This window comes from Cydia strobilella, chromosome Z, assembly GCF_947568885.1.
Source record: "Cydia strobilella chromosome Z, ilCydStro3.1, whole genome shotgun sequence".
Taxonomy (NCBI): domain Eukaryota; kingdom Metazoa; phylum Arthropoda; class Insecta; order Lepidoptera; family Tortricidae; genus Cydia; species Cydia strobilella.
The window spans coordinates 51,923,733-52,034,681 of record NC_086068.1 but is presented as its reverse complement, the minus strand read 5'-3'; the positions used below and the strand labels follow the sequence as shown (position 1 = coordinate 52,034,681).

General features: G+C 36.8%; 3 protein-coding genes and 1 pseudogene across 4 annotated transcripts; all 4 read left to right on the top strand.

Moving 5' to 3' along the window:
* The first annotated feature begins 6,053 nt into the window (after nt 1-6,053).
* Nucleotides 6,054-82,236, top strand: LOC134753957 (beta-1,4-glucuronyltransferase 1). Of its 2 annotated transcripts, none has more exons than XM_063689989.1 (7): nt 6,054-6,263; nt 44,033-44,799; nt 73,276-73,435; nt 74,454-74,759; nt 74,973-75,105; nt 77,679-77,812; nt 78,407-82,236. In XM_063689989.1, exons 2-7 carry the CDS (start codon nt 44,219-44,221, stop codon nt 78,602-78,604), a joined length of 1,512 nt encoding a protein of 503 aa, XP_063546059.1. In that variant the 5' UTR covers nt 6,054-6,263; nt 44,033-44,218; the 3' UTR covers nt 78,605-82,236. The 2 variants fall into 2 exon arrangements, with proteins under 2 accessions (XP_063546059.1, XP_063546060.1); XM_063689990.1 differs by having other exon boundaries at nt 44,015-44,799.
* On the top strand, nt 34,404-44,147 carry LOC134755008 (uncharacterized; annotated as a pseudogene).
* A 1,483-nt stretch (nt 82,237-83,719) lies between the features above and the next one.
* On the top strand, nt 83,720-89,681 carry LOC134755007 (uncharacterized). The gene is made up of 3 exons (XM_063691487.1): nt 83,720-83,779; nt 87,706-87,847; nt 89,519-89,681. The coding sequence occupies exons 1-3, from the start codon at nt 83,734-83,736 to the stop codon at nt 89,679-89,681; spliced, it is 351 nt and encodes a 116-aa protein (XP_063547557.1). The 5' UTR covers nt 83,720-83,733.
* A 3,110-nt stretch (nt 89,682-92,791) lies between these two features.
* Nucleotides 92,792-98,450, top strand: LOC134754602 (uncharacterized). Its single transcript, XM_063690920.1, has one exon. The coding sequence runs from the start codon at nt 93,101-93,103 to the stop codon at nt 98,279-98,281; it is 5,181 nt and encodes a 1,726-aa protein (XP_063546990.1). The 5' UTR covers nt 92,792-93,100; the 3' UTR covers nt 98,282-98,450.
* Nucleotides 98,451-110,949: the final 12,499 nt, after the last annotated feature.

Genomic DNA, 110,949 nt, shown 5'->3' with positions numbered 1-110,949 from the left:
TAACTCCGTAATAGATGGATACAGTCTAAGGAAAAAACGTGCCTCGAAAATCAAGAAAGTTTGATTCTCGATCAGATGGCGCCATTACCTTTAGCCTACTTTCGTATAGATGGCGTTAACGGTTTCGTTTGTTATTTAACAATTTTAACGCATATCAGTAAAAGAACATGGGTCAAAATAATATAAAAATAATCATTGCAAATATTGCAAATAAAAAAATCATTTATCCATATATAAATAAATTTTATGATATTTTTATTTTTAGTTTTAATCGTGTGTCGATAGATGGCAGTGAATTTACTGTGGCTACAAAATTTATTATGACAGTACCGCTCTATCCTATATATAGGTATCCTCATTGGTACAGGTTATACAGGTATCTATAGGTACATAACCGTAATTCATAAGGCACCTAAGTACACCTCGCGCAATTGAAAACATGCATACGACGTCATCTAAACGATATTTATGCGTATTTTGATATTCGTTTTATCGAGGCTCCACCAATTGTGTGCATCCGTCATTTTGTGACGCCTGAGTTGCTGGGGCGACCGGTCTGCCGCGGAAATGTACGAGTTGGTATGCTCGTAATATGAACATGGTTATAAATGTGCATTTATGCAATGAGTACTTAGCTGTAATTAAATAAAGATAGTACCTAAGTACGGACGGACGGACGGACGGACTAATTTTCAATTTTCATTGATATAAAGGCTAGACATATGAACCTGGCCATAAACGCGCAATGTGTAATTAACAGATTGGTACATAAGTAGTAGGAATGTAATAAGTACATTGGAATAATTTGCCTTAGGTTGATATTGAGATCGACATTAAGACTAGATCTATAAAAAGGTAGTTTTAAGTTCCTCGTCTTGTGTTTTTTTTTTGAAGTAAAACTTCTTTAGGTGCGACAATATTTTTTTCTGACGGAAGTAACGCTCACAGTACTCTATAGTCTATGTAGATAGTTTCCGCTATTCAAAAATATAGTTGGTCAAACCAAATTGTCAGTAAAGAGGAACAAAAAAACTATACTCATCCTTTTCTTTTGTCTGTTAGTACTAGTGTAACACAAAGATAGTATGATTCTCTCTGTCTATGTCTGAAATGAGACAGTCCTTTGACTAACTATAGTAAATGTCATATCATAGAGTAACTTATATATACTGAGATAGAGTATACAGTCAACGTTGACATCACTACGCCATCTAGCGGAAAGTGACAAACTAACGGACACAAGGGTAATAGGGGATATTACTGCAATGTTCTGCCACCAGAGTGCAGCACTAGCTCTTTTAGTAAACCATAGAGCAACATACATACTGTACCTTTTACAGGTTTTTGACAAGTTTTCGGAGATAATAAAATATGACATTGATGCATCAAGGCGGTTTGTTTACAGAGGACCTACCGGGAAAAGCGACTTCGAAATTTCGCTATCTGCCTCTTTATCACTCGAATGAGCAAGAGTGACAGAGATGTTAGATAACGAAATTTCGATTTTCTTGTTTCGCGATAGACCCTCAGATTGTGGTAGTGGCGCCACCTGCGCAGAGTGACGCGTAATATTCCCAATATTTTAGGGGATTTTTTTATTGTTTTCATGGTTGATTACGATTAGGGTAATAAAAATCTTGTGAATTTGTAATTACTAACAACCGTAAGGATATTTATATCTGAATTAAATTGATTGAACTGAATTGAATAAAAATAATTCCCAGCGTAAAGCAAAAGATCAAAGCGTATCAAAAAAAAATACAAATGCCAAATTGTCAATTTATTTTTTCAGTACTAGATACTGCAGCAAGAATAATAAAAGTAAATTTAGTAAAGTATTAATAAAAAGTATTTAATATAATCTGTTTAACACGCATATAAAAACGCAGGTACAAATTGGATATTTTTTTAGTTATTATAGAATAAAATTAAAAGTAAATATCAAAATATTATAAATAAATAAATAGAATACTTCTTCACTTCAATCAACAACTCGTTTCGGTACAATGATAGATGCTGCTTTTTCAAGAAAAATTGCAAATTTAGAGAGTAAAATTTGTTTCACATTTCAGATAACATAAACCTATAATTTCATGCATAAAAAATTATGATGACATTCAAATGCCTATTTTTAATGAATAATATGAATATAACATTATATCATTTTTTGTAAAGTATGTGAATAATAAATATAATTAAATTATAATATCTCGGTGGCAGCCACCGAAACACGTAAAGAAAAATTTAGTCTTCGCCTCCCGTTTGATACTTTGTCAGATGATAGTTTAGGTGCTATTGTGAATTAAATAGTGATACCAAATCAAAAAACTGCATGTAGTATATATTCCATCAGGCTTTTCAATAAATGGATTACGCACTACGCATATTTTGCGGACATAAGTGATAAGGCGCGTATTTTTTACATGTTCATGCCATCAACTGACGGTGGTTCCATCGCGATACAACCGGCTGACTATTTTTTTTATTCATGATAGCGTCTAAACTATCATCTCACAAAGTATAAAACGGGAGGCGAAGACTAAAATTTTTTTACGTGTTTCGGTGCCTGCCAATCCTCAACCCACCAACGGAGCGGCAGCTGACGTCCACGAGGGTTCATCATACATAGCCGTTAACCACTTTACGAATTATCGCCCGGGAGGCGATTGGTCATGGAAATCAGTTCCTGACTCGCGGTCTATATCAAATACAGAATTAGCGGTAAGGGCGTGCGAATTGCAATCCGGAGGTCACGGGTTCAAACCCCGGCTCGGATCAATGAGTTTTTCGAAACTTATGTACGAGATATCATTTGATATTTACCAGTCGCTTTTCGGTGTAGGAAAACATCGTGAGGAAACCGGACTAATCCCAATAAGGCCTAGATTCCCCTCTGGGTTGGAAGGTCAGATGGCAATCGCTTTCGTATAAACTAGTGCCCACTATTATCCGACAAAGTATCAGCCGGGAGGCGATGACTGACGATATATGCTCCTGGCCCGTGGTCTAAAATACCGTACCTTTATAGCTGGGGAGCCGCCGAGTGTAGTTACTCGAGCGTCGAGAGACCTATTGGAATCGAAAGATTATTTATTCTTCTTCTTATCATCTATAAGAAGAAAAAAAGGTTATATAAAGTTTTTTTCCATCGAGAAGGAAAGCGTCCCCAATTTTTTTTTACTTTCGGGGGGTTGGTGGAGGGTTAAAAAATCATTAAGTAGATTGTGGATTTGGTCGTTTTGGTCCAAGTTAATGGCATAATTTTTTTCTATAACTTAATATGACATATGACACTTATTTTTTTCTGACGACCACAAGTTCGACGCCCGATTTTGACATTGTAACCGTCAGATTATGGAATTGCGTACAAATAATCATCAGATTTACTAATAGCATAATTATAGCATTAATTTGGACTAAAATGACCAAATCCACAATCTGCTTAGCGATTTTGTGAACCCCCTACCAACCAATTGCTCAACATAGACGACTAAAAGTGGTAAAGGTAGACTCCATGGGGTAGCAAGATATCACTCATATCTTAATCTGATGCGCTCGAGTAACTACACAAATCCCCTCTTGGGCTCCTCGACCATTACACGTGAATTATATCAGTCTTAAATAACTATGGTGCTCCGATACAGGAAACTCCACTCCTCCGCTCCTTTCCGTAAATGTAAATGTAGTTAGGTTCGAGTATCTGGCCTACCTAGTATCCTCACCTGTAGGTATGTCACCGTATTCTCACCTTACATATGTGTATGTCACCGTAAAATTGTGCACTCGTCAGTTTACAATCTCGCTAGTTAAATTATAAACTGACGGTACGAAGATTACAAACTAACCTAACTATAACTTTCGTTAGATTGTAAACTAACCGGTGTAGGTACAATACGGTGTCATGTGCAAATATAATAGTTCCCAAAACATATGTTTAACAAAAAATATGGTATTAAATACCACATATATACCATATAGATTTAAAATAAATTTTATTTTAAATCTATTGTTAACACTGTTCTTCATCAGACAGTAAAACGGGCGTTTTTTTGCTATAAAGTGTTAGAAGGAGATTTTTATTAGGCCCTTTTAAGTTCATATCTTAAATATGGAATCCTTGTTATGCCAATTATATAAGCAGGATAGAAAGTATCCAGAAAAAGTTCCTGAAACACCTAAGCTTTAAGCTAAAGCAGCCTTATGACTCCTCTAATGACCTAAGCATATGCAGGAAGCACCATCTTATTCCAGTAAATAAACGGCGAGAGATTGCTGATATTGCATATACTATAACTTATAAGCATCACCATATTGATTGCCCTGAACTGCTATTTAAATTTTCATTTAATACGCCCGCCCGATCTAAACGTTATTCCCCCCATTTCGCTTAAACCTACTTCATCCAATTACAGACAAAATAGTTTTTTATGTCGTGCTAGTCGTAATTTAAATATTCTATCCAAAGATTTGGACATTGATGTTTTAATAGTTCCATTCCTTCAGTGAAGCGAAAATTAGTGAATCTATTTTACTTTGATCCTAATTGTTTTGTTTTCACGAGTAACAGGTCTGCGATTTGTCAGTGCTTAAGTATTTACGTTATCTTTATTTTGCAAGTAGCAAACTAAAAATGAAATATATTAATTGCTAATCCGTTAAGTGGACGAAAACTAGAACATGGACGGGAACAGGCACAATGACTCTATGTTATTCAAGAAAAATAAATGGTATGGGCACAGCTTGGCTGGTTTTAATTTGGGAATTTGGATTAGCTACAACATACATTACATACTTACTTAGAACATTGCATAGGTATCAGAGATACAGCATGTATAGAATGCAGAATGTACGAAACTACGAAGTAATATACATATATGTCAATGATAGGTATTATTTAAGGTTCACCTTTAAGGATTAGGCATAAAAAAGTAGGTACCTACCTACTTATTATACAGGCAATAGCATATCTAAGTAAAATGCGATGACCGATGATTGTCAATTATAAAGCTATTAAAGTTAGACATAGGTTGGTAGAGTTAGACCAAGCTAAGTTGGCCCAGACTAGCTGTGCAAGTGTTTTTAAACGTTAAACTTCTATAAAATTATGACGCCTAAATAGATTACAGGAAAATCTATAAGAAACCTGCGGTCAAACGTGAGTCGGACTTAAGAAAAAACATGTGCGAAGTACGAAATCCTTCGGACGCGAGTCCGACTCGCACTTGGCCAGTTTTCGGATTTCGGCTCGGATTGAGCATTGCCTTGCATCGGTAATGAATTGATAATGTTATGTGATATGTGATACACATTCAGAGAGACAATAGCACCCAACTCATGACGTTATTTTAAAACTTGCTTTTTTTTTGGTAATGATTATACTGTTTGGCCTCACCTGGGGCCAGTTACAGCTTGCGGTATGAGTGCCAAGAAAGAAGGAGAGAGAGAGAGAAAGTATGGAAGAGTGAAAGATGACAGAGAGATGAATAGAGGAAAGTAGATAACAAAATGTGGTAGCAAAAACTAATGACGCTATATAAACTTTAAGAAACACTTTGTTTTGGAGAGAAATATTTTACTAACAATTTTTAAAACTTGCATTTGCTCGTGTTTGAGAGCCACTAATTTCTGACATTAGTTACCTACTCACTTTTCGAACTTGTAGCACGAATACTAAGTAACTAACTAGAATTAAAGTGGTAGAAATATTGGCATTAACAGTAAGTACAACCTATCTAAGCAATTCATACAGTTTGAAACGTGCGTGCGTGTGTTGGTTTGGTACCTACCGAAGACCTATCGAGCATTGCAAACTTTAAAAGTTCAAAGGCGGAGAGGGCGACCGTTTGACGGAACCGTAGCCGGGCCGGAGTCCTTCAACAAATTCAGTCAGGCCAGACGGGTCTTTGTGCTAATCTTAGAAGGGACAAAAAACCGTCGGGTTGTGGCCCTTCTTACACGGTCCCCCGTGTCGGCCGACGAGCCGTCGGCCGCGCAGCGTGCGACCGACGTCGCGTCAGAACCACACAAGCATACTATACGTACACAAACCCACCAGCCACCAGTACTCCGCGCGGCAGCATTCGGGGTGCGCGTGTCGCCTTTCAAACGCTCACATTAACACACTGACGCGCCACAACTGCATTGTGCATTTACGACGACAATCGTAATTTGCTAAGCTGAAAGTGATACATTGCCGGCGTTCCTGTACCCCCACGTAAATGTTCGTGCCCGTCCGCGAGGAGAAAAATAAACATAGCACTTCGGTAAGTTTATTTATTGGTCGCTTAATACTTTAAATCTTAACTTTCTATCGCATGTGATACACTGTAAGACTGGCCCTTAGGATGCTGGGGATCGAAAAAGAAAAAAACCTACTTTAAAGCACTTGTATTTACTTTGAGAGCATGGGCTTCTAAGTAGGAACTTTTAAACAAGTTATGCTAATTTAGTTGCGCTGTTGATGATTTAATTCTGTATCAATAATCATCATCCCACACATTTAACCGATATTAGTAGCGAAAGCGAATTTTTTTCGAACTAGAGACTTGCAGTGATTTTTCATCTGTTTCCGATAGTGAAAAGGCGCTTGAACAATTACCGTCCACATAGGTAATTACTGATTACCCATAACCGTTCTAGCCTAGGAATGTGCTACAGCGCTGGGAATATACCTACATTCCGGTCACTCGATTGCAGTTTTACACTAACATTCCGTTTGGTGAATACCTAGCTGATAGGCATTCACAAGAATTTACATCCAGTTTCTACCTAGAAGGTAGGTACCTACCATATTACCTAGGTGCAAGTAAACTTGTATGGTATGTACATAGGAATACGTACGGGTAGAGGAACCCGGTTTACGGGGAACCCTCGGTGCGCGAGTCCGACTCGCACTTGGCCGGGTTTTTTTTAATTAGTAATAGGGATATTAGGTACCTATTCGGATATATTTAGCACTTCATTGACCTTCGCTACCTATTTGATGTTGACTGTATACTGTTTCTATCTATGTACCTGTACCTATGATTATGATGAGAATAGGCTTGATGTCAAACTTTTATTAATGGTACGAGTCCTATCAATCGATCATGTTTGTTTTTGGCATCAAATGTCAATATGGGACCCATTGCATTGAAGCAATACAAAAGTCAAAAATGATAGTCAAAGTCCGACAGTCGTACTTCACTCGCGAAACGCTCCTAACAAAACGATAAGTGAACGTGACGTCAAGGTCACTATGAGCCCGTCTTGAATGTTTGGAAAATAAGTGAAATTGCGATTTTGTCGTTGAAATATTGCGTTTATGCATATAGTTGCTATAATATATAATCTTTTTTTGATTAAATGCAAGGAATCGAATGGTATCTTTACTTTATTCCTTTTTGGAAGTTAAAGAAACTTTTAATCTTTGAAACTTAGATCCTGTATTACTATTTTTCAACACACTTGCTCAAAACGACGTTTTTATTTCACCGATATTTGGCTCATAATCCTAGATATTAAACACGCGTGCTTTTTCATTATATTATCATTTCCATATATTATTTTGATATCCACATTAAGTAATGTGATAAATTGCTCATTTCCTATATATTTTACTAGATTTTGTTATAAAATTCAACATGTGTCATCATCCCTATTCAAACCTAATCTGCTTCCTAACAGGTAACCCAACATTGTGACAGGGTTCACAGGAAATATGTATGAATAATATTTCAGTATCCGTGACCGTTTCCTCTGTTCTGATCCGCTTATCTAATTCTAATTTATTAATTAAATATGTACTTACGACTAGGTTAAACGTACAGTTTAAAACTTTATCACTGAATTAATGTTCGAATTAGAACCAAAAATGACAAGTTTGTAGTCTATATTAGTTTATATTTTTTTAATCGAATGACATGTTTATTGTTTTTAAACAACCGCAGCGCCACCCGCTGCGCTGCGTTAAAGCGTTTTCACATTGTCCGATCCGATATCGGATGTCGGAGGACGTTTGGAGAAAAACAGCTGCTAGAAAATGCCCCATGGCATCAAGTCCTTTAATTTTAGCATTAACGCTTTCTTTTGAACAACAAAGTTTAATGTATAAAAAATATGAGAAGGCACTTTTATACTTTTTGCTTCCTTGTAGTCGTATCTGACACTTGATATTGGATCGGATTTTACAATGTGAAAACGCTCTTAAGCTTTGTGTGTTTATCATTGCATGGTTAGACTTTGAGGAAACCATTAGGAAGTTCAACTTTAAAGTATTTTTTATTCGTTAGTCAAAAACCAATAACTCTGTTTCTGGAAGGTCGGTTAAAATATAAATTAAATACCTACTGGAATGGCTGGAATAAAGCAAGTTTTAACCAGGGAATATCCTACACCGCCAACAAATAAACTAGGAAACTTTCTGCAGAAGATTTGCAGAAACGAAGTTTTGCAGTAACTATTGGTAGGTAGGTACTTACCTATCAAGTTATTAAGAAAGAATAAAACATTTTTATTAAGGAGGGTTTACAGGGAGGACCTTCGAACCACTCGGTAAGCTCGCGGTTCAGCTTTGGAATCTTTCGCTTGCTCGGGTATCAATATTAGTACGAGGTGTTAAACAATAACTGCCCCTTGTAAATAAATAAAAAAACTGGTGAAATTGTAATAAAAATTTAACCGCAATATCTAATCTAAGGCAGTGTTTTAGTGGATCTGAACGAACATAGGAAGCTTAGCTGTATTAAGTGATAATACTGCAAGTAATAAGCCAACCACTCTATCCATCGAATTCCAGAAATATGACGTGGCCCCTCGAAAATATGACGTCATCCTCGATCCGATATATTAATCATTTAAACTTACTGGCAATATCATGATCCCACAGACACTCAGTGTTGAGTTTTGTGGGAGTAATAAATAAATAAAAAAAACCGGTCAAGTGCGAGTTCGTTTAACTCGCGCACCGAGGGTTCCGTACAAACTTTCAATTTTCTCATGTAAATAATAATGACGAAAGACTTTTGACCAGAAGTATACTAAGCGCAAAGATAGATATAACTCCGTAATAGATGGATACATTCTAAGGAAAAACGAGCCTCGTAAATCAAGAAAATTTGATTCTCGATCAGATGGCGCCACTACCTTTGGCCTACTCTCGTATAGATGGCATTGACGGTTTCGTTTGTTATTTAACAATTTTAACGCATATCAGTGAAATAACATGGGTCAAAATAATATAAAAATAATTAATGCAAATATTGCAAATAAAAAAAATCATTTATCCATATATAAATACATTTTTTGATATTTTTATTTTTAGTTGTAATCGTGTGTCGATAGATGGCAGTGTATTTACTGTGGCTTCAAAATTAACTATGACAGTACCGCTCTATTCTATTATATTCTCTTTGCTAAGCGTAATTGTGTACAGCGCCATCTATCGGCAAATTGGCTAACTAATTTTGCGCGACCTGTATGTATGTTCGTTTTTCAGGGATAATTCCTTATCATGTGAACCGATTTCAACAATTTTTGTTTTATTTGAAAGAAGGTATTTTTAGTATAATCTCATAGACATTACAACTATTAAAAGTATAGCATACACCCGCAAATGGGCGTAAATTGCAAATTAAATTAGAAATTGTTTTATGATAATTAAAAAAGAGTTTTTCAAGATAGAGGTGTGATTATATTTTTCCTGTAATATTTATGATAGTGTTATTATTATATAAAAATTAAAAAAAAAATCGGTACTAAACTTTGGAGAATAGGGGGGGGGAATGGTATTTATTTGACATTTTCCTTCATAAGTCTTTTTTTTAACTGAAAATCTAATAAAAAGTTGTTTTGTTATGTTCAATTCGAGCTCTTTCAGATGATTTTCCACTCGACCTAGTAACTATAGACTTTGAAATTTTGCCCCCTCTTTATATTGGGCATTTTTCATAATTAATATATAATAAGGGTTCCTTTTGTACATTTTTGGTACGGAACCCTTTTTGTACATTTTTGGTACGGAACCCTAAAAAGCGTGTGCGAGTAATCTTTACGCGCAATTGAAGTAAAACTTCTTTGACGTTTATCGCTATGTTGGCAGTTTGACGTGTATCCTATTGTGCGTGTGTCACTACTGAGCGTTACTTGTTACTTCCGTCAGAAAAAAATCTGAGTTACCCTCTAGTCGCACCTAAAGAAGTTTTACTTCAATAACGTAAAATTAGGTACAAAAGATATTTAAAGCTACATACATCGACCTTAATATAGCCATTTTTAATTATCATGAGAGCTTTTTTTTTATGGAATTTGTTTTTCACTCCTAATCTTAAAATAATTATAATATCGAAAATAAGGCATAGTTTAGTTAATCAACATCTAATTTTATAAAAATATTTTGTCTATAGGTACTTCCATATCATAACTAAAACTAATGGCCTATATTATTAACAAACCTTTGTTAGGCCAGGAAATGAATGCTCTAAAAAGTTATAGAGGGAAATGCTTGGAACACAATGAACATATCAAAAGTCCCCGCCCGTAACCCTGGTGCCGGGGACGAGTGGGGGGTTTGAAGGTTCCACTTTTCGGTTTTTCGATTATATCTCAGAAACTATACGTCTGAGCGACATAGCCACTTATACAAAATGAAAAGTGATTTAATTTGTTACAAGTTTTATTCAGTCAAGTTTTTCGACGAAGTGGCAACAAATACTAACATTACCGCAATAAAATATTTATTAGAATGGTAGGTATAAATAAAAAAATCAATGGTCATACTAGTCTACTTACTAGTACTTAAATTGCAATGTGTTAAATGTAATTGAAATTTTACTCTTCAGATTAGATTATGAGTAGGTAAGTGTATAAATACATTCCTACATAAGTAGATAGCAAACCTTTAAACTAGCATTTCTTGTATATTATATTTCGGGGATCTCGGAAACGGCTCTAACGATTTCGATTAAATTTGCTATATGGGAGTTTTCGGGGCGCCATGGGTAAAAAAATATGAAAAAAATCGTGCAAGTAAAGCTTAGTAAATACTTTCAAGAAAATCATAGCAAATATGATCAGTTACATAATGTTTGACACGGTAAACAATAAACTTATTCTTATTCTTATATTGCTAAATCATTTTGAGTTTTTGCAAAAAGTCTTTCCTTCTTATTAAAAGTGCGTCTAAGGTAAGTTAAGGCCCCTTGCTTGTTACAATACAGAATACCCAAAAATATCCCCTGTTTATGGCAGTCTATTATGACGGACAGGTAACTACGGAACCCTACACTGAGCATGCCCCGACATGCTCTTGGCCGGTTTTTTTTAATAGAGATATATCTTGACAGTTCGCATTCAAAATCTGCAGCAAATATCAAACATTTATTCAGCGAATAGGCCGCAGGGGCACTTACAACTCAAATTTTAACAAGCAATAAAAATAACCAAAAATTACAAAAAAAAAAACAATTACAAATATGGAATCAATGAAATATTAGAATAAAAACTTTGTTAGAGATGTATCCAATCTCTAAATGTCGAATTACACAAAAAAAGAATTTAGAGCAGTTTAATTATTTTTTACATATCTTTTTTTTGTTAAGTTATTAGAGAATATATATATATATATATATATATATATATATATATACTTTTGGCACCTACAATACCTGCTTGTGTACAACATATGTAACATGTTTATTATGACTGTTTGTGTTCTAAATAAATTAAAAAAAAAAAACATACCCTGATACGCTACTTTTGATACTGAGTGTTAAAAGTAATAGCCGATAGCCCGCGTGAATATCGTCTAAATCTTGAAAAAACTATACCTACCTAACACAATAAACCTACACTAATTAGTAGAAATGGACTAACTATATCTGCTATAAAAACTACAAATCATCACTTCGAAATTGATACCGATACCGACAATAGTTGTTCCGCTTGTTATTATACATATAATGAAGCAAGCTATGTACCTAATATGGAACCCACTATGTACACGCATATAAATACTAAAATGTACAACTGTCCACTCTACTAAAGCGGATGAATTTTTAAGTCAAATTGAAAACGCGAGTGTCCACGACCTATGTACACAATGTCGGTGTTCCTGGATTGGTGAGAAACACCATTCATATATGTACGGACATATACTCGGCCAGCCGTACCTGATTCCTCGAATACAAATCCCAGCATGTTACGATTCGAATACGATGATTTTATGAGGTCATGTTTGTGGTGCACTCCCCCATCGAGTATGATATAATTGATATAACTATGGAGCTACTGGCACGTGACGCGACACACTTGGCCGCACATCCTTCCTATGACATTCCCCCGATTTAATTTTAAAGGGGGTTTTTGTCACGCTATATGAAGGCATTTCTTATATGTTGGCATTATCAAGCTCGTTTTTAAGCTATCAATTCGTTAATGCCACAAAAAAATCTTACATTTACGGGGATCTTTACCCACCAGGGCAATACTCGTATATAATATACTCGCATAGTCCGATAAGAAATTGTAAAAATTAAAAAGTGGCAATACTGTAGTGTCGTCCCGTTTTCTTAGATTGATTTATAAGAGACGACACTACAGTATTGCCACTTTTTAATTTCTATAATTTCTTGTCAGACTGTAGGTCACAATCACAATTAAACATATCCCTTCTAGTGGCGGCCAACCTGTGAATGTTCGGATCGAAAGCAGTAAACTGGCGGTCCACCACTCACTGGTCGATGCGAAAACCAGTAAACTGTCGGCCACCAGTGAGTGGTTAAAGAGGTGTTGCTGTATTTAGAGTTGAAATTGAACGGTTTTAAGTATACTTACGCTCTTCTAGCTCCCAAAAAAAGGTAGCAAGTTAGACAAGGATAGCATACATCTAATAGTAGTTTAATATAACCTATAATACTTATATTCTAGTCATAGAGAAATAAGTAAGTGCTTACTTATTTCTCTATGGTATGTATAGTATGGCCCAAGGTAGTAAAACAAGCAGAATGAATACTATTCATTCATTTTACAGTAGACTAATAACACAAATCGTAGGCAAAAGAAACAAATGCCATTTGTCGTAATAAATGTAATAATTTAAAGAATGTTGTTATAATAATTGTAGTAAGCCTTGTACTCTTCCAAGCTGAGATTGCAGCTCTATTAAGGTGACTTCGTCATTGTTGCGAGTGTTGCGACATTGCAGCATGCTTTATCTTTTTGCCCATCATGATTGTTGGGATGACTGAAACAGTGTTACTTTTGAACACGAGAAATGTAATGAGTGTGCTCAGTTCAATTTAACAGCTTTGTTTATTTTGTAATTTTGATCTACTTTATGGGAATCGAATATGTTTTGTCTGTTACCCTTGGCCCCTCTCTTTTATTATTTTTAGACTTGATTTCAGTACTATATGCGGATGGGCATTTCACAGCCTGAAGTTCCTTAAAGCACGATCGCTTTTAGCCCCACATACAAGCACTGTTGCTTACTATCAAGTACAAGTGTTTAATCAGAAGTGTTAATTTTGTTGCTGTATTAATCCTGTTCCTATAGCCTTCCCAATCAATGGACCAGTAGACAGATCAGGGATCAGGGACCAACCAGTGCTTTTCACTTACCCGCACGCTGCTCAAACGCAAGTGCGTGTAAGCATTCTGGTTCCCGAGACGAGTTCACGTTGTTTAGATAACTGCACAATACCTACCTGAGCCTGCATTCCTCCGCCTTAAAGCTGACTAACAAATTACCTGTAACTTATTATTTTCGAACTGGCCGAGCGTCCTGCTGTAAATACCTTTGACTTAATGCATATCGTAAACGGATCAGGAAATATAATTTTCTTGCTTTGAAATTACTGGCATGTAACGGGAGAAAATAAGTGCGGATATAATTGTAGAATACCTATTAGCTGGAATGATGCACGTGTTTTTAACAGGGGAACTCGGTGCACTACGGACCGTGACAAGTTAAATATATAATATGCATATGTATATATATTACTCAATTGGCAGGCGCCTGGGGCATAACATTATTTAGGTAGAACCGGTTAAACGTTCCCAAATATTGGGCAGCGTGCCCATGCCAAAGTATGAAACAGACATCAAAGTATGAAATGTTTATCCTATTAAGACCTAGTCATATATTAGAACATAAACGTTACTAAAACATTATTGCAATAAGAATTTGGAAGAATTATAAGTAACATAGATCACAGGATGTACTTACGTTATTTTTGCGCTGCCCCGTAAGACATGCGCAACGCGCAAGCGACATTACCAATCGCCGCGAGGTCGCGAGGCAGACCGGGGAGGATACTTAGAAATGTAGTTAATGTTACCAAAGATGGTGGCGTTTTCTATGAATTGGATCCGTTAGATCCAGACAACCTACTTTTGTGTAAAGTTGACTTCCTAATCCTACATCTATGTCTCTAATATGCAAACTACAGCACCAGACGTCAATATAAAATTAATAAAATTTAAAGGCTGAATACTTACAACATTAAGAAGCTTGTATATACCTCGTATGTGAACACCTTTCTTTATTAATAATGTTGTTACCTAGCAACTGTTGTTTACTGTCAGAAAATCAAAAATTAATATCGTAAACACAGATATGATATGAACTCATTTTCTCTATTAATTTTAAAGTGCAGAGCAGGGCAGAGTAAAAATGAAGCATTCATTCATTCATTCATTTATTTACTAACAATATACCATTATACATTGTGTCTGAATGTCATTCTATTTTACAATATTAATTAACATTAAATATATAAAAAAATACAATAAAAAATATTACACTCATAAAACAGAACTAATAATGTCATAAAAATGTAGGTATTTTTACTAATACTTACATGTCTACATTAACGAGATCATTTAAGTCATACAGGCGGTTATGATCTTATTATACAAGAAAAAAAATACATAATTAGCTTCTTAATTTAGTCATTTATGAAATCTATTACGGAATAATATTTTTTTCCTTTAGTCTTGCATTGAAAACGCGATGGTTGGCAATAGTTTTATATTGTAATGGCAGACTATTGAACAACAAGACGTTTTGATAACAAGCGGCGTGTTTGATAATATTTAGTCTTGACACTATCTTGTTTTGTATGTCTTTCCTTCTAGATGACATTCTGGCCTCCTGCTCTTTCTGACTTTCACAGTGTTTTAAATCGCTTGATAAAATCCATTAGACAAGCAAGCATTAAACACGAGTAAAATTCAAATAGGGAAATTAGATTCCCAATAGTTCTAGTGTTACAAATCCTGGAGGTTTAAAATTGTAATAGTGCTTAAGTCAATGCCGGGAGGTTTTGATATTCCCGAAGGTAAGAAGAAAATACTATCCTTGGTGCTGCTCATGGCAACTAGTGATGAAAAGGCTAGCTATGAAAAATACCTTTACAATTTTGAAAATTCAAAGCGCAATTTTTATTTTGTGTACAACAATTACAACGACATTCATAACGCAGCTGGCCTTCGTTATTCTTCCTATCCGACAGGTATGGTGCAAAATGATTCCATAATAATCGTCGCGTGACAATGGGAAGGCATTGCTGCTATTTCAGTTTAATAATTGCGCTCAATGATGAATAAGTAATTAATTAAGAACATTTTTAGCTGGGAGTAATTTCCATAACTGCGATTAGTGTTAGTTACTTAGTTATTAACTACTGAGAAAAAGGGTTTTTACCACACCAGCTCGTGAAGAATATCTGTATTCTTATAAAAAAATGATGAGAAAGTTATATTTTATGCACAAGAGTGGGGCAAAGTAAGTCGATGCAAATTTTGAGTTGTTTCCTCCTTGGTAAAATTGACTTATATAAATAATGATTTTGAATAATAAATATTTAATAGCGGTCAATTCGTTGTGAGATAATGCTTTACAGCTAGCTGCTAGGTATAGTATTTTCCCCGCGCTGGTGTGGTGAAAATGCCGGGATAACGCGAGGAAAAAGGTGTGGTAAAAAATTTTGTGTTATACTCGGCAGCAGTTTGTTTAACCAATCTGCCTTAAAACCCTCGCAATGCTCAAGATTCTCGCTATTTAAGCTCGCGGTTCAATTCTGGAATCTTTCGCTTGCTCGGGTGTCAATAGTAGCACGAGAGGTTAAACGACAACTTTGCCCCCTTGTACTCGTAAAACAAATGTATTTTCTGTATTACCTATTTCATTTGTGTTATTGGCCACTAGCGGTCCGCCACACTTATCCGTCAAACAGATTCGACAGACGATTTGTACTTATACCTATATATATGCCTAGCTAATCAAATACACTTCAGTGTACATTATAGGCACCTGATTTCAATGTATTTTAATATTCCACATAAATAATACTAATTTACAAAGTTATTTATTAAGTACCTGCTTACTGCCAAAGGGATTTCGGTTATTAAACTTAAATTGCTCAGACGACCTCAACAGTATCTAACTAAAACGACATCGACATCCACCCAAGGTTGATAAGTGGTTAAGTGTAGTAGTGATTGGCTCGAATTAAAAAGGCTATAATTATAATATTTGACCTCATGCACCCAAGTAAACTCCTTTAGGAGGTAGTTTAAAAAATACGCGAAACAGCATCTAAATAATTAAAAACATTAGTAGTTTAAATGTTTTTCTATGTAAGATTAAATTTGTTTCACTTTCATATTTTCAATCAATATTTGAAACGAAACTGTAGGGAAGTACGGTAAGTACCTTATTATTATTAAAACTTTTGGAATAATTATGTATATGTTCGGGAACATTAGTACCAGATAACCAACCATAAAAAACTGTCACGACTCGTCAAACTAGAAGTCTTCAAGGGCAGTCTCCTAAAACTGAGTTCATCAAATTCAAAGACTGCCTTCATGAGTCATTAATCATTATCAACTCTCATGTCGGCCTGTGATCTCTCAACACACAAAATCAAAACAAAATATCGGATGTTACAACACTCATATTTCTGCATCAATAGACTAACTGCGATCAATTGGCAATGTGCACATTTCCGCTTCACTATTTATCGACAGAAAACTGAACTAGGCAGAATATATAACTTATAAGGTAAAGGTAATAGGCAAGTATAAGTTTAGAGAAGAGCAAGGGGCTGTATTTTGCGTAACCACCACCAATACATATACCTTAGACTAAGACAAACTTATTTTCAAGCAAAGATAGATATAACTCAAGGATGTTAGATTCTCAAAATTCAAGATAGAAAGTTTTGAGACAAACATTTTATTACGAGTCTAAATGTACAGTCACGTCTGAAAATATCGATACGAACAAAGTGCTAAAAATATGTACACACGACCTTATTATATATTAAGGTAGTGTAATCAAAACTGCCGTCTTTATGTGTTATTTATTATATGATAATTTGTTATTTGATAAAAGAAAGTAATTCTTGGGCCAAGATCTATCTATATACATGATATTTTATTTCTTGGACGAAGATATTTTAGTTTCCAAATCGAAATTCAAAAGATTTTGAAACTAATTTCCTTGGATCTAGATCTTTTTTTATCCGTGTAAGTGAGGTAAAATCACGTTTACACTTTTTATATCTAATTTAAATTTTTTCACTAAGCGCCATGGAATCGCCCATCTTCCCTTCCACCTCCTCCCGCTCTAACTGAAATGCTTATGAACAACGTTACGGTCTGCAACAAGTCCCAACGCCTTGTCCACCCTACTCGTCTTACACGGCTGTAGGTAAACAAGACGGTAACGTGAGCTGCGTGCTGTAACTCGTCATTATACTAAATGGCGCAGAGTACTTGGATCCAGGCACTGAGAATTAGCAATGCGTATAAGCTCTAGGAACCTGACTCTTGATTTAAAACAGTTGGCTCCACTTTCTTAGAAGTAAAACGACTAGTTTTGGCTATTAATATTTTGTGACTATAATCAGAAATTGAAAACACTATCGGGCTTTGTTGAGTAAATGAGTAGTTAATGGATATTGGTATTGTTTATGAACCATTCGATAATAATGCTTTATTGGATGTCGATTAAAGTCCTCACATACCGGTGACGAACTGTGCTGTTTCGAAAGGTTTTTTCCTGCGAACCTTATGAGTAAAGAACCAATTCCCTTCCAAGTTTTTCAACAGACTACAAATTGAGGTTCTTTACGAAAGGATCGTACCTATATACTACGGGATTTAAACTATTTAAAGGGTCAGGCAGGACGCGCATATGACACTGCTGGAGTTGTAAGCGTCCATAAGCCGTCTACTATCAGTCAGGCCTTTCACGTTTGCCATCATCGTCGTGGTATAAAAAGGAAGCTACTGATATTTTCAGGCCCGATATATAAATAAAAGTAGGCAGTAACGGTATGGGCACGTTGCCGGCGACATTCCACGCCTGGCGCCCGGTTGGGCGGCCGACGTCCCAGTCGATCTGACTAAAACTGCTTCAATACCCGATACCTACACGGTGAGATTCTTACTCAGCCAACGGGAAAACTTTTTGCTTGGACACCAGCAATCTCAACCATGCCATTTATATGGTAAATGTAAAATTTCGTTTGGTTGGATGTTTGTTATTGTTACAACGTGTTTTTATCCTGAATCATCCCTCCCTAAAGGGTTTCCCACTTAGCGAGTGCGTACCTAACTTTCTAAATTTGAGTAATAAACAGCTACGAATTCAGGATAAATTATTTTGTTTTTAATTAAAATTAGGCTAGAGTAGGGTGTGTTTGCTTTTATTTTATTTATCTTCATTGTTTTGGACAACGTGATGCGCTGATTGGAAAGTCATTAGAAGTGAGGACTATAGTGTGGGTAAGGGAATCCTCGAAGACGTAGATTTTTCAGACCATCTTTGTCTATTCTCTAGTTTTCCACTATCATCATCATCATGTCACTCAAAATAAATGAAAACGAGTCACTGTTTCTATTCGCTCAGTTATATTTATATTCTGTCCGTTCTTACAGTTTTACCTATCCCGATGTCTGTATGTAATGACTGTAATCAAGTCCACCCACTTCCCGGTTTATAATTTAGCCGAAATAAGAGATGACTGTTGACAGAAAAGTACTATTTACGGCAATTATTTATTAACTAGACATGCCCGCAGCTCCGCTCGCGCAAGTGAAATAAACAACTTTTTATGCATAAGTATTCTCATAAGATTCTCCTGACTTAAAATGAGGCCTGTAATTTTACGATCACGATTATCATGGAACGGTGATCAATGAACAGGAAAACATTTTTGAATATGAGTCATTGAATGTAACAAACAGAATACATACTTTGATGAGTGTGTCCTTATAATCTTAAGTTACCTTGTGTATTTTTCCGTGAATATACTTTGTACTTAGCACGTATGGCACGTAAAACGAATGTGCGCGACTTTATCCATCCTCATACCGAATTTCATCTAAATTGCTTCAAGGGGTAAAAGATCCAGAAATAATAATTTACAGTCGCATTTATAATAGAAAAAAAAACAGCTGGGATTTTTAGAACAGAATGTGTTCTTTAGACATCCACTGATACGTATATACATCGTACTTGATCGTTTTTGTATATGCTCGCTGGTCCGTATTATATGTCGGTCATTTGCCGTCATGCACAACGTAAAGGACAAATCAAGCGCATTCACTTATAAAATGGTCTACGAGCACCGTTATAATTTAAAATAAGCATTTAAATATGTGTCAGGTACGTTGGATATTTTAATGTCCGAACAAAAAACCCGTGAGTCATGCACGCGGCGCCATTATTCTAGAGCTCTCGAGCATGCTCAAGAATCATCCTTCAGCCTTTTAAGTAAACACTGTCCCACTTCCAACTATTGATTATGGGAAGGATAACATCAACAGATCGAATTCGTACCATATATTGAGGAGGGTACGCTTAAGGCAGATGTAAAGTATCGACGTCTGAGGAAGAATACAATTTGTAAATGAAATAAAAAAAAATTATATCTAAGTGGGTAGGTACTTATATCATAATTACGTGGTGGTAGATGGTTTAATTAATTGATTAATTAACGTTGCTGGTATTTAGGACAGCACCGTTATGGTAATACCAGTAATCACATTTCCTGATAAGATATCCAAGAAACAATATTATTCGGAAGCCTTTGAGGCAACAACATAAATATTTTTTTTATTAAAACGATTGTAACTTTTTTTTTTACTGATCACGACTTTTTATTTCCGTACGTCGATTATAATTTATATACCCATGAAGATACTACGAGATCGACGACCACTCACACAATAAAAATTTACGAACATCTGCAATAAAAAAAAATGTGCGCAACTGCGCAATAAAAAAAGTAGAAAGATTCAGTTTTTATTATCATCAGTCTTCGTCTGCTGTGTTCACGTTCAAGGTTTTTGCAGAATTAATCGAGAACACACATTTTTACACATCTTAAAATAGCCTTCGCATACCTATTATCTTTCGGAAGAATAACACCCCGAATCATAAATCTTGTAGTACAGGTAAGTATTTCATTGTTTAGCATTTAGAACTCCTATCCTACCTATTTGGGTATAAGTAGTCGGATATTGGTCTGATATCATTTTCCTTTGTTTCTATTACACGAGTACGGCAAAAATTGACTGTTTTGAAATACACAGATGTTTACGAATGTGTTTATAAAACCTACAGAAAAAAACAAGCCTATTCGAACGTGCACCGTCCGGTCAATCATATTGGAACCATATTAGTTAGCTGTCATTCGCGCGTTCATTTCGTGCGTATTAGTGCGAGCGAGGCGCCCGCCCGAATGACAGCTAAGTGATATGATTCCAATATCATTTTAATGTCGGTTTGATGTCAGGTGCACAAATTGACCTGTGTGATTTGAACAAATTGACCTGTATGTTAAATATCCTTGCAATAGTTACAAACTGGTCAAATCCTGTTTCTGTTTTAAGTCTCCACAATGTTTACCGTAGCAGTCGCACGCATCTGGTTGCAGCGCATGATACGATTCAATCATTTAATTAAAGAATGACATTCAATGAGCCGAGTGAAGCGTTCAAATTGACACTATGCTTTATTATTCTCTTGCGTCTTAGGCCTCAGACTGGGCGCTACGCCGCGCTGCGCGCCGTTTGCGTCTATTCCGCGCCCTTACCTTGAGAGTTTACACTCAACTGGAACTACTGGAAGCAAGTCTTCTATGACTATGTCCGAAGAAAAATATATTTGTACCAACTGATTGATTGTATTGATTTTGGGTTTAAAACGATTTTTATCTCGGTGTTAATATACTGGCGTTACCTGCATACCATAAGTACTCCGAAACGTAGGTACCTTTTACATCCTAATATATCGGTTGTACCATACTCCGAAATGTAAATATATCCTTACCGGACCAACGTGTAGATGGAGGCAATGGTTGTTATTATACTGTCCACATTGACCAATCTGTGTGAGACTGTGTGCGACGGTATAATTAACGGTATTTTTAGGGTTCCGTACCCAAAGGGTAAAAACGGGACCCTATTACTAAGACTCCGCTGTCTGTCTGTCTGTCCGTCTGTCACCAGGCTGTATCTCAAGAACCGTGATAGCTAGACAATTGAAATTTTCACAGATGATGTATTTATGCTGCCGCTATTTATAACAACAAATATTAAAAACAGTATAAAATAAATATTTAAGTGGGGCTCCCATACAACAAAACGTGATTTTTTTGCCGTTTTTTGCGTAATGGTACGGAATTGCTGTTATCTTTACGATAAAACCGATCTGCACTTAAGCAAAAGCGTGCATGAAATAAATAGTAACTCGGTATTTTCGCGTTTACTCTGTTTACTATACAATGTTTACTTACTCACGTCACAGTTTAGAACATACTTTATCAACCATATGGCAAAATAATGTCATGCTTTAGCAGTGTTTTGATGTGACTGTAGATACCGCTTAAATACTAGCTGGTAGAGCACGTTGGCTCGGCGCCAACGCAGTTTAAAGGATGACTCACGTTAGACCGGGCCGTGTTCGGGCCGGAGCTTCCGGCGCTTCGTTTTCTATGTAAAGAATCACGTGATCACCTGTCATGTCATAGAAAAGTAACTAACGGCCTCCTTAAAACGGCCTACAAAGTCTGGGTCGGCTTTTGATTTTCAACAGTTTACAAATACTATCACTGTTTATAAATCCAATAAAACAATGTTTTTAATTCCGTTTTAGCAAATATACTTTTCTTTTTTAGCGCGACAGTTCTGGGTCAGAATCTAAGTCAGTATCACCCACAGTTCATATTGCCTTGACCCTGTTTAATGAATTAAGTAATCAATCTACCCATTTAATGAACCAATATGTTAACTTAAACACCCTGTAGCTCCTAAAGTATTGATCGTAGAGTGAAAATAAATATAACCTAATTTGTAGAAAATTTTATGTAGAAACTTGTTCGAAGTAATTATAATGCAATTCGTACAGATATTCGAGATACGAGCAAAAATCTGAAAAAAAATATATACCTTCAACCCCCCCTACACCCTCAGCTCACCCCCCACCCCCGAGGACTTTTAGTATGTTCATCTGGACACCACAAGGTACAACTATACCAATTTTCAAAAATACACGAATTATTTCCGCAGATTTCTTTAATTTTCTTGGGTTATGTTTTATAACCCGTCAAAACGACGGCGGCGTTTGCCGACTGCTCATTTTGCTGTGCTACGCTCGTCGTAATCGAAAAGAGAGAGAGAGAGCTCGATATTTTTATAACGAACAGGTTTGTTAGACAATGAACCTTCGCGTAGATATTAATACTAAATCTGGCACTAATCACTTTTTGACATAACCTCTTATCAGTTTCGGTTTCAATTATGTTTCAATGGTTTCTATTTGCATGTAAATATACGATTTCAATTTGCATGAAGATGCACATATGCTTGCAAAATTCTTTTAAAATTATATCCCAGTTCTAATTAATTATTTCTATTTTGGCATAATGATAAATTTCAAGTTTAAGTAGCATGAAAAATACAAGAAAAACACTATCACATACAAATTCTGGTAAGCTCGTTTTTATTTTGTACCACCAAATTTTCAACAGGAGAACATAGGAAACAGAGATTGCAGAGTGGAAACTTCACATTATCAGGCAATCCCTTTGTTTCCATTCTCGGCAATAATGTACTTACTTAGCCTTAATTAATACAAAAGATTTTAAACAAATGTGTTATATCCTTCTCTCTCAAGGTATATACTCCAAGAATTAAAACTACTTATTTAAACAACTATTTCATATAGTATTGATGTCTTTTTTTCTGTCCTTTTACGTTCGGGTGGCGTTACCATGCTGACACCGTTACAGAAAAATACCGTCGCGTGCGGCCTTTGGCACCCCTGGGGCTATACATATAGGTATAATATAACGCTATGAGAATTGGGTCGTTGACTGATGATGATTTTTTTAATATATTATATATTTAATGGCACGAAAATGGCAAAACGACATTTTGAAAGAGGGGCTTGTATATTTGAAATTTAATTTAAAGTTTGTAAGTTGTTAGGATATAACTTACAAGCCTAGGTATCTAAATTAACTTTTAACTATGTTTTTGAGTTTTTCGGATATATGTAACATTAGTAACATGTCTTAGTATTTCAGATAGTTCTATAGTTAAAATTTACAGCTTGCTTGATGACCAAGTTGTGGTACGATGTGTGGTAGGTTTCATATCTACAGTTACCTATTTATTTAACTTATTGTACCTAATTTAAATTATAGTACAATGTATCAGCATTGCGATACAGCGAGGAAATGCCGCCAGCATCCTTAGTATAATGCCTCAAGGGCCTATTTTAGATTTAAGCTAGTAATTAATTTCGTTTACGTAGTACCACTGTATATATCTTGTATGTAAATAAAGTTACTATAATCTTCATATAAAAAATACCCTAATGAAAAAAATATATATATAATGTATTATTAGCACAATATAATGGTAGATCTACACTTCAATATTCGACTGTGCAGTTGTTTTAAATTACTCCCTACATTAGCCCATTGCAATCATTCGTGCTATACGCATCCTTTTCAGTTATCAACGCCAGAAAAGGACAAACTACACCAAACATATATGTATTAACGTTTTGAAATACATAACTTATCATAATCATAACAATTTGAAACTTCTTGCTTACATTTCAAGGTCAATATTTAGAACGTATTTTTTATCACTTCATTCTGGTGTTGAATTTTTTATTTATTTGTAAATCAAAATTGTGTTTTTTTAATACGTAAGCATGTAGATTTTTTTATTTCAATTAACTTGGGTTGGGAAGAGACATAAATAGTTAAGTGTCAAGGTGAAATAAGTAGCTGTATAATAAACTACACTTAATTAATTCATTCATTCATTAATTTGTTTAATAAAATACAGAGTATTATTAATATAATCATAAGCCCGCAAAACTCAATAAAGAGTTTGACTGTGGAGTGTGGGGTCATCGTCTCTAGTTACTTATATACTTAACTTATTTAACTAACTTAAGTTTACAGTGTGTTTAATGTCACAAGTAATTCCCAAGCACTAAATGATATAATACAACAAACAATCTTTGCCGGGATTGCTAAATGCATGAGTTTAACGTGAGCACCGTGCTCAGTCCCACAAATTTTGTTAGATAGAGACGAGCGCTTTTGTAGTAATAAATAATACAATAACACACACGTAACTGGCCATTGGTAGATCTTATATCGTTGCAATAAGGTCCACGAATGGTTCAAGGAACTATCAACGATGGTACTGAGATTTTAATGATTTCGACAACAACTGTTGCCATGTCCTTGGGTCTGAGTCTAATTGTATAGTAATTTAATGAACCGTGTATTTCTGGCACAGAACAGATGGCACAGCAGAGTGATAGGCACAAAAATTTAACAGCGTTTTGTTTATCTCTTTATTGCGTACTCTAACCCATCATGTATCCCAAAATAAAATAATGCGCTTTCTAGCCGCTTTCTACTGGTAAAAATACATCGTAATGTATTCTTGGTACTTTACTTGTCTTTGTCTAACATCCGCCCGCATCTCCTAAGAGCAAATAAGTATCTCACCAAAAACATTCTCGTGTAAAATGTTGCCAAGACAAAACCATAAGGCTCGCACAGTTAAAAAGTTATCAGATCTCTTGTAGAGCCAAGCTTCTAACTCTACGAGCCCTTACTTCACAAACTCAACACCTTAGTCAAAATATGTGGCTTGGCCGTTTCGCTACCGTCACATGAACGTAAGATGGTTATTAATTGATTCACTATTCATTATATATTTTTTATTATACAATAGTTTTTATAGTAACGAAACGGCCAAGCAACATAATTTGACTAAGGTGTAGAGTTTATGAAGTTAGGGCTTGTAGAGTTAGAAGCTTGGCTGTACAAGAGATCTGATAACTTTTTGACAGTGCGAGCCTTATGGTTTTGTCTTGGCAACATTTTACATGAAACTATTTTTGGTGGGATTTCACTTCTTTTTGTAAGTTGCTTATGACAATCTTAAATCCCCTAATTTAAAGAGTTAGGGTCATTTACTATTATAAATCCTGAAATACGTACCTGGAGGCATCTTTTACACAATTTACTTTTTTCTGATTCCCCATACAAACTTCTACCCCCTTTTTCCCCCTATCGCTCTTTTTCACCCACTTACGGGGTGATTTTGGCGTTGAAAACCATTCTATATCCTTCTCCATAGCAAAAACTATCTACAACCCGGTCACAATATCTGTGCACCTGACCTCGTGACGTCATACCGCACCGCACCCCACCGCACCGGGCGCACCGGGGAGTGCGCGGAGAGGTGACAGGGGAAGCGGGAGAGGCGCCACATTCCAGCGAGGTGCACAGATATTGTGACCGGGTTGTACATACCAAATTTTTCAACTAAATTGGTTCAGTTCAGCGGTTATTAATTTCCCATACATAACTCTACCCCCCTTTTCACCCCCTTAGGGGCTAAAAATTTCAAGTTTTTGAATTTTTCTGTTGTTTATGTACTAAGACTATCTTACAAATGTAACGACTTTGGTGTACCGCAAGGTAGTGTGCTTGGGCCTTTATTATTTATTGCTTATATAAATGAGTTACCGGATATAATTCCATATAAATCTGTTATGTTTGCTGATGACGTATCCTTTATTGTTACATCAAAAAAGAATGAAAATATCGAAGAACATGAATGTAAAGTCAATGAGACATTGAGAAATGTTATAAAATGGCTGGAATTACATAATTTGCAAATTAATATTAGTAAAACCAATTACATACAATTTAACACCAAACTTGGCGAAAATGTTAGGATCAATATACATTACGAAAATGAGACAATTCAAGAAATGGAAAGTGTAAGTTTTTTAGGGATAGTTTTAGATAAACATTTGGATTGGCAAGCACAAATAGGAAAGATCCGTTCTAAACTAAATAGATTTGTTTATGTACTACGTAAGTTAAGACGCTCATCAGGTTTACATACAGCATTAGCCGCGTATCATGGATATATTAGTTCAGTGTTAAGATATGGGCTCATTTTGTGGGGAAATTGCACAGACTTTAATATTCCATTCGTAGCACAGAAAAAATGTATACGTGCTATTTGTAATTTAGCCCCCTACAAGACATGCAAACTATCGTTCAAAAAACTTAGGATTTTACCGCTACCATGCTTATACATTTTGGAAATCTGCATGTTTGTAAAGAGGCATATGTATTTATTTACTACAGCTGAAAGCGCCTCTACTAGAAATCAACGGGATCCTGGAAGGCTGGTTCATGACTGTGTTCCCAGGACAGCATTATACACTAATCACTGCTTTGTTATGTGCATGAAACTTTTTAACAAACTACCTAAAACTATAAGAGAACTACCTGTACATAGATTTAGAAATAAATTGATGAAGCTATTGACTGATAAAAGCTATTACAATGTAAAAGATTTCCTTTCTCAAGATATACAGCCAGATTTGTAGTAGTTTCTAGTTTTAAGATTTTTGCATGCTAGTACAACCTGTATAGTACAAATAGCAGAATAAGCAACCAATTGTCACTTACCACCTAAGACACTATTGTACCTACTTATTCTTTGCAAATAAATACTTACTTACTTACTTACTTACTTACATACCAAATTTCATCTTCCTACTCCTAGGATTTCAGGAAGTACCCTAAAGGTTTTGATGATCATCAGTGAGTGAGTGACGAAATCGGGTTTTTTTAGATATGAATAAAATCTAAAATATAAGAGCTATGTAATAGATTTTTTTTATGTTTAATAAGTCTATTAATGACGTCATATCCCGAGAATTTTGTTTATCTGGTTTATACCAGACCCAAGTAATGAGGGTTCTAAAAAACGACGAAGCGCTTCGAGATAAGGTTGGTAATGCCCTTGCGCTTTGCTTTGCTCGTCTTGGCGGGGGCACTGCCGTGCCCCCAGATCTCACCAGAAAAATAAAACCACTAATAACGAGTTATATTTTAAAAACAACTTAATAGAACTTAGAGAATATGTAAAGCCTTAATAATAAACAAACAAAATGTTTTATAATTTTTCTAATTATCCAAAAAAACTTAGATCCGGCAGGTCTCGGGCTAATTGTTCAACAACCTCTGAATTTCGAAGAATCTTGAGATAATCGTTATAAAAATGAGTCAGTCAGTGTAGCCGAAGGTCGTCGGCCTACCTGTTTTAAGACTGTGGCGAACATGCCACTGCCTCCCATAGGAAGCATCGCGCACAATAACTTACAAAAAACCGTTTCAGGTACCCAGCGTCACGATTCGAATTACAACAACATTAGTACGGTTAGTGAGTAAATTAACCGCATCACCATCACTTAAACATTGAATTGAATGGTTTAAACAGACACTTACTGCCACTGTGATTATAAAATGCTTTCTTTATGTTTTTTTCTTTTGAAATTAGCTGGATTTTGTTTGTACTAAACTAATTCACCTCAGTAAAACTATGGATAAGACGAAGCAAGGTACACGTCTTTATTTACGAGTTGGTACTTAGAATCGAAAATACTTTAATCGGCCTGGGCATAACATTAGATCAGTTATACCTACACTCTCGTCGAGCTAACTTGGTTACCCAAAAGCGCCATTCCAGCTTTAAAAAAATTATAGGAATGTATTTGTAAGTTTATTCGAACTTAAGATGCCTACATACATTACCTATACTTCCTTTAGATATTAGTAATAATCTGGATCGCAGATTGTTACTGGTTGTTAACATCAGAGAGCCTCATAAAACGTGGGTTTATTTTTATTCATAAAATAAGTCGTAAAATACCTCATTACACACAGAGTGAGCAGTGAGGTGCCACGGGAATTACGGTTAGAAATAAAATTAAATGACAAACCTCCAAGTTATGAGGCAATTGAGTGCGCGTGCCTGGAAAATTACCCGCGACATGCCGTCCACCGCAGTCTTCTGTCAGGCTTTGTGGGTGAGCCAGGCTGAGCCTAGCTAACTTAGGTACCACAGAATAAGTAATAGTATTATCATACAGAACGGCCACGCACCGCCCCGCCCCGACTCGAATTACCTCGCCCCGCGACACCAGATTGCTGGCTTTTTGCCGGCCTCTCAGTTCGGTTAGCGACGCGGTCACGCGATGACGGCACGTTCAAAATGCCGATGTATTGTGCGATGTATGGGTGCCTATCAAATTGGAGAAATAAAGAAGTTTTTTTTATATGTACTTAATAATACTTATACGTACGTTTAGTGTACCTATATAATACTGATAATACATCAAATAACGCGTTTTCTACAATCACATTCATTTAAACTAAAATTTGTCGAAAACCCAAATGTACGTCAATATAACAGTGTAAAAGGTGTGATAATATTTAGATAGGTACCTAACTAGTACCACTACCAACATACCGATTTCAACAACCTGTTCCTTGAACTTGTGAATGTTAGCTTAACAATTCAACTACAAGGTAGGTACATAGATATTCTGCCTTCGTAAATATTATGTTTTTTGTTATCATGTCTAAAAAAATATAATATCTATATATAATCGTTTAAATTAATCTATAAAAACAATAATGCAAATACTTATTTATAATAATTCCGCTTTCAAAGTAGGTATATACAGTTGAGTGTAAGCATAGAGTAACTTATACTAGAGCGGTACTGTCATAGTAAATTTTGTAACCCCAGTAAATTCACTGCCATCTGTCGACACACTTTAAAACTAAAAATAAATATTTTTAAAAATACGATAAAATGTATTTAGATATGGATAAATGATTTTTTTTATTTGCATTAATTATTTTTATGATTTTGACCCATGTTCTTTCACTGATATGCGTTAAAATTGTTAAATAACAAACGAAACCGTCAACGCCATCTATACAAAAGTTGGCCAAAGCTAGTAGCGCCCTCTGAACGAGAATCAAATTTTCTTGATTTTCGAGGCACGTTTTTTCCTTAGACTGTATCCATCTATTACGAAGTTATATCTATCTTTGGTGTAAGATTATAAACCGACCAAGGACCAATTGAATTGCTTGGTGAACGGCAGATTGCCCATACAATTTCGTTTGTTTACGTTTCGGTCGGGTTATCCTGCGTGTGCACGGCCGGCCGCGGCTCACTCGTGTCATTTCGGCAGGCCTCGAGAATCTTCGGCTCCGCCTTCGCCGTATGTTAGCGCCGCACGAGGGCTGTGTGTGTTGTATTTTGTATTGTATTTGAAACTTTAATAGTGTTTGATGTTGTTACTTCTTGGCAAAAGATAAATTAATTAAATGTTACACTTTCAGTTTTCAATTAAGAGCATTGTCCTGCAAATACTAGATGCATTTTTCTTTCACATTTTGTGCAAATAATCCGAAGAGCTCAAACCATAATTGGAAATATGAACGCTGCGCTGTATTCTCATAAATATGACGGGCATAAATGGGAAGAATAGAACCGCGTAATGTAAATTTTGCGAACTTAAAAATTGTTTCCCTAATTAAGAATAAAAATATTTCTATTCCTTAGTTAGATATTTACATTACGAGTATTACGACAACGCTCCGTGAACTCAAAAACATCTAAGTGGCAGCCCTAAGCAGCTTACGCACACAAAGACGCGAGTACAAACGTGCCGTTCACACATATAAACGCAAGCGAGTTTTGATGTATGGCGTGTCCTGTAGGTACGTTATACCACGCTCAAAAAATTAACAATCGATGCCCAGATATTTACATCTCGCTCGAACGTTGAGCGGCCCTACTGGCGCAGAACCCCGGCCATACTTATCCATAATAAATCTTTTGCTAATGCAATGTTGTGATCCTGATGGTGAGTAAGATTGTTATGATAAATTGTGTTGCTGACGAGTAACCTCTCATGAATACATATTATGCCAGGCGCATTTGACAACGACGCAGGAGTTGCACGCGTCCAAAACCTGTAAGGACATAACATAATACAAGAAGTCGTTAGACATAACAGCTCGTCTCTCTTCGGGAGCATCTAAGGAATGCAGCCAGATAACCGGTTTCTGAAGGAGACCCTCGCAAGAGTTTCAGGTCGCCTGATGCCTATCTGGCCTTACGACATTTGAATTACCTACTTACAACATCATCGGGTCTCGGAAGTCGGTCGGCATCTAATGGTACAGTTCATAATGATGGATAGCTCACGGCAACATGATTGATTTCGGTGCTTGATGCGGCGATATTTATTTTTTCTTATGGACTGTTTAATGTAGGTCCACTCCACTGCTGCGATTAAATAAGTTAGACGGCCTATAAATAGCACCGTTTGGCAATCGCAACGGGGATATGCGCGTACATTACATAAGGTGTTCTACCGCCGTGATTTTACGCTCTAGTAGGTACTTAGCACTCTTTTATGACATTATGACCTTCCCTTTTTAAGTCAATTGCAAATACGCTAGTTTTTTATTATTAATAAAATTTATCTTTAAAAAAAAGTAAAACCGACTTCAAACGGGAAAATAGTTATTTGTTATACAAGGGTGCAAAGTTGTATTTTACCCGCGAGTGTGGAATTGAAACATGAGCAAGCGAAAGGATTTTATAGTTGAACCACGAGCGAAGCGAGTGGTTCTAAAATAGAATCCTGAGCGTAGCGAGTGTTTCAACACACGAGAAGTAAAATACATTTGCACCCGTGTGTAACAAATACTGTTGAAAAAATTTTGTTGACAATGTTGACATTTCTGTTCTGACGTATGAAATGTCAACGATGCGTTTTGAAATTGCATGGACTCAACTTGTGCGTTCAGAATTATATTTAACATCATTATAAAAAATCTAACGTTTCTTATGGAATTTTAAGGTTTATGACTTAAAATTATTAAATAAAGCTAGGTATTTTTTATTAGATTCTCAAACCATTTATTTAATGATAATTAATATCGAACGAACCATTATTTTGAGCGTATTACGTTTTGTTATCTGTCAAGCTACTTAAACACGCTCCATCCAAGGTCAAATTACTTTCCCCACTAGTGGATAAAATGCGTTTTTCCCCGCTTGTTTTAAAGGATAATAGACGGCTTTCCGAGCTAGTGAGGGGAAAAATAAAATATTATCTCATTTCATATGCGCTAGCAAACTGGTACGTTTAAAGTCGGTGCCAAGCCAAATCTTAAAAGCGTCAAGTTGCCGTCAAACCGAATGCCAATCCTGGTATAGTTTGATAAGAACAAAAGAACCAGTATTGTAACTATTTAGCTTGGCACCGACTTCAGACGAGCGCATATAAAACCTTATTTTTTTATACTGATGACTATAAAACATGTTTAGAATATCTGAAGATTAATTTAGCAAAGAACAAAACAAACACCGAACAACACTTACTGAGCACTTCTATTTTAAAACAAGGCATTACATAACGAAGAGTCAGGCACATTTACTATTTTTAGAAGCTTTGATGCATATGAGAGCAGCGCAGCTGGGACTTAAATCTTAAAAGCTTTATTTAAATATTTCTTCTGGAACAATATATATACACAATATTTTGTTTTGACTGATTTTCGTAGAAAATAAAACTTTTTGGTGGCTGTGTCGCTTGTCAGTTAGGCGCTATTTCCATATAGCTTCAATTAGAAATCAACCTTATCAACAAGCGACAATGTGGTACCTTTTGTTTGAAAACGTCACATATAATAATATTTTAGATTTAAATAGGTATTTTGTATTGTATGATTACTATAATTGACTTTTGATACATATCTGGGTTTTATGTGCAGCTGTCGAAATCAATAACCCTATTTAAATGTCAGTGCGATTTCGGTGCGCGGTGCAGGTAAGAGGTACCTAAGTTTGAGCGCAATGAAATCTGCTCCAGTGCTAACTATTATGTGCTTTGGTACACAACCAGCATGCTGGCTGTGTACGAATAATATATGATTGTTCCGCGCACAATAGAACCGTCCCGTCCTCGACGCCGGCGCGTGTCACGTTTCTTGCCATCCGTTAATTGTGCTACCCAAGGCTCTACGTGCACTGGAAAATCTTATCTAATGTTTGTAATGCTTCATAATTTTTACGAAAATGCAATGCCAATTTGATACCATTATCCGTTTGCATAGCGATAACGGAGGTACGAAGTTGTATGAAAAAATTTGAACACTTTCTGCTACTTTTCTGCTACATATTATTAGTATTTTCATTAAAGATGCTCGCTCGTCTCAATTTTTTTATGAAATTCTCAGGTTCCTCCATCCATGCATATTAAATTAACTTCTAATTGTGGCATATTAAGTTACGTAATGAAATGTATGAGTTTTCGTTTAACACCTTAAATAGCAATATAATATTAAAACCAGCAAGTTATTAAAGCGGCCGTAAATTAGATCCCAAGAACGAACATGCCTGAAGTGCACTAAGCGCGATATCGTAATAATACTAATTACACCTTAAACACCTCATCACAGGCAATCAAAATCCTTGTAATATTGGATTTTGATCGGCGCAAATTCAAACTTTTTGATTATAGTTCTAGAGCAGCTTTTCCGATGTCTCGAGGCGTAGCGTGACTGAACCGAAGTCAAAAAGCAATTTCTGATGCAGACCACGTTCTACGTTTCCTGGCCCTTATTCTGCTTGCTGGCGAACGTAAGACTAAGACTAGCAAGTATAAATGTGATGTGTGTCTGTATCTAATCAAGGGTCAAAGTTATGCTGGTTGCCCGAGTCGAACTAGTTGGCGGTCGATAAGCGATCATCGGATCGGAACAGTTCAGTAATGAAGCGGGTCTACCGTCACCCGTCCCGTCCGGATCCGGACGCGAAAACGTACTAAGTGTGTACGGGCCTTATATGTAAATACTGCGTAATTTCTTAGGACACTATCGTCGTTTTATATTTAGTAAATGCGCATTGCTTAGCAAAGATATCGGATCGGATCGGAAAGAGATCGGGTAGCATGTAAGAACTTCTTGTAATATTTAATACCTTTTTGTACCTACTACATGTATGCAATTGTGAAAGAATAAAGAATAAAGATAAGATTCGTTACTATATTAACTGTAGGTAGTGTGTTATATAACAATAGAAGGCATGATTCGATTAAATTATATTAAATATATTCTTGTGAAAATTAACACTGTACTTAATAAAATAAAATAAATAAATATCTACTCAAAATTTGCATCAGATTACTTTGCCATACATGTTGATAAAATGCAACTTTTTATTATCAGTTTTTGAAGCACAAAGAGAGCCTTTACGAGCTGGTGTGGTGAAAACAAACCCACAGCCTGTCAGCCTTAATGCATATACTTAAGTACCGTTCCCTTTCCGGTAGGAGTAAAAATGTTGAATGTTTCCCAAAGTTTTGAATTTACTAAACATTCATTCTTATTATGATCATTATTTTGCAATATTGATACGTTTCTCGTCTGTGACCGAGGCCAGTATAAAGGGGTCCACTGACTATCAGTCCGCCGGACGATATTGGCCTGTCAGTTAGAACAAAAATTTTACAGTTCCGAACAATGGACAGGCCGATATCGTCCGGCGGACTGATAGTCAGTGGGCCCCTTAACGATAGTTTCGCCTTTTATCTTGAATGCATAAATATGCTGATGGTAACTAATTAGAAAATTGTTTAATCTGCTATTCACCCACCCTCACTTAATCAGGTAAATAAATAAATACATTTTGGTATCGAAAAAAAAAATCTCCCGACTTTTGACTGTTTTGACCTGTATCGTGTGTGTTCGGTAATTGTTTCATAATTTTTCTTAACTTTCGTAAGGGTAAGAGTCGTTATTGAGTTGATATTATTAAGTTAAATGAAACACATACCTTTCCGTAAATAGGGGTTGGAAGACTTTCAGAAATAGTACTGTCATGTATGCAAGTATGTAACTCAGTAATGAACCAGTTCTGAAGCAAGCCGGTCGTATCATTCGCTCACGAATACCACATTGACTGACGAGTTGTGAAGTTACCCGCGAGTTTAAAAAATATGTCGTTTTTAGGTAAATTATCGGTTTTTGACCACAAAACTGGCGATTGGTTGATTTTTAAAGGAAAGTTAACAAAATTCCTGCTTTTGAATTCCATCCAGGATGTCAATTAAAAGTGCAGTGCTGTTAACATACTTTTCGGATGAGTCATACCGGCTGTTACGTAACGTCGTATATCCAGATGACATTGAAAAGAAAACGTACAAAGAATTGGTTGATGTACTCGATAATCATTTTAAACCTAAGCAGTGCTCGTGCGTCGAGAAGGCAAAATTCTACGGTGCTGCAAGGAGTTCTGGTTAAACCCTAGGTGACTGGGCGGCGCGATTAAGGGGTCTCGCATGTTACTGCGAATTCGGTGCCGCCTTAGACATGGTTCTGCTGGACCGTTTCGTCCTCGGGTTGGGCATGGGCCATGTAAGGGACAAGTTATTTGAGCAAGATTGTAAAAGTTTGACCTTCGCGAAGGCACTGGAAATTGCGGAGAAGGCTGAGTGTGCACGAGAAGCAAAAAAGGTGGATACATCTGGCGCTGATGTGACAGTGAAGCAGGAGCCTGTGTTTCGGGTAGGCAGCGACGGAAGGTCGAGCGACAGGCCCGCGGCCCGACCGCCGCGCGCCCGGCCGCGCGACCTCGGGCTCCAGTTCGATCGAGATATCAGCGCGATAGCGATGTTCCTCGTTGTTCCGTATGTGGAATGAAAATTCATAATAATGATAAGTGTCGCTATAAAAGTTTGCGTTGCCAGAAGTGTGGTGAAAAAGGGCATTTAAAGAAAGTGTGTAAGTTTCTGCAGAGGCCGGGAAATGGCAATTCATGGATGAGATTCGATTTTGTCGGACGATATATATGATATTGTTGCATTACACACCTGTAGAATGGGCATGTAAAAAAAATTACCCCCATTAAAACATAGCGCGATCGATTCTCCTATCGATTCTAAACAAACTGTTTTTAGGTTTTCAGTGGGTCATGCCACCGTGTTATATATTCTCCAAATATAAAACGTGCTAGGAAATAAGGTGAAATAATTAATTATTTAAGCATCAAGCATCACTCGAATCGAACCGTCACATCAAAAACGTTAAAATACTTTCCTCCTTAGTTATTTTTATAAGTTTATATTTGCAGTCTCGACTCATAATAAATGATGGAGCCATTTACTTTTACAGCAAGACTTCCCGTGCTCGAGTACCATAGGTTGCCGGGATGTTGCATGTAGGTACTTACCTCCACATAAATAAAAACATAAAATTATATTACGCAAACCTACTTCCTTTCGTTCAAATTACCCGACGAAGTGCATTTACCTATAACGATCTCTTTATGACTGCTTTGCTACCAGCGTTACGGTATCAAGGCATTTCGATTGAGAAGCCACTTTCGTTCGGAGAAAAACAGTTTAAGACTTTACTGCCTGTTTCCTCTTTCCAAAGCAAACCATTCGAACGCAACAAGATTTCATAGATTGCGACAGATTCTGTCACTCTAACCGCCTTACCTAACATTCATACATTTTATTAGCCTTGACATATACGAATACCTATATTGTGATACTTGTGATTTACTCTTAATGCATTCGAATAGAATAGGATGGAACCGTAGATACTTGGGACATCGTCCCGTCGAACAGCGCTTGCACAAAGGTGATATGGTTTAACCTTTACATTCTTATTGAATTGTACTTTGAAAAGTTAATCTGAACACACGTTACTAACTTCATTTTATAAACTTAAAACGATGTAATAACTCATCGTAGATACAAATAAAGGTGACATATTTTTAAGACGAAAGGGAACAACGTCACGTTTTTAGGAATTTATTTTTCGCTTCTAATTTTTATAAAAATCTAAAAAAGTCAAACAAAGGGGCATAGCTATGATCTATACATAATAAGTAGGAATATTTTCCATAATGTCAATATCCAGGAAGGAAAATGGGGACTACGTTTTTATGGAGAGCGCCAGAGCGGTCATCCACTATCCTCTTAACTACTTATGTTAAAATTGACTCTTTAAAATGATACAAGTCGAAATTAAACTATCGTGAGACATATTTCAAAATATTTCACGGAGCACGGAAGTCTGCACGGAGTACAGCCGCCGCGGACACTCGTACCTGAGAAAGAGTCCGAAACATGTCGCCAAAAGCGACTAAAAATTATAGTGAGTGAAACTGTAGTGATCTAAATATTATGATACAAGTCGTAACACTTAGGAAGGTCAATATTCGATCCATTAAGTGGCACAAAGCTAAGGCGTTAGTAGAGAATGCGTCCAAGTAAAACACTTTCGCCTGTGAAGGTCGTGCGTAAGTCCGATTTGAATATCTACTGTCCGCGCGCGCGTGCCATAATGTTGTAACTGTTTATTGTGACCACTTTACTTACATAAGATGACGAAGGTTCATAACGAGATGAGCACACTCGCGGTCGCTAATCAGCTGTTACAACACAAACGTCGAAATCGGCATTGATATTCCATTAGATGCTTAAACATACTGCAAGTAAAGGCATTGTCGTAACTGAAAAAACATCCAGTGGTAGGGTATCCATAGAACTTAACTCCCACATCTAGCCCATTTTGAAATAAGCAACTGTTCTAAGTTTAAGCCACAAAGCTCTATATAACCAAATGGAAAATACCGACGACCACTCTTCGTGGTCACGCGATGCGTCGAGTTGTCGGCGCTGGGCGCACAATCGTGGTGTGAGTGGGATGGGCAACGAGCAGATGACCCGGACGGGACGACCGACATAGGTACCAAATTCAAAACAGCAGGTTACATGAATGTAGTGAACTGTTACTTGATCATAAAAGGGCCGTTCCGATCATTCTAGTGGTGCTCACTGGACCGCATGCATTTGTAGACGCTGCTGGGAAACTGAATATTTAAATTCACTGTAGGCAAATTCCTGGTCGTTATGGAACTTACGACCCATTGTGCCAGTCCTCCGTGACAAAGTAAAGCCGGAAGGTCCGAACACGAACCACCGCATTGACCGAACGTCGAATAACATGGAAAATTTCTAATATAAGCCGTGTTAAACTCACGCTAACATTCAGTAAAGTACTTACGGCGCGGCGTACTCATATCTATTTTGGCTTGGAAACGCTGCGCTGCGAGGGTGCAGGTGCGCTCCAGCTGTGAGGGTGCTTCCTTTTTCTTTACAGGGATAATCCACTACACTGCTGTGTTTTTGTTTCGGTATCAAAACAGTTAACAACAAGCCTAACCTACCAACACCACTTGTGTTTTCTTGTTTACTGCCACTTGGTCTGAAATTATTAACATTATCAATTCATAGTTACTACATAAGTAACTAGTGTAAAAGTAGACACTCGCTTACTTGAAATGTGAGTTTTCCCGTACTAAGTACATACATAGTAGTAAGGATGAAAAGTAGGTAAATAAAAACAAGGGCCTTGTCTAATTTGTTAAAGGGGTTATTCGGTCAATCATTTTGGTTAAAGGGGTATTTTAAAGACAAGGAAAGAACATTAACATTAATTGTCGAGATGCCTTGTTACAAACAAAAACGTGTTTTAAATACTTAAGTAGGTTTCCATTCGTAAATACTTAATGAAATGATCTAAACTCTGGAGATACCTAATAGATTGTTGGTTGATATTATAATATAGGTATTACCTATCGTTCATTGGTTATTTTATTATATATTTAAAAAAAACAAAGGGGCAAACATTCGGCCACACAAGTAGTATTCGGGTAGAACAATTTTAGGACTTCGCAAGACCAACACACAGCAATTGATTTATATTCGAGCTTTGTACCCGAGACCTCTTCAATTTCCATCCCCAACAACTTTCCAAACTTCCGCCCCCTATTCGGCTCACCCCTTTGATGATTTCCGGGATAAAAAGTTACTTGTTATTTCAGGATATGAATATTAAAAGCTGGTCATCGTTCTAATATGTTTCTTAGAGCTTTTATTCAACCGTGAATATTTAGAAGGAAGGAATGTGGCACAATGGTGATGTTGACATAAAAATGTTATGTTTTTAGCAGGGCATATTTAAATGCTGAAAATCAGATTTTATAAGTGTAAATATATACTTAAAGCGCGCCAAACGAGACGTTTTGGAAACTCAAATTCCCATACAAAATGACACTTAACGGAAACGCGCACGTCACGTCACGCTATCGAATGAAATTTACACAGGGCCACAATGTTTTATGTAGGTAAGTATTTTCAACACATTGAACGAACAATTGGAAGGGGCGGTTTGCGTCTCAGATCAATACGCACTAGATAGTGCAAATTAACCGCCTTATGTACATATATTACCAGTATTACGGCACGCCGACTGAACGATACACTGATATATAGACTTGGATTGCAACTAAGTGGTGCAGTTTGGGACGTAGCATTTGACGTATAAAAACGCCTATGTGAGGTAACTGCAAGTCTTTGTATAGCTACTTGGAATTTGGGATTACTTGCCGTCAGAAATTATCGTGACCTATCTGGTTCTGGACTGTGAGCGGAATACGAAACAGGAATGTTAATAATGAATACATCCACTCTTAGTCTCAAAATGTGCAGCTGAACTTACTGAACCTATTGCCTATATCTTCCGTTTCTCTCTATAGACAGGAATATTTCCATGCATATGGAAATCCTCCTTAATAACACCCATACCCAAAACAACAGAGGGTAAGGCACATATTGACCAGTATAGACCCATCTCTAAACTGTGCATACTAGGCAAGGTTTTTGAGATAATCGTTACTACTGAATTATTTGCAGCATTGAAACACCGCATATCTGAACATCAACACGGTTTCTTTAAATGTAGGAGTGTCGATTCCAACATGTTGACTTTTACAGACTTTATACTTCAAGCTATGGACAAAAACCAACAAGTGTACGTCGTGTACACCGACTTTTCAAAAGCGTTCGATAAAATTAATCATGATTTGCTCATAAACAAGCTTTTGAACGCCGGTGTGCATAACAGCCTTCTTAGATGGATCGACTCATACATACGTTACCGTAGTCAAGCTGTATGTGTTAAAGGGTACTGCTCCAATTATCTTAGCGTGCCTTCTGGTATTCCTCAGGGATCCCGTTTGGGCCGCCTTTTATTTACAATTTATATCAATGAATCACTTGTTATATGCTGACGACACGAAACTTTTTAAAATAGTTACCTCAGTCAAAGATTGTTTTGACTTGCAGGATGATCTTAGAACTTTGTCGTCATACTGTTGACAGAATCAATTCTTTTTAAATGCTGATAAGTGCTCTGTGACCAGTTATACCCGTAAAATAAATCCAATAATACACTTAAACGTGCTACTAATATTAGAGATCTAGGTCTAGATCTAGGTATTACAATGGATGATAAGGTATCATTTAATGCACATATAGACAAAATAGTTCAAAGAGCATTTAGAAATTTAGGCCTCATCAATAGACTCAGTAAACCCTTAAAAACCAACAAACCAATTAAAATTATTTACTTCTCGTTTGTAAGATCCATATTAGACCTCGGTAGTGTTGTATGGAGCCCTTACTTCCAGTGCCATAATTCTAGAATAGAGAAAGTCCAATTTTTTTTAATTAAAATACTCAACTATCGCAATTTTCGTATTAACTCAAGTTACCAGGAATCTCTACACTACAAACTTCTATCTTTAGAGAACAGACGCAAATTGGCTGATGCGACAATTTTATTTAAAATTATAAATAATCTTATCGACTCTCCTACTTTGTTACCTAAAATAAGGCTTTCGTGTAGTAATCGTCCAGGTCGCACCTCACGTAAAAATATCTATTCCCCCCTCCCCCACCCCCCCCACCCCCCTTAAGAAATAATACACAATAAATTGTTTTCTCTCCCTTGCGCCTGAAATAATTGGAACTTTGAATAATGTAAAACGTACCTTAGTTTGTTACTTTCTATTTAATACGTATTTCCTATTAATTGTCATTTAATTAAACTATTAGTCGGATTTCATCGACAACTTAACTGACAGTGGAAGGTTTCCAAAATTCATTACATAAACATATACGTATGTATACAAAGTAAATAGATTATCAGTTGAAATGTCGTAAACCTATATGTTGGATTGCACGATGAATCTCTCTCTACCACTCAGTATCAACTCTTATAATGTTTCTACAATATCACATGTAAAACTTTTCGGCACTGTTTGTCTTTACTGTAGTTCATCTATTGTATCTTTCTATGTAATGACTGTTTGTTGCCATAATAAAAAAAATTAAATGAGTGAATTTATTATTGAAGAGTTTTTGTAATAGTTGATATAAATTTAGGTACATAGTTACATTCGGAGCAGAGTGCGATGGCGTGTCAAGATTTTATTGTAATCATGATTATTTCAGTGATTTTAACCCTTTACCTACGGGGACTTTGAACACCCAGTCACCGCTCAATACGGGCATGTATTGGCGAGAGTCAGCCGTTTGACATGATTTCACTTACTTGTAACTTTTTAAGTACTACAGCTACGTGCTTGAAATTTCACACACACATTAAGTATAAAGCTGGCCAGCTTGGGTACGCCTGCGCAGTTTTACCTATATAGTTCAACTGCGCAAAAAAGCGTCTGTGGCATTCGACTGTGCAGTTTTCTACGACTGCACAGTTGACCTGCGAAAATATGAAAATAGATATTTTTTACCGGTGGGCTCTTAAACTGTACAGGTAAAACTGAGCGTGAGTGGCGTTCGCATGCGCAGGCCTCAGTTGATCGCGGATATTTTAGATCGCGAGTAGATTGCGATTGCATAAAAACGTCTCGTAAGCGGAATGTAACGCTAGTTGAGTTAATTGAATTTTATAAATCAGAGTCCTGCCTCTGGCGTATTAAAAGTGCAGAATACCACGATATAAATAAATAAAAAACCGCCCAAAAGCATGTCGGGCAATGCTCAGTGTAGGGTTCCGCAACTACCTTACCGTCACAATAGGCTAAACTGGAGCTATTAGTATAGAAGATTGTTAACGAAGGGATGAAATTTGGCTTGGTGCCTTTCACCCGACTTAAACAATGTACTTTTCATATCGAATACAAGGAAACCAAAAACACAAGACAAATTTGCAAAGTAATAAAAGACGTAGTTAATTGGCCATGATTTTTTCCTTAGAACTTACTTTCAATCGGAGACTTAGCATGTCTGGTAATAATAACATACTTGTATTTCGCTGTACATTTGTAGTTGTTTTGTACATTGAGAAAACTCACTCTTTGCTCATATAGGATTTGTTTTTTTTTATATTGTTATTTTGACATATTTCATACTGTAATATCATAGAGTAACTTATACTATATGAGCGGTACTGTCATAGTAAATTTTGTAACCCCAGTAAATTCACTGCCATCTGTCGACACACTTTAAAACTAAAAATAAATATTTATAAAAATACGAGAAAATGTATTTAAATATGGATAAATGATTTTTTTTATTTGCGTTAATTATTTTTATATGATTTTGACCCATGTTCTTTCACTGGTATGCGTTAAAATTATAAATAACAAACGAAACAGTCAACGCCCTCTATACGAGTGTAGGCCAAAACTAGTGGCGCCATCTGATCGAGAATCAAATTTTCGTGATTTTCGAGGCACGTTTTTTCCTTAGACTGTATCCATCTATTACGGAGTTATATCTATCTTTGGTAATATTTTGTATCACATACTGTGCAATGGTATCATAGCGTGTACTGTGTAACATATTAGTATATTCAGTTTCTATTAGCGAGAATATTAACTTTACTTCAAAAAAAAAGTTTGTCAAGGACGTTAATAGTGCTGCGTCCAATATCAAGCACAGCTGACGACGGTGCCATGGCTAATACACAACTGAGAGTTTGTGCAGGTTTACCGCTGCCGTGTGTGTGCTCCACCCAGTTAGGGTTTACCTGTGCAGTTTAACAGGCGTACCCTAGCGTGTATGACCAGCTTAATATGTTTATTTAATAACTAATCACGTGGTGTATTTATATTCACTAATATTTCTTATTTCACGCTTAATATTAATGACTAAGAAATTGAACAATTTTAAGTTACTGTTAGCGAATTTCTCAAGATTAAGTTTTAAAGTATTAGTTTATTATATATGTAACACAACTAAATACTTAAATGATGATAGTTATTGAAATATTGCAAAAAATCAATCATTTTAAATGTTGCATAGAAACAAATCTCTGCTACTGAGGAAAAATAGTGATGTGCGCATATCGATACGACTGTCGATATTTCTGTTAGTAGGGGATAGAAGCTCAGCAAGTTATGTTTTTAAGTTAAAAAATATTATATTCCAATTTTGAGCCTATTTGGACAAAGAAAAGTGAAAAAACTAAAAATAACATTCAAAACACCCACACGTCTCACTCCTACAACAAGTCGATGAAATATAAAATAAAAACCGGCCAAGTGCGAGTTGGACTCGCGCACGAAGGGTTCCGTACCATTACGGAAAAAAACAGCAAAAAAATCACGTTTGTTGTATGGGAGCCCTATTTAAATATTTATATTATTATGTTTTTAGTATTTGTTGTTATAGCGGCAACAGAAATACATCATCTGTGAAAATTTCAACTGTCTAGCTATCACGGTTCATGAGATACAGCCTGGTGACAGACGGACAGACGGACAGACAGACGGACAGACGGACAGCGGAGTCTTAGTAATAGGGTCCCGTTTTTACCCTTTGGGTACGGAACCCTAACAACACTAGGACCGCTATATTGAGTTCAGTTATTTGCGCTTCTGCAGTACGGGGTCAACCCCAGTTGACAGCAAAAAAGCGGTAATTTAAAAAATATGTTTATGTCAGAGCCATCTACCGAAACATTATGATATTTTTTTCTTTGCACCTATATTAATCCCAATGCATAATGTGACCGCTATTACCAAGACACAAGGTCTCGTTTTGACTTAAAAAAATATTGAACATGAACATATCTTCGATCAACTATAGTTGACACCCGTACTGCAGCGGTGTTGCCTTACTGACAATTCTGGTTGACACCCGTAGGTAAAGGGTTAAAATGTTTACCTGATAATCCTATAAGTACTGCATCGTACCGTAGCTAGAGGTAGTCTATGGCTCGCGTGGTTAGCGGTGCCGGGAGCGGGTTTACATACGCTGCTAGATACCTACATTTTATTAGCTCACCGACTCGATAACCATCTGAGTAACGAGGCTCGGGCGATAAACGCTCTCCAATACGATTGCAACTGTCTTTACGAACTAAATGCGTCTACAAATTGCGTGTTTACTTATTGCTATATTATGCGCTATTAATAATACCTCTTAAGTGTATTAAAATTATTAAACTACACTTAAGGCCAATGAATATTACATTTTATATGCCAACCATAAAGTAATAAAACAAGTAGGTAGAGTTCGGAGAGACAGATCTCATGGGTATGCTTGTAAATGTTGTTGCCACGTAAATGCAAAATACTTAACTTTTTTTAATGTTTACCACGACACTTCCCTTAGGTACCTGTGTATAGTGAATAAGAAACTGCTATCGTTACGAGTAAATGATGAAATACAAGAACGGTATCGCATTTGTTTACGAAGGTGTGTCAATTGTTTCAGACGTGGCTCCCGACAGCGGCCCCCCGCCGCGCGCCCCCGCCAGCGCCTGTACATTATAATCTGTGGATTCTGTGATGCTGACACGAACAGAGCCCTACAGGAAACTGCGTCCTAGAGGGCGACGGAGGACGTTACCGTCTACTAAGTAATAGATAGTTCCTAAGTGTTAAGTGTTTCGTTGCCAAAATGATGGGCAACCGGAGAAACTTAGTGTTTAGAGTGAGCATCGTGATCAACATCGCGGTGCTACTGTACGCGGCCATGCACTTTTCTGGCACCACGAGCAACGGAATAGACTGGATGCCGGTCGCCGTGGACGGGCAGGAGCCTGCGCGCAGCGCCGAGGTGCGGTACCTCTACGAGCGAAGACCCGAGGCCCGCAACGAGACAGAAACTAGACCTGAACCGCTTCTCAAAGCTTACGATGAATCCACCTCGCAAAAGACACCGTCCACTGTGGCCACTACCAACAAGACTGCTTCGAGCACGGCATCTGTTGTGGTTCCGTCGGAGTCGGAAATAACCAGCGATGGTCTCGACATAGTCGATGAGAACGCTTTATCCGAGGCTACACTGCAGCGCCTGCGCTCTCTGCTGAACTGTAATGAGAGAGACTTCTTGCCGGTGACCTACCAGCGGGGAGAGTTCTGGGTGCTGAAAAACTACGTGCGCGCTGATGACGGCGTCGTGCTCTGTCACGAATCCATCACCTACACCACGCACGCAGGCTTTGAATTCCTCGACAATGTCCTGCCACTCGTCGAAAGGTGAGCGAAGTTTAATTTGCTAATGCACGGCTCACAATTGTAGATTGTTAATTGAATCAAGTCAACGTTTGGCGGTTAAACTGCTCAAGTGATAGAATTCTTTTCTTGGTTTCTTAATAGACAGTTATTAAATGTGTCGTCACTTGGCTCACGATTTATTTGGCAACGTAGATACGCTCGCTGCCGCCCGGCACGCTGAACAATACCCTACAAGTAAAACAATACAACCTCGACGTCACTATTAAAAACAGAATAAAGGCTCAGTACTCGTATAGTTCCTCGGAGTTCGTTCCAAGTGAATGGACCATAATATAAAATGAATAAGTAAACTACGGGATACATGTGTGCCGTCATTGAAAATTTGCCACAGGCGACTTTCATTCGTGAGTTGCCTTGACAAACCACTTATGACCGCTGGTAGCAGCAACGAGGTAACTCTCGTCTCAGTTATCTTACATATGTATCATTTTCACTACTACTTTTACTTCCAGTAGTTACCTAAATCCCAAATAATCTGACGTAGAATACAAATGACCTACATCCTACAACTACTTCTCGTAGAAGCTGATGATAGTGATGATATATAATACAAAGTACACAATAAAACACAAAACTGTAGGCCATTCAGACTCCACGAGGATAGATGATATTAAAAAAAAAACTTCAACTAAATGTTTCTATTCTCATCAGTTTAACAATTAAGAAATAGAAGGTCACAGACCGCGTGAGGCTAAGAAAAACCGGCAGAATCTGATCAGATACCGACAGCCTTTGTTTTTTATTACAACATTGTCCGTTATTGTGAAAAAAGATTTATTAGGCAAATAGTCACGTTCGTGGTAAACTGATCGCAACAATAATCATTGTTATAGTAGTTTGCGTTTTCGGTCCACATTTGTAGTTTTGTCATGTAAGTGCGTCTTTTCGTCACTCTTTATGCCACAGTCATTTTAATAATAAATAGCTTAGTAGCTAAATGAACTAAAAAATGTACCAAATTGAAGTGCAATTATTTTTGCTTTCCAATTAATTAATTATGGAGACTCGTATAATAATAGCAATTTAACACTCATATGATGATTAAATTTTTTTGTCCTCCTATTTGTACTCGACACCAATATACAACGTGCCCATGAGGAACCCGAGAGATTTTAACAGTATATTCAGTAAAACATTCGATAAGGTAAACCATATGCTATTACTGGATAAACTTTCAAGATGCGGCATTGGTGAGCCATTGTTGAGTTGGTTCAGTTCAGATCGTACCTGATGAACCGTGAACTGTCTGTGGCGGTTAATGGGGAGCTGTCAAAGCCATTTTCTACCACATCAGGCGTACCTCAAGGATCACATCTAGGCCCCCTGCTCTTTTTAATTTTTATTAATGACATAATCAACTGTTGCAAGAATTCTGCAGCCTCTTGCTCTTGCTTGAAGCTCTCTTTGCTGATGATTTAGATTGTAAGACCTATTAACAATGACGTAGACCGTGCAATGTTGCAGGACGATGTTAACAGATTAACCGAGTGGTGCAAAAGTAATAAAATTACCCTAAACTCCGAAAATTGCTACCACATGACGTTCACGCGAAACAAAATCCCAGTACCAACAGAGTTCAATATAAATGGACTAATCTTACAAAAAGTCACAGTTGTGCGTGACTTAGGCATAATAATAGATGATAATCCATCCAATAGCCATAATAAAGCTAAATTTCAATGCGCATTTTGATTACATCACTAAAAAGGCTTCTGCAATGGTGGGCTTTGTGACAAGGAACAACAAGCATTTTAAACAAGCCCGTACAAAGCTTTATTATTTAAGACTCGTCAGAAGCAACCTCGAATACTGTCATCAAGTTTAGTCGACTTGTTACGAAGTCCACAAAAACCGGATCGAGAGTGCAAAGGCGCTTCTTGGCTATATTGAGCTAAATACATCCGGAAAAGCAGGGTGTTTAAAACCCTATCAAGACTGTTTAAAAATTTTCAAACTCTCATCTCTCAGTAACAGAAAAAAAGTTCACGACTTGATGTTCCTTCATAAGCTTGTTAACTGCAGAGGTATATGTTGTCCTGAGTTGCTAAAGTTCTGTAAACTTTACCATACCTAATAGATTACCTAGAAAAGGAACCTACTAATTGTTTAAAGAGCGCTTCAGGAGGACAAGGCTAGGCACCAACTCGCCAATCTCTAGAATGGTACGGCTATACAACTCAATCCCTGACTCCGGGAGTATAGCCATATTTAATGATTCAGAAACCAAATACAGAAACTCTATTGTCTCGCATCTAAAGTCACATTAGAGGAATTGTCTCTACATTTAATCCCATGGTAATTTATTGTTACTATAAGTCTATGTCTTTATGTCTGCATGTTTTCTTGCTTATAAGAAAACCTTCTTTACCTTCAGTAAATCTAATTTTAAGTTAATTTATTCTCAATAAGTTATATTACTTGTTTATACATATACTCTCTATGAAATATACATATGTGAGCTGTGGTCACCTATAAGTGGCTAAACATCTGTAATGTTAATTATCCTTGTGTAGATGTATTATCCGTTGGTGATCCTTAAATAAATAAAATAAAATTATGACCAAGCCTCGGATTTTTTATCGCATGGTAAGATGAAAGAAAACTACGGAATCGATATTAAAACTAAAATTTAGCTCATATTCATACTCACTTCGTGTTCTTAAGCTCAGCGTGCCCTTCACTTGGCTCCATAAAATTAAAAACCGGCCAAGTGCGAGTCGTACTCGCGTTCCAAGGGTTCCGTACATTACACAATTTTTAACAATGTATCTATAGGTATATTTTACGTGAAACGTGAGATGTCATTAAAAAATCCGTAGGGGTCGGATCACAAACTAAGTAATTAAGTCCGACTCACGCTTGACTGCACATTTCTAATAGGTTTTCCTGTGATCTATAGGTAAAGAGCTATTTTGTATAATTTTTACAAAATTTTAGACCCAGTCCTTTCGGAGTTAAAGGGGCGGGGAATGGTCATTTTATGGCTATTTTTTCCTAAATAACTTTGAAGCTATTTATATTAACATTATAAAAAAAATATATTTGAGATTCTCATAACGAGCTCTTTCATTTGATATGTACCACAATATAGTTTTAAAACTTTATTTTTTAATTTTCTTATTTACCCCCCAAAAGTGGCCCCCATGTTTAAAATTCATTTATTTACGTTACATGCCCGTCTTTGGGTCACAAACTTACATATGTGTACCAAATTTCAACTTAATTGGTCCAGTAGTTTCGGAGAAAATGGGCTGTGACAGACGGACAGACAGACAGACGCACGAGTGATCCTATAAGGGTTTCGTTTTTTCCTTTTGAGGTACGGAACCCTAAAACCACGAATCAAAATATTTAATAAAATAATTTGATTTGTTCCCAAAGCTGTGATGTTATTTTGTCATCAAATTTTTAATAAGTTTTTATTTCTGTTAAATGCATGTAAATAAGTGAATCATTAGATACTCTTTGCAATATTAATAACAGAATAGAGTTTAAAATAAATAAGTAGTAGGTATGTAGGTATAGGTACTGTAATAATATGTAATGCTTTATGAAGTCATTATATCATAGGGATGTTTGCTTGTATTAATGATGTAATGTTTACGAGTACATTGTAATGATGGCGGGTGCTAGTTTCGTGTGACTCTTAATTTTTAGATGGAATTGCATTGCAAGCTATTTCATCTAAAAAACAGCTATGAACATGTACATGTATGATACATACGTACAATAAACCCGGTTCACGTTGTATGGGAAATTCTATACTATATGATCCGTTTTTATTGCTCTTGAGTGTATTTTGCCCTCGTGCAAAACCGACTTTAAAAACCACTTGTATAATTATGATCGTTGTTTTCAAAAATGTTAAGTGAAACCACAATTTGTATAAGATAAGAGCTCAAGGCGTGCGCGTAGGCAGAGCAAGCGGACGTTTGAGCGCGGCGGACATGCGACGATACCGAAACTGGACGCTTCCGTGCGCTCGCGGACCACGCGCCCGATAGATTGCCCATGTTAGTAGAGTACACGGTACACGGCCCGTGAGTGACTATTTATTGGCGTTATTCAGAAACGCGCTACAAGCTTGAATTACCTATTAATCGTTAATCTTAATCTGTCGTTTTAACAGTACATGCATACAAATAACTGAACATGCGCTTAAATGTATTGATAATAATGGCTTAATTAAGATTTTTGAGAACCCCTTGGCCGCTCCGATGTCCGATAGTGACTGTACTTTCAGAATTAGTAGGTACGCGCATAAATCACTACACCTTAAAAAACAAAGTCCCCCGCCGCGTCTGTCTGTTTGTGTGTATGTATGTTCGCGAATAACTCAAAAACGACTGAATAGATTTTCATGCGGTTTTAACCTATCAATAAGTAGAGTGATTCTTGAGAAAGGTTTAAGTGTATAATTTGTTAAGGTTTTTTATAACCCGTGCGGAGTTCCAGTAATAAATACGGTATATTGTAGTATGAAATATTCTGGGATGCAATTGAATGGTGTAAATCCTATGATTACCTGTGTGGCGAGTGCGACTTGGTGTTTGCTTCATAAAGCGGAATCTTCGTGTGGTAGTCTACGATGAATTTTCAATGGCCCACATTCAATGCTGCAACGCACACTACTCACGGATGACTACACAGAGACACGGTGCCGGTTGTGTGCGTGCACTATCAATATTCTATACTGCTTATGAAAATATGCGTGTGTGACGTAAGTTATGATGATGCTTATTTTTAACAAGGTAGTATAAAACACATTCAATGTGTGCTTGTGCCACCCATGACACCGGTGTTTATAAGTTACTAGTGTACGTGGAAATACTTATTTTAATATGTACTTGATAATATTATTTTTATATTATTTGATAAAAGCGATTTTTAACGTGGCTATGCGATTTACATATTACGCGTGCTAAGCGAAAATTTATGTTGCAACTGCGATGTTAGTAAATGTTAATTAATAACTATAATATACCAATGAAGATACACAGATACACCATTTTTGGAGCTCAATTTTATGGAAGGAAGTAACAGAAGGTTGTATGCATAGATGTAGGTAAAAAGGTTGTATGGCTATGACTGTGTTAATGTTAATGTTTACATTGCTAATGTGTGATAGGTGGCGATATCAACCCCGTGCTGTCAAATTGACATATTAAACTGCCAATTGTCACGAAAGTTGAATTATTATGTAGCCTACTGTCACTTCCTCAAGTCAAATTGGGCCGCTGAAGTTATGCTGTGCGTTGACATAGGAGACCTCCCTTCCGTGACACCATAGAGAAATATGAGTTAGGAAAGTGTGCTAACTCCAAGGGCCTGGCACTCTTTGATAGAGAAAGATAGTCTTATTGCGATTCCTATAAGCGGAAAGAGAATTAGTGCCATGCTTTGTCTTTATCACCGACCGGGCATTTTTTCATTGTCGGGTTATGGCATTATAGCAAGGAGGCGATGGCGAAATACCGAAATTTATAAGAGTGAAAGAGAGATTATACTGCCATACATGAAACTGTCAATACATTAATGTCTTTCTCTTACCCCTGGTCGCTCGGTTTCATGTCTATAACTACTTGTACTTATTATACTATGTCTATGGCTAACTCCATAAGTTCATATATCAGTTTTCTTACCAAACTGAATGCACTTATCGTTGCGTTGCTGTCATAGCGGGCAGCCGCTCGCTCGTTGATTCTATCATTGAAATTGAGTGGAACGCACGTCGCTTGCTACGGTTTGAAATAACGAATCCGTAATCGAATTTACTGCTAGTTGACAATAGATGTCGCGACGAATGGAAAGTCTTATGCTCAACAATTTTCAGCTAATAATAAAACCGGATTAACCGGAAATCTATTTTCAACTGCTTCCGCTTGTAATATTAGTTGTAAATTGTTTTAACAATACGTTTTTCGTCAGTCGCGACACTCGTGACATCTGAGGGCCTACCGCGAACCACGTTCGTCGTGTTGCCTCTCTGTCGCACTTGTAAATTCGTATGTAAGTGTGACAGGAAGGCAACACGTCGAACGTGGTTCGCGGTAGGCCCTCTGGTGTCGTAGCGGTACTGATAAATCCACTACTTGACGCTAGATGTCGACTACGAAATAACTCTCATTTGTGTAAGAAAACTGATGTATGGAGTTAGCACTCTTTCCTTACTTATATTTTTATATGTTGACACTGACCATGGCGTCTTCAATTAGTTCACTAGGCTCTGCCCATACCATCCGCGTTATAGTGCGGTTTGTCATACACATGATAAATACAACGGCACGTCATGACGTCACAAAGAGATAAAGGGAGTAATAGGGTATTCTCCTACTAGTCAAAACAGTTTCTTTTTTAGAACTGTCAAAACGTTTGCTAGGAAATTATATGAAACATTACACAATGACGTCAAGGTCAACTCTCCTACTTTTTTTTATCCGATTTATTATATAGAACTTGTGCTTTAAAAAAATGATTTTATTTCAGGCAAGCACCCATAAAAAACACAGAATTACCTATAAGATGAGACAAGTGTAAAAAGTTAAAAGTAGAAATAACAGTTAAAGATCAATACATATATATTTAAAATTACAATTTAAAATAAAATAAAATAACCTACTACTTCCGGTTCGCATCTTGATGCGGAGAGAGCCAAAACCTACAAATTGGACTTTGCAAATCCTCACTAATTACGGCAAGGATACAGTTTTCAGTGCTGCGCATCCTATAAAAATAACTGCTATCTATGTTTTGTGCTTTTTTTCATGCATGGTGTGAAATAATTTATTTTAAATACAGTCAAATACCCTATTATTATACTCTTTACTCAGCCTCATTTTTGACTAAGGGGTAGAGTTTGTGAAGTTAGGGCTTTTAGAGTTAGAAGCTTGGCTCTACAATAGATCTGATAACTTTTTGACAGTGCGAGCCTTATGTTTTCGTCTTGGCAACATTTTACATGAAAATGTTTATGGTGGGATTAGTTTATTACTTTAGACGCCTTGTTCGGGGTTCTTTTCATAATTTATCAGCTAATCATATTGAACTAAGAATATGACCACATATTTATGGGTAATTAGTAGGTATAGGTACCCAGATATTTATCAGGCAGGAATATCATGTGCTTGATATATCTTTATCGATAAGTGTGCAGTCACTGGCAATAATATGTTACACAATGGAGGCCGCTAAATATCTGATAAAATCTTATTTCAAAAGTCTAAAAGTGCTTACTCTACCTTCGCCCTTTATTTATGAAATTGCTGTTTTTGTTAAAACAAATCCCACACTTTAAAAAAAAACAACGCATTAACGAAATAAAAGAGTAGCATTAGCACGTAGTGCTGCATTTTAATAAATTGATGATTCAGAATATCTGCCAAGTTAAACCAGTTTGACAGCACTGTCTTCCCTCGAATGCGGCTGACCCAAACCTAACCTAAAGAGTGTGATTTGTTTGAGAAGCAAAATTTATAATAAACTACCTGACACAATTAGAAATAAGGATACAATTGAATTCAAATGAGCATTGATGACATTTTTAACAAATAAATGCTACTATTGTCTCCTGGATTATTTGAATATTTTTCATTATTTGACTTTGACATTGCGACATTTGTATTCTTATTTTGCTATATAAATTTTAATTTTTTGACATCCGGGTATTTATAATTAAATTAAGATCAAAAGCATTAAACACAAATTTTTAACATGCAATTCATTCCGCTAACATTAAAATTTTAAACCAACGTGAATAATCAAAACGTTTTACTTTCTTTTTTATTGGTAATTCCAGGTATTTTAATCTAATTGTATATTTATTTTAATATTCGCACACAATCATTGTTTTATTATATAAAAAAATTAAAAATATAAATTAATTTCTTAAATGTCATATAACATAAAATATCGATAAACGTTCAGTGTCAGAAAAATAATTAGTAATTAGACTTAAATTACCTACCAGTACGGCTACCACGAGTTGGCATTTGACATTTACGCTAGCGAGTCCGTGAACTCGAACGCAGTCCCTCTCGATCGCACCAATGCATCAGTGTGAGCGATATGGACTGTGATCGATTCATGCAGTCGCTAGCGTAAACGTCAAATGTCAACCCTTAGTAGCCGTACTTGGCAAGTGTAAGAAAATAAAACTGTAAGCTACGATAAATATGTACCTCGATATCAATTTAAGATATTTTACAAAGTACACCGCGACTCGCAATGATCTATTTTTTTTAACTTGAAAATGCATCTATAACGTACATACTTGCGCATGTTGATATTACTTGATAAAAACAAGAAAAAAATTGGAATTTACCTAATTTTGTCATATTCCGAAATAATAATCAAGCTTTTTGGTTATATTTTCTACTGGCCTTAGCTATAAGCCAATAAATCGGCAGGATGATTCACGTCTTTTGTGAATGTAAAATGAATAAAAATAAAACCACAATAATAAAGCAATAAAGTGAAACTAATTCATTTTCCTCCAAAATGCTTCGTGTGAAAATATCACTGAAAATCCTTATTATATTGATTATTAATTACTCGTAACAACGGTACCAAATATAGTTAGTCAAACCAAATTATGAGTAAATAAGAACAAATAAAACTATACTCATCGTTTTCTTTTATGTAAGACAAAGAAAATGAACATTAGACATGGTTTCGTAATTTTCTTCTTTTACGGTTTTTTTGGAATATGCCCTTTTAAATATAATCTAGTTATCGTGTGAAGTATTCATTTGATTAAAACGTAAAAATTCAATATAAAACCACAATTTTGCGTCAGCCCCCTTTTAACGAAATTAAATACCGTCTAGTTGTAGTCATAAAATAGTGTTTACACTTGACAGTAATAGAAGCAAACAGGACCCCACCTACTAATTAATAAAATTGCTTTAGCTGGATGACCTTCACCGAGAAGGTACCGTGATATTAAAGAGAATAGATAGTAGGTATGGAGGATTATCGTCATAGTAAATTTTGTAGTCACAGTAAATTTACTGACATCTATCGACACAGAATTAAAACTAAAAATGAAAATGTATAAAAATATCAAAATATATATGGATAAATGTTTATTTTTATTATTATTCTCTTTATTTATCTATCTTCTTAAGCTAGGCTTTTTACAATATGCATATAAAATTAAAATATAAAACACAATACAATATAAAAAATATATAAACACATTATAAAAAAACCTAACCTAGGGTGCCGCCGGCAGCGGAGCAAGGCTCAAGCTACCGGTGGTCAGGGCCGCAGAGTGAGAAACCGACGTACTATACGCGCCGTGTCCAAAATTACCGCCTTCTGCATCTGACCCCTGGTCCAACCACCCAGCGAGAGTTTCTTTAATATTATTATTACTATTCTCTTTATTTATCTTTCATCTTAGGCTAGGTTTGAATAATATGAAAATAAAAGTAAAATACAAAAACTTATACAAAAATACTAAAAACTTAACTTAGGCTGCCGCCAGCAGATCACCGCCTTATTATTATTATTTCAGCGGTTAAAACTGACTTCAAATTTATAATAATTTCCATTAATTTGTATATATTAGACAGTCAATTATTTACACGTAAAAACACGTACAGATACTTAGGTAGGAAGTTTTTAACTCTGATCTTATGCATTTATCTGAAAATAATGTTCACCCATTTCGAGTGGCAAAGTAGGTATGTACGTAATATAGTAAATAATTTTACAGTACATCTTGTGCTACTTTACCGCACTAGTGCGATAATTAGTACATTACGTGACTATGTCGAAAATTTAAAGGGCCATATGTACTGTAAAACGTTGTACGATACATGTGCGAATAGGTAATTTGCAACTCGTGTCGATTTAAAACACTCCCTTCGGTCGTGTTTTAATTTATCGCCACTCGTTGCGAATTTTCTATTTTTCGCACTTGTATCGTAAGGTACTATTAGCCATCGATAATACTTAAGTAAACTTCGGCAGAGAAAATTATGTAAACTATCTAGCAAACCGGTAGAGCCAAGGAAAAGTGAAAAGGTGCTATAGGGAGCGGCCGCGGCCTGTCGTCGACAAATGAAAACAGATGACTCTCACAAACACAATTGTCCACTGGCCTTGTTTACAAATATAAACTCAATAGCAATAAAAAAGGATACGATACAAATAAAATTATACTATCTGGTTCGTACAAACTTTACCTACTTTTAAGTAGGTATACAGGATTTCTCAGAAAGTGACGATAAAATGAAGATGGCTGATAAAGCAGCTTCTTGCCTATTAGAGTCACCCCGTTTCGTTCTGCCATTTCTGGTAGATTCGGAGATAATATCCATTTTAGTACGAACTTCCGAACTTATGTCCGTATTAGGTAAAACAAAAATGTTATTAATTTATTTATTTTTCAGTAGTTGGTAACATAAAGTCATTATAAGATACCGAAGAAAACATCATTACTTTTTATGCCTGGCATTTATTCTCACATTTAAGACGAAAGTGGAGGACCCGCGCGAAATCGCCATCTCATACAATCGTAGTCCTCATTTTCCTCTCTGGATATTAACATTATTGAAATTATTTTGACACAATTTGTTGCATATCAACCACAGCTATGCCCCTACGTTTGATTTTTTTCGAATTTTTAATTATTATAAGTTAGGAGCATTTAAAAATTTGTATGAAACGTGTTTATCGCTCTTAATTTTTACAATAATTAAAAAAGTCAAAAAAGTCAAATGTAGGGGCATAGCTATGGTTAATAATATAGGTACATGAAATTATGTAAAAATATTTCCCATAATGTCAACATCCAGAGAGGAAACTGGGGACTACGTCTGTAATTTGTATGGAGCAACAGCCGTCCCCTGCTTATTGAGTAAGTAAGTAAGTACAGTTTGTTTTCTCCAACTATATTTTATAATTTTTTCTCCTCCAGCACTCTTATTGTGGATTAAATGACTGCCAGTGAGATCGAAATCAATTTCATAAGAAGCGCGGCGCGCGTGGCCCCGGCGCAGGCAGTCTTATTCATACAATATTATGCAACTGTTGTTTTTTTTATTCTGACTTCTAGGCATATATCTACAAACAACTATTTACTTTGATTTTATTTATAATTTTATTGATTTAGTATTTTACGGTAAGTATGAAGGGTGAGGGTTTAAGAAACGATCGAAGTGACGAGTGACATAATAGGATTACACAAGTGTTTTAATGAATAATGATTGTTATGCACTGTTTTATCTGCACACATATTATAAGCTCTCTATACTGTATTCAGGACCCGCATGTTACCTGTCGCATGTCGCGGATATCACAGCGTTTCCGAAATATTGCTCGCTCATTATTTATTCACAGATTGATCGCTCATTTGACATGAAATATGTATATTTATATGTATAGTTAGTTAGTTTCTAAATAAACGATATAACTTTTTTTTTCCAAAAAGGTAAACTAAACTGAACATCAAATGTTGGTATATGTATGTAAATACTATTAAAATCGCATGCGTAGAGCCGAAGCAGCTAACTAATTTCAAACCAGCCCTCGTATTGGATACCGTTTTGTGATTTCCTTATGTACCGTTCAAATTGAGGACGCCTCTTCGGTAAAAAGATCAATATATTTTATTTTATTTTACCGACTTTCTAAAAGTTTACCTATGTTTATTTCTTAATTTAAACTAGACAATACGAGTATAAACTGTAATTGTATTCATCATTGGTGTCCTTTTCGGGAATCTGAAAAAAGTGACGTAATTCACGTAATGGAAGGGACATTTTGGGACATCTTTTTTAATGGCAGGATGGAGAATGCTGTCGATTCTGCATGAGTAGAATGAGCGCAAGAATGTCTAGATTTGAAAGAATCAGGTTTTCAATATTTATTTTAGAAAACGCCCATATACGCACACGCAGCTGGTATATTCTGGCCTTTAAAGTCATCAATTAGGTAGAATATACCTTAATACTGATTACCTATTTAAGAAGCGGCGTAAGTCATGAAATTTTAAGGAAACAAAAGATATGGCGCGCTGCAAGAAACTTGTCATGGAACATAAGGCTAACTAGCGGGAGTTTACCTTTAAGGATGACTCACGTTAGACCGGGCCGTGTCCGGGCCGGAGCTTCCGGCGCTTACTTTTCTATGACATGACAGGTGATCACGTGATGCCTTCCATAGAAAACGAAGCGCCGGAAGCTCCGGCCCGGACACGGCCCGGTCTAACGTGAGTCATCATTTAATCTAATCCTCGAGGTTTTCCCGAGGGGCTACAGTATGGGGTTCTTCAAAAAAGGAGTGTACAGGTTTTTAAAGGGTCGGCAACGCGCGTGTAATATCTCCGGTGTTGCAGGCGTCCATAGGCTACCGTAACTGCTTACCATCAGGCGGGCCGTATGCTTGATTGCCACCGACGTGGTATTAAAAAAAAAGAAAAAAAACAATTAATCTGAAAATATACTTATGTTTAACATTTAGCTTGTCAGATCCCTCGGCTATATTATACTGCCATAGTAGGTATGCAGGGTAACGATATACAACTGAAGATAAATGATCTTAGACATTTTTTTTTCTATCGAGTCAACTTTAACCTTTTATTTTAAGGTTTTGGTTAAGTTTGCCCTCGCAAGTATAGTCTATCTAGATCCCGCGTGTGATTTTTCTTCATTAAAAAACGTGTAAAAACTAACAACAGTTTATTTTTAAATACCACGTCGGTGGCAATCAAGCATACGGCCCGCCGGATGGTAAGCAGTTACCGTAGCCTATGGACGCCTGCAACACCGGAGATATTACACGTGCGTTGCCGACCCTTTAAAAACCATTTAAAATTCAAAAGCACGCCCTAATGAAAAAAAAAACACGCAACCTACATTTAATAATGCTGTGTACTCATACACCTACACATGCTTACGATAACAAAGGCAAATTAAATATTTCCCTGTTATGTATCACTTATTGAGGAAAAAGTGTGATATAAAAATCAGCAATTCTCTCCTTTCCAAACAAGCTTACAGATAATTCCAAAAAAGGTATATTTAGGTATAAACTCCCGAATTACTTAAGAAATTAGCCATTAAAACTCAAGAGTAAGTCCAGTTTGAATCAGGCCTCATGCCGCTAATCGTAATCTTACTAACAGTAACAGAGAATGCAAGTAGATCAAAAATTACATAAAAAGACAGATCTTGATTGCAGTAAAATATATGACTTTAATAGCTAGAGGTAAGCAATCACAACGGGAACATTCCGACGTTAAATAATGAGCCGTCGCGAGATGACACGAAATCAAATTGTTTTATTGTACGTAATGAACTTGGTGTAACGCAGGTCGACCGTAATCTGAGCGCCAGAGGGCCTACCGCGAATCACGTTCGACGTGTTGCCTCTCCGTCGCACTTGTAAATTCGTACGTAAGTGTGACAGGTAGGCATCAGGTCGAACGTGGTTCGGGGTAGGCCCTCAGTACCCATCCGCCGTATATTTTATGCATATAAGCGACACATTCGACCATTCACTATGGACATTATTTATAAGTATACTTGACATAAGTGATTACCGCTTGGGCGCTTGATGCGACCGTATCTCGACTGACATTTGATTGATTTTAGAGCTTAGGAAACTATCAGAGATGTTTATACTCGTATCTACTGCTCCTTTTGATATAAAAATATAACGGTCTGCTGACGTCCAATCTGCAGTAACTAATAACAGCTGGCTCGATCTAGTGGATTTACTAAGTGTTCCTACATAACGTATACAGAAAAAAGTTAATCATCGTCAGATCATAATCTTCCCACTTAATTATTGTGAATATTATGATCTATGATGTTTTTTTTAGGGTTCCGTACCTAAAAGAAAAAAATGGAACCCTTATAGATAACTTTGTTGTCCGTCCGTCCGTCTGTCTGTTAAGACCCTGTATCTCGGGAACACGTGGGAGGTATCGAGTTGAAATTAAAACCATATAATCAGGTCTACAGCCCCTTGAAGCTGTGAAAAAATCACTTCTAAGTTAACGTAAAAAAAAGATACGGCCGTTTATACAGCAAAAAACGTATATTTCGACACTCTCAAGGGAATCAAAATTTATAGGGTACTTCCCGTTGACCTAGAACTATGAAATTTGGCAAGTAATACTGTCTTACACTACAAGTACAGGGAAAAATCTGAAAACTAAAAATTTGTAAAAATAATAAATAAATAAAAAAGTTAAATTTGTACGGGACCCTCGGTGGGCGAGTTCGACTCGCACTTGGCCGGTTTTTTCAATTGTGGGTTACTTTAACACTCATGAAACGTGATAACTATACAAAGTATTCATCAACAAAACAGTGCGGTGAACCTCCTGCCACCCTTGCAATCATTGCATACATGCTTCGCATTATATTACAGTTTGTTTCAATGCGTTTCGAGTATTTGTGTAATGCGTAGCTGTGTTTTGAGGTAATGCGTAGCTGTGTTTCGAGTGTTTGCGTAATGCGTAGCTGTGTTTCGAGTGTATGCGTAAAGCTAGGTTTAGACGAAGCTGCAATGCTGGCTTGTTATTGTTGGCCTCGTATACCTAAACAGTTTTCAAGACAAGCCAGCGCTGGCTACCAGCACTGGCGGGAATAGAGTGCTTCTATTCGCGCCAGTGCTGGCTTTTCTGAGGACTGGCGCCAGCGTTACTGACTTCGTCTAAACCTAGCTTTATGCGTAGAATAAACATGTTGGATATTTTTGAGGTTCGTCTTATCTATGTTTTTTCTTACTTCGCCCGACAACGCACCGTCATCCCAAGGCTCCCTGTGGATATAAGCTAAAGCCGTTGTGCGAACAACAACTTTATATATAGGTACCTAAATGTAAAACGTTATCAACGTACATAATAAAAGCTAGAGAGCTAGAGATATCTCGAATCGCGTACAAATCTTCGTGAAGAAACTCATTCCGAGCTGGTTGTCAGACCTGCAACGCACAACGCACCTCATCGGGAGCAGCATAACCAAATGAAATGTATCGCCAAACAGAATAGTCGCGGGGGCTTTCTTTGAAATGTTGGTACACTTTCTACGTCAATTGTGCATTAGAACAGGTGTACGGAGATTCGCGTGGCCGAGGCCTTGCGTTGCGGTCAACCCAGATGAGGCAGCCAAGTGCACCGCTCCATCTCAGTACAGTTATCCGCATAGCGACTGCGGTCACATATGTAGGTCGAACTCTTGAACGTGAAATTAAATTTATGGTTTTAGAATTCCATTGCTAATTGCGACGTGCCTAGCGTGGAATGCCGTGTGAAGAAATGTCGTGTCGGTTTTGGACTACGGGCGGCGAGGTACAAAAAGGTTGTTTTGCATTACACCGGTTACATGGCGAGGGTCTAATGTTGCAGCATTACGACGGGGTGGCCGCAATAATAGCCACTGAATTACCACTAGAAATATACTCGTCTAAGCACTTTACCGTTAAACCTATGCCGCCTGTACTAAATAGGTTGCTAGAATCATAAACTAGCATGAAATAATTGTTTCAAGCATATTTGAGTGAGTTTAATTATTTATGTTCATAGTCCGTAAATGGCGGCTTTTGTTTTTAAATAATATGAATGTAAAATATATCATATTTAAGTCAGAAAATAATCAAAGATACTTATATAATGTTTTAATAAAGCTCCTTTTTGTCTTATTACGATAGGATAAAATGCAAAACTTTAACATCATTGATGTCGACTGTAATAAAAGGTACCTACATATTATTTCAACATTACATCAGATTTATTTGTCAAACGTTTTCTTAGTACCTAATGTACTTGTACAGGGTGTCCCTAGCCATTGGACACAGCCGAAATGTACATATGCATTAGGGTATTTAGAACCAGTATACAAAGTATCATAACAACTGGTGTAGCGGTTACGAAGAAATTAACAAATTACGATTTTTTACCTTGGAGCAACCTGTATGTGTTAGTAGCTCCTGAGGTATTAAATAGTAAGAAACCTTCTTCGACCTCTGTGATAATCTTTTTTATTTATGACACTAATAAGATTCTGACTTTTGACAAATGTCATCATTGCCGCACATTTTCGAACAAATTGTCAAAAGCCCTGCCAATGATTAATACAGCATGTTTCTTTTTGTTGTCGATTATGGGAAATAACTTTTGTTTGAAAATTTATTTTTTTATCTTTTCTAATTTCAAAAACCGGCCAAGTGCGAGTCGGACTCGCGTTCCAAGGAAATACGTTACACAATTTAAACAATGTATTTGTATGTGAAACGTGAGTGAAATGTCTTTAAAAAACCCGTAGGGGTCGGATCAAAAACTAAGTAATTAAGTCCGACTCACGCTTGACTGCACATTTCTAATAGGTTTTCCGGTGGTAAAGATCTATTTTGTGTATTTTTTTTCGAAATTTTTGACCCAGTAGTTTCGGAGATAAAGGGGGGGAATGGTCATTTTTTGCCTATTTTCTTGAATAACTTCTAAACTGTTTATGTTAAAATTATAAAAAATATATATATTTGAGATTCTCACAATGAGCTTTTTCATTTGATATATAACACGATATAGTTTGACAAAGTTTATTTTTAAATTTTCTCATTTACCCCCCAAAAGTGGCCCCCATGTTTAAATTCATTTGTTTACGTTACATGTCCGTCTTTGGATCACAAACTTACATATGTGTACCAAATTTCAACTTAATTGGTCTAATAGTTTCTGCGAAAATAGGCTGTGACAGACGCACAAACAGACAGACAGACGCACGAGTGATCCTATATACTTTGAGAAAACAGAGTAAACAGACCCTAAATTAAGTCTGCAAACGTTACATTATATTAATAATTTCAAATTTGGGATGTCTATCGAACACGTCACGAGGGGCTTTAGATTATTTTTAGGGCCGACTTAGGGGATTAACGTTTTCCTGTCACTGTTTGCCATGGTTACATCCACTTTAATTTTTTAAACCCGGGTTTTATAGGATTTAGTTATAAAACCCGGGTTTAACCGGTTAACCCGGATTTAAAACTAGGTTTAACCAGGTTAACCCGGGTTAGTGGGATGGTGCAAATGGGCCTTAGTGATTTTATTATTTTATAGGAAACCTACTTATTATAACCGGTCAAACAACTTTGTCAGTAGAAAAAGACGCGATATTCAAATTTTCTATGGGACGATTACCCTTCGCGCCTAATTTTTTTTTAAATTTGTCGCTTTTTTCTAGTAACGGATATGGCTTGACAGACTATAGTTCATTTGTTCTCGGAAAGCATCGGCGTCAGTCGTTATGCCAAAGGTTTTAGGTACCTATCTTATCCATAGTTTATGTATCGCCCAGTGGCCTCTAACATTAACGCTGTAAATAACGTGCTCAAAGCATATCTTGGCCTCTGGCATAGGAAAACGTTTTTATTTCCATGTCACCGCTATACTTACTCAACCTCGTATCTGCAACACTCATTTGATGACAAAAACACCCGTATTCCTAATGAAAGAAAAGCGGCATTTCCATCAAATGATTATTGCAGATATGAGGTTGAGGTTGAGGTGAGGTTGAGTAAGTATAGCGACGATATGTAGCACTCGCAAAATATCGCTATGGGTTTACTTAATAGTTATAAAAAACAAGACACGGCATAGGCAACGGCAGATAAAAACAAAAAGCGACCTTGCGTGCTCGTTTAAAGTATTATGATTTCATTCCTTGCGTAGTGAGAATAATTGCTCGTAAAAACTAAATGCCATAAGTCGTCGTTAGACTTTACGATTACGGTAAGTACACCTTTACACATTGTGTTCATAAAACAAGTATTTGTGACGTTTTCAATCAAAAGGTACCACATTGTCGCTTATTGATAAGGTTGATTTCTAATTGAAGCTATATTGAAAAAGGCGCCTTACTGACAAGCGACAATAAGTACCCTTTTGGTTGAAAATGTCACATTTGGTGCAGTCATAGGAGAATGATTACTGTTATATTTCAAATACCTAAGTTAAGTGCTAGTAAAATAAAGAGGATGTTTAATTCGGAGCAATCTAATACTCGCAGACCCTTGCACATTCATACACAGTTCTCACAGATCTGTAGGCCGAATGTTGTTAATGTGTTCAACCAATACCTAATGCTCCAATGAGTCAATAATTATTAACCAAAAAAATCCGTTTAAATTCTTTAAATCCCTAGTACTTGATTAAGAAATTTATCGAAGAAGACATATTGCCAAATGTGAAATACGCGTCGTTGATGAGTTCCGTACTGGTTTTCATCAGCAGTTGAAGTCGGTTAAAGAACTGATTTAATTATATGTATAATAATTATACTCATCAACGACGAGTATTTCACGTTTGGCAATATGTCTTCTTCGATAAATTTCTTAATCAAGTAGCGATTTAAGGAATTTAAACTGATTTTTTTAATGAATCATGATGTGCATAAACTCACGATCGACGATCGACTGTCTGACATGTGTTCGTTAACATCTGTCTAACGTTAGCATATGTATGTGTCTGTTATATTACTCATTATCGTTCATGCACTGAGGGCCTAGCGCGAACCGCGTTTATTCGTTCTTCTATTTGCCTCTCTATCGTTCTAATTTGCAAGAGCCATAGTTCGATCGATAGAAAAAATTCACGAACGAAGGTCTATAATGCACTTTAACCTTTTGGACGCCAATGACGGATATATCGGCACCGCAGGTCCAACGCCAAAGACGGATTAATCGGTCAAAGACCACAGAGCAACATAGACCTACTCGTACGTGCATGTGCATAAAGTTCAATTTCAGTTTTGACACTTCGGTGACGTGGCGTCCAAGTGACAGCCTTTGTGTTTGACACGGCGTCGAAAAAGTTAAAAATTAGTAACAAATTTTGCACAAAAGTTAAACATATGAAAATTACTTCTTAAAATCGGCAATATCATGTTTGAGGGAACTTATCGATTACTTTTTTTTAACGTACAAACAATTTAAATTCAAAAACACGATATCCGCTCTCCCGGCGGGCACGCACATCCATCATGCTCACGCTTACGCTCAGAGAGAATGAGAGAAGAACCCCAACTTACTGGGCCTTTAAAAGTTTCTAATAATTATTAGTGAACTGCAATATACCAAACTGACGTACCTGCAGCGACCCGCATGCTCTCACACGCCTGCATGCGCTTAAAGCACATCGCCAGTGCTGGCTTAAGACATTTGGTGCCCAAACAAGTTGGGCCCCTCCCCCATGGATCATCCACCAGATTCGATTGATTCCTGAAAATGTAATGCCCCCTTAGACGTGATGCCCAAAGAACCTGCTAACTTTGGTTATTGGTTAATACACTGCACGTCGTGGCGTAAAATATCCCGATCGTCAGCAAGAAAATCTACTTTCTTTCTTTTTCTTTTCGCCCCTTACTAACCTAGAAAAATGGACTACGTTTAATAGTGCATATTAATTTAATTATAGCTTCTTGTTATTTAGTCTGGCCCGCCATACATCTGAAGAATCGTTTAATGATTCCAATTTCCATTGATTGATTAGAGCAGGTGATAATTAATCGTAATTACTACGGACGCAATTCAATGCAAATACCGCTGGCGAATACTCTTTATTTCACAATATGATTGCATCAGTACGTCAGTCAGCAATAGGTGTTTTTACTACGAAAGTATGTTTATCGTATGGCCTCGCGGCAAAACATAGAATTGTTAACGTTTCACTTTTCAACGATGACTGGATTAGTCATCACAATCGGAATTTAAATTTAAAAAATACCTAATACTTACATTGTTATTGACCAAAATTAGGTTAAGAAACAAAATATCTTCTTAGCGCCACCGTTACCGTTACCCAGTGTTAAATTGTACTGGTAACCATGGTAACTTGAATCCGGTTAACCCCGGGTTAGTGAATAGTGCAAGTGGCCCTAAGTAGTTTTAAATTGCATTACATCTTAGTAGAATTCTAGTTGGACCTATATATTTATTTTGCAAACTAACTTTTGGCGCTTAATAAACGCTTTTTTTACAGGACGTCGTCCATTGCCCGTCCGACTCTCGGACGTGACAAGACAAGGGAAACGTGTACGAAATGAATTTACTGAGTGCACGGCACGGCATGGCTCCAAATGCTTAGCTGACTCATCCATACCTATGGGTACAGTCAGCAACAATAATTAGTAGCGGATGAAACAACGCGCTAAAAGTATCGGACATTCTTAACTTAAAAGTATTTAATTACAAACTTAATATACCTCAAAATAAAACAGAATTAATAACTAACCTATGAAACTTAAAAACCAAATCTAAAAATAAATAAAACTAATCTTAAAATAAATAACTAAAACATACACTTCCCTGCGGCATGGTGCCGTAGATGCTGGCAGCAGTTCCTCGCTGTATCGCTATAATACTGATTTTTTGTGCGAGGAAGCTGCCAGCTCTACGATCACCGGTGGCGTCTGCTATTCTTTTAGATAATTCTTTAAAAAATGTAGACGCATTCGGACCCCACGGACCAAAGGTCTCGACGCCAAAAGGTAGGTACGAAATCGTATTCGGGGCCAAGACCCCTATATAGATAATTTTTTAAAATTCACGTTCAAAAGTATATTTATAACAGTCTTAATTGTTCTATACATATATAACGATATCACTTTTTATTAAGCTGTTACAGAATGGTTTATACTTATAACGCGATGTTTGATCCGCTACTTTTGATGCTGACTACTTTAGTACAATGAAAACATGGGTTAAGATATATCCTAAAGTATATCGGGTAATACTTTCTCATACCCGCGTTCGTGGCGGTGAAAATCCAAAGCTCATTACGGAAATGGAGGGTCGCTTGTCCTAATTCATTTGCTAATGCGTCTATTAATTATCGATCCTATTGAGGACAGCCAAATAGTAGTAGGTTAGTTCAACCATGCTTGGCTACTTCGCAACTACCTACTCCCCCGGTCGAGTAACTTAGCAAATATTGGTAATGGAACTGCTAAATATCTGATACTGTAACGTAATAAATAAAGCCACAGTATTTTAACGGGAATTGCTGAATATGAGTAATTAACACTAACGAATAGATAACACTTTTCTTAATAGTAGGTATAACATATTAAAATAAATGTATGGCGTGTTCTACCTATTGGGCAATGAATGAAATAAAGATTACATTTTAACATTGCAATTATTTACTATTTTCTGTTAAAAATATCAAGAAGAAGTTATCTTCACTAATTTTGTAATGTTGTTTTCTCGCCTTCAATAGTAGCACAAATTATATAATAGTAGATTATAAAATAGTTCTTACGAACAGATACTTATCTCTCAAAGAAAACGCAAATACCTACCGTTTTGATACCTACACAAAAATACAATGGAGTGACCTTCAACGCGCCGCTCCCCGCACCGCGCGCACCGGCACAACGCTAGGGTTGCCGACGCTTTTTTTTATTTTAATACTTAGGTGTCTTAGGTAGATATCTAGCTATAAATGTGTCGTAAAAAACATTACCTACATCTTTAAAACAATTTTTTAATACAGTTGCTCAAAAAGTGCTACTTGCTGGTGGCTGTTTAGCGTGCGGAAAGTTGGTTTTCGCGAACTAGTACTTTTTACTTTTCCAATTTTTAAAAATTTTTACTTGTTCCAATTCATGCCTACTTATTAATGAGTGTTAATATTAGTTTCCTATAAACGTCGTAATCAACATAAAAACCTACTGTTAATGTAAGAATACGAAAAATATGCATATTTCATATTTTATTACTTACCTCTTCATCATTATAAGTATTTAACACGTTTATTTTTTAATGTTGAAAAACCGTTCTTAATAAGTTGTCTGAATGGAACGGAACGCCTGTCAAAGAAGAGGCGTATTTTCTTACTGCAAGAATGTTTTAAGTTTCCAAAGGCAACATTCGATATTGTTTTTATAAATATACGATACACAAATAATCGTAAATAACGATGTTTAGGTAATAATAGTACAATGTTTTAATATTTACAATTGTTTCTGTCTTATAGAACATGCATTTGAAAAAAAACTTTAATTGAAGTGGGTTCAATAATAATAACAAAATCTATTCTAGTCGAATAAAAGCTAGGAAAACACCTCTTCATAATGTCAATGTCAATGATGTCACAGAATTAATAATATAAGTTTCGAATTCCGTTCCTTACTTGTTGCTTTTCTTATTTTTTCGCAACTGTATTAAAAAACGTCGTTCGATACACGTGCGGAAATGTCATTCTCCACTCGTTCCGAGTCTTGCCTGGCAAGATATCTCGGTACTCGTGGAGTAATGACATACTTTCCGCACTAGCATCGAAATGTACTATAATAGTACCTACGTAGCTTGTAACTATCGTAAAAATAATAACAGTAGGTGTAAGTACCTATACTGAAATGTCTACTTACTTTTCCTCATCCGTCGAAAGAGAAAAAAACTATATGTTTTATATGTTTTGTTGTTTCTGCATCCATCCACACTACAAGCTGTGTTATTTGTTCGTGACGAAGACATTTCTTTGGCACTGCGCGCGGTGACGTGCCGGCGGGAATCGAGTCGTAGGTATAAATCCGAGCTCGCGCGGAAAGTTCCATAGGCCTGACATTAGGTAATTAAATTACCTATTTTATGATAAGATCCTTTTTGGGTCACTGAGCCAGTGAAGAAATTAAGTAAGGATAATCTTCTACAAACCCTCAATTTTTTTCTTTTCTCTCTCTCATTCTCTGGTCTTTCATAAAATAAAATCCAGAAGCCATCACTTATGAAAAATTATTTACCGATTGTATTGCACTGAAAATCATCTGCGAAGTGAACATATTTTATACATACCTACTAAAGATACCGTTTTTCCATAATAGGTAATAGACATTTTCGTTTAATGTCATGATTGTCATAAAGACATTGAAGATATATTAAATTTCAATTGAATAAACCTTCGAGACTAGTTCAGATATTTCTAACGCTGTAAACTATTTTAATGTGAACAATATTCACTCACAAAACGGCTTTATCTTTTGATACCTACTAGGTTTTTTGACTTTGTAAATATATAATAAGATATTATATATATGTTTTCACTACTCGTTTTAACTAACAAGAAAATCAATGGTACAGTAAATGAATACGGGCACCAAATCCGTAATTCCGTAGGTATTCACTAATCGTAAAAAATATTACTGCGTGTAACCCAAGCACGCCAGCGCCAGTACCTAAATATGTAAAGAATTCAAACGCGGCACGGCTCGGCGTGAAGTTAGCAACAGTCTGCACCGCACCCTCCAATTATACGCCCCACTGGTTCTTGGAACTCCCCCAAAACAGACCTTCCAAAAACTTTCCACCGATACCGAGCGAACGAGGTAAAAAGTTTTATCAACCAAAAACATGGCTTTGTTTTAACTTTTAAGGCTACCATAATAACCTACTTCTTGTGTAACTTTTTTAACAATAGTTATATTGAAATAATGTTGATTGAATTTCAATTGTTCTGAAAAACGTATGGCATGCGTTAAATTAGGCAATCAGAGTTAGAAAAACAAAGTGTGCAATAGTGTTTTGCCACTAAATACAATCTTATTTTTAACTAAGTTAAGCTCAGTACGGTTGCGCAAAACATTAAATTACATATAATAGCCTGATTTGTTAGAAATATCATTCTAATAGGAGTAATAACATATTTACAGATAATATACAATAATCCTACAAACATTCTTCCCGGGAGTAAATAGGTAAATAGGATTTTCTATTATACAAAGTGGCTAAAAAATAGGTGCATTTACGTTGCCAGGGAGGTTTTGGGATTATACTGAGCAACTTTTACTATGGGACCAACCAAACACGAAATCACGAAAAAAAATTTGGCTGTTTCGTACATTTTGGCTGGTCCATTTTCTATGGGAGGGTATAGTTATTTGTACAAGAGAGCAATGTTTGATATTTTTTCGAGTGCTTATTTTGAGTCCCGGGCACGTGAAATTTTTTATAATAGATTCACGAGCGTAGCGAGCGTATCTAATTTAGAATATTGAGCGTAGTAAGGGACACGAAGCGCACGAGATGTAAATAACTTTGATCTCGTGTAGTACACACAATTTTTCACCTCAGCAGTGAGAACCTATTAGACAACCTGAAAAATGTAATCCTTCTTCACTTATTCATTTATGGTTTCTTAAGATATTCTAACAATTAAGTTTAATTATCGCAATCAATCACATAAACAAAATAAAATAAATTACAGTAAAATAATATGGAAATTTATAAAACGAGCATCAATTGACAAATAGACAACCTTTTTGTAAAAAAAAACTCTAAGATACGGTCCGAATTGCGAATACTAGGACGCATGTTTTGCAACCGAGAATTTTGGTAGAGAGTTTCAGCTTGTTGTTATTCCAGACTCGAGCTTGAAGCTTCCCAAAGTCGGCCGCAGCTCTACCTATACCTATCCGTGTATCAATCTCTCGATCATTGCACAACTTGCTAGTAGTCGTTCAGATAACAAAAGTTCTCGACTACTTCAAGAGTCGTCACCAAGCATGATAAATAACTGGGTATATGATCCGTACCTTGAGCGAGAACCATGGTTTTTTTACTGTTTACAGTCATTCCAAAAAGTTGACAGGTATTGCTAAATTTTGTTAGCAGATATTGGAGCCCATGCTCTGTGTTAGCGACCAATGCAGCATCATCTGCATATAGGAGTTCTCTGGCTAACAGGTGGCATCTGTTTTTCTTTGATTTTAACAGGCGGATGTTGAAAAGGTGCCCGTCTTAACTTGTATGCAGATGAACTCCGACGTCACATTCATTAAAGGCCACTAAGAGAAGAACAGAAAATAAGATACCAAAAACCGGCCAAGTGCGAGTCGGACTCGCGCACGAAGGGTTCCGTACCATTACGGAAAAAAACAGCAAAAAAAATCACGTTTGTTGTATGGGAGGCCCATTTAAATATTTATATTATTCTGTTTTTAGTATTTGTTGTTATAGCGGCAACAGATATACATCATCTCTGAAATTTTCAACTGTCTAGCTATCACGGTTCATAAGATACAGCCTGGTGACAGACGGACAGACGGACAGCGGAGTCTTAGTATTAGGGTCCCGTTTTTACCCTTTGGGTACGGAACCCTAAAAAGGGTGAAAGCAAGAACGCATCCCTGTTTTACATTCAGGGTCAGATTCTTCCCCGTCAAATACCACAGTAGCACGCATGTTGTCGTGGAAGGATTTAGTGATATTTAAGAGAATGTTCGGGCAACCAATGTTTTTGAGTACCCTGTAGAGCCCTGTAGAGCTGTAGTGTATCTTTGCCTAGATTTATAAATATGATAAATAACGTCATATATATATAAGCGCCAATTTACTTTCAATATTTGGGCAACGCATTTCGCTGTGCCGGCACCAAAATATGTACTTTATTAACAAAATATTGCCGGTGCAAAAGTTAGTTTTTTTTTTGCTGATAAGCAAACACATTTTTCTTCTCTCGCCTTTAGGTATCAGATTTTATCTATATTATTAAAAATCGAACAGCCGGCGTTATACTTATAAAATTATGTATTTCACATCATTATATTATAACTATCGTCACATTTGTAACACTTGGCTTGGGACGGCCGGACGGGACTGTGGAGATATTCATCATCGTAGACTTCGTAAAAGAAGAAAGAAAAAAAAAGTAATGTATCCAGTTCAGGACGCTTACAGTATTGCTTAAATCAAATACGACACTTTTATCTACTGAAAGTGTTACAAAGAACTTGTTTTTATTATATAAATAAAAGCATAATAAACCTAGTTTACAGGTTAGGAAGCACTAAAAAGTAACATTACATTGAACTAGCTTATCCCATCATGAGTTTATTTTGTAATTACCGTTGCGTTGGTCTTTACTGACTATTTTCCTCTAAGTTGGTAATTTGATTTTTAACTCTGTTATTCATATAACATAATTAACTGTTTGTAACTCCACGTTATAATTGGAGCTCCTGGCTATAATTATGTTGGTGTACGTTGCTTAATGATAAAAATATTATTTCCTCATTGCGATATTGTTACCATAATTTTTTTGCTATGGTATTTTTGTTTTGTTCAATTTATAATTGCGAATTGATGATTAGCGCAATAAACTTGTACAATGTCATCCAATATAACTCTCCTGTGGCTAAACGTGCCACGTGTAATAACGTGTGTCGAAGGTCAATATTTATAATGATAAGTACAATTATTATAAAATTGCCTCCCAACGCAGTCAACCGAAGCGAAATTTTGTAACATACCATACTGTACACTAGGTAATTTACTTTACGGTTACAAAAATTCGCCAACCCGTTATCAATGTGTCTGTGGTTTCACTTTTATGCAGGCATTATCGATTTCCTTAAATATCAAAGAGGGTGACTATGACTACGGTAGCTGTGAATTTCGTGACCTAAATACCCACCTCGTCTGTTCACCTCCCATAACGAGTTTATCTATGAATATTTTTCTTTTTTTGCAGCTTTATGGCCCTTTTCATGAAGCCGGGCTTCTATTTTATCGTTTAATGATGCGCGAAATAATACAATCCAAACGCTGCAACAGTTAGGTAGGTACTGCAAGTGTTAATACATTTTAGAAGGCTTGAAATTATTAGTCTGCTTTGCTAAACTGGGTAACGGAGAAGAAAGGCTAAGCTATCGTAAAAGGTTTTCTATATAGTTCGTTCTTTTAGCATTAGAAAAAAAGTAAACAATCTTGACGTGTCTTTTTATTAAAAAACGCTTTTTAAAAATCAATATTTACAACTTATGAAAGCAAAATAATGTAAATGACTATACATGATTCCTAATTGTTGCATGTTTGCTGTGACTTATTTTTCAAAAGTGTTTATCAATAAAAAATCGTGTAGTCTTTTTCTAGTGCTAAAAAAACGAGGTACAGTCGCCATCTGATATATCGGAGCGGCCGAGGTGCTCAAAAATATCTGAACGCGCACCTAGCGCCTTGACAATAGAGGCGTCTTCAGATATTTGTGAGCACCTTGGCCGCTCCGATATATCTGATGGCGACTGTACGTATAGCAAAAACAAATAATTGAAAATCCATAACTTCCATAAGCCTCACGATTCCATCACCACTCTCACCAATAACAAATACGAGTATAACCGTTTCTTAGTCAGTTTTTAGTCTTGCTATGTATTATTATTAATAGCCTACATGGTCCCGATGTAATGATAAAATAAACTGGCAAAAAACTTCAAGATTACGTATTTGTTATATCACAAAGGCAGCTATACAAGTTGAACGTTGAACGGGTCCAACCTATCAAGCGACGAGTATAGTAAACACTGGCTGGTCACGCAATTCCCCGTCCCCATAGACATGGAACATATGAAATTAGCTTAACGCCTACTAAATTACTAATGCTAACTACAGTCAATGTCATACCATTGTTGCCAAGTTAATAAACTTATACCTGTTTATACTCGTAGGTACATTTTTACTCTGAGATTATTCTTTTCATTTTTCATGCTCGAAAAGTGGGTCGTTGTTGTTCTACAAAGTGTGCAGAAAATGATACGTTTCTGCTCTAGGGCACTGTACTTTCTAAGTACCTTTTCTTCTTTTTTCTACGATAAGCAATTAACATTTTGGTTTTTAATGCATTTGTTGTTCAATTTTCATTTTGATAACTAACTCTTATTCCATAAATCACGATATTTTTACCTCAATTGTCAATTGGAAGTACCGAAAAGGCCTAGTTTAGTAAAAGGCCTAGGTTGGACGGTCAGATCGCAGTCGCTTTTGTAAAAACTAGTGCCTACGCCAATTCTTGGGATTAGTTGTCAAGCGGACTAATGAGCCGTGACAAAAATGCCGGGATAGCGCGAGGAAGAAGTTAATTGAAAGTACCCTCAAGAAATACTACTGGAGTTTATACTTAGCCGTGTTTTTTAAATGCACATATATATTATATTGTACTTTCCTCGTATTCGAAATGAAAAGTAGTGTTTAACTCGGGTGAAAGGCACCATTTCAGCCTCGGACTATTTGCGCTCTCACTGCGTTCGAGCGCCAAACTACCTCGACAATAGTGGGTGCCTTTCATCCCTTGGTTAACAATCTACTATTTTTGGTGGCAGTTTTAACTTTAATTCATCATGCAGCCGAAATAAAGCATTCGTCTATTAAATTACTAAAGACGGTCTACTTATACGTACCTACTTACTGTTCAAATGCTTATAACTTTTGAAATAAAAGGGAAACGGTCAATCGCGCACATACGCAGTTACGCACTAGCTCACATTAACCAAAAAATAACCAAATATTACTACTGAACTGAATGATATGTGTGGCACTGCATTTTCCCATATTTAAAGTACCTACTAACTAGATAAGCGTGAGCAAGTGAACTATACTATAGTACTATTACTTATCTATGCTTCTAGTCAGTATTGAAACTGTTTGTTCCAGATGGATGGCGCCTGTAAGCTTGGCCATCCACGCGCCGGGCGCCGACCTGTCGCCCACGGTGAACAGCATCAGGTATCTCCGGGACTGCACCGGTAACGACCTCGTCCGGTCGTACGTCTCCTTCCACGTATTCTTCTCACACAAGCATATACCGAGCACGGTGAGTTACTGCGGCGGAGCTGCCGCCTAGTAGTCGTTACAAACTTTCATCTCCATTTTAACCTAGGGATTTAAAAAAAAACCCTTCTTAATCCCTCTCTACAACCTTTGAATAATAGTTGTACGTTGTTAGTTAATACACATACACATCACAAACAGAACTGTTTTATATATTTACTAGCGACCCGCCCCGGCTTCCCACGGGTTACACAAAACCTTTATAACTTATACACTAAAACCTTCCTCAAAAATTACTTTACTGATAGGTGAAAACCGCATTAAAATCCGTTGCGTAGCTTTAAAGATCTAAGCATACATAGGGACAGACAGACAGCGGAAAGCGACTTTGTTTTATACTATGTAGTGATACAGGTACAGGATTACTAAAGGGGCATGGCACACTGCGTCCGATTCGCACGTCGCATCGGATGCAGCGTGCCATGCCCCTAAATTTAATAATAAAAAATGTGCCTACGAAAATTCTTCGGCCAAGTGGACTCAGGCTTCCATGAGTCGTGGCAAAAAACCAACTCTAGGAAGAGATGATAATGATCACTTAAATGTCGACTCTCTAACAACTCGAAAATAAATAAGTAAAATAAATATTATGGGACAATCTTACACTAATCGTCCCATTTTTACAGTAAGCTCAATAAGGCTTGTATTGTGTTTACTAGACGACGATATATGTTTAGAATACGGACCTAAATACTTAAATACAAAGAAAACATTACAACTCACAAACAAATATTTTTTGTTACAAACACACATATAAATGCTCATACCGGAATTCGAACCCATGACGTCTAACTTTATGGCCAATTCAAATTAAGTTATCCAATTTTATTCAATACCTACCCTAATAGGTAAAAGTATGCATGTACGAGTAAGTCGTCTCACTCTTGCACAAAAAGTTTGCAACTTGCCGTATTTATGAGTGTTGCCGTATGTGCTTCTGAAATGGTTGAGTATACGAGATACGAGTATATAAACTTAGCTTTGTCTTAATTTAATTGCAGATACCAGACCCCGAGAGCTTCCTAAATACCCCATACAATTGCAGCAGCAACCCGCCGTTTGTAGTCTCCAACTCGACGTACATGAAGCAGAAAAGCCTGCTTTACCCCGTGAATGTAGCTCGCAACATCGCGCGAGACTCTGCGCTCACGCACTTCATACTGCCATCGGACATCGAGTTGTACCCTAGCCCTAATCTGGTCCCGCGGTTCCTGAACATGATAGCGAGAAACGCAAAACCTCTAAACACTTCAACTAAACCGAGGGTCTTTCCAATCAGTATATTTGAAGTCGATGCCAAAGTCAAAGTGAGTATATTTTCTAATATTTTGTGTTGTATTAGGGCCAAACACAGGGGTCGCATAGCTTAGTGATGCCAAACTTTAGTGGCAGTTGGATTATCTTATCTTATACCTGCTTACTTCTACTAAATAAGTGCCAATTCATACAATGTTCACGTATAATCTACGCGTTCTGATTCCTCTTAATTACGATTTAATAAATGGAGTGGTAAATTCCAGGTGCCATCAACCAAAACTGAGCTCCAAGAGATGTTGAAGAAGAAGAAAGCCATTCCATTTCACAAATTCGTTTGCCCGACCTGCCACAATATACCTCAAGCGCAGCAGTGGATGTCTGCTAGTGAAACAACCCGTAAGCAATTTATTAAAAAAATCTAAATTGTTTATTTAAGAGTCCTGGGCAAGCTCGGCCGAATTTCACCTTCCCATACAAACGAAGTTTCGTTCTTATTTTAAAACGACGGGTTGGATTGTAATGAAACTTTACACATACAATGACATGGAGTATATCTATGCCTATGATTAGTTTATATAGGTCCAGCTTTTAAAACAAACGAAATAGAGCAACAATACACTCCTTTTTTGGGCAGTCGTGTACAAAACAAGTTTTGTATGAAAAACTTAAATTCGCTGTATTTTTTTAACTAAAGTATCTGAAGCTACATAAACTAATTACAGGCATAGATATACCTTATCCTATTGTGAGTACAAAGTTTCAGAGCAATCTAACTAGTCGTTTTAAAATGAGAGCGTAACTACGTTTGTATGGAGAATCGAGCTTGCCGGGGACTCTTAACAATTTACAACGCAAGATCATTTGTATTAAGTACAAATGAAATTATTCAGCAGTAACTGCTCTCTCGCTCTCATATGACCGGGCTTGAAATCTGACAAAAACTCTGGCATAAAGTAATTTTTAAACCCTTACCGCATACGAAGCCATATATGGCGGATATGATATTCAACTCTATTGACAGGTATTAAAGTTTAAATATAAACAATTTTTATTTCATGCAGTAAGGGGTTAACTCAAATTCTTATTTTAAGTAGGTATCACATAATGAACAAAGGCTACATATAACTTTAGAGAAGGTAATGAAAATAACACAGGCCGAAACTAACGCGCGCTTGGCTAGTTACGCAATATTCCCTTTGATTCTTCAGTCGAAGTACATGTAATTTGGCAAAGTGGCTTCGCTAGTTGCAATTAATCAGGGCTCCGTGAGCTATTTATGTGTCTGCAGCGCCTTGCTCGTCGTATGGAGCATTCTAATTGCGTATTATAGGTCAATGACCACCGCGTACCCTGCCCGCTTAGCGCCGGCTCCACATTACGCCATTTTGCAAAATTGAAAAATTATTTAACCAAGTAAATAGGATTTTTTCCGATACAGTTTGATCTTAAAAGTTAAACTGATAAAAACTGTCTTTAAGTTCGCGATGTTCATTACATTGAAAGAACATTATTCACGTAAAAGTAACTTGACCACAAACAGCATTTCAAACACGTATTCTACAGCCACCAGCCATACTCTATCTGCGTAGTGACTTTACAGGTCATACTGAACAACTTTTATTATGGGACAAATGCCGAAATCGTGAAACAAAATTTTCACCTCAGCAGCTTGACAGGGGTTCTTTGCTACTTAAAAACAGTGAGCAAAATCGCATTTTGCTAGCTAAGTTAGTTTTTAGTTAGTTAAAATGACATTCAAGTGACCTTTATGTTCAAATGTCATTTCAACATGCGGGGCCTAATACATGTTCGAAATACTTTGATTCTAATCTCTGTCCCTTTCACGTCGTTAGCAAAAAGAAAGAGACAAGAAAAAGTTCAAACGACATTGAACGGTATATTAACGGTTTAGGTCGTTCCAAAACACGTACGAGTATGTATGAAAATAAAGTTAAAAATTTGATAAAAACACTATATTTTACGTATTATTGTACGATTAAAATAATGAACTTTAATGAAACGCATAGATTATCACACAAAATAAATAATTCTAATTTTAACAATCTCTACTATAGTTGACAAATAATAAGTATCCGCAATTCGGACCGTCTTACAGTTTTTTTTTATCTAAAAAAAATTTGTCGATTGAAGTGTTAATTTATGTTCGTTATTTCTATATTAGTTTGTGTTTGATTGCGGTAATTAAACTTAATTGTTAAAATATCTTAAGAAAACGTGAGTGAATAAGTGATGAAGAAGGATTACATTTTTCAGGTTGTCTAATATGTTCTCACTGCTGAGGTGAAAAGTTGTGTGTACTAGAAGAGATCAAAGTTTACATCTCGTGCACTTTTGAGTCCCTTACTACGCTCAATATTTATTTAGAATGTATTAGATAAATTAGATTATAGAATCTTGCGCTTGCACGCGATTCAAAATAAGCACTCAAAGAAATATCAAACTGCTCTCTTGTTGTACAAATAACTATTGGCTATTTTATACATTCCAGCTAATGTAATGCCGCTGATTTCTATGGGACAGACAAATATTAGTAGTAGTAATAAATCACTTTATTGTACAAAAAACAAAGGTAATATTAATAAAGGTGTAAAGTATATGTAGGAGGTAGGTAGGTAATATTTATAATGTACGTACTAAGGAGCTTATAAACTACCATAAGTAAGCTTAACAACGGGTAGACAGTATCAGCAACGTAGCCACAGTGGAGAATATCGAACGCAATGAAACTGTTTGTATATAAGCGTGTAAGCTTGTTGCCAACCAATCTATATGCACAAAAAGCGAGCTTAGGTTTCGGAACATAAGTTTTTCTGACAAAGCAATTACAGATTTAAAGTTTCCTGCATAGGTGATTAGGTATATTATATGAATGAACACGAATATTACTCATATGCTTCATGTCTGACTTAGCAATAACGCCAATAACCCTTGGACTTGTATACTTTCAGAAATGGAGGTGTTCCACGTAGGCAAAAGAAAAGGCAAGTTCGTTATCTGGGAGCCTATCTTCATCGGCACTCACCAAGACCCTTACTACGATGAGCGGCTGAGCTGGGAGGGCAAAAAGGACAAAATGACGCAGGTATGTAATTATAGAAATTACTTTATTTAATATAGTAAGATTAGTTACTAACTATTAGTTAGCCTTGTCCGGCTAGTCGTTGCTAAACAGTTGCGATAAAGCTAAGCTTTTTCAGATGTTAATCGGTTGCTACCTGGGTTGGTAAGCTGATAGTCATACGTGTTCGAATCAGGATAATTTTGCGATCGAGCGCAATAGTCCGAGACTGAAATGGTACCTTTTACCCGAGTTAAACACGCTACTTTACATTTCGAATACGAGAAAAGTGAAATATGTACTAAGTATAAACTTTTCTAGTATAGTTTCAATTAATAATTTGGGTAAAAGTTTCGTTATTTATGGAATATTTTAATATCAGAATGTAAATTGTAAAACGTATCCATTTAAAACCAAAGCTTTATTGTTTTTCGTAAAAAAGTGAAAAAACGTACTTGAAAAGTAAAATTCCCTAGAGTAGAAACGTATCAGTTTCTGCACACTTCATAGATAAACAATGACCCACTTTCAGGGCATGAAAAATAAATAAACATATTTCATAACATAACTCATTCGTGACTCGTGAGCCCAATAACTGTACAAAATTATGTTTTACAGGGTTACATTTTATGTGTTAAAGACTACGATTTCATGATCCTCAACAACGCGTTCCTCATCCACAAGCCCGGGATCAAGTACTACGTGAAGAACGCCAAGCGAGACGCTATCGTGGCTCGTCAGAACCACTTCGTGAAGCAGGTCATCACGCCCGAGCTCAAGAAGCTCTTCGGCACCAAGGATGGCTGTGCGATGTGACGAATAAAATATGAGGACGTCTCTGTGGCCTGAAAATAATGATGAACGCAATTTCTGTGTCTTGATAACAACAGTCCGTAGTTATTTAACGACACGATGCTAGTTCATTTACTTGTAGCCTTAAAGCCAGCTAAGCGCAGGAGTCGAGTGTTGCGGGGGGAAAAAATCTACCAAAAAATGTGCGTGCGCCTTTGGCAACTAATTTTTGGTGCATTTATCATCTTAAAAGTAAATTACATCACTTCAAATTTTGAAGTTGGATGCTGCCGCGATTATGTTATATTGCTTATTTTAGTGTAACTTGTCAAACGTATACTTTGTCCTGTGTACGGGAAAGAAAACAATTAACTTAAGGAAATTAAGTGAAAATTACATATCAACAACTACTCTTGAGGATGTGAGTTAAAATTTAAAAGTGCAGAAAAACCACCTTCCTCCTATGTAAAGTGTTTCTGAACATTAAGAAAGATTGTACATTTAATTGCTGCGTACCTATGTTCGCTATCAAAAATTATAACGAAACAGTAATTACAATAAACATCAAGCACTGCTTTGTAAGTACATACTTTTTTAGGACACGTCTTCATTAAAAATGGATGTTAAAAGAAGGAAAAATAGGTGAAAACTTTTCCCAACTTACGAAATGTCAACTAGTCCAAATGCCTATAAAGCTATAAAGAATAAATATAGGTATAACACTATAAAAGTTCGATATTTTTCTAAACGAATTTTGTACTTTGTGTATTCATGAGCTCTTATATACATGTCCTTATGTAGATATGTAGGTATCTAAGATATTTAGTAGCTTCAGTCCGACTGAAACTAGTGAAAAATCTCCGTCTACCGCAGTGCATTAGGTATCTATTTAAGACTATCGAATTTTGTTTGATGCTCTTATTACATCTAGGTACTAATCTATAAATCAATATTCGTAGTATTGACTTTGTTTATAGTTGAACCCAGCTGCAACCGCTACGATTTTTTATCATTTAGATGTATTTACCTGTAAACGTTTTATACTTGTGTAGAATATTTAACAAATTCTGTAAAAAAAATCATAGTGTTATGATTTTTATGGAAAGGAAACTAGTTCGTGATCTGTATGCACCTGTTGAAAATAGGAAGGTGTTTAGTTCACACGGTACAGCTACAGTCACCGTACAGTGCCTTCCTCTACGAAGCGGTCAAACAAATATACTCTATTTACAAATAACATTTTATCAGATTTTTTGCGCGCTTTGTTGTAGATGTTTGTACCTTTGCACCGTCTAGAAATTAGATCTTTTAATGAAAACTTATTTAGAGGAATCATAAAATACCTACCATATACCTACTTATCAGTTATCGGGTTAACGCAAGCATTTTACCTATTCTATGAAGTATAGAAGGATCTGGAAATATAACTACATTTATATGTTTGAAATAAATGTAAGTATAAAATTCAATAGCCTTCTCTACCGTTATGCCCCACTAAAAACTGACTGATTAGTATTATTTGGATTATGTATTGTTATAATTTACAAGAGTTATCGGTTTGTAAATAAGCTTATACATCATGTGTACATATTATGTATGTAATTATTGTGTTAGAATACTCATTCGTATAATATTAAACTGTATGAGTTATAATTCACTGTACTTTCGAATTCGAAATTTGGAAAAACAATTGCGACTCTGTCGCCCATAAAATTAACCCCAGAAAATTCTTACACCACTGTATAGGTACAACATTTGCGGCCTCTGAGATCCCTAAAACTGGTGGTTTTTACTGTATTTGGCACTTCTTCTAAAAAGTTTACCGATCCCTGTACGGCTACCACCTGTGGAGATCAAGCGGAGAGGCCTTTGCCCAGGAGTGGGCCACTATAACGGGCTAAGAATATTAGGTTAATTTCGTCACTAAAGTAACTGCACTAAGCCCTTAGTAACTATCTTAGTGGTAAATAACGAGTATATAATATACCTACAGGTGAAAATTCGTTATCATACGGGCATCATACACGAGTTTGGATAGGTTTCTATTAAAAAGGTGCGTAGTAAATTTCCCACGTTAAGACTTTAATGTTTATTAATGATCCGATATATTAGGAAATGTATACCAATTTTTACTACTTATCAGATATTAGTAGGTAATAATTGGTAATAATAACCAGTCCCTCATACCAGTAGCCTTTAACTCGTATTCTCATGTTTTATTTTATACTATTCGTTGTAAGCTAAGCTTTACTTAAACAACCAAATTTGTAACAAAATACCCACGATTTTCTTTTCGCTTTTCCCCATGTTCGGCTTGGCTATAAGAATGATTTGATTTATTTTATAGCTATTGTTTTAATTTCAAGGAAATGTGCACAAGTCAATATCTACATATCTTTTTGATAGCGAATATATTTTATAAGACTATTTATTTAGTAAAATGTTAAATTCCTGAAGTGCATTTTGCTTTAGTATTAATTAATCGTATACGTAGGTAACTTTACTTTAACTAGACACGTTTTCTAACCGGTTGCTGTAACTGTAGGCCATAGTTTTAACGTGAAGCGTAGGCTAAATTACGAACCTGAGTCCGCACAAAATCTTATGCGTATCGTATACATTACTTATACCTAAGTATAATATTTTGTAAACTTTGAACCTGCCTAAACTAATAAAAGGGTAATAGATATTAAGTTTTACCAATGAATCACTACGGCCTATTACGAGTGTAAGGAGCTTATGTTTGTGTAATGTATATTGTAGTAGTAAAGATTACCACATGATGTAGAATTAAACAAATTAGACCGATTTACTATTCGGTAGCGACTAATTACTTACTCAGCTTAAACCCCCCTGTCTAAAAAGCTACGAAAATCAAAGATCCCAACGAATTAAAAACTTCCTACTACTCGTATTTCTAGTTGGATAAAATGGTTGTCAATTAACTTTTTAGTGGCCTCAATTGATCCATAACTGGCAAGGTGAAGCCACTGGCGAGTACACGGGCTGGATAAGCTGGATTCCAATACAGCTTCGACGTCCCAAAAGAACTTACACAGACATAAGCTCACTTCTTATCATCGCAGGCGCACAATCGTATTTTAATATTTATGCAAATAGTCGGTATAAATGCGACTGTTCGCGTGCAAGTTACTCTGGGCACATTCGGACTATGTGACGGGCCTTATTGTATCGCGGTGATTAAATTAGTATTGTAATTAAAAACGAGTGTTTAAGCTCACCACGTTCGGACATAGCATGTAGGTATACAGTATACAGTTAGGTTTTTATTTGGCTTTCTTCGCCGTTTTTTTTTTACAGATCTTTATGTTTGACTTACTAGCTTATTTAAGTTAGTCAGTATTTTTCTCGTTTAGATCTTATTAGACGTAAGTTAACATGTAATCGGGCTTTGGTTTCGGTATACGCATGTGGTGAGTTTTCACTTGTCTAGGCTGGAAGTGCCTCTGCCTCGTAGATAATAAGTGCAATATTATTGAAGTCTCTCGATGTGATCATTTACGAATATAAATATTTATCAAAATATAAAAAAAAACTTATTGCTTATCTTTTATAATGTTTTAAACAATTTCTTAGAAATCATCATGTAAAATTAGTCGATGTAAAAAATTTAATTAAAAAAATCTGACAGTGAATGTTAATTTTATTTACATACCTAACCGTAGAAAAGGGAGAATATTTCGTATTTATAATTGTATGTGTGTATAAAAAAACTTTGTGGAAATTCATGGATTTGTGCTCCCTTGAAATATCTACATGCGCTTTATACACCTAAAACAGCTAGCGCAATCTCAGGATCAAGACTCATAAAGGCTGTGCAGTGCAGTGTGTAATTTTACCTAATCATCACAGTAATAAATATTACTGTTGTGAATGCAATCTTTCATAAATAACTCGTTTAAGTTATTACAATTAACTTAAGTAGTATCACCTATGATTAGTTTTTACAGTAATATGTAGTCTGATGATTACTAAAAACAGCACACCCTTTTTCCAAACCTCAGCGTGAGATGATGGTAGGTACATTTTATACGGGTATCATGAGATTGTCAAGTTGTTTTTAGGGTTCCGCACCTCAAAAGGAAAAAACGGAACCATTATAGGATCGGGCGCCCCCGGCGGGTTGGTCAACGACACCTTCTCGTAACTCATGAGGCCCTGGTATACCTGCTCCTTGCTAAATTCAATTTTTAGACAGTTTTTTTTAAGCCACCGTAGCCTATGGAGACTAACAAGCAACGCTAAGCGGTTTTCGTAGTCTATGGATGTTGTTATATTAAGGGTGTCACTTGCGCGTTTCTGACTTATGAAGCAATTGTTTCTACTATACAATCTAAAATAAGTAATTAATTTGAGCTATCGTTTTGTTTCATCCTCTTGACCGCGACGAGCTGTGATTGGTCAATTTCATTATAGTAGACTAAAGCGTTTCCAAATGAATATTATAGTTGTTGGGAATCCATACATTAAAACTACCCAATTAAGGTTTGGTATACTAAATGTTAATTTAACAATTACAGTCGACAAGTAGAAAAAAAATATTATTTCCTTCGCATTTGGGTACCCACCGTTCCTCGTTCACTGTAAAAAGCAACCCGGCAAAACACACAAATACTGCAACTACTGGATGAAATTATTTTTTTCGAGTAATAAAAAATACTCGAATTTTCGAAAACTGAGCGACCGAATATTCGAATATAAAACAGGTCGAATATTCGAGTTGTAAACCCTAATTCTGAGAGAATGGTAACTACGCTACGGGCCCTACACTGAGCTAGTAAATGTGCATGGCCCGACATGCTCTTGGCCGATTTTTCCTCAAGGTGTCTATTGGAATGACAGCGCACAACATGACAAAAATGATAATGGGATCATGCGACAATGTGAACTTTAGTGGGCCCGACAACAAAAGTAGGTTTATCACTTATGCGACCAGTTCATTTTAGCTTTGTTAAATCGATCTAAGATAAAAAAAAACATAATCACGAATAAGTGAATTGGCTATTACCTACTTGCCTAGTGATTAGTCAGTCATGCCTATATCCAAGCGCCAACTTCTTTAATCGAGTAGATTACAGTATCATCGCTCAGAATCATTTATAGCTAGTCCACCACACATGTGTGCTGACGCTATGAAGCGTGGGGCCAGAATCGCAGTATTTTTAATATCGCTTCACTGTAAGTATTTTATTTGCCAATTAAATGCATTTTAATCATTTAATTGAAATTGCATTTGAAAATGACAAATACATAATATTTTTGTACTTACTTTAAAGTATTATGTTATTTATGTTTCACAAAAACGCACGCAAGTGAGTTTTTAAAGATCTGTGGTATTATTTTATGTCATTATAATAACAACACACAAGATAAATCACAACAAGACGATTATTATGATTGTCGATCGAGCTAACAACAACTCGCCCGAAAAGTCACTAAAATAGCGATGATGACACATGTTGAATTTTATAACAAAATCTAGTAAAATAGATAGCAAATGAGCAATTTATCACAATAATGTGGATATTAAAATAATATATGGAAAAAATACAGGACCTGAAAGTTTCAAAAATTTTTTTTTTTAACTTCTAAATAGGGAAAAAGTAAGGGTATCATTCGATTCCTTACATTATGTTAGAAAAAAGATTGTATGGCAACTATATACCTAAACGCAATATTTCACCGACAAAATCGCAAATTTACTTATTTTCGATACATTCCAGATGGGCTCTCAGTGACCTTGACGCCACGTTCACTTATCGTTTTGTTAGAAGCGTTTCGCGAGTGAAGTACGACTGTTAGATTGACTATTATTTCTGACTTTTGTATTGCTTTAATGCAATGGATCACATATAGACATTTGATCCTAAAAACAAACCAGATAGATTGATACCATTAATGAAAATTTGTCATCTAGCCTATTGCAAATTGCGACGTCGTTCAATCATATATCGCATGCATGGGCACTCATAACAAACAGTGGTGACTGCGCGGATGAAATCAAATGGCGCATGGCTATCACCAGATCCGCCATGGATCGGCTCAGAAAATTGGAGAAACAGAAACATCACAAAGGCCACTAAAATACGACTTGTCAGGGCATTAGTGTTTCCCATATGTCTTTATGGTGCTGAGACGTGGACTTTAAAGGAAAGCGAGAAAAAGGAGATCGAGGCTCTAGACTAGAAATGTGGTGCTGGAGAAGAATGCTTGACATAACCTGGACACAGTTCCGTTCCGAACCAACGTCTCAATTCTCTAGGAACTTGGTATTAAACAGCGTTTTTCTTCCATCGTCCAGTGTCGTATTTTCACTTTCTTTGGACCATATTACACGTCGAGACGATACATATGTGGAACGACTTGTAGTGCAAGGAAAAGTCGACGGCACAAGGCGCGGTAGATTACCAGTGCGTTGGCCAGGCTTAGTCAAAAATGCACTCCATGAATGTACATTCTTCATTCTTTTCATGAGCTAGTACGGGAAGAATGGCGACGGATTGTGAAGCTTGCCACCGGCCCTGATATGAGGACTACGACCATTCTGACAAGAGTGTGACGACAGAAAAAGAAGAGGCATAGCGGTAAGAGCGTGCGACTTTAAATCCGGAGGTAGCGGGTTCGAACCCCGTCTCGTACCAATGAGTTTTTCGGAACTTATGTACGAAATATCATTTGATATTTATGAGTCGCTTTTCGGTGAAGGAAAACATCGTGAGGAACCGGACTAATCCCAATAAGTTTACCCTCTGGGTTGGAAGGTCAGATAGCAGTCGCTTTCGTAAAATCTAGTGCCTACGCCAATTCTCGGGATTAGTTAACAAGCGGACCCCAGGTTCCCATGAGCCGGGGCATTAAGGATGACTCACGTTAGACCGGGCCGTGTTTGGGCCGGAGCTTCCGGCGCTTACTTTTCTATGACATGCCAGGTGATCACGTGATGTTTTCCATAGAAAACGAAGCTCCGGAAGCTCCGGCCCGGACACGGCCCGGTCTAACGTGAGTCATCCCTAAAGCCGGAACAACGCGAGGAAGATACATATGAAATAATAATAACACTAAAGAACAAATACATGTATATTAAATTAAAGTAAATACAACATAGAAATTTACAACTTTCTGAGACAATGTCTTTCAGATCTATCTCTGAATCAAAAACCTATAAGTACCTTGGTATATCACAGTCGTTGGGTATTTAGGACGGTGGCATTTAGACGGTCGGTGAAGGAGCGATTTTTCAGTCGCCTCACAAAAGTCCTTAACAGTCTTTTGTCAAGAGACAACAAGTGTGCGCCTTTAACGCCTGGGTAATGCTCGTACTCACATACTCCTTTGGCACACTAAGGTGGACTCAGACCGAGCTAAATGCCCTGCGTAGAAGGCTCCGACTACTTCTCACCACACACCGTATGCTATAATTATCTATTACGCTCGTCTGTTATGAGATTGTACAATCTCAGGAATTATTTCCTTAACGAGTGTGAGATGCGCATCGTGATGTGGTGGCGTTAGACAGGAACCTCACGCCGCTCTCCTTGGCAAACGAGAAATGTCACAAACCTGTGGTACTCTAAGTACTGCGGATCGCGAGGCGGCATGGGAGAGTTAAGGTGCTACACGGACGTTTCTACAAGGCTATCACCGAACATGCCGCCGTCCCGGAAAGTCACTCAGGCGTATCATCTGCGGTTTGTCTCATCTTGCTAACGGCGAGTACTTGCACAAACATAATCTCGTAGCCAGTATTATTCACCAGCAATTTGCTCTTCTATACGGCCTTGTGGACCCCGAAGTACCGTACTCCAAGTACCCACCTGCGGCAGTTCTCGAAAATAGTCATGACACGCTCTATTGGGATCGATCTATCATCACTGACAGGACTATTGTAGCCAATAAGCCTGACATCGTGATAATAGATAGATCGCAACGTCGGGCCCTGCTCGTCGACATCACCATCCCCCATGATGAGAATCTCGTGAAAGCCGAGAAGGACAAGTCCAGTAAATAGATAACAGCCATGTACTTACTACTACTACTTACTGTTTGAAACTCTAGGTCCATGGGGTCCCAGCGCGCATAAGTTGTTTGCAAAATCGCGAAGCGTCTGGTTGACGTAACTGGTGACCGAAGAGCTGGCGGCTTTCTCGCACAACGTATCAGCATTGCGCTACAGCGGGGAAATGCCGCCAGCATCCTTGGTACAATGCCTCAAGGGCCTATTTTAGATTTAAGCTAGTTATTAATTTCGTTTACGTAGTACCACTGTATATATCTTGTATACTTACTGTGTTGATGTTGATTCGATTATCATTGTCCCGATAGTCGTTTCAGCGAACGGTCTGATAGTGAAGAGTCTCGACCAACATCTTGAGAGACTCTCGCTATTAGGTAGTTAGATGAAGGGTCAGATGCAGAAGGCGGTGATCTTGGATACGCCGCGGATAGTCCGGAGGTTCCTCTCTCTGCGGAACCACCGGCAGCTTGGAGCCTGCCCCGCTGCTGGCGGCACCCTAGGTTAGGTTTTTTACAATGTGTTTATACAATGTGTTTTGTATTGTTTTTTATGTTTCTATATTTTACTTTTATATCCATATTGTAAAATGCCTAACTTAAGTAGAAATAAATATTAATACTAAATAAACTTAAACGATAAAAGCCCTATATATCTTTATGCAGTCGCTTTCAAATGAGTTAAACGCAGAAATTTAAAATATTACTTAAAATTGCAGTTTTAAGTACCATTTATTTCGGGAAGTACCTATCGCCAAAAGACTCCTGCAGTGAATATAGCCCTTATGCAATAAATATTGATCTACAATGATCTTAAATAATTCGGGATTTCCTATAGGTAATTCAAGATCTTTATTTTGTCGAAGGCTTAAGCGGTTTTGTGTGTAGGTCTTTAGCTTGAATACTCGTACAGTCGCCGTCAGATATATCAGAGCGCTGAGGTGCTCAAAAAATATCTGAACACGCACTCTAGCGCCTTGACAATACCTATAGAAGCAAGGTATAAAGCTGCAAGAGATTCACTGACTCACGATTATTTTAAATTTTCCAAGAAATGGGCTAAAAGATGGAAATAACCTAAATTATATGTACAGTTACAGGGACTTTAGAGCAGACCATATACAATGCCAACAACTTCTATAAATCAATGACCGAGGAGTACGACGTGAGACATCGTGGTCAGCTGTTCTTACCACCCTGCATGAAACAACTTTTGAATTGCTGGGAACTTGTGAAGTAACACATTTTTATTTTTTTATTTTTATTTTTTAAAGGCCTAATTTAGTGTCCCACTGCTGGGCAAAGGCCTCCCCTCGTTTCCTCCACTTTATTTATTTATTTTATTTTATTTTATTTATGTATTCCTTAAATTAACAGGCTATAAACTTTCATGTACTGGAAGGTATAAGCACAAGGCAAAGAGGATATAATATTAGGATAGAGCGGTACTGTCAGTTTTGTAGCCACAGTAAATTAACTGCCATTTATCGACACACGATTAAAACCAAATATAAAAATATCAAAAAATGTTTTTATATAGATAAATGATTTTTTTATTTGCAATATTTGCATTGATTATTTTTATAAAATTTTGACCCATGTTCATTCAATGATTGCGTAAAATTTGTTAAATAACAAAATAAACCGTCAACGCCATCTATACGAGAGTAGGCCAAAGGTAGTGGCGCCCTCTGATCGAGAATCGAATTTTCTTGATTTTCGAGGCACGTTTTTCCTTAGACTGTATCCATCTATTACGGAGTTATATCTATCTTTGCACAAGGTAAATACTAGAACTTTTTCCCAGTAGTTGGCAAAAGATGGGAATAATTCTTCCCAGTTTAATACTAGTAAAAACAATATAAATATAGATTGCTTTATTAATCAATAATTATAAGACGATTAGTGTTTCAGTAAACTGCCTTAAAAGTGATCAAAAATAGTCGGTTTTTGACTGATTTGATTGTTCGTTTTTACGAATTACATTTATACGAACGAACAAACAAGTCAGTCAATAACCGACTAATAGGACCTTATTGCCGATGGCGCTTATGCCATTATCTGCGATGCTCCTATATAAATACAATGTTGCGCTACGCAGTGCGGCGTAAGCGCCCTCGACAAAAGGTCCATGTTTTATATATAACGTCACAATTCATTCAATTTACAATTAATAAGATAAATTTCATCCAAACGTGTTAATTTCTCCTTAACTATTTTAGCTGGGGAGGCGACGATGCTAATTGTGTAGTAACTCGAGCGCCGCGCCGTAGAGACCTAATTGGGATCGAAAGATTAGACGATGGGAAGGAAAAAATGTTATATAATATTTTTCACCTCAGCAGCTCGAACAAGAGCTCGAAGAACTCCCTGGAGTGAGGAAAGTGCGACTTTCCTCACTCCAGGGAGTGAAACAAAGTAATAGCTTTTTAATTTAGTGAAGGCCATGAACTGCCACTTCATACTTCTATTACATTTTTTTTTGTTTCTGTATTATTCTGTGTAATTCGAAATACATTTTAACCTTTAATATGTTCTCACTACTGAGGTGAAAAATTATATGTGCAACACGAGAGCAAAGTTCTTTTACATCTCGTGTTTTTGAGTTCCTCGCTACGCTCAAGATTCTAACTTAGAAAATCTTTCGCTTTCTCGGGACCCAAAATAAACACTCGCAAGAAAAACTAACTTTCCTCTCTTGCTGCACAAATAACGATAAAAAAAACACCATGTGTGCAGCTTTGACAGTAGAAAAATAGAGCACATTTGGAAAATTTTGCGTTAGAGATTTCTAAAACTGGTGATTTCTACTGCGATTCGCTTTTATCAAAGGTACCCTTGTCGTAAGCGACCCATATATGTATAATTATATTCATGATATAGTAATCACTCCTACTTATTTCTCAGACCCGATCTCTTCTGCAAGTATACCCGTCAATACAGACAGGCCCTCGAGAGCATATGCATGGACTTGCGGTTCCAATGCATGGAGTTCTCGGGACCTAGACCGTTCAACACGGTTAACTTGTCAACTTGGAACTACTGCCCTCCGACCAGAATACAGCTGTAAGCACCCAACCCAACAATAGTAGATTGTGTTGTGACACGTGTGGCGTGGGCGTACCTACATTGAATCCTAAACAAGGATTCTATAATAGAATCTCGAGAGTTCTAAAATAGAATCCTTAGCGTAGTGACGGATATGTGACACATAGGTACTGCTTTTCACATCACCTATGAGAAAATTATTATGTTTCAATATATTTTAGAGCTAAAATAGTAGATTGTGTCACAAGGGAGCAAAATGACATATTTACGGCGAGGGCGTACAATTGAATTCTAAACGAAGCGAAGGATTCTATAATAGAATCCTGAGCGTAGTGAGGGATTTAAGTGTTTACGCCCAAGGTGAAAATAATTTTGCTACCATGTGACACATACTGCTTTTCACGTCACCTATGAGGAAATTATATGCATATATTAGGTTTCAAAACATTATTATTTTAAGCAAAGATCGATACGGACAAAGTGCCAAATTTTTGTAGATTACCTACCCCTTTGAACCAAATCTTCGGAAGAAAACTATGAAGACTGATATCACTTATATTTATTATTACAAAGTTATTGATTTAAACTACGCATAATTATGCTTTGTGAAATATTTGTACAAAACTTTAAATATAAACTTATTAAATTGCATAGACAAGTACCTATGGCTGCGTTTAAGGAGACCTAAAATGTCAAAATAAAAATTAAATTATTAAACTAATGTTTTTTTACGTTTCTTTGTAAATATTACGCTTATTAATTAATTAATTTAAAATACGCTAATTACATTTATTGGTTACAATTACAACAAAATATTATTTAAGTTAGAAAAAACTTATGCACGTAATCGATTATTTATTTATTTATTTATTTAAACTTTATTGCACAAAAGAAACAACCTTACAGTACAAAAGGCGGACTTAATGCCATAAGGCATTCTCTACCAGTCAACCTTAAGGCTAAGCAGAGAGATTGTAGCGGTGCTACAAATACAACAGCAAAAATAAAATAAAAATGACATATAATCACATATTTATATTATATTTATCACATATATACAAATACAATATACATATATACTATATATAATATATATAAATAACGACGAGACTCATTATGAAACTAATAAAAATACACTAAGAAACTTTCATTCCGCTAGCATAGAAAGCACGTAAGGATTTTTTGAAAGCGAACTTATTTGGCGCATTTTTTATGTTAAAACGAAGTCCGTTCCAAAGGCGCGCCACCTGCACAGTGAACGAATACGACATGAACCCGGTTCTGTGAAGAGGGATGGACAGAGACATATTGCCAGAAGAGCGAAGTTGGCGGTCGCGAGAAATGCCGTAGTATTGAAATAAGGATTTGAGGTACTCAGGAGAGTGTGGATCGTTAAGCACAGAAAAGAGAGTGGAAAGCAAGCGAACGTTGTCGAATTGGAAGCCAGCCAAGCTGAGAGCGAAAGGAAGAAACGTGATCATATTTGCGGAGGCAAAAAATGAACCGAATGCAGTTATTCATCAGGCGATCCAATTTGTCGAGAAGCTTTTCGTTTAAGTCCGGATAACAAACATCAACATAATCAATAATGGGCAGTATAAGGGTGTTCATTAATGCAACTTTAGTTTTGATCGGTAAAAAGTGTTTCAGTTTGTTGAGAGAATGAAGTGAGCCCATGACCTAACGGCTGATTTCAGTAACCTGTGCCCTCCAACTCAGGGTATTGTCAAAAAGAACACCCAAGTCTTTAACGCTGTGACTAACTCTTATTGGGGAGCCGTTAAAGCTTACAGGTGCAAGTGCGTCCAAGCCTAGTTTTGCAAGCTGTTTGGAACTACCTATAACGATAGCCTGGCACTTGAACAGAAAAGTACCACTTTGATCCCTCCTAGCAGGGAAGAAAAGTTCCCTTTTCGAATAGGTGATGTGAAAAAAATAGTATGCACGTAATCGATTATAAAAAAAGTGAAGGTAATCGATTATGTGCATACTATTTTTATATTTCATTGTAATATAGTTATTTACGATACAAGTGCGGAAAAGAGGAAATTCGAAACGAGTGGCGATAAATTAAAACACGACCGCAGGGAGTGCTTAAAATCGACACGAGTTGCGAATTACCTTTTCGCACGTGTATCGTACAACGTTTTACAGCACATATGGCCCTTTAAACTTTCGACATATGCACGAAAAGTGCTCTAGTCCAAACAAAGCTACGAAGTTAAAAATTGTGTTCCTAGCATTTCCCTCTATACCTTCTTATTGCTTGGCCTATTGTCTGAGGCCGACATAAAATTAATTTATTTCAGATCGCAGGTAGACCTCCGACCGCAAACGGGATTTACTACTCATCCTGATATTTGGTGGTGGCAGCAGTTGAAACAAATGCCTGATAAAATGAGGGACGGCCTAATAGATGGAGAAAACTACGGCAATTCTACGAGTAAATATTACGGCATATCGCCCATATCATAGCCCATATGGTTCACTCACGTGGACAATAATATTTAGAGTAAGACCAAGATAACTCTGCAGCGATTTTTATAGCACAGACGTCCAAGTGTTATTTTAAACGTCAAATTTCTATGAAATTATGAGAACCTGTAAAATAACAGTGACAAATCTGTGCTATACAAGTCGCTGCAGAGTTATGTTGGTCTGACTCTAGTAGCTTACTTACCTGTTAAAATATGTATGTGTTTTATACCTATAATAAATAATAACCTAATGAAGAGTATATATATTAATTCAAATGTATAATATACAACACATAGTTCATGATAAGAAACGCAGGCTTCGTCAAGTGCTTACAACAATAAATCAGAGTATATATTATAGAATATAGATTAAGACCATATTCATTTGCATGTCACTATGCGACGAGGTAGTTGATTCCTACTTATGTGTAAAACTGTATGAATGAATATCTTATGCAAATATATGAATTATGAATAATTAAGACGATACCGTTTTTCTAACAACTGTTAAGGTATATGCAATGGAAAGGAATAAAATAATAAAAAGTCACATGTTTCATTTAATTTTTTTACCCTATATAACTACTTGTAGCTTCTATATACTATCTCTGTTAACGCGCACACAAAACCTATCATCATATCTAGTGACAGCATTATACATGCATTTCTTATTTAGTCGCATTACAAAAATCATAGCAACAGGACGTGTTTTAATTTCCCACTCAATAATGAACCTTACTGCATTCAACATATGGTCCAAACGATCCGGATAAGGAAAAAGTGCATCGAGCGCCCGCCGTCGGACACCTGGCCGCGAGAACAAAAGAATGTGATAAGCAAGCCGCTAGAAACAAGTTAAAATATACGATTTCAATGCAATTTAGTTTCAACTTACAATTTACTTCAAAAACGTTGTGTTTACTTGTGTTTTTACGTGAATAAGTGAAGATTTAAGTTACGAAAAATGACTACGGGGGATCAATTAATGACTGTTTTGCAAGATACGGCAAGTTTACTTCAGAAAACACAAGTGAATTTAAGGAAATGCCCTAAGGCACGATTAACAAGAGGTTATGTTGAGGCGAGATTAAGTTGCATACAGGGGTACTGGGCGACGTTCAAACAAACACATCAAGAACTTATAAAGGTTATGCCACGCGAAGAACGAGCTGTTACGCAATATTTTATTAACGAGGAATACTTTATTTACGAAGATTTATACTTGAACATTGAAGGCGATCTTAAGGACTTATTGAACAGCAACACGAAACAAATCAACCCCAATATATGTAACTCGGATAACCAGGTGGGAAAATTACCTCGAATTCAACTTCCAAGTTTTACTGGTGGTTATGAACAATGGCCCACTTATAAAGATTTGTTTTTGTCAATAGTGCATAACAATACGTCGCTTAGTAATGTACAAAAATTGCATTATTTGAAGACCAGTGTATCCGGCGAGGCAGAGGCGATTTTAAAGCACGTTCAAATTACCGAAAGTAATTATACACAAGCGTGGGACATTCTGCAAAAGCGTTATGGAAATAAAAAGTTAATAGTGAATTCTATATTGAAGCGGTTATTTATGCAAAAGAAATTAAATACTCAGTCAGCCACTCAACTGAAATCATTATTGGATACTACAACTGAATGCTTAAATAGTTTACAAAATTTGAACATGGCCACCGATTCCTGGGATCCGTTAATCATTTTTCTGGTAGTGCAGAAATTGGACCCGGAGTCACACAAGGATTGGGAGGAGTACGCTCACAAGGATGATTCCGAGGAATTGCCCAAGTGGACAGACTTCGTCAAATTTCTGGAAGCTAAATTCCGAACGCTAGAGCTCATCACCGCTTCTTCATCAACTCCGCGCGAAAGAAATGTAGTCAAAGAACGCACGTTCCACGCCACAGAATCACAAACAGAGAAGAGTTGTGTCATGTGTAAAGGTAATCACACACTCGCTCATTGTAAAGAATTTACAAAAATGCTACCTACCGAGAGATGTGAATATACAAAAAACAATAGGCTATGTTACAATTGTCTGGCACCAGGACATGCGGTTTACAAGTGTCGATTGCCCATGTCATGCCGTATATGTCGCAAGCGCCATCATTCACTCGTTCATGTGTCGAAGAGCCCGGAAACAGTACAGCAAGAAAGCAATACTCAATCGACGCCCTCCAAGGTCAACGAGACTGAAACAGAAATTCAAGCTACCATGGCAATTGCATCTCACCACACAGCTAGACATAGTGATGGCTTATTAGCAACTGCAATCGTAAACGTAAAGAGTGAGCAAGGGCATACCATTGCACTCAGGGCTCTGATCGACCCGTGCTCACAGGCATCTTTCATTAGTGAGAAAGCGGCTCAATTACTTAAACTTAAAAGAGAGTCAACAAGAGCAAGCATAACTGGATTGGGGCCTATAAAGGCGAACGCAAATCAAGTGGTTCAATTAGAGGTTTCGTCGCAATATCAAACGTCGTATTCCATACAGCTTCGAGCCTATGTGATTTCCAAGCAATTGACCACTCAAATGCCCGTGAAAACTATGAATACAAGCAACTGGTCTCACATACACAATCTACACCTGGCCGATCCAAGTTACAACACACCAGGTCCAGTAGATCTTCTCCTTGGAGTTAAAGTATATGCACAGATTATTCAAGAAGATACAACAATAATCAAGGGTCCACCGGGTACACCATGTGCTCAGAAAACATACTTCGGCTGGATCCTGTTTGGAGATAATGGAGAGACGGATACAAGTACACAAGAAAAATCTTTCATTACGATGCATCATCAAGTCGATGTTGATGATTTATTAAAGACGATATGGGAGGTTGAACCAGACACAAAGAGAACATTAACTGAAGAAGAACAAACATGTGAAAGAATTTACGAAAGTACCTACAAAAGAAATGAAGAAGGAAGATACATCGTCAAATTACCTTTAAAGACAGAAGTACCAAGAGCATGTGAAGGAAACACACGAGAAATAGCACAGAACAGATTAATACAACTAGAGAGAAGATTTCTAAAAATGCCAAAGCTTAAAGAAGAATATGTAAAGGTGATTGATGATTACATCGAACAGAAGCACATGGAAAAGGTACCGACAGAAGAAATACATACAAAGAAGAGTGTATACTTAGCCCACCATGCAATTATTCGAGAAGAGAAGGAAACTACAAAAACGCGCGTCGTGTACGACGCGTCTTGTAAGGGTACCAATGGTTTCTCATTAAACGACGACCTCCTTGTTGGGCCAGTTTTACAAGAAGATTTGAGAAGTTTGATCATGAGATGGCGAATGCACGCTATATGCTTCGTCTCAGACATTCACAAGATGTATCGGATGGTGCTGACAACTAAAGAAGATTCCGACTATCAAAGAATTTTATGGAGAAGTAGCAGTGACAAGGAAATAGAAGATTACCGTCTCCTGACAGTAACCTTTGGAACAGCTTCAGCTCCATATCTGGCAGTTAAAACATTGCAACAGCTGGCTGTAGATGAAGGAGACGAGTTTCCTATTGCATCAAAGATGATCACAGAAGACTTCTACGTCGACGATCTGATGTCAGGATGTGACACCACCGAACAAGCCATAGAAGCCAGCAATCAATTGCAAGAAGTTATGCGAAAAGGTGGATTTCAGCTTAAGAAATGGTCATCCAATAGTGTTGAGTTTATGCGCAATTTGAAACCCGAAGACAGATCAGCTAATGCACATCTTGATTTAAACATGGACGGCACAATCAAGGCACTTGGTATCCAATGGAACATGGGAACAGACCAGTTCGAGTACAACCTTAACCTTCCAGAAGTAAACAATCACATCAGCAAACGAACAATTTTGTCTGATATCCAGAAACTGTTTGACCCTCTGGGCTGGATCTCACCGTGTGTACTGATGGCCAAAATATTGATACAGAAGTTGTGGCTGGCAAAGGTGAACTGGGACGAAGAACTTAGTCAACCCTTGAAAGACGAATGGCTTCAATTAAGAGCAGACTTGAGACATGTCAATGAGATCCATGTTGATAGATGGCTTGACACTTTCAGCACTGAAGGAGCAAATATTCAGATACACGGATTCAGTGACGCCTCTATCTCCGCCTACGGTGCAGCCGTTTACATTAGAGTAGAAAAGGCAGATGGTACAGTCAAAACAAGGTTGATTGCTTCGAGGACAAGGGTCTCTCCCGTGAAGACTGTCTCTTTGCCTAGATTGGAACTGTGTGGAGCTGTTGTGTTGGCAAAATTGTTACGACAAGTCAGCCTTGCTATGAGAATACCGGCTTCACAAATATTCGCATGGACAGACTCTTCCATTGTAATTTCATGGATTTTTGGCGAACCACAAAGGTGGAAAACGTTTGTGGCAAACAGAGTTGTGGAAATAACAAACAATGTTAGTCAAAATCAATGGCATCATGTCACTTCAGAGGATAACCCCGCCGACATTGCATCCAGAGGAATGTGCTTGTCAGAGTTGAAGACTTCTAAGCTATGGTGGGAAGGACCAGAATGGCTATCTAGAAAGGAAATAGAATACAGAAGACCAAATGTCATTTCCACAGACATAGAAAGGAAAAATGTGATACAAACAAATTTAAACGTGTACGGAAGCGAAAAAGAGAGAAATTTGGCAGAGCAATTTAAAGAATTTGATAATTTACAAGAACTGATAAAAACAATTACATATTGCCGCAAATTTCTGAACATGAAAAAACTACAAATAGACAATTTAAAATTAACTACTCATGACTTGGACCACACACTGCAGATATGTGTAAGACTTGTACAAAAAGAAGAATTTGGAGAAGAAATAGATAGATTAACGACAAACAAACAAGTACACAAACGGAGCCCTATAAAATCTTTAAATCCCTATTTGGAAGAAGGTCTACTAAGAGTAGGAGGAAGGCTTAGACTTGCAAACATAAATAATGAAGAAAAGCATCCCTTAATATTGGGTAACAAAAACAACTTAACACCTCTTATAATAGCCGATGCACACGTGAAGACCTTGCACGGTGGAATAACACTCACGATGAGTTATTTACGTTCCAAATTTTGGATTATAAAGTCAAAGAATTTGGTAAAGGCTCACGTCAATAAATGCCTTGTATGCGTCAGACAAAACGCTGCTCCTAAACCACAGCTGATGGGAGACCTGCCTAGAGAACGAGTCACGCCTGCCAGACCGTTTTTACATAGCGGCGTCGACTTTGCAGGACCTTTCACTACCCTAATGTCTAAGGGTAGAGGAGCAAAGACTACGAAGACGTATGTAGCCATATTTATATGCTTATCAGTTAAATGCATACATCTAGAGCTAGTCAGTGACCTGACTTCTGAAGCTTTTATAGCTGCCTTCAAGAGATTTGTAGCCAGGAGAGGGAGATGCAACCATTTGTGGAGCGACCAAGGACGAAATTTTGTTGGCGCCAATAAGGAATTGATTAATGCATGGAAAGAGGCACAACTAGAGTTTACTGGAGAAATTTCCGAGTCCTTGGCTAAAGATGGTACGCAGTGGCATTTCATCCCGGCCTATAGTCCGAATTTTGGTGGTCTATGGGAGGCTGGTGTAAAATCCCTGAAACATCACCTAAAAAGGATCATCGCCTCTCACCTTACCTTCGAGGAATTTTACACGGTCCTTTGCGAAATTGAGGCATGCTTGAATTCAAGGCCGTTATGTCCAATTGATAACGACGATACAGACAGCATAGAACCCCTTACACCCGGGCACTTTCTGATCGGCGAAGCACCCATAAACGTCCCATCGCCCGACTTGAAGGATGTTAGAATGAGCTCACTATCACGATGGCAGCACACACAGAAATTGGTCAGAGACCTTTGGTGTAGATGGCAGCAAGAGTACCTGTCACGTTTGCAACAGCGACCAAAGTGGTTGAAAAGAGTAGAAGAGTTCAAAGAGGGACAGATTGTTCTCATTAAAACCGACAATCTTCCACCTGGAAAATGGGCTCTCGGCCGAATCGTCGCTAAACATCCAGGTCCAGACCATATTACGCGAGTGTATAGTGTTAAAAGTGGTGATAGTGTGGTGAAAAGACCTGTTACAAAACTATGCTTATTACCAATAGAGATTAATGATTAATGTATCAATCTATTTTGCATGCTTTCAATTTATTAAAATGTATAATTGTTTTTTAAAGGACTTAGTAGTCCTTTGGCCGGCGGTATGTTAACGCGCACACAAAACCTATCATCATATCTAGTGACAGCATTATACATGCATTTCTTATTTAGTCGCATTACAAAAATCATAGCAACAGGACGTGTTTTAATTTCCCACTCAATAATGAACCTTACTGCATTCAACAATCTCTATAACCCTGCAGGACTTGACAGCACATAAAAAAACATACAACCGTATTGAAAGTTGAAACCTCCTCACTTCGAAATATTCAAGTCGGTAAAAATAGTACATTTCGATGCTAGTGCGGAAAGTATGTCATTACATTACGAGTACCGAGATACGACTCGGGACGAGTAAAGAATGACATATCCGCACGTGTATCGAACGACGTTTTTTAATACAGTTGCGAATAAATAAGAAAAGCAACAAGTAAGGAATGGAATTCGAAACTTTTATATTATTAATTCTGGGCAAAGATAGATATAAATCCGTAATAGATGGATACAGTGTAAGGAAAAAACGTGCCTCGAAAATCAAGAAAATTTGATTCTCAATCAGAGGGCGCTACTAGCTTTGGCCTACTGTCGTATAGATGGCGTTGACGGTTTCGTTTGTTATTTAACAATTTTAACGCATATCAGTGAAAGAACATGGGTCAAAATCATAAAAATAATAAAAGCAAATAAAAAAAAAACATTTATCCATATTTAAATACATTTTATCGTATTTTTATAAATCTTCATTTTTAGTTTTAAAGTGTGTCGACAGATGGCAGTGAATTTACTGTGGTTACAAAATTTACTATGACAGTACCGCTCTAGTATAAGTTACTGTATGATTCTCTCTCTGTATGACACTGACATCATTGATATTGACATTATGAAGAGGTGTTTTTCTAGCTTTTATTCGACTAGAATAGATTTTGTTATTATTATTGAACCCACTTCAATGAATGTTTTTTTTTTTTTTCAAATGCATGTTCTATAAGACAGAAACAATTGTAAATATTAAAACATTGTACTATTATTACCTAAATATCGTTATCTACGATTATTTGTGTATCGTATATTTATAAAAACAATATCGAATGTTGCCTTTGGAAACTTAAAACAATCTTGCAGTAAGAAAATACGCCTCTTCTTTGACAGGCGTTCCGTTCCATTCAGACAACTTATTAAGAACGGTTTTTCAACATTAAAAAATAAACGTGTTATACTTATAATGATGAAGAGGTAAGTAATAAAATATGAAATATGCATATTTTTCGTATTCTTACATTAACAGTAGGTATTTATGTTGATTACGACGTTTAAAGGAAACTAATATTAACACTCAACAATAAGTAGTCATGAATTGGAACAAGTAAAAATTTTAAAAAATTGGAAAATTAAAAAGCACTAGTTCGCGAAAACCAACTTTCCGCACGCTAAACAGCCACGAAAAGTAGCACTTTTTGAGCAACTGTATTAAAAAGGAATTGATATGTAGTTTATATATTTAAAAAAAAACGGACAAGTGCGAGTCGGACTCGCCCATCGAGGGTTCCGTACTTTTTAGTATTTGTTGTTATAGCGGCAACAGAAATACATCATCTGTGAAAATTTCAACTGTCTAGCTATCACGGTTCATGAGATACAGCCTGGTGACAGACAGACGGACAGTGGAGTATTAGTAATAGGGTCCCGTTTTTACCCTTATGGTACGGACCCCTAAAAAAGCATAAACAGAATATCCCTAAACTAATTAAATGTAGGTAGGTACCTACCTGTAAATTTTCCTTATAATCTGTGATTGCTAGCTAATAAAAGGCGCTCTTATAGACGAGTTGTAGGTTTTTGGGGGGGTGAAGCAGACGAAGTGGTAGAATAGGCAGGCGGGCCGCGGGCACCCCGCGCTGCGCCGCACCATTCCCGCGTAACACGTCTACGTCCTTATTCTGACGCCATCCGTATTCTGATTTGTCAGTACCATAGATTAGTAAGTATATGTTTTCTTGATTTTCGAGGCACGTTTTTTCCTTAGACTGTATCCATCTATTACGGAGTTATATCTATTTTTGGTATATGTTATTACTGTAAGTCAGTACCTGGATTTTTTCCGTCAATTTATATTGAATAAGGTTTATTAAGCATATTCGTATTTTGATGAGTACTTAATGAAGTAAGACGCTAAGTGTAGATAATTATATTAATTATACACGATATGAGAGCATACCGCGGCAAACTGAGAACCTAATCAAATGATACCAAATTATTTTGAGACAAAAAATAGTACTTACTAATAGACTTGACGCATAATAGACTAAAAATATAATAGCAGTCAATTTCGGGTAAGTAGTGAAAAGAAGAAAGATAATGTATGGGACTAAACTAAGCTAAGATAATTTGTATATTGAGTTATGCATAGCTCCAATAAGTAGATACAATCACTATTTTTTATACATTTTTGAATCAATAATCAAACATTTATTCAGCAAATAGGCCACAGGGGCACTTTCTCATGTCAAATTTTTACAAGTAATAAAAATAACCAAAAATTACAAAATACAATTGCTTAAGGTGCCCAAAAGAGTAAAGTAAGTATATAGGTAAATAGAGCCCTCTTGAAGTATTTTATGGAAACTCATTTGAAAGCGCCATCTATGACTTCATCCTGAAACGAAGTATGTATGTGTGCGTGCACAACTACATATTTATTTATTTAAACCAATATGCATCCATCCATACGTGTACTTTCGTTTTACATAATATTAGGACTACTTGGTCGGTTTACAAGTAAATTATTGGTTTCTTGTAACAAAAATCTTATTGGTTACAAGAAATCAAACAAAAAAAACTTGTAAACCTTCCAAGTAGACCTAATATTATATAGAAAATGTTTAAAAAGAATAAAATAAAAATAAAAAACCTAACAATAAAATAAGTATGTTTATTGATTTCAATTTGGTATACAAGATAGTAAAGCCGGTGTAAGTACTTGCAATATCTGATTTTCTTTGAAACAAAGCTGCATCAGCCTCGTCTTCTGTGACTTGTATTTCAGTCTGACCTAGAACTCTTAGGCGTTCGCATAATTGGCTTGCCTTTCAACTCCTTCTTTGACATTAAGAGCTTGAATTGAAGATATTCCGGAGGTAAAGTGTCCAGGATCATACACATTAGGAGAATTTCGGTTTGGTCCAGAAGTCCAAATATTCTTTAAAATTGACACATGAGTAATAAACTAATGATGTGATTTGGGTCTTTCTTGTAGCTGATGAATTTCAGGCATAGGTTGTATGTCTTGTCTACGCACGTACCTCCAAATATGCGCTCTAATTCGTCTCAGATGCCTTTGGCGGGATCTAATCGAACGAATCTTTGCAAAGACAATGTTCATTGTTTTCGTAAACAAATTTAAAATTACCAATATATTTTCAAAGTTTTCATAGGTAGGCTTGCTTCATTTTTAACCAGCTACCACTTTAGAATTAATAGAGAATAAATATGCTCAGCTCATATATCTGTTTACGACATTTATTTTTGTCTGACAGGAAACAACCGTTGTTAAGGTAACAACATTAATGTTCACATTATAAATAAAGAAAGGTCTTGACAAAGAGGTGTATATGCAACCTTCGTAATGTTGTATCCATGCCCTAAAATTATATCCCTCTGTAGTGACATCTAGTGATGTAGTTTGCATAATCGGAAGTCAACTTTACGCAAAAATAGGTTGTCTAGAATGAATTAACAGAAATCGTACTTTACTTACTTAAACTATATTTCTAGTGCCCACTGACTAATAAGTCAGCCGGACGATATCGGCCTGTCAGTTAGAACAAAAATTTGTCAGTTCCGAACAACTGACAGGCCGATAATGCCGATCTCGTCCGGCGAACTGATAGTCAGTTTTTACAAATATGGAATCAATGAAATATTAGATACTTTATTAGAAATGTATCCAGTCTCTAAATGTCGAACTGCACAGAAAAATAAACTAAGTATAATAAATAGTAGATTGTTAACCAAGAGATGAAAGGCACTCATTCCTCATTGCGTTCTAGCGCCAATAGTCCGAGGCTGAAATGATGCCTTAAACACTCTACTTTTCATTTCGAATACAAGGAAAGTAAAATACATGTATTTTTTTTAAAACATGGCTAAGTATACACATTTTTATAGTATTTCTTGAGGGTACTTTCAATTAACAATTTAGGCAATAGTATCGTTATTTATGGAATGAAGAGACAAATATCAGAATGGAAATTGTATAACAAATCCATTTAAACTCTAATTTCAATTGCTTATCGTAAAAAAATCGTACTTCGAACGTAAAATGCTCTAGTGCAGACACGTATCATTTTCTGCACACCTTTTAGAACAACAATGACCCTCTTTCAGAGCATGAGAAATGAAAAACAAAACCGGTCAAGTGCGAGTTCGTTTAACTCGCGCACCGAGGGTTCCGTACAAACTTTCAATTTTCTCATGTAAACAGAATCACGAGACTTTTCAGAAGCGTAATTGTGTACAGCGCCATCTATCGGCAAATTGGGTAACTAATTTGCCCGACCTGTATGTATGTTGGTTTTTCATAAATTTTCAGGGATAATTCCTTATCATGTGACCGGTTTTGAAAAAAAATATATTGTAATCTCATAGACATTTCAAGTATAGCATACACCCTAATGGGCTTAAATTGCAAATTAAAATAGAAAATGTTTTATGATAATTAAAAAAAAGTTTTCAAGATAGCGGTGTGATTATATTTTTCCTGTAATATTTATGATAATGTTATTATTATGTAAAAAATATGATTTTTCGTTAATTAAAGTAAATTTAAGTATTTTATTTTTATTTTTATGGAAAACAAATATAAAAATATTATGGTATGTTGATTCTAGCTCTTTTAAATAATATCCCACTCGACCAAGTAACTAGACTTTGAAATTTTACCCCCTCTTTATATTGGGCATTTTTAATAATTAAAAAAAATAAAATAAAATAATTACACTTCCAATGTGTTTGGGTTAGCGTTGTTCATAATTATTCCATATTTCAAATCGATAACTTCAGTAGTTCTCGAGATATATAGCAATGTGACAGACAGACGGACAGTCGCACCTTAAGGGTACCTTTTGTACCTTTTTGGTACGAAACCCTAATATACAGTTATACACACAACAGACGAATACTAAAATTCATTAGAGATCTAAAAATCTCTAAAGAATTTTAGTATGTGTCAGAGATAAAATGTACCAAATGTAATAAAACGTTAATTGACGAGCAAAAGTAGAGTAAATTGCATTTACTTAAAGTTTATAATGGCAAAACACACTTCTACTTCGGGGTTACATAGTGATAAAGATTTATAATAATGGTTAATTTTATAATAATGGTAAATATCGATGATTCTGATTTTCTGAGTTAAACCCACTAGGGCGGAAAAACCTCAGTGTTAATTATTGCCAATTCTTAAATGTGGTATTATCTGTTGATAACTCGTCATAGTTACATATTCTAAATTCTAAGGCATTTATGGATAATTCCATTTTTTGGAACAAAGTTCCTTTTCGCACGGTATGGACTTAACTAGGCGAAAAAAGTAAGTTTTCCGTCACGACTCTTTCTTAACTTCTTTCCAACCGAGTGTTCCACGACACTAGTACACTTATTTTCCTTAGGATGTAAATAATTCAATTATAATACAAAACAATTATAACACTTTGAACTCTCGGTAGGAAATGGTATTAAAATTTCAAGATTTACCTGCAGTAAAAAGTAGAATGTCCCAGTTCGTCTTTCTGTTACTATCTGGTCTTACACGATATGTAAGTATATATTAAAATAAAATATAATGTGTGACATTTAGATAGGTAGGTATACGTACAAAGTAAATCAATTAAAATTGTATCAATGTGCTAATTAACACTCTATGGGCTGGGGGCATATGGAGTCTACTTAATACTGATTTATTAAGTCAGTCACGCCAATAGATATCGCTAAACAGACATTTTTCATTAAACAAGTTAATTAAGACGAAAGTGGACGACCGCCCCGAAGCCGCCTTTCCATACAAACGTAGTCCCCATTTTCCTCTCTGGATTAATTTTATTGACAATATTTTGACACAATTTGATGTAGGTACATCAACCACAGATATTCGCCTTCGTTAGATTTATTCAAAAATTTAATTAGGAGTCTTAATTGTCTTATTAGCATTAAAAAAAATATATGGAAAATGTTTTCGCTCCTAACTTTTATAACAATCAAAAAAAATTAAAATGTCCAACGAATGGTTAAGTGTGGTTAATATACAATACCCTGCGGCAGTGAACTCGACGAATTAGGACACCACGGGCTGTACCACGCGTTATCCTATCAAAAAAGTGCCGGCCACTTTTCTAGACACGCCGCACTGAATGACATAATCCGCCGGTCTCTTGCATCCGTCAACGTGCCAGCTCTACTGAAGCTGGAGCAAATTGGCATAGCCAGAGACGACGGCAAGAGATCAGACGGTATGTCCCTGGTTCCTTGGGGTTTGGGAACGGTGCTAGTGTGGGACGCTACCTGTGTAGACGCGCTGGCCCCTTCTCACCTCACCGGAACCAGTAACCAAGCAGGTACGGCGGCTAGAACGGCCGAAAAGCTTAAAGTCCAAAAGCACAGGGATCTCGGCCCCGAGTATGTTTTTATGCCATTTGGGGTTGAAACCCTTGGCCCGTGGGGTCCTAATGCACTACAACTTTTTAGAGAACTATCGAAAAGACTGGTCGACTTCATTGTTGACCGAAGAGCTGGCAGCTTTCTCGCGCAACGTAAGTCAACCGGGCCAAATTTCTTAGACGTATTTTAATTTTATTTAGTACTAGCTTTTGCCCGCGACTTCGTCTGCGTGGACTTAGTAACCGCAGCTAGAGTAAGAATAGCGCCTGGAAAATATCTCATAGCAATCTAAATTTGAGCATATTATGCACACAAATAGCAGGCACTTCGTTAATTATCTCAATTCCACCCCGCTTTTTACTTTCTTAAGGGATGATTTTCGGGATAAAAACTATCCTATGTCCTTCTCAGGGACTCAACCTATCTCTATGCCAAATTTCATCTAAATCGGTTCAGCAGTTTAAGCGTAAAGAGGGAACACACAGACAGAAAGACAAATAGACAGACAGACAGACAGACTTTCGCATTTATAATATTAGTATGGAGTATGAGTTCGTTTTTAGTTTTATTTTATAGATAAAACGAACGTTTATTCTTTTTTCATGTACCATATACATATATTCTTAATAAATATTTAATACCTACATTAACAATATTGTGTAAAAATATTTTTCATAATGTCAATATCTAGGGAGGAAAATAGGGACTACCTACGTTTGTATGGAGAAGCGTCTGTCCCCCTTCCTCTTAAATATAGTTACAAAACTTATAAAACGACACCAGGACTTAAGTTAGATACGTTGCCGCTTCAGAGTCCACAGAGCACAATGAGTCGTGAGATCTGGCTGTTCATCCTGTGTGGTAAGTTTTTATACTTCATTAGCCTTTTGTGAAAAATTAAAATGGTTTCGTTATTGAAACAGACTGTATATTATGAAGGAAAAGGAATAACATTAACATAGTCATAAATATTACCTACAGGAAAAATATTACCACGCCTCTATCTTGAAAACTTTTTTTTTTATTATCAAAAACTTTTCCGAATTTAATTTCCAATTTTTCCACCCTTAGGAGTGTGTATTATACCTAATTGAAATTTCTATGAGACTACAATTAAAACACCTTCTTTTAAATTAAATAAAAAATGTTGAAATCGGTTCACATAATAAAGAATTATCCCTGAAAAACCAACATTACATACTACCGGTCGCGCAAATTTGTTAGCCGATTTGCCGATAGATGGCGCTGTATACTTCTGGTCAAGTCTTTTGTGTTTATAGTTTTATGAGTTAACTCAAAGTTTGTACGGAATCCTAGGTATTTTTTTTAGTGCGCGAGTTTAACAAACTCGCACTTGGCGTTTGTCGATCTACGATAACCATCTTGGCTAGGCCCTGTTATTACAATAGGCGGTGTCAGCATGGTTGCATTTTTATCACTATGCCTGTCACTTACATACTTGTTAGAACTTGACAGGCATGGTGACAGGCGATAAGAATGCGACCGTGTTGAGCCTATAATACGCTGCTATGGTGGCAGACACTTTTACACATTGTTTCATTCGCTACTATTGGTGATGGCTGTACAATACATGTACATACATTGTTGGTTGCAGTGGCAGGGTGGACATCGGGACAATCCATGTTTAGTGGCAAGAACAATTACAAACCGATGACGGAGTTTTTTGAGGTTCGCCATCGCGGCGGAATTGATCTGCCGCCATGCGTGAAGGACTTAATGAACTGCTGGGAAGTCATAAAGTGAGCCAATTTTCTATCCTTCGCGCATATAGTTTATCAAAGGACTGTCTCATTTCAAACATAGACAGAGAGAATCATACTATCTTTTTCTTACACTAGTACTAGCACCCAAGAGAAAAGGATGAGTATAGTTTTTTTTATCTTATTTACTGACAATTTGATTTGACCAACTATAATCCATTGAGGCCTCCCATTCCATTGAGGAATACAATCATGGCACTGAGGTAGGTGCATGATAATTATAATATAGGCCTTGACTATGATTGTTTAAACTTAGTTTTAGTTGTAAGTTTAGTTTTTTGCATGCCAGATGCTGGTGAAATATGTGTTACCTATGTATAATATTGTCTGACCACCTTTTGTACCCTAGAAGGCGGAGATGCCACGTAATAACATATACCTACTAATCTATGGTCAGCATGTCGGTAGTCATGTGAATGGCGTGTGTCTTAATAACCTTAGCTACGCGGACGACATGACGCGGGTGCTGCTTAGCGCGTCGGTGTGTGGTCTCAGAAGGTTGTTAAGAATTTGTGAGGAGTACGCCATAAACCACAGCTTGAAATATAATATGGCTAAAGGCCAATATATGGGCTTTGAGGCCGGCAGTAATAGACCATTGCATGTACCTGATGTAACTCTGTATTACTGTACTAATGTATACTGGAACACCACTAGAGTAAAAAGTTAAATATTTATTAGGGCATATCGTTGAACATGTTGGCTCGCAGGTTTGCTCGGTGTTCCAGCGACGTGAAGTTGACGCTGTTTATAGCCTGCTACACGTCGCTGTACACGTGCAGCCTGTGGGCTAACTACACGCAGAAAGCATACAATACACTTCGCGTCCATTACAACAACGCGTTCAGGGCAGTGATGGGGATGCATCGCAACTGTAATGCCTCGGGAATGTTCGCGGCAGCGCACACGGCGTGTTTTCATACCACTATGCGACTGCGCGCCGCGTCCTTGGTCCAGCAGGTGCGAGGCAGCCCCAACACAGTCCTAGCGATGATCGCGGACACACTTCGGACAAGGCCATCGCATCGCGCCGCTCCGTCTTCGCCGCGCCGCGCCGCCCGCGTTTGCGCGAAGAACGCTCACCTAGAACACTTCCATACGTATCAACGGTTTGTTTCTTCCTCACCGCGCCGCCCGCGTTCGCGCGAAGAACGCTCACCTAGGACACTTCCATACGTATCAACGGTTTGTTTCTTCCTCACCGCGCCGCCCGCGTTCGCGCGAAGAACGCTCACCTAGGACACTTCCATACGTATCAACGGTTTGTTTCTTCCTCACCGCGCCGCCCGCGTTCGCGCGAAGAACGCTCACCTAAGACACTTCCATACGTATCAACGGTTTGTTTCTTCCTCACCGAGCCGCCCGCGTTTGCGCGAAGAACGCTCACCTAGAACACTTCCATACGTATCAACGGTTTGTTTCTTCCTCACCGCGCCGCCCGCGTTCACGCGAAGAACGCTCACCTAGGACACTTCCATACGTATCAACGGTTTGTTTCTTCCTCGCCGCGTGGGCCGCCGCGCCGCGCCGCTTCGCTTCGCGTTCGCGAGTCGTTCGCTTACGACGCAGCCTGAGTCTTGCAGCTTGAAATCTGAAATAAATGAATTTTATTTTATTATTATTGATTTACAGCGCCATCTATCGGCAAATTGGCTAACTAATTTGCGCGACCTGAATAATTTTTTATCAAGTGAACCGATTTCAACAATTTTTATTTTATTTGAAGGAAGGTGTTTTTAATGCAACCTCATAGAAATTTCTAGTATAATAAACACCCGCAAAGGGGCCTAAATTGCAAATTAAATTAGAAAGTATTTTTTAAATCAAAAATATGTATACATATTTTCCCTAGGGACTAAAATACGATTTTTGCCCGGCTTTGCAGGTCTAAATGAAGCACTTTTAGAGCATGAGAAGTGAAAATATTATTTTCCCCTCACTAGCTCGGAAAGTTGTCGTTTATCCTACAATACAAGCGGGGAAATACGCGTTTTATCCACTAGTGGGGAAAGTAATTTGACCTTGGATGGAGCGTGTTTAAGTAGCTTGACAGATAACAAAACGTAAAACGCTCATGATAATGGTTCGTTCGATATTAATTATCATTAAATAAATGGTTTGAGAATCTAATAAAAAATACCAAATTTAGCTTTATTTAATGATTTTAAGTCATAAACCTTAAAATTCCATAAGAAACGTTTGTTTTTTTATAATGATGTTAAATATAATTCTGAACGCACAAGTTGAATCGATGCAATTTCAAAACGCATCGTTGACATTTCATGCATCAGAAATGTCAACATTGTCAAAATTTTTTTTACTTAAAACCTTTTCTCATCGACTCGCGTAAAAATACACAACTTCCAGAGTTTTCTGTTATAATATCGTAAAGAAATAAGTGATTCCAGTGATGAAGATCATCTAACGCCTGTGGATGTTGCACTTTCCTCGCTATAGTGGGGTGAAAAGTTTTGTGCTACACACGGGCGCAAATGTATTTTACTTCTCGTGTGTTGAAACACTCGCTACGCTCAGGATTCTATTTTAGAACCACTCGCTTCGCTCGTGGTTCACCTATAGAATCCTTTCGCTTGCTCGTGTTTCAATTCTACTCTCGCGGGTAAAATACAACTTAGCACCCTTGAATAACAAATAACTATTTTTAACTTTCACAGCAATTGTGAAATCTAATTAAACACCCCTATTCTTTTTAAAAGAACTATCCAATAACGCCCTAGAGTTGCAGGAGAAATGAATTGCATCCCCACACATGTTACCCTCCTCATCCTCCTCCTCATCGGCAGTTAATCGGAACTGTGGGTTTTTTATTGATACCAATTGGTACGTCTGGTACGTATACTGTATGTATACTGTGCTCCTCACCGGTGCCCTTGTGGTGCTGATGTCGATATGCAAGGCCACCACGGGCTTTCGTGCCAGAAGAGTGCGGGGCGTTTCTCCAGGCACTCGTCTCTCAACGACATCTTGCGACGCGCGCTCGTCAGCGCTAACGTGCCGGCTTTGCTGGAGCCTTCCGGCGTCCTCAGGGACGATGGTAAGAGGCCGGACGGAATGTCATTGATTCCGTGGGAGATGGGGCGGGTGTTGGTGTGGGACGCTACTTGCGTGGATACACTAGCCCCGTCCCATCTTCATGGCACTTCCGTCTCACCGAGTGCGGCTGCGGATGCGGCTGAACGGAGAAAAAGGGCCAAGTACAGCTGTGTCGGCCAAGAATATCTCCTTACCCCTTTTGGTGTGGAAACACTCGGCCCGTGGGGTCCCGGTGCCCTGAAATTTTTCGGAGCCTTATCAAAGAGGCTGGTGGATGTGACTGGGGATCGTAGGGCTGGCAGCTTCCTTGCACAGCGCATTAGTATTGCAATTCAGCGGGGTAATGCTGCCAGCATCTACGGCACCTTACCGAGGGGTGAATTTTTATTTTAGTTAAGGTTTATCATAGGTAGTATATTTTAGTTACGTTTAGTTTATAAGTTTTGTTACTGTGGTAATTATTTAAGTATTTAAGAGAAACTTCGTATTTGGTAAACATCACCAATCAGAATACCTAAATTCATGTCTCAAGACATAAGGTGTTTTATAGTTCCTACTTCACAATTGTTAAAAATATTATTTAGCCAATGTCATCATACAAGAAACCAAACGCATATTTAAAACTAAATTTCTAAACTTTTTGTTTGCTCATGCTGTAACGTGAAACCATATTTTATCTCCCTCCCTTTTACTCAAAATGTGCCAGTCCGATAGAGAGGCAAAACATCTTTTTTAAATCGGGAATTTCATGGCAAGCATTCGGCTCTCAAATTTAGTATCTGTATTAATGTTATTAAAAGAAATATTGCCGCCAAATTCTAAAATTTTTCATACGTTCATTGTTCAAGTTAGGTACTTATTCTTGTTTTTTTTATTCAAAGTGAAAAGTAGAGTGTATAACTCGGTAATAAAACCCCTTTTAACCTCGCTGTGCCTATCGACCCTCGCCGTTGCGGCTCGGGTAGCTATATGCACACCTCGCCTAAAATGGATCGTTTTATTCCCTAGTCATACAATCTACTATTGTCCCACCCTTTCCTTTTTTTTTAACGAATATACATATTAAGTATTTTAATGTTTACATTACATACGTAGCTAATAAGGAACGATGCAGATTTGACCAGTGCTGCATATAGCGACT

Excerpts from the sequence above, each read along its gene's own strand:
- LOC134753957 (XM_063689989.1), top strand. The coding sequence starts at position 44,219 with ATGATGGGCAACCGGAGAAACTTAGTGTTTAGAGTGAGCATCGTGATC. Across the intron at positions 73,436-74,453 it reads ACAAGCATATACCGAGCACG|ATACCAGACCCCGAGAGCTT; the intron begins GTGAGTTACTGC and ends ATTTAATTGCAG. Across the intron at positions 75,106-77,678 it reads GTCTGCTAGTGAAACAACCC|AAATGGAGGTGTTCCACGTA; the intron begins GTAAGCAATTTA and ends GTATACTTTCAG.
- LOC134755007 (XM_063691487.1), top strand. The coding sequence starts at position 83,734 with ATGAAGCGTGGGGCCAGAATCGCAGTATTTTTAATATCGCTTCACT. Across the intron at positions 83,780-87,705 it reads ATTTTTAATATCGCTTCACT|TTACAGGGACTTTAGAGCAG; the intron begins GTAAGTATTTTA and ends TTATATGTACAG. Across the intron at positions 87,848-89,518 it reads AATTGCTGGGAACTTGTGAA|ACCCGATCTCTTCTGCAAGT; the intron begins GTAACACATTTT and ends CTTATTTCTCAG.
- LOC134754602 (XM_063690920.1), top strand. The coding sequence starts at position 93,101 with ATGACTACGGGGGATCAATTAATGACTGTTTTGCAAGATACGGCAAGT.